The sequence below is a fragment of the Athene noctua genome, chromosome Z (assembly GCF_965140245.1).
Source record: "Athene noctua chromosome Z, bAthNoc1.hap1.1, whole genome shotgun sequence".
NCBI lineage: Eukaryota > Metazoa > Chordata > Aves > Strigiformes > Strigidae > Athene > Athene noctua.
Window position 1 is genome coordinate 60,602,418 of NC_134077.1, and position 144,179 is coordinate 60,746,596.

At 39.3% G+C, this 144,179-nt stretch overlaps 4 protein-coding genes across 15 annotated transcripts; 1 reads left to right on the forward strand and 3 right to left on the reverse strand.

Moving 5' to 3' along the window:
• Positions 1–237: 237 nt before the first annotated feature.
• On the reverse strand, positions 238–6,886 carry CZH9orf40 (chromosome Z C9orf40 homolog). Its single transcript, XM_074931885.1, has 2 exons — positions 6,500–6,886; positions 238–2,502 (listed from the first exon to the last, which is right to left on the reverse strand). Exons 1-2 carry the CDS (start codon positions 6,824–6,826, stop codon positions 2,347–2,349), a joined length of 483 nt encoding a protein of 160 aa, XP_074787986.1. The 5' UTR covers positions 6,827–6,886; the 3' UTR covers positions 238–2,346.
• A 234-nt stretch (positions 6,887–7,120) lies between these two features.
• On the reverse strand, positions 7,121–30,765 carry CARNMT1 (carnosine N-methyltransferase 1). 3 transcript variants are annotated; one of them, XR_012635658.1, is made up of 8 exons: positions 30,384–30,765; positions 26,963–27,158; positions 25,863–26,026; positions 17,760–17,900; positions 12,969–13,147; positions 11,220–11,329; positions 10,257–10,360; positions 7,121–9,971 (listed from the first exon to the last, which is right to left on the reverse strand). XR_012635658.1 is itself a non-coding variant. In XM_074933290.1 (8 exons), the coding sequence occupies exons 1-8, from the start codon at positions 30,722–30,724 to the stop codon at positions 9,870–9,872; spliced, it is 1,341 nt and encodes a 446-aa protein (XP_074789391.1). In that variant the 5' UTR covers positions 30,725–30,765; the 3' UTR covers positions 7,121–9,869. The 3 variants fall into 3 exon arrangements, 2 of the variants coding, with proteins under 2 accessions (XP_074789391.1, XP_074789392.1); XM_074933290.1 differs by having other exon boundaries at positions 11,216–11,329; XM_074933291.1 differs by lacking the exon at positions 30,384–30,765 and adding an exon at positions 29,463–30,024 and having other exon boundaries at positions 11,216–11,329.
• Positions 30,766–33,614: 2,849 nt separating this feature from the next.
• Positions 33,615–42,812, reverse strand: NMRK1 (nicotinamide riboside kinase 1). Of its 8 annotated transcripts, none has more exons than XM_074933295.1 (10): positions 42,752–42,790; positions 41,600–41,708; positions 40,259–40,371; positions 39,755–39,845; positions 39,033–39,081; positions 37,560–37,728; positions 37,410–37,481; positions 36,318–36,424; positions 35,286–35,375; positions 33,615–34,906 (listed from the first exon to the last, which is right to left on the reverse strand). In XM_074933295.1, exons 3-10 carry the CDS (start codon positions 40,285–40,287, stop codon positions 34,887–34,889), a joined length of 627 nt encoding a protein of 208 aa, XP_074789396.1. In that variant the 5' UTR covers positions 40,288–40,371; positions 41,600–41,708; positions 42,752–42,790; the 3' UTR covers positions 33,615–34,886. The 8 variants fall into 8 exon arrangements, with proteins under 8 accessions (XP_074789396.1, XP_074789394.1, XP_074789398.1 ...); XM_074933293.1 differs by having other exon boundaries at positions 42,685–42,789; XM_074933297.1 differs by having other exon boundaries at positions 40,259–40,318; positions 41,600–41,711; positions 42,685–42,782.
• A 227-nt stretch (positions 42,813–43,039) lies between these two features.
• OSTF1 (osteoclast stimulating factor 1) lies at positions 43,040–69,630 on the forward strand. 3 transcript variants are annotated; one of them, XR_012635657.1, is made up of 11 exons: positions 43,040–43,275; positions 52,996–53,042; positions 53,664–53,714; positions 53,798–53,861; positions 57,135–57,188; positions 57,635–57,742; positions 58,205–58,254; positions 58,372–58,450; positions 58,891–58,989; positions 62,826–63,394; positions 68,776–69,630. XR_012635657.1 is itself a non-coding variant. In XM_074933273.1 (10 exons), exons 1-10 carry the CDS (start codon positions 43,242–43,244, stop codon positions 62,882–62,884), a joined length of 645 nt encoding a protein of 214 aa, XP_074789374.1. In that variant the 5' UTR covers positions 43,040–43,241; the 3' UTR covers positions 62,885–69,630. The 3 variants fall into 3 exon arrangements, 2 of the variants coding, with proteins under 2 accessions (XP_074789374.1, XP_074789375.1); XM_074933273.1 differs by having other exon boundaries at positions 62,826–69,630; XM_074933274.1 differs by having other exon boundaries at positions 53,326–53,861; positions 62,826–69,630.
• The last annotated feature ends 74,549 nt before the right edge of the window (positions 69,631–144,179 follow it).

A 144,179-nucleotide genomic window follows, 5' to 3' on the forward strand; every position in this document is an offset into this window, starting at 1 on the left:
TTGTGACAGTGGTTCTTCCTTTTAGAGGAATGTTTTAGAGAAAAGCAAACTTCCATTACTTACACAGAATATAAACAATTTTTTCTGAAATTTTAAGAACATAACAAATGAAGATCATCAGTTAGTAGGTATTATGCTACTCCTGAGCTGTCTCAGAATTTGTGCCAAAATTTCTATTTCAGAAAAACATTTTCTTCTCACTGGATATGAATGCACATGCAAGTTAAAACATCTTAAATTTACTTAAAGTTTATGTACAGTGCTTGAACAAGAGGCCTCTAGAAAAATGGAGTCAGAAGTCATGACTGGTGTTTTGGTAGCCTACTGTGACACATGGTATTTGGAGACATCAGACACTGAGCAATGACGTACCTTGATCACAGCTTTTGACAGCTCTAATGCAAAGTTCGTGTAGTCTATCATTACACCCCCTTACCTTGCCCAGCCTTTTCTTTAACCCAAACTCTCAGGCTCATTTCAGAAAGTTCTCCAAGGCTTTTAAATTTGCCTCTATTTGCAAACAGATGAATGGAAAAAATTAATCAGCTGAAAGTAGCCATAACATTCCAGACCATAACCCAGAGGCCACAACAGGAACAAGGTATGAGGAAAGTGCTTGCCTACAGCATAATTGCAAGTTTAATTTGTGCAAGCTTAATTTGTTTTAAAGAGCTTTTTTATTTTGTTATGGAATAGTTCAAATTTATATTTTAAAGACAATAAAAAAATCTCTACTGTCCTGTGAATATAGTGGAAAGACAGGTTTTAATGCTAAAATGCAGTCTACTGCTAGGACATACCTACTGTGTATAAAGATTCAAGCAGATTTTAACTGACTAAAATGTATGTCTACATGTATGTCTACAAAAATGCTAGCTAATAACACAAAACACTAGATCTGAGAATACTAGATGATGTGAAATATTATAAAAAACACAAATGCAAAACCACAGCAATGCATATATTACCTAAGGTAAAAAAAAACCCAAACAAAACAAAACAACAAAAAAACAACCAAAACACCTTCACAATTTAATAAATCTGTTTCCTCACTAACTTATTTTGGTTACAGTAAACATGAAATAGCAGTTGCACTCTGGCCAAAAATAAGGTTTCAAGAAACATTTTTAAAGTACCTCCTAAATCAAGCTGTTTTGGACTTAAGAAATATAATTAAAAATGTGAGAGAAAAATAAATACTGTTCAAATATGTATTCAGCTAGTCTTACAGCAGGTAGAAGCATACCCAAATGAGCACTATGAAATACTTTAGTCACTTAAGCCACCTCCTTTCTTCTGTGAGTACTAAGAGACCCTAACAATCTAAATGAATAAGCAGTGAACAAATACATATACCTCATAGCACAAATGCTGAAAAAAAGAGTTTTCAAAGGTTTACTAAGAAGGCTGACACTGTTTGCTGTCCGTAAAGGCAAATCACATTCGCAAAGTCTGACAGTCTGCCCATACAACTTCAGTCATATAACTTCATTATTTTTAATTGTACTTCAACTGGTAAATAAATTACAAAAGACAAGCATTAAGTTTTTCACATTAAAAAAAAAAACAATTTCATGAACTTCTCTACAATTTTTTTGCCAAGATCTACAGTGTCTGCAAAAACTACACCTCAGTCAGTTAAGTTCGAAGACGTGTATGTGGCAATTTTATATTGCATTAACTTTTCTTCATGTTACCTCCACACACCTGCCATTTTGATGTTACTGACTGATTCAGAGCTAATGTCACAAAGGATAAGAATAGCATTAATTTGAGAATGGATCAAAAACCTGAAAGCTGGCTGCCCACTGCTTTGGGTAATGTGAAAAGGACAAGGTAAAAAAACTTCTTCACCTGGAGAATGGGAAAAACTTCCAGAACACTGGCCGCTTACAGAACAAAAGATCCCCTTTTCCTTCCCTCTAGCTGCCACACTTGGTTTTGATTTGCATAGAAAAGGCCATGTTTTGTCTGGTTTTTGTAGGCTCTTATTTTTCGGTTTAGCTATGACATGGGAACAAACACACTAAAAATCATTCCAGTCCATGTACCTTATGATAAATTCACAAGCTACATATTTTACTGCTACCTCTTTTATTTCATGACAGGCAAACTTATTTTCCATTTCCTTTTGACATGTAACATATTCACCTGTTTCTTTTAATTTCATCCTAAAGTTCTAATTTTCTCATCCACTTAGACAACTCAGACTTGCTTTTGCAGGCTGACATAACACTGATTCTTCAAGAGGGCAGAAGCACGCTTATTTTTCTCATAAGTAAAAAAACCTGAATCCAAATGGAAGGAAGTTTCCTGTGAGCAGATGTACAACTATGAAACAACGGATCATGTCTCCATTTCAGTCTCCATGGTATCAGTCCTTGAAGGAGTTTTAGCTTCTAGTGGAGTTTCTCCATCTAGGTTCTGAATATCAGACAAATCAATAGCAGGCAGTGGTGCTCTCCAATACAGGAACGAGTTATACTGAGAGAATTCTTCTTGCTATGAAAAGAGACAAATAAACAAAATGTTAATGTGTATCCCAGCAGTATAAAATAACAAAAAGAAACTTTTATCAAAGAAAATGAAACAAGAAAGAGTTACTCAGCTCTTCCATATTAACAGTTCTTACCATTTTATACAGGAAAAATATGAACTATTTCTAAGGAAAACACCATAGAAAATCTCAACTAAATAGTTTTTTTTCATCTTTTTAAATATTCTTGTAAAGAACTATTGTACAAACTCTGGAAAATACTTCCATAACTCCATCAATTTCTTCAATTTGCAATCTTTGCACAAAACACTGTAAAACTTGTGCAGTTATTGGGGCTTTGCACACAGTAACTGTTCACTGCTTTTTCTTCTCACAAGGGTATGCAAATTTCATGCACATTTAGAAGCTGGTATTCAGAAGAGTGTATTTAGCTATTTTACATCAATAAGAGGATGATACTTGCAGGAAAAGTAAAGCATTGGGTAGTGTTTCCAGCATATTTTGTTTCTCCTTTTCTGTATCTACTTTTTACACTCAAATATATGAGAAAAGATCTCTTCTAGGGGCAGGAAGGACGCAATCTAAGAACTGATAAGTAGTACCAGAAAAACCTTGAAGGAACATGCGCTTATCTACCACTTTAGTATGGCACCATTTTTTATTTTTTTTTTTTTAAATCTCTATTAGAAAACACCCTGTTTATAACCATGTTGTGGTTATAATCATGTTGTGGTTATAAACAGTGGACAGTCTGTGCATGTTTCTATGGATGTGATACACGTAAGAAGAATTCTCAGGTCATTCTTCAGGTCTTGAGCATGTACTTTCTTCTGCTATGTAAAAACACCGAATGCTGCCACAAACCTAAAACAATACATTTCCATGTAATATCGGTTTGTATTTTTCCTAATATACAATCAGAATTTTTACTTTAATGTCTCAGCTGTAAAGGGTGTAAAACAGAAGTATTTTTAACAAATGAACTGGCATAACTGCTTTGGTATAGCTCTTGAAAAATTTCATGCTTTGTCTGCTGGCTCTGCGACAGAATAAAAATATGTAATGTTCAAGAAATCACAAGTGTTGTCCCTAAACCCTCTCAGATAGTAGAAAAATGATGCTTCCCCCAACTCCCCAAAGGAGAGAAGTGTGTAAATTCATTGTGCTCTCCATTTAAAAAATACATTTTACTATTAATACACAAACCTCTTGTGAACTACCATTTGTTGTACTAGGTAACCTGTTTTAACTACAAAACCCCTGCATTATCCAAGACCTGTAATAACTGAGAGGTGTGAAAGGTGCAGATGTTTCATAGCAGCAAGATGCCTGCGCATCTGTAGAGTACTACTAACGTGAATTTGCTCACTGGAAAAATATTGTCTTTGGGGAAAAATAAAGAACCCAAGTTCTTATTCATGGGAATCAAAACTAAAACCAGTTAAATAAGACAGTGCCACAGGAAGAGAACAATTGATTATATGGAAACTGGAAGAAAGACAAACTATAAGCAGTTGCACAGAATTGCATAAATATCCTTGTGAACTTCAATTTTTGTACTGCACAGCATCAACAACAAACAACAAAGTGCAAGGGAGTATTTTCCAGTGCGTATTCCAACCTAGGCAGCGTCACTAACACAGAACTGTGCAGGACAGGTGGCTAACAAGTTCTTTGAGAAAAATCTCCAGCAATGGAGTTGCAGAAACTGCCAGCTACCCTTACAAATTCTCCCCACGTTTAATCTGAACTCCCCTTATATTTTAGTAAGTTACTGCTCACACTGTGAGAGCTAAGTACTTAAAGTCAGAACAACCCTGTGCTAGGTGCTTTGTACACATAGATGACAGCATTCTTCTTTTAAAGAGATAACCTAAAACTCCATAACCAGAAAAATCTACATACTCTTTATTTTGAACTTGGACTGTATGCAGGATTAATCTCAAGAACATTCAAGCACCCAGAGCAGCAACACTTTCTGGGAGATAGCAATAAACTGAAGATTCAGTGAAAATAAGCAAACCCAAAGAACACAAGACAGGTGTAAACGCTAAGCATTCATACATAAAATGCAAAATAAAATATCAAATATTCACAGTCACCTAAATCTCTTTCAACAGCTTTTGAGAAGAAATTCTAGCAAAGTAGGTAACATGCAGAAAGCTCAGAGATACAAAAGCTCAGTTTCTATGGGTGAAGTTGTACGATTTTTAAGGAGTTAATTTTCCAATTCTAGTTGCAAAGGTGTGCTTGCAAATAATATTTCTTCTCTGTCCAACTGTAATATAATTGGAACCGCTTGTAACTTTAAGAAAACCAGTGTTAACAGTATTGTGATCACGCTTATCACTGTAATGAACTACACAAGCCACAAAAACAGCAAAGAATAATCCCAACCTATGGCTATATTTTCAGAAAGGTTTAAAAATCAGAAATAACTTTGTGAAAGATTTAAAACATACAGATAGGTCACACAGAAGGTGGAAGAAACACCTCTTGCCTGCCATTAACCAAGCTTAATTTTAAAGCAAAAATATTTTTTATACAATACTGTTCTTAGGAAAACAACCTGTTAAAAATACAGTCCTACATTTTATATATAGAAATACATTTTACTGTGTGGAAATCCAGGGGGCTTACTGCCTTCCTACTACTGATAGAGCTTACAAAATTATGCCTAATAACCCTAGAGATAAGTGAAGAATTCAGCATCGTATTTGTGATGGAGTAAACTGTTCTGTAGAGGTTTTCCTGAATATTTAATTTGCTTTGATTCAGAAGGCACTTGTTCCTTCTTCAAAAATGAAAAACAAGCTTGTGTTTAAAAGGCACAGCCTAAAGAAGATGTATCATTTCCACAGGACATCGATTTTTTTTTCCTGTTTCTTTGTGCCTTAATTCTACCATCCATCACAAAAAAAAAACCCAACCAATAAACATCAAAAGGCAAAGCCTGAGGAAAAGAAGTCCACAGTTTTCTTTACAGATCACAGATGGGTGTTACACTAACAAAAGCCCCAACTTGTCAAAACCAGAGTCTAAAACTGGAGCCCAAAGCCCATCTGACCTGAATTGATTTTTTGCCACTTCCGTATCACTGGATCACATACTTCAGTCATGCTTAAAATGTCCAGGTGGCAGGAAAGGTGAGTTTATATATGTCAAACTTCTAGATAGGCATGAAATTTGGCCTAACATTTTATTTTTGCAAAACTCAAACTTTCTTAGTACTTTGTTTTCTGGTCTATAATGTAAGATGTGGTCAAGGCCAGGGAGAAGAATATACATTGTTCAGAGTTAGCCAGAAATATCTGAGGTCAACTGCGCATTTCAATATATCCTGATCGTTTAACAATCGATCCCTTCCCCTGACCACCTCCGTTCATAGACGTGTTGGTTAAAATACTGCTGTGGTATCGCTGTTAAATGGCCATGCTTAACAGAAAGTTATGAAAGGAAGTTGTCTGATATTGTAGTGAGCCTGAACCTCAAACAGCAAAGATGTCATCAAATTAAACTCCTCAAGCTTCTACCATACTTTCGAACGGGGATGTGACTGAAGATCGACTTAATTAAGAGAGCTCCAGACAGGCTCTTTCCTATCAGTTCATCAGTTTTTCTAGCAGGGGGGAAGGGGGGGGGGGGCGGAGGGAACGCAAGCTAGAGATGTTACTCCTTTTGCTTCGGGAGAACTAAAAACAAAAAAAAATAAATCTTTGTGAGGCCCACGGCCAGGGAGGCACAGAAGAAGCTGCGGGGCACCCAGCACTGTGCTGCTGGGCCGGGGGACTCTTCCCGCAGTTTTCGTGGGCCCGCCGGCCGCACGACCCGCCCGCCCCCCAGGTGACAGCGCAGCGGGCGGAGGTCGGGCCCCACCGTAACGGCTCAGCTGCCACCAACACCGCCCACGACTCTCCCCGGAGGTGGCGGGCTCGGGCCCGCCCACGGCGGCACTGCGGCATTCTCCCCAGGCCTCCCGCCGCCCCAGACCCGCTCCGTTACCTCAGCGGCGGCGGCCCGCTCTTTACCCCGGTCACCGGCGCGCCCCTCCGCCGACCGCTGGTCCTGGGGCGCCGCGGGCCCGCCGCGCCGCCGCCGCCTGGCTCCCGCGTCCCCCTGCTCCCCGCGGGGGCTGGTCCCCCGCAGCCCGGGCCGCTTGCCCGGCGGCGCCTCAGCCTCCTCCAGCTTCCGCTTCGGGGCGGCGGGGCCGGCGCCCGCCGCTTCGCCCCGGGGGCGCCGCTCGGGTGCGGCAGCGGGGGGCGGCGGCTCGTGCAGGCGCCGCTTGACGGACACGTGACACACTAACGGCTCCGCGCGCCGCTTGGCCATGAGGGGGCCGGGCGGCGGCGGCTCCGCGGATCACGCGCCCGCGGCACTCCGCACACAGCCGCCGCGAGGGCGAGGGCGCATGCGCGGCTCCTGGCCGCCGCCGGGGAGGGGAGGGGGCGGGGCGCTCGGCCCCGCCCACCGCCGAGGGGCGGGGCGGAGGCCCGGTGCCCGCCCCGCCCGCGCGGAGGGCGGAGGCTCCGTGCTCACAGGGGCTGAAGGGAACGAGAGCAGAAAAAGGAGGCAAAAACCAAACGTGACCGCGAAGTAACGGATAACACCGAACACACGAGCAAGTCATACTGCAAACTTTAATATCCAGGAAAAATCAAGCCCATTACACACACACTGAAATTAAGGGGAAGTTCACACAGAGACACAAAACTTCCCATTCTTACCTCGGTAAGTGATTAATTTAGAGTGTGCTACATATAAATAAAAATACAGGACACTTTACGTTTGTCAAAGTTACTACATATAAAGAAGTATTACACTGAAGATTATGCAGAATTCTATTTTACATCCAGTACTATACACCATTTAATAGTAACCTCAATTAAATGGTCTTGGCTTTGGCTGTAAACACCTTAAGCATTTCCCCACCCACCCCATATACAACTGAGTAGAAGAACGTGATCACATTCAGTAATACACGATTATTCCTGTGCATAAGATTCATCACTTGTATTTTTAAAAAATCATAAATAGGACTGCAGGTAGAACACTACTAATTCATACAGCTTATTCACAAGATGATTCTGGTTTCAGCTCAATGCAACTCTTAAAATTTAAAAGGAGAACATTAGGGAAAACTGGCATTTTCTAGATTAAAACCAGAAGCGCATCACAATATACCTGACATAATAGAAATGTGTTTTCTAAAAACAGCACAAATAAATGGCACTTGTGACAACGTGGGGTGGCAAAGAACAAAACCACCAGAACAAAGGATATTGACATTCAATCAGAAGAGTTCAATTTCCTGTTTGCGAAAAAACACCACATTTCAAGTCTAAGTACAGACTGGGTAGGAGGCAGAAACTGGGCAATATTACAGATATATATACTACTGAGCAACAGCATAATCAGTGTTCACCTAGCCTTGTCTTATTTCAAGGACCTTGAAAATCAAGCAAAATACTAATCTTGTTCTACCTAAGGGAAAAAAAATTAGCATAAAAGCAAAGAACCACACAGTCCCTCAAAAATTAAAGTAAATTATACAAGAAAATTAAAGAAACAGGCTTTTTTATTTTTAGGCATGCAAGGGCTTTTATTTTTAACCTACTTGTTGCAATAGCAGTTTTTCAGCTTTAAAAACATTTTTCTTGGAGCAGGGTAGAAATTTGGCAGTTCATTTATGGAGCTAAGTCTTACTGGTGCACTTTCAGGAAGAAAGAGATCAAAGAAGATCAGTTTAAACAAATCTCTAATTGAAAACTTCAGTAGACACGAAGCCTTTATTCTTAATAAGGATTCTGAGCAGAAAGGTGCACACTACTCAAACATACCCAGGCATGCTCCATCTTATGTGGTGTTGAAACTATAAAAAAAAAAATTGTTTTCCTCCTTGCAGACTTTCAGTTTAGGAACAAAGGCACAAATTTCTGGCCTTAATGGGAAAAATCCAAAAGCCAGTAATAGATCTATGAAAGAGATGCAATTAGGACATCACCATGAAAAAAGGGACAAAAATAATGAGAAACAAATAAGCCACTGCCCAGTGCCAGTATGACCAAATATGAAGATCCCCGTGATTCCTTATAATTTTTTTATATTTTTAAGACGTTTATGAAAATGGATGATAATGGTACTTAATAACAAGTATGTTAACAAAACAAAATGGCACCTAACATGACACCTCCTGTCAGCACAGTAATTATTAACATTTTCTCATGTACATAACTTCTAAGTGACAGAATATTCAGCCTCTTCTATAGTATGATTTGTAGATTAAATATTCACCTAAGCCACATTAGGTTAAGGAACCAAAAAGTCACTAAGTCACAAGGGTAAAGTGCCTGAAGTTACAAGGAAGTTGTCTACCAGCTGGCCTGCATATGCTGACTTAGGTAGAGATGATTAGGCTACAGCACATACTATTTATGTTTAACTGTTACACTACCTACACATAGCATGGAAAACTCAGCTATGTTATAAATTTTAAAAACCAGGAAAGAGCTTAAGGTATAATGACTTTCTATTAATTGTTTAAAGACAAATACTGCTTCACTGTTTTGGCTTAAGCAGTTAAGTAGGTGACTTTTGAGACAGCAAAGCATATAATGTATTTCAGTTTCAACAATAAGAGATTAATCAAAATTTGTGTTATTCTTGAACTGGGGTTAACATAATCTGCTTCTCTGTGACATGCTTTTTCTTCACCCAGTACTTTGCTTTCACATAGTATTTCAAATTGCCTATAGGTTCTGTGTTTGATTAAATTAAGAGTGGTACAGTCAAAGATAATTATAAATTTGTGTAATCTACTTCATATCAATTCCACAGAAAATGTTCTAACAGCTTTGATGGATATTTCATCTCACAAGAATAATTTTATCACTTCTGAACTGCGTCAGACTTCATAATTTAAGTATACATTTAGAAATACTTCTCTAAATGTGACACAGCTAGTAAAGTAAGCATGTCTACACATTTCTAACACCAGAAAGTGGAAAAAAGAAAATTATTATAAATATATGAAAAATGAGGCAGCATATGCAGAGAATTAACCTAGTTATGGCAAACATTAAATTTTATTCTCAAAAAAATGTTGTTGCTTTCATTCTTAATGCATTCCAAAGCATGAAGACAGTGTATGTGAATATTTCCTCCTCCATTTTCACAAGTATATTACAAATATGCATGACCTAGTACATGTCTGGATAGCAATAGATATTAAGAAAATAGACACTATCTAAATCCTATTAGGAATAAGAAGGCACCACTGATTTGAGGCTGTGTCCAGACATCACCCAGTTCATTCCATTCTCATTCCTAGCTTTCAAGCCAATATTTTTTCCTGATTAACCTATTCAGACCACTTCTATTCTGGTTTTCTCACCACAAATAACACACATTCGTAGTAGTATTTCATCATGGAGAGTTCATTCACAGTGTAAGTTGACAGTACTGATTCTTTCTCCACCTGGAAAAAAAGCAGCAGTTTTCAAAACACCTTCTTCTACAAGAACTATACAAAAGTTTCTCTTAAGAAATAAATTGCTACATACATACTAGATTTCAAGGTCCATCTAAACACTTCTTAAAAAATGAGGAAAGCAAATAATTTGCCACACAGAAACATTTAATTCTCCTAGAAGTTATTAGTATATGCCATTATGTTGAACTAAAGTTAAGGTAAAGGTTTTTTCAAAGCCATTTGTCTGGTTTATACCAATACTACTCATTACAAACTACATCATCTTCTTACCTCTATATGGAATCCATATTGAAGTATAACATTTTTTATATCCTCGTAGCTTAATTCTATAGAAAGTTCATTTCCCAAGTTTTCAAAGTGGTAAAGGAGAGGACCTAGAGTAGAAAGATACAACGGAAATGGCTCTCAAAAAGACAAAAATGTTTTAAAAATCAAAAGCACACAGTGAAAGTACAAAGAATGCTTATAACTAGACTCATACTCAAGAGACAAAATAACATATCTGTACCACTTAAATGTGATTTTTATAATGAATTTCAGAATCAGTGCAAAATGAAAACAAATTAGTTCAGATGCTTATTCAACAATGAAGTCTCATTTCTTATCACATTGTGTTTTCTTGATCTTATAATTTCTTCAGCCTAGCATCACTGCTGTCTCTACGAGACAGAAGGCATGACATGCTGTGGTCTACTCAGGAGCTCTGTTTGCATTCTGTGACTGGCCAGGACTGGTGTGGTGACTGATGGACCTGTTTCTACTATACAGAATGTTAAACTCAAAAGTTTTGTCTGCCATTCCTTCACCATGGAAGACTTAAACTCTCTTTTCTTTTGAGCCCAGTCATACATAAATCTCAGTCCCAAAACTTCTGTTTAGAGGCACAGTACAAATTAGACAACAGATTAAGACAAAAATGCAAGGATGCATTTACACACAACAATTTTCCTAGAAAAACAGCAAAAAAGAATACAGTATTTGTCAAGAAAGAAATGTTTGCTGCAAAACCTCCACTGGGAAGCTTTACTTCTCTATTTAAAAATCTCATGGTGTTGACTTGATTGTAAACATCTGAACGTATTCTGAACACATCTGAGAATTTCCAAGCCCTAGATCTTTCTAGCTCTACAGAGTTTGCAGCACAGACACATTCATCCCCACAACTCTTTTGTGGGGATGCGATCAAACATAAGTTAGGGCTAGAAGGAAGAGAGGTTGGTCACACTTGCCTACATTTATCCATATTCCTCCAGGCTTTAGTATTTTCCATATAGTATCAATGTAATCAATAACATTATGTGCTGTATCTATGAAAAAGCAAGTTGCTATGCAGTCCCAGGTATCTGGTTAAAAAAACAAAGTATACAGAGATTAGTTTCAATGTTTCTACCCCTGTAAAAGTTCATCATTTAACCCTAGAATTCATTTATATACTTAGCATTACCTTCAGCTAACAACAGTTGAAGGCTCTTTAATTTCCTTTAGAAGTAAATAAAATATTTTGGTTTAGATTAACAACAGTTCAGTTGGGTTCTTGTGACCTATACATATGTGTGTGTATCACATACACACTCTAAAATATTATACATATTTATGTATTTTAAAAATTTATTCACACACATTATGTGAAACAATATATTTATAGCATATATTGTAAAATGTAAATATAACTTTATATAAGTAAAGGCCCAAGTGTGCTATAACTCACCTGTCCCATGAACTTCATTACCATAACTGTTAAAAATGCAACTGCAAAAATACCTAGTGATTTTGGACATCTCTAGTTAGTATCTAGAACAATACAAGCCTATACAACTAAAGCATGCTTTCATAAATCACATGTTATTCAGTACCTGAATATTCCTCTAGCTGTTTTTTAGTAGTTAATTTAACAAGCAGAATCCTTCAAAGTCTATCTTTTAAAACATGAGTCTCCCTGTTTTTCTCTACACATGTATCCTTGAAATTGCAAAAGTTTTAAGTTCTGTAAATAAAAAAATTAAAACTCTCAATTTATGCCAGTAGCAGATGTTCTAATGTAAGACAGAACCTTCAGAAAATTAACCAACTACAAGGAAGGCTCCTGCAAGAAAGTATCTGGAAGTCTAGCTGCACAATAAAGGTCAGATCAACAGCTGTATAATCCTGGTGAAAAATGGCTATGGGTCTAACAGGGACAGAAAGGTGGAAACAGAAAGTAGATGTTTGAGGTGATAATCCAATACTACGTAAGGAAAAAGCAGTGACTTCTAAATAGGTATACGGTAGAATATTAGACTACATATAAAAGAAGTGAGTAAATGTTACCTGGATCAAATCCTAAATATGTAATTGGTAGAGTAGGCACTAAATAAGATAATCTTCTGCAGGTTAATTCAATATTAGGTTAGTCATAAAACATTACTTTATTGCTGCACTAAGGACAGCACAACTAACCTGGTATCACAAGAAAAAAAAAAAGCTTATTTATACTGACAGAAGTATCTGTCTTTGATAATTATCATCCCCATAATGTTTCTCTGAAATATTTGCTATGGACAGTCAGTATGTATTTTTTTCCATTTATTATTTACTACTACTGAAACAGTTTGCTTTGCTTTTACAACACAAAATGAATCAAAAAAAAAATACTCATATTTCTACTTTTTACACTAAAGAAGAGAAGTAACTAGTTACATTGTTCCTTTTGTAACATCACTTTTCTAAACCAACTAATCAACTAAACTTTTCTATAAACTTAATATGCTGTCTTACTCTGAAAGAAACTACTGCAACGAAGTCCTCTTAGGCAAGGAGGTGTTCATATTTTTTTATAACTAAAAAGAAAATATGATTTGGCATAAAAACATCTTGCTACAGTTAGTACTTTTTCCTTAATGCCTGTAGACAAAGTTCCCTCCCATTTGTAGTGATTATCTGTCCTGTAACAAATACACTGAAGGTACAGTTACATGGATAGCCTAGCAGTTTGCATTTACTCACTGCACTCGGAATAAATTTCTTGAAAATCCCCTGCTGTCATAGAGAAGTTTGAACCAGAAGGAAGACTGTGAGGATCAACATCAGGGAAATAAATTGGACGTATCTGATCAGCAGATCTTCTGTTATTGCTAAACTGATGAATCCAGGGATAAAGCTTACATGAGTTAATTTCAGAGCATCTGTAAAATACAGAAATCAGCACAGTTCAGTTTCAACTAATTGCATATCTATTATCTAGAAAAGGAGGAGTCAAGACTTTCACCAACATTCATGTTTTATTGATAAAGTTCTTACAAATGCTACGTGTTTTCTAAAGGACTGTTATCTAGCTCATAACACTGCAGACGGCTCATCAGTCTACAGATTGATCAAAACCCCAATTTTACTCTGACACACAAATTATCACCACAAAATAACTGCCTTTTTCCATTCTAAAAACTTCATTTTCCCACTTTTTACCATTTCCCCTGACTTATCCACTGAAAAGAAAATGTGCAAGATTCCTTTGCAGGATTAATGAAAATTATGAATTAGTATATTCAGTACAACTAAGCCTTTCTGGATTATATTTTTCTATTTAAAAAAAATAAATTAGTAACATTAGTTCCATGAATTTTATTGGAAACATTTGTTATCATTCTAGACTCTTCTGTCTTTTCTGAACCATAATCATAGAGATCGTGAAGCACAGCAAAACAGAAACATTTTTCAGATGCTAACTGAAAGGCTGCTTTTACATTCCAAAAAATAACTAAGTTCTATTTTGCAAAGGGTAGTAGTTTTTGCACTAGATGTCATTTTAAGTTAATAACATTTGGAGTGCATTTGTTGCAATTATGCTGAATAAACATGGCTTTAAAATTTGTGAATTGACATGGCCAACCAAGTCAAATTTTAAAAGCTGATAAAATATAGCATTAAAGTATAAAAAGCAGCTTTACCCACAGTCCTGTAAAATCAGTTTGTAATTAAAAAGTGAAGCCATTTTATTTCAGGCACAAATGGAAGACCCATTTGTCCCATAAACACATATCACCAAACACTTCATAAACTGCAAGTAATCTATCAGGTTATAGAAAGTGTACTCTTTTGACTAGTGGATAGAGAACATCTATGGCAAAGACTATGAAATAACATTTTTTACCTCCTTCATGTCATATTTGTCTTTCAGCAGTAAAAAAATAATACAAAAGAAACCTCTAATTGAGCAGCAGTATACTGTGCTCATTAACTTCTCTGTATGTATGGAATAAAAAAAAGAAAAAATCAGATATATGCAGTTGAAGGAAAAAAAGCAGAGAAAAAACCCTGTTAACATGGGGATCACTTCTTTAAAAAAGGCTTTTCTATTCTGGTTAAAAAACAAAGAAAAAGACAGAAACAAAACCCAAGAACTCCGCAACCACCACAACAAGAAAACCAAAAAACACCCATGTTGGCCAACAAAAGTTGTGTTAACCATCCTAGCATTCTCATTATGCTCCTAGACAATCTATATTATCCTCAGAACATTTTTCTTTTACAAAAAGCTTCCCCAAAAGCAATGTAAAGAAAATAAAAGATCTGAAAGGGGTTAGAAAGAGGGGGTTTTTTTCGGAGCTCTAAAAGGAACACACGCCTCCCTGTATTTTTCTTTTCCCAGCACAAAGTATATTCATGTAGACTTTCAAACAGTCCCAAAAGGAACTCCAGATTTAATATAAAAGATCAAGCCCTCTCCATATTCAAGCTTGAAAACCTCCCTTTCCACTTCAGTAGTTTCTACTTCAAAGCTTAAGTACTGCAGTCCTTTACAATTACACTCTCCCAACAAAAGATGTATGCTGTAAGTTCCGTTATAAAAATTTAACATCTTTCAACTGTGATGCAGTTCACTATTTTTCACAGGGGCAGGGCATTTACTGTTCTATCATTCAGTCAAAAAGTTATGGAAAAAGGTCAAATCTTACTTCTGACCACTGATTTAAAGATAAAATGTTTAAATGTTTTCATTGGAAGGCATTTATGGACTTATAACAAATACAATTAAGCAGCCCTCACAAAGTGTTAAGATTTATCTAAAATTACATTCTTTCTAGGAAGTAAAGATTAGTCAGTTATTAGCATGAATTCTACTTGTATTAATTAAAGATTTTTTAAACTAACCCTACTCTGACTTGGGTACAAAGTGATTTTGTATTACTTCAACTGAACTTTCTTAAACATTCATAAGTGGGACTACTACTACAGAAGGGCTGTTGGACCAGGGTGACTGTCCCTGTGCTGTGAATCTCCAGCTGCAGAAAACAGCAGGTCAGCCACCAGCTGCTCCTGACTCCTCCGCACAGACACCACCCTATTGTTGCCCCTGCTCCTGTCAGATGTCAAAGGGAAGTAGTGTGTCCTGTGGCTCTAGACTGCCTGAAAATTTTGGTATGCTTTCCAGAGGCAGGAAAATAGATTATGCTTTTCACAGTTTTTGCTCTTCCAACACGTGTAATAAATGAAGTGCGTCTATACATCACCAGTGATGACCTCTGCCATATGTCTTTATATCCAGACCTTACGTAAACACCAGAAAAATACACCAGCAATGAGAACCATGACCATACAAGAAAAAGCACAATTTCCATACAAGGACTGCAGCAGCCTTGGAACCATTGTAGCTTAACTACTTCTACTCCAGGGTCACTTCATTTTCAAATTAGAGCTTTCTCAATGGAATAATGCCCTCTAATTAATTTTAAATACTTATAGTGACCACAGTTACACCTTGATGCACTCTCCCCATACCATGCTATGCAACTTTATCCACAGTAACAAAAGTTTAGAATTTACAGAGAATTATACAGAAGACTTAAGTCACTGTACCACATCTAAGAGCCCACTGTAGTAGTTGGCTTGACACTCAAGAAAGTACTTTGTCTTCCTAAAAATATACCAAGGCCAGAGAAAGAAGGTACATCCAATCTGTAAGCACGTGTTAGCAAAATCCTCATGCTTTTATCAGCTGAAAACAAAAATTAATTAAGACTGTAGTTCTAATTTGCAAAATCCTTCTTTCCTACCGTGCTTCCTTAACTGGCATCTTCAGCTCATAGTGGTCACTGCTGTTTCTTCCTCGGCCAGGAAGGCAAACATGTCCATTTCAGAAGGCTAACTGGGAACAGCCATTTAAGAGTAAAATGAAAGACCTAAAAGTCCCTAAAACTTCCTTAATAGACATCCCAAGCAGAAAGGAATGCTTGAACTTCAATTGAATTGACTGAAATTCAGAGTCAGGTTAGCAGTATTCTCTTCCATGCTTACATGGAAACTTTGCAACCGAGAACTTGCCCAGCAAAGATGAAGATTACAGCAGCTGAGCAACACTCAATTTTGCTGTCTAAAATATAATAGTTAGCAAGTCTAATGCATATATACCTCTTTGCTAAATATCTTATATAAACAGGAAACACCACATGAGCATTAGATGCTTAGAATTATTACTATCTTCAGGAGAATTCTACATATAGGCCAAAGATGAATTATTTAAGGAAGACAAAAAACATGTCAGAGCTGGTTAGGGGTGAAGTTAACTTTCAGATTTGAACCACTATGACAGCTGACCAGTACTCAAAGATGGGAAATTAATACTTTTATGCTGCTTTGAATAATTTCAGAAGTTCCAAAGTGTGTAAGAGCTAGCAGGGCTGTATAGCTAAGGACAAGAAGACGTCAGTAGCTGCAATGTGTTAGATCAGCTCAGCTGTAATATGCAATTTCACCACCAGATGAGAGTCATTTAAGAATCAATGTAAGAAAAAGAACAAATAAACCTCTAGCAAATATCTATTTTAATCACACTGACCACTACTGCTTTAAGCAGACATGCAGCAGACATAATAAAGTGTTTTCTCCTTGTTGTTTTTCAACAGTAAGCTCTAACAGATTTAAGATCATCACAGCTGCTGTGGACAATCAGTCTACCAAGAGGGCTCCAAAACACCTTGGTATAGGATACAAGGCAATAGTTTAGGTGCATTCCGCAAAGGTGTATCATTTCATAACTGGCACATTCTGTCTCTCTGAACCTAGTACCAATTTCCACACCACCACACCACCAGTTGCCCACCTATAAGTCTTCCCATCTTTCTTAAAAGAACCGTATTCATTTGCTGCCTCCCTAACAAATTCATTAAGAAACCAGTGATTTCCAATGCTAGTGACAGAATAACTAATACAGAAATGTCACTCTCAGTTAAACCTATAAAGTGAAATTGACTATATTCAAATTAATTTAGTACCTCAGTGTGATTGTAGAACTATTTTATTTTAGCTACTTGCTTAAGAAGTGGTTCAGCATGCTTTGGTGGTTCTTCAAGTCAAAGCAGTGTCTAAAATTTTAGTATGGAACGTAACACTTCAGTAACCGGAAATGTTAATCACCACCACTAAGTACCATGCACATACTAACCAGTCTTTGTTTGGCACTAGTGAGATAGGTGTGCATTTTACAGAAAAAGGCGTGAAATAAATCATAAAACCTATTCAAGATTGTATAGAAAATCTGTGGTACAATCAAGAGATTTTAAGTCACATAACTTAAAAGCCATGGTTCCTGCTATAATTTCAATGACTCAGAGACAATGCTTCCCTCCCCCATTTATCCCACTGATGTTTTTTTTCATTAAAACTTTCTAAAAATGGGTTGTTTGTGCTGTATTAGGACTTACAAATCTATTCTTATGAATTTCACTTATTCAAGTTTTTTCTCATTTATAATTCTGCCTCTCTAGGTTTCAACCAGCAAGGAAAACATAAGCTATATACCTGTTGAGTACAAAGTTAGAAGAAAAGAGCATAAAGAGGCTCCATTCATTTCCTTGGCAAGCATAACCGAGCATAGCTATTTCCCACGCCAATCTACCTAGCCCAGCACCAGGTACCAGGATATTAACTTTGGAGAAATCCCTGCAACAGAACAAAAATAGTAGTTAAGTCTTTATCTGATACCTCTTAACAAAACTTAAGAGGTCCAGTCAAACATTTTTTCCCCCATATACTTAGATACAATAATGTATTTCCTGTACGACTTGACTTGTTAAATGAAAATTGAGTCAGTACTGCTCAACAGGTTAATTGTACAGTCATAATAATTCACATAAATTACCCAAGAACATACACAACCCTCATTCAGAATACAGAGCATAATTTCAAACCATTTTTTTCCCCTGAAAACTTTTACAAGTATCAAGCTAAAAATCTTTTCAGTGAATTGAAGAAAGAACATTATCATATAGGTCCATGTATTTTTCTGAGACCCACTAGTAACTAGTAGATACTCTAGAAATCATCTTGGTTACATCACATGCAAAATAAACAAGTATTTTGACATCAGAAACACAAACCAAACAAAACTTCCATAAGATGATGAGCAATTCAGACTGTAAAAATCTTAGTTAATTTCTCAGCAACTGTGGGTTTTACATATGCTGTTCATCAATTTCACTGAAGCACATTAAGTGATGTAAGATTTCCTAAATCAGTTCTCTAACCCTTCATTTCCCATAACCAGGCATCAAGTTGAAGATGACCAGAAGACATCCAGCAGTATGTGTTTACTGAGATACCTAGAAAAAACAATCACATCTTCCAAGTTCAGCAACTAATAAATAGAAGAACTAAGAATTTCAAAATTTTCTCCTCTTTCAGGCAGTATATACATATTCTAACCATTAGACTTCTATCACAATGCAATGAAACCTTCACTCATAAAACAAAAACTACTCCCATACCAAAATGAAAATAATCTAAGAAGGAATAATTTTTCAATTTCCAGTCATGAACAAGATTTCATAATTTCATATACCAAAAAAGCGTGTGAACACTCAGACTAATCCTCCCTTTTGCACATCACCTTCAAAGACAAAAACATACTTGTATCAATTTATATGCAACTAAATGAAGGAAGCCACAATCAGCATTTCCAAACCTATGAAAGAAAGCAAAATGCAAAGCCTCTGACTGCATAAAAATTCAGGATGCCAAAAAGGGTTCAAAAGAGTTAGCATACGGCATAAGCATGAAGATGAGTAAAGGAGTTATGTAAATTATGAAAAGTAGTACATTTCTGAAGACTATTACCCAAAACCAAAAGAAAGTATTCTTTTCTAAAGACCACACAAACTAACAAAGTAGTTTTAACAGTGCCTTTTGGTTTGTGGTTTAATCATCTAATCGGTGAAGCCTACCCAAATGGAAAATCAAAGTTGTAATTCCTGATTTCCACTCCTTACAGTTTCAGATTCTTTGTTTTGTGATTAACAAGAAGCAGGTAATCAAGACTTCACTATTACTTAAAAGCACTTCTGTGAATCAACACCTCTCCTTCCCTCTGTTCTACATGAAAAACCAGAAGCAAGACAGCCAGGGAAGTCCTACTGAAAGAAAAAAAAAAAGAGTAATTCAAGGCAAAGACTACTTGCTCAAGATGAAATTTTTGCAAATAGAGGCCCAGAAGAAGGAGGAGTAAGAAAATCCAATTTCTGGAAGAAGCTAGAAAAACCTCAATCTTACAGCTTTTTCTGATTGTAGTGGTACACTGTTGTTCCAACTCTATTTCTAACATTTAATTTTCTTACAATTTAACTTTATTTATGTTTAGACTAGCTATATACAGATTTTTGCACCCCCATCTGGATACTTCTACAATGAGTGTGTTGAAAAGCCTTACACCACTTCCAAGGTCATGCACTGATTAGAAAAGAGACTTTTCTTAGAACAACCTAATATTGTAACTAATAGCTGTGCAAGTGTAATCATTCCAAATTTGCACCTTTATTCATCCTAAAACAAGATAAAGCCTCTAACAGTCAAGTGAATTGATTTTAAATTGCTTCTAATTGTTTTCTATTAGATGAAATACATATATGAAAATATAAGATTTTGCATCTCTGAACTGATTTTTCCAATCCTCTCTTAGAAAACAGTTGATTTTAACTGCACTTTCCTTTGCACCTTCATTAAGTGATTGAAGTCTGTCTGGAAACTTACTAGAAATTTAACTTCTACCTATTCTCTTCATATGCATTGCTAGGGACTGGTGCTGACCACCAACTTCGTTTCAGCATATAGACCACAGCTAACAGAAGACAATATAACCAAATCTGAGTCCACCAACATTGACACTAACCTTCCAAAATGGTTCAAGAGCATTTTTAAAATCTATAATCAGAGAAATTAGGTATGTTGCAAACTTAATGCATAATAAGTAATGACTGTTGATAGTGTCCTGCTACCCAAAAAAATAAAATGCTCAAACATCTTTTGCTTTTCAAGATTTAAGAGGAATTGTTAGTGACAAACTGTTGATGAATTAAAAAAAAAAAAAATAAAAAAAATCAGAGTACGAAACCAGTGGCAGTGGGAACACTCCAATGCACTGTATTATTCTAATTCTTGAATCATTAGAACAGACAAAAATTTTTAATTGCACACAAACAGCTTTTTTCATGGCTACAGTCATAATATAACTTAGGAGGCTAGAAAAACTAGCTTTTCTCTGGAGGATATGTAACTGTAGCAGTAGCAAAGTCAAAATACAATCCTGAATTGTGATAACTGATAATAATCCAAGGTTACCTACAGTGAAACTAGCCTTGAACTAGCCAGCAGCAGCACGATTTCTGTGACACAGATCTAGCATTCATTAGGAATGTGAATTGGTATCCAGCAAGCACTCATTAAAAACCTGTCAGGCAATAGGAAAGAAACATCAGCCTATTAACCTGACAGGAGTGAGGAGGCTGGCCAAAGAGCAGGGAGTGAGCTGTACTGTTTGGCTCAACTACTGAAACTACAGCAGTTTCTTAAAAAGACAGTGGAGAAATAGGAGGAGCAACTAAAATCTGCCACTATTGTACTGCATTTTGCAGTGTGATATATTTTCAGCTTTTAGAAGTTTAATGCCATTAATAAAGATTTTAACTTGGTGTCCTTTTTTTAAGGGAAAAAATGCAAGGGATAAAAATATAGGGTTTTTATGTCTGTTGTTGCTTTTAACAAAAAATGATGGTGCTGAAGGGGTTAAACTGAAATTCAGCAAAATAAAAATTTGTGTATGTGATGTAACAGAAAACTCATTTCCATAAAATAAACACTGCAACCTAATGTCATCTAATGATAAGAAGTGATAAGAAATATACAGTCCATACAAATATCAGTGGAATCAGCAGCATAGAATCACACCGTGAAATTACTTCTTTCCTAGTGTCTTATCTCTGTAATGTTCGTAAATTTAGATTGTGAAGAGATCCAATTCTCATTATAGTATTTTTCATTATTTTACTGTAATCATATTTTCAGATTTTTTTTCTAAAAGACAACTACTTTTCAAATAAAAGAGTGAAGGCAGGTGAAAAGCACAATCACTTGAAGAGGAATTCTCCAAACCTAGCAGCTGAGGTCTATATAATTCCATTCAAAGACCTGCAAAGCCTTCACAGGACTGCAGTACCACAGAAGATCTAGTTAGCTCTTAAATCCAATGTTTAAAGCAAAGTTTAGGCAATTTTTGACAAGATAAAAATACAATTTTTGACAAGATAAAAAACCCTTCAAGGACAGATTTATTTAATTTTATATAAAATATGATTTATATAAAGCAGAAATTTTATCATCACTATAATTGTGACTGAGCACATGCAAAAACTGTAGCCAAGCTTGGGCTTAGGACTAAAACTATGTTCTTCAAATAAAAAGGAAACATAAGCACTGGGGACTCATTTTGGGCTGTCCTGACAGTATGCTGGAACATGCAATAAATTGCTAGAGAGCATGATAGATTGAAATTTCAAGTTACAGGCAGTTCGACAGGCCAAGTTAATGAATAAAGAAAACTTTGGTGAAAATATCTATGTTAACTGGTTTTGGCTATGGAATAATAATTAGCTAAAAGGTTAACTGTTTCTTTGGTTCCTTCTGGATAAAAAGCTGGTGACTTTTTTATCTTCATATGCAAGAAGGGTAATGGTAGATGTGAAAGAAAATCAAGACGACAAAAGAAAACAGGAATTCGAAAAAAACCAATATATCGGTATGCTTATTTAGATTTTCAACTTAATATTTCCTCAGAAAAATGCTTTAACACACACATTCCATCAATAAATAAAAATGTGTCTATATTTTATGATTTTCTCTTACAGAAAGTGGTCATCATGGTTCATCCAGATCCAAGAAATTCAATAAATTTAGATGGCTTTATCAAAATGTAGAAAATATTACAGAGACCTTATGAGCTGAAACACAATTAAATTCCAACATGAACAATGCAAGAAATCTATCAGTTCTCAGGAAGACCTTATCTCATGGAACTTCAGTTAAAACTGCTTTGTTGATCCTACTAACAGATCCTGTGTTATGGTGCTGAGCAGAAAGAAGGAATTATTTCTGAAGAGGAATGGGAGGTAGAAACAGATTTTGGCATTTTAATTTATTTTTAGATGACAGTCTTGTCAGAAAATTGGACTGAGACACAAGGTAACAGTAGCACCTACTCAGATACTTTCAACAACTGCTTGTATCTCTTCTGCTTCCCAGAAGAGCCAGCCTATAGAGTACTTCCTTTTCCTGCTCTTTGCTTACCAACTGAAACAATGCTGACAGGCCAATCTTGCAAAGACCAACAACAGAACAAGTGCATGCATGAAGCAAAACATACTTGAAGAGCCTTAAAAATTTAAAATTTTTTACATTAATCCAATGCATAGACTCAGTACTGTTAACAATGTTAACTAGAAATGAAATATACAATTCCATTGAAGCCATTAAAAAGTAGAAGGTGACTTGTACTGACAGTTTTAAATTTAAAATATTTATTTCTCCATCTTTTTCAATGCAAAATACATACAAAGCTGTTTTCATCATGCAGTGCCAACAATACACTTTTTCTCTAGCACTTTCATTTCATTTCAGGAGATTCCATCACTCCATGCTACAAAAGAGAACTCTACAAAAAAACAAAAAGATGCACTGAGGTTCCACCTACAGGCTTTTTTCCTGCCTTAGTGCCACAGCAAGACTTCTCCAGAGGAAAGAGACTTTGCACTCACTATACACAACAGACAGAATCACTTCGTTATGGTCAGTTCAGACCCTGTCCATCCAGAATCACAGAATCATCTAGGTTGGAAAAGACCCTGAAGATCATCCAGTCCAACCATTAACCTAACACTGACAGTTCCCAACTACAGCATATCCTCAAGTCCTAAATCGACCCAACTCTTAAAACACCACCAGGGATGGGGACTCCACCACTGCCCTGGGCAGCCCATTCCAATGCCTAACAATCCCTTCTGGAAAGAAATATCAAGCCTAAACCTTCCCTGGTGCAACTTGAGGCGACTCCCTCTTGTCCTATTGCTTACTACTTGGTTAAAGAGACTCATCCCCAGCTCTCTACAACCTCCTTTCAGGGAGCTGTAGAGGGCGATGAGATCTCCCCTCTTCTCCAGGCTGAACAATCCCAGTTCCCTCAGCCGCTCCCCGTACGACCTGTGCTCCAGACCCTGCACCAGCTTCGTTGCCCTTCTCTGGACACGCTCGAGTCATTCAATGTCCTTTTTGTAGTGAGGGGACCAAAACTGAACACAGGAATCGAGGGGCGGCCTCACCAGTGCCCACGACAGGGGTAAGATCCCTTCCCTGTCCCTGCTGGCCACACTATTGCTGACACAAGCCAGGATGCCATTGGCCTTCTTGGCCACCTGGGCACACTGCTGGCTCCTGTTCAGCCGACTGTCAATCAACACCCCCAAGTCCCTCTCTGACCGGCAGCTCTCCAGCCACTCCTCCCCAAGCCTGTAGCGCTGCTGGGGGTTGTTGTGGCCCAAGGGCAGCCCCCGGCATTTGGCCTTATGGAAACTCCTCCAGTTGGCCTCAGCCCATGGCTCCAGCCTGTCCAGGTCTCTCTGCAGAGCTTCCCTACTCTCGAGTACATCAACACCCAACTTGGGGTCACCTGCAAACTGACTGAGGGTGCACTCGATCCCTTCGTCTAGATCATCAATAAAGATGTTAAACAGGAGTGGCCCCAAAACCGAGCCCTGGGGGACACCACTCGTGACCGGCCACCAACTGGATTTAACTCCGTTCACCACAACTCTCTGGGCCCGGCCATCCAGACAGTTTTTTACCCAGCAAAGCGTGTGCCCATCCAAGCCACGAGCAGCCAGTTTTGCCAGGAGAATGCTGTGGGAAATGGTGTCAAAAGCCTTGCTAAAGTCAAGGTAAATTGCATCCACAGCCTTTCCCACATTCAATAAGCAGGTCGCCTTGTCATAGGAGACCAGGTTTGTCAAGCAGGACCTGCCTTTCATAAATCAAAAAAATGTTTCTTTTTTTTCATACAAACTCAAACTAGTAGTTGAGATGTTTGATCTATACAATGATGTTTTGAGATTTCTGTAAAGACTAAAAAACCCAACTGGTTTCAGAGCCATCACAGCAGGGATGTTACATTAGTTGAGTTCAACAAAAACAACAACAAACAGAATTCCTGGTAAAGAAGCACAAAGATAACAACTTCAGATTCACTCAATTTGTTACCACATGTCACTTCCTAATACCAACTAGAGATTCTGAAATATCACTGATGATAAATGTAAGTCAAGACTGTCCAACTTTAGTCACGTTATCTCTTCATATCTGAATTAAGTTACCTCTTCCATAACAAAAGTGCTTTAAAATCTACCATACAGAGAACAAGGTGAACTGCCACCTTGAAGATTAGAATGATTACTTTCAAAACTATGACTTTTCCTACAGATCTGCACATCAGAGGTACATTAGGTAACCTATAGTATTTAATTAAATTTTTTCTTATGTAGGGCACTATTAGTACTAAAAACATTGCAGAAAGTTCACCTTCAGATAAAACATTTCTAGTGGTGCATCCAACTTGAGACAAGTTAGCCTAAGGCAAAAGAGAAAACAACCAACCATGTCCACTCCATGTTCTGACACCACTAACAGTCTTCACTAATGAAAATTAAAAGATGGCCAGTGGAAGGTATTTTCAAATCTGTACAAGTGCATTATTAGTGATTAGTGACAAATAACACCAAGCTATATCAAACCTGCGTTCTGACCTGCTACATTTATGAGTACAAAGTCCACAAATCTTCCCAATGCGTTAAGTTTAAACTGAAGCATACCTTAATACCGGCCTGACTAAACAGCAGAACCATTAAACACAGAATTCTTACAACAGTAGTACCTTCTGAAATTCTACCAATATACTTCTACTTAAAATTACCTAAAAAGCCCTGCACCAGTGACTATTTTGGCGGTGTTAACAAGCCAATGCAGTTAGAAAGCTACCCTCACACATGCAGCAAAACTTTTAAGACTTGCCTTGTAACACCTGTCTGAAACCAAGGCTAAAATTAAGTGTGTGCAGGTTAAATTCTGAAGGCAACGAAACTGTGCTAGAGGTTAAAAGTCTTCTTCCCTTTTTTGTCCTTCAATCATGAAGGGCAATACTCCTATTTGCTGCTGTCACAAGGGTCCTTTCCTTTTATCTGCAGCACATGCACTCTAAGAATCTGCTAATCTGCAAACTTTACCTTGCTGATTTAACTTCACAACCTCCTGAGATCTCTTACTTGAAAAGTCAACAGATATTTCATTACATCAAGCTGCAGGAAAAGTAAATTATTTCTGGTTTACTTGGTATTCCTTTGTGAAGTTTATGATTATGCTCTTTTCCCACACCTTGTATTAGAAACAAAAACTTTCTTGATTAAAAAATAAATTCCACTGCATTCAGTTATTTCTAGGTTTATAAATCCAAGCTTTTCACTACTCCATAAAAACTTTGTTAAATTTGTGCAAAAATGCATGCCCACATAAAAATAAGTCTTAAAACACTATTACCATCTTTCTTTTGGAAAGTTCTTTACAATTTCACTAATGATCGGCTGGTAGCAGGAATCTCTCTCAGGCTTTCCTTCTTCACTCCAGTCTCTCACAAATTGTTTCAAAGTGGATTTTAATTTATCCATGTCAAATGTTGAAGCTGGTGTAATCTTCCCTCTTCCCTGATTAAAGTGGGGGAAAAAAAAGTTAGTGGAAAATGTGCCAAGGATCTTTAGTCTTGAGGGAAAATAAAAAAGTAAATTATAAACAGAAAAAAGTCATGCTATAAGGGGTGTTGGGAGTTTTAGGTGACAAAGCACTTGCCTTTCATTTCTGGGACCAAGGCTCAAATTCAACCTAGAATCCTAAAGAAACTGAGTTTTCCGATCTCAGTTTGGCACGCACTAGACCACGTTCCACATCAAAAACCCAATACACAGTATGGCATATCAGAGCAAAATTGGTAATCCTTATTCAGGAAAGGACAAGTGCTTAGCCAGTGCAGAGGCTGAACTGCTTACCCTGAGAAGAGGATCCCTTTAGGTACTACTGATGAGGCAACACTGAGAAACTTACAGCAGAGCTGCTCATTACTGTACCTTGCCTGCAGATACCAAAAAAGGCCTTCAGTTTCCATCTCTGCCAGCCTTTTAAGTCTGAGTGCATTTTTTAATGACAGAGATGCCACACTGAAAAAGCAGCTAAGAAAAAGTACAGATGAGAACACCAAAAATACTTGGCCTATCTAAAATTGTAACTGATTTAGAACTGTAAGACAGACAATACCATTTATGTTCTACACAGTTAAGTGAAAAAGTAACAGGGTGGAGCAAGAACTCTGCAGGGAAAAAGTGATTCCTGTCTTTGCCAGATTCACAATTAGTTTTCATACGTGTAACTACAAGGACTAACAACAAATAGTTTTATTAAACATCAGCTCTACAAGATGTGAAAGACAAGAGTAAGAAAATGTAAGCAAACAGGAAGTAAAAAAGGAGAAAATAAAGAAGACAAAATGAAAAATGTTGGGAGGCCTGAAGGTGTGAAAAACAAATGCAGAATACCCCAAGGTGTACAGAATTTAATTTTGGTGTATGAAAAAGTTCATTTTAACATACGTCTTCTCCATATTCTTTGTTTTCAAACATATGAACGCAGTCATTCACAATGGTCTGCAGTATCTCTTGATTATGATCAATGCACTCCCGAATCTTGTCAAGGTGAGGAAGGAATTGAGGAAGAAGACTCTGTTGGTTAGCTGGGAGAGATTTAAACTGCCTCTCTGTTCTGTTCACTCGTTCATGCATATTCGTTCTAAAAAGCAAAAAAGTGTAAGCTATTTAGGTATTTAGAAGCAATACACACACTAATTATAAATAATTCACTCTAAACTACAACAATTACCCATTTCATTAGATGTAGAAAATGATCAGACATTATAATCCCTTACTAGAGAACAAGTTTAAAATATTTTTTTAGGCAAGATGTTTGTTTTAAGCTCTAGTTCTACAGTACCACTCTTTTTAACACATTGGAGTTTAAGAGAACCATTGTCAACTTCTTACAATTTCATAGTCACTCACTTCCAACACAAGTGATGACTACCTTAATGCTTGGACATACAAAATTTAATTAACAACCAGCTCCCAAACCCACCAAAACCCGTCAGATGGTTTCACAAATCCAATTTAAATCGAATGAATAGCTGAACGGTGTGGTAAACTCTGGTGACAAAAATAACAAGATGTGGAGTAAGAACAGGGATCCTCAAAATCAATTGCTCCTGAAGGAGCTGTAAAAGACACAGCTGGATGATACTGGAGTCCTGGCAGCCACATCAAGATACTAAACAACCTTTTTTTTAAAGGCATATTCCCCTGAAGTATGAGTATTTCATGTAACTGATCCAAGCTAAAAATAACTTTTCAACTTCCCCAAAATAAAAGTTCCACAAAAAAGGTGAATCTACTCCCAAGAGGTCTGTTTTTTTCTTTCCTCCTCCTCACCCAGAACAATTCTGCCCTCCACTTTGTTCAAGCACTTACCAGGCCTGCCACAGTTGTTTAACTCTTGATTTCTGATGGTTTAGCAAGTCAAGTTGGCTGAGTCATAAATCCAGGACAAGAGATACTGACCCTTTTGGCAGCAGCAAATCATTTTATCTGGTCAAGCCATGGTGCAGTTTCTCAAACTCTTCTGTTAGCATACAGCAGTACAGAGTTGAAAACTGCTGCAATTTTAGTTGCACCCTCAGTCTGGATAATTGACCAGTTAATACATTCAGCATTACATATATGCTACTGAGAGGGGCATGTTCATTGCAATAGCTGCAATAACTGGTTTAAAATGACATTTAGGAATAAAAAATAGAGCAGGAACAATTAAAAAAATAAACTGATCCTCTATATAAAGCACATCAGCTTAGCCTGATACCATCTGCTTGAAACTTTTGTCAGAAAAAAAATCTTTGAACTATAATCCCCACCCTTTCATGCTGAATTGCAACCTTCCAGCAGAACGAATGATTCACTGAAATCACAACCACATGCAAAAAAACAAAGTCCATATGTCTCTCAAAGACAAGAACTTCAATCTTGATTCACCTGAAAGTGCGTTATTGCCTTACTCATACAGGCATTTCCAATTAAATTAACTACCAAGATATGCCATTTAATTTAAATTCAGAGTTATTTCTTTAAGGCAGAAATAATTCAATTTCTGTTCTGGAAATGTGAGTCATATCCTTTTGGTTATGTGTTTACTGAAAGTGAAGTTTTCAAAAGCAACTCAGAGTCACAGTTGAGCATGAGGCTGAGAAAGATCTTCCTAGCTGTTAAAATCTGAGGATACAGTTACGTCACTGATATAAGTAAATTACAGTTGGCTGTTTTGCTAACACTAATAACACAGTATTTGGTGTGGTCAAACTGAATTCTCTCATTCAGTTTGGAAGAGACACTGAAGTGCCATCAAGACCAACCTCCTACTCAAACACTAGTCCTTAGAAACAAATAAAACCACCAAGATACAAAAAAAGTAAATGGAAGAAATACTCTAAATACACTCTTCCCAAGAATCTGTCACGTGAAAATTATGCTTGTATTACATTGTCAAAAAGTGTCCAGCACATACTAATGATTTACATGATGGGGGTTTATCAACTTAAGTATACAGTGTAGTGGAACTACAAACATAGGACAATGTTACATCTTAATTGATAAAAGGACCAAAGGGTTGTGAAATAATACCAGGAATGGATAAAGGAACTGGTAAAGCTGCCAGAGCAACCCTGAAGAAGCAACACGGTGGTTAAAACAAATACTGAGAGATAACACTGTAAGACCATCAAGCAGGGAAATACCAAGATAACCGCACACAGGAATAAAAGCTACTGGTAACAGCTACTTGAACCGTGAGTGAGCTCTCCTCATTAACAGAGTAAAAGCCCTTGCCCAGTAGGAAAAAGCCCCCTACCAAGAGAAGCCCCTTCCTCACTGAACATGCAAAGTTAGAGAGGCTACTGTGACTAAAAGGAGACGCGACCGATGAGAACGCGGGTGCCCGAACTTAACAGTAAAAAGCACCGGGAGCCGTCACCCGGAATGTATAAATGCTTACCGTGTGTTAACCAAGGGGCGGCCGCTTTGTGGAATTACAGCCTAGCACACGTCTCTGCGCAGATATGAATTAAGCAAGTATCTCGACTCTATGTAGTTTTCGGCTCATTGCGCACCAGGCAAAAGAGCCCAGATTTTTGGACAGCAGTTTCAGAAAACAGCTTATCAAAATACTGTCGAGGAGCGGACTTTTTCAGCCAGTCACCCCCACGCCGCAATTTGAAATAATTTTGTTTCCTCATCCATTCAATGGATTCAGATAGAAAGTCGGGTCCCCCTCACCCTTTATCTCATTCCTGTGGGGCCACCAAGTCCTTTTCTGACTCAACAAATATCTAGAAAACTAAAGCTATTTAAAAAGTGACATTCATTAGCCGTATCAACAGGTCCTAGCTCTTGTGCAAATTGACACGTCTTTCAAAAATGTCTCGATAATCGAAACACCGTGAAAGAGTTTGCATTTCTCTGCCAGGAGCTGCTGCTGTTCTGAGTGCTTTACAGAGTCTTAAAGCGCTTTATCTTATAAAAAGGGACCTTTCACAGCTTTTCCAGGTGCATCGTATTTCGAGATGGTGTGATTTGTTTGTTTTTTTTTTAAATTTCATGCTTCCTAGCTGACAGACACCGATGCGACTTTGTGCGTATCCAGAGTATACGGAGTATCAATCCTCTCCTCACTCAGGTTTCTGTACCCAGCTACAGGCACGGCACTCCCCACGGCGCACGGACCCAGAGGAGAGGCCCCTCGGCAGGCATGGAGGAGCCAAGGGCTCTGGGAGCCGGGCTCCCGGAGCGCCGAGGGGTCTCCCCCACGGAGGGCGAGCCCTTGACCGCTGCGGAGGCTGGCCGGTGAGAGGAGAACGCGGCGGGCGGGAGGGGACCCTCGCGGGGCCCCACACAACAGGCGGCAGGTCTCGATTACCCGTAGTATCGGAAGGCGTTGATGATCCTCCGGAAATGCTCCCGCTCCAGCCGCTCCTCCTCCTCCTCCACCCTGGCTGCCGTGGCCGCCGCTGCCAGTGCCCTCGGCTCTTGCGGCTGTCGCCTCCGCCGCTCGTCGCCCAGCGAGGCCGCCGGCTCCGCCTCGGGCTCGTCGCCCCCGCCGCCCGCGCTCTCGGCGGGCCACGGCACCTGCTCCCGCTCCTCCTCGTGGCCCCGCCGCAGGCCCCTGCGCATCGCCTTGGCCGGCGGGTCCCTCTCGCCCGGGGGATGCGGCGGCAGCGGCGGCTGCGCTTTACGGGGCACGGCGCACGTGGCCGACATCTCCAGCACAGCCGCCGCCAACGGTCGCGCCCGGCGCGCGCTCTCTGTCGGTCACTTCCGGCGCGGGGCAGCGGGAGGCGGCCCGGCGCCCGCCAGCTCCTCCGGGCGGGCCCGGGGTATCGCGAGAAGATGGAGGCGATGGCGGCAGGCGCAGACGCGGGCCGGCGGGCGGGGCGGGGCACGACGAGGCGGGTCGGTGCGGCGGCGGGCGGCTTGACGATAGAGCCCCCGCCCTTAGGGACAGGCACCCCCCGGGCAGTGCCTGAGAGCCGCGCCCGGTGGTTACAAGGAGGCAGAAGCCGGTCCCCGTGCACAGCGCTAGTCCCAGTCTGCCCGAAATAGCACCCTGGGGCTGCCGCGGGGCAGCAGCCACGCTGAAATGCCTCTGGAGCGCACCTAAGGAGGATGCGTGCCTGCCTCGCTCCTCTCGAGTCCTCGCACAAAAAATGAATAAACTGCAAGTTCAGTAGTTGTTAACGCCAGCTCTCGCCTGGCAGGCCACCGGCCTCCGCCAGGTTGGCTGCTCCAGCCTTTGGCAAGGTATGCTGCCAGCCCCGGGCAGCAGCTGGCCCGACGAGGCAGGACCCACAAAGGGAACTCTGCAAGTACCTCTGTGCCAGACCAAAGCTGGATTGTGCTTTCTGAAAACAAGAACGAAGACCAACTGCAGGGAGAGAAAAGCAAGGAGGCAAGTTAAGCAGTGTCTAGCAATGCATGAGCCACTGGATACTACATTTTACCCCACAGTAACACACTTTCACCCAGATGACAATTGAGCACATCCTCCTCCACCTGACAAAACTTGCCTGACCGCGTTTCAACACCCGCGTTCATCCTTCAGCAAGTCACCACGACCTTTCCAACTTGCTTTGAGAAGAAGCAGCTCATACCAGAGGGTCTCCTTTGTAAGGGTCCATCCCCTCCTTGGTTTGAGAACCTGAAGAGTTCACTGCTTAAAGTCATGCAGGCAGTGGTAGTCTTTTAGTAAATCAAGTAATGTAACAGGAACAGAAGAGTTTTTTGACACACTAACCTCTCTGTGGAAATAGGAGCAGCCTCCCAACAGAACACTCTCACTTTACTCCTTAACAGTTTCCAGTTTTCTTTACTCTCACACTGTTCTTGCTCTCCCACAGCTACATTAATTAAGTGACTGGACAGTTCTGACTACAAAGGTGTTCGGTGGGAGGTGCTGGAGACAAAGCACAGACATCATTCATGCATCACGCAGAAGGCCTGCATGGATGAACAAGGAGCTGGTCAAGCTCAAACACAAAAAGGAAGCTAATGGAGTGTTGAAGCAAGGACAGGTAGCCCGGGAGGGATACAGAGAAACTAACTGAGCAGCCAGGGATTAGTTTAGGAAGGCCAAAGCGCTAATAGAATTAAATCTGGCCAGCGACGTCAAGGTCAACAAGAAAAGTTTCTATAGGTATATACGCTGGCAATAAAGGGAAGACTAGGAAAGTGTGGGCCCTCTCCAGAAGGAAACAGGAGACCTGGTTACCTGGGATAAGGAGAAGGCTGAGGTACTCAACAACTTTATTCCTCAGTCTTCACTGGCAGGTGCTCCAGCCACACCACCCAAGTCACTGTAGGCAAAGGTGGGGACTGGGAGAATGAAGAACCACTCATTGTAGGAGATCAGTTTTGATACCATCTAAGGATGGTCTCAGTGAGCACTTACGAGTAAAAAGCTGGTCAGATCCCTCAGGGACAAGGCACAGCACTCAGTGAGTGAAAGCTTTGGCTTTATGGAAAGCGGGGCATTACCACAGTGCGAGCCCCCAGACACCAACACTGATCAGATGGGGACCTGATGCAGTGGAGCCCCACTCGGAAGTGAAGCTCTAGCAAAAACACCGCAGGGGTGGATAATAAAACTTGCACTGCTTAACATATCATACATACGCATGGTCCTGTTTTGCTCATTAGTGAACTTGCTGATGTAATACAGGTATTGCTGTCTGAATTCTGAGATCTGCAGCTGGCTGACACATTGACACCTGTGAAGGAGTATGTGCAGACAAAGGGGAAACAAACTATCCCAGCTTACCCTAACAAGAAGATAAGAAGTGCTTGGTACTCTACATACTTGGGTAGGGGAAGTGAACTGTCTCAGGTTACCATAACAAAGCCTTCTCATGCCCTACACATGGTGAGGCAGGCTGTCCCCCTGCAGCCCATGGAGGTCCACGGTGATGCGCCTGAAGGAGGCTGTGACCCCATGGACAGCCCACCTTGGAGCAGGCTCCTGGCAGGGCCTCTGGACCCATGGAGAGAAGAGCCCATGCTGGAGCAGGTTTGCTGACAGGACTTGTGACCCCACAGGGAACCCACCCTGGAGCAGTCTGCTCCTGAAGGACCCGTGTGAGGAACCCATGCTGGAGCAGTTCATGAAGGACTGTAGCACATGGGTAGGGCCCACGCTCGAGAAGTTAATGGAGGACTGTCTCTTGTGGGAGGGACCCCACGCTGGAGCAGGACGAGTGTGAGGAGGAAGGAGTGGCAGAGACAACATATGATGAGCAGACCACAGCGCCGTTCCCCATCCCCCTGCAATGCTCAGGAGGAGGAGGTAAAGAAATAGAGAGTGAAGTCGAGCCCAGGAAGAAGGGAGGGGTGGGGGAAGATGTTTGATGATTTGTTCTTATTGCTTATTAATCCTACCGATTTGACTTTTAATAAATTAATTTCCCCAAGTCAGGGCTGTTTTGGTTGATTGTTTTGGAGATCATTGCTGAGTGATCTCCTTATCTTGACTCACAAGCAGCTTGGTGGACACCTGTTGGCTAGCCAAGGTCAACCCACCACAACCATCCAAGTATTAGCTGATCTCTCACAGTTGCACCCGTTCCAAAGGGAAATAAAAACAAAACTACAGTTTAAAGTTAGACAGTCCATCACTGCATTTGATCAAATGCAACTTGAAGTATTTTTATGGCAAAATAATAATAAATAGTATTTGGAAGCACTGTCTTAAACACAGCTTTACACAGTTCTAATCTGTTTAAGACCTTTTTCTTATATGCAGGTTAATGACTCTTAATACTGTTAACAATAAAACATTACATTCAATCACTGAGATCAGTTCAGCTGACACATAAGTAATATAGCCCATCCTTTGCTTTTCATGTTTGTAGCTCGATTTTTATTCTGTCTGATAAAAATGTAAGATACTGTATAGAAAAATGTAAGAGTTAATACATTACTTATTCAGCAACCAAACATTATTCAAACTTCCCAGTTTATCTAAATATAGGTACACGAATCCTACACAAAGCTTTAACATATTTAGTATACCTGCTTTCTGAATGCTTTCATTACTACAATTTCAACCTGAGCTATGAATATTAATAAGAATTATTTCTTTCTTCCTCCTCCCTGAAGTATTCATTTATTATCTAGTAGCCTGTGCCATCATCCCAGTTCTCAATGTCTGCACAATATGTGTACTTAGTGATGCATCTGCATTCTCTGCAACATCTTACTCCATCATCTTTTTCCAACAACCTGACTTCCCTTCAGGTTCGTGCGGATTTTTTTTTTAAATATCCATTCCCAACTGGTCCAACCAATACAGAACTTAAAAATAACTTGACAGACACCACAGAGGTATTTAGCAAGTCTAAATAAATTCAGTTATGATGTATTAATACAAGAGGTCCAGTTGCTGAATAAGCAGTGTTAGAGCTTATATAATCTTAAACCTACTATTGCCACAGCATAGCTAGTTCCTCTAACCATGTTTATCAGTGATTAGAAGCTTGTAAAAATATCAGAGGTAATCACTGTCATTCCTACATGAACACTTCAAATTGCATTCACCCATGTTCAAATATACTTATTAAACCAACAGACCTGCATCTTCATAGTTTAGTTTTGTACACAAAGATATATTTATATTCTTTAAAACATACACATTCAACCAGATTTAAAGATCAGCATGACTGGTTAAAGGAATTCTAGAGAATAATGCACTGTTGATACTACTCAACAATATCTGAGGCTTCCAGAGTTAACAGTTGCTACAAATCACTTGTGTTGTATGAATTAGCATTATGGACATATACGTAATATTTCATCATTTGGTTGGCTTGACAAGTATGACAGTCTTGAGGTTTTCAAGGTGTAGCAAGTGGAACCCAGACTTTCTACAAAATCATGTTGTGACCTGCTGATCTAAAATAAATAGTATACATTTAAGCTGTAGTGTCATTTCTCTGTTTGCGCAAGACATCACCATGTATTAGAAACTAATACCACCAAAACATCTGCTTTCATTGCTGTTTTGCCCCATATTCCTTCAGCTCTTCCTTTTTAAAATTATTTTTTATCATTAGGTACACTGGATTCATTTTTTAATTCAGAATATCCAATTTAAAGGAACTTGAAGTTATAGCTTATGATTATTTAAGTAATGGGCAAACATGTAAAAGGACTGTAATACATAAGGAGATACAGATCTGTATAATCCTTGCAGTATTTTCACATAAAAGGATTAGTTTCTTGTTAACTTGGAATGGGATAAGCAGATTCAATTTCCAGTAACATTACTTACTTCCTTCCCTCAGCTTTTTTAATTCCTGTATTATATCACTATACACATAGGATAAAAGCTCCTCTTGGGATTTTGTTCCATCCAAATAAACTGAGACAGATAAAAGAAAAAGTTTTCGTGAGTTCTACGCCAGTTATCTGTAACAGCAATTGGTTAAGTTTCCAGTATTCCTATTGGTGCCATCACAACAGATGAAAAATAAAACCAAAAACAGTATCTCCCTTTTCTTCTTTCCTAAAATAATTTTACACATTAAAAAAATAACATAATGGAAAAAGTATTCTAGTTAAGAATTAATTTATCAGTTTTTGTGGTATAAAAGTGTCCATAAGGGTAGTGCTATTAACATTGGGACAGTAAAGCAGAAAGGTTCCTATGCAGTGGAAGACCTCAGGTTCTTCCTCAGCTTCAGGGTTTGAGAAAGTGAAGGATGGACACTACAGTTCCCATTCTTACTGCACAATAACAAGCGGTGTGCTGGTGAAGCAGCCACCTAACTTCCCTTTCCTCTGGCCCCCACTCCAGAAGCAGGCAGTCCAAGAGCTGTACAAGTGTGAACATGACACAAGCTCATGGCAGCAACCCAGAAGCTGGCTCAGCTTTGATACTTCTCATGCAAGACTGATGACTGCAGTGTGTACAGTCAGCACCTAGGAGTGTCTTCAGCTTATTACAGGACTTCAACCAGGATTTCAATTCTGTTCTGAAGAATTCTGCCAGCACATCAGCTATCATTCTCAGAAGCTGCTTATTTAGCCATACGTATGTATGCACACATGCACACACAAACTAACTTGTTAAATGGACTTAATTAGCGATCAGAACATTTCTGGGTTTTAACTTCATTAATTTTCATTATTAAAAAACCCATAACTCTATAGACTTGAAAAACAAGCCAACAAAAGGTCCAAACCTACTGTCCAAGTGCCACAAAAACATGAAGAAAATTTTATCCTATTCAAAATACTCAACAAAAACTGCACAGCTGCCACACTTCAGTATTTTATAAATTTAAAATTGAGGATACCATACCAATGTTACTTGCATTCTCTTCCAATTCACTTTTGTATTTCAGATACATAGGCCACACGTGTCCATCGAAGTACCCCGGTGTATCTGCTGGTTGATAGACTCTGGTGCTACATAAAAATATATTTGCTTTCTCATACAAGTTTTACTTTTTCCCCTAGTGTCAGCTAGTTTTATAAAAGCATCTATCCAAAATTAAAAAGACTGGCAGGTTGTGTAACTGTTGGAGCAAAGGAGGTTCCTTTGTTTGAATATACCCTTCTGATACGAATTGTTGCTAACTTAACTATTTGTGCCAATAAACTACATTTAAAATAAGGTAAAAGTCGGGGGGGGGGGGGTGTTAATTGAAAAAGGTATTACACATAAATTAAGTGGTATTGAAAGTGTTACCAAAACAAATTACTTTTTTTATTGGGCATACACATTTCTTAAGTTTTAAATGACTAGTGGTTTTGTCTAGTCACTTCCAGCAGTGACACTAAAGTCCTTTAAAGGTGAGTCTAGTGAAAAAAACAGCAAAATAGAACCAACCAAAGCCAGTTGAATATAGGATTTCTTTACTCAGCAAGCAGATTCTGACTTTGTGCACATGTATTATTTCAAATTTGGAAGTCAGACACTGGCTCAATAATCTAAATCGGATATACAGTACAACTAATGCACAGTTTAAACAGAGTGTACACTAAACCCACAAACAAACATTGTTCCCTTAACCAAGTATTAAACCAAGGATAAGACTGCTTAGTATTTTTTAATTGTTTTCATTTTAAACATGGTGTAATTTCAATATGCAGTCAGTAATTGAAATAATTTATCTGGACAACAAATTCTCTTTTCAGCATTTCTAAAACATTTTAACACTTTGATATGCCTGTGCTCTAAAACATAAAAAAACCCCAATCAAAACAACCCACCCCCCATCTCTGCATGCTTTTGTTTTTGTCGGTTAAATACCCACATAGTCTTCCCTGGAATCACAGAGGACAGATGATCTTAATAGCTTACATTTGCACTGAAGAAAAACTAGTCAAAAGAACCACTTCAGGTTAGGGGGTACAGTGACCCTCAGTAAGCAATAAATGAGTATCTTACCTCCTTCTCCTTTTGCACTCTTCATAAGGAAGGGTCAAAAAATATCTTCTATTCCATAGTTCATTAAGCGGCCTACGATAATAACATATTTAGTTGCCTCTCCCCTTTTAGGGCAGCTTTTAATATACCAGGTTACATATTACTGCTTACTCATAATTGTATAGCAGAAAGCCTTCAACAATCAAAATATAAACATCCGTATTTTTCACATTGTCACATGTATTCGGTGGCTCTTCTGTCACAACACCTGAACTTGCTGGGCTTTTCATCCAATTGCGAATCCTCTTCACCATTTCTTCCATATAGAGGGCATCAAGTACTAGAAGAAAACAGAAAATTGGTCATTAAAGAATGCCTAAGAATAATTTCAAGAAGCCTTTAAGTACCTGTAGGTTAATCAGTAATTTACATGCACGTCTAAATGAAAGGGAGCAGGATTACCCAAGAAAAGTCAGTCTCATGCATAAAAGTAGTTCCATGTTTGCAACTGATGATACCCTGAAACTAAAGCTTTTCCCAGGATTAGGGTATTTCTGGTGGGTGTGGTCTCTCTGAACTCTGTGGCACCAAAAAGTGAGTGGCCTTACTTCACAGCCTTTCCCTAACAGTCCCTGCAGTTTTCTATTCCACAAAACTTGTAAAAACTTATTTACCCCAAGATCTCCATCCTCCTGTCAATTGTCACTGACACAGGTGAAGGGACTGGATGCTCAAAAGTTTTTACTTTTCGTTTTTATTGGGGACAGATTGATTGAAAGGAGGATGGCATACAAAGCAACACAGCACAATGTAGCACCCGGTTTTGTCTGTAGACGTGCAAGAACATATTAATTAAGTACTGAATGGTAGAAAGAAGGCAGCCTTTGGATAACATAACAGCATACACACTTTAGAGGAGCTTTTAAGAGCAGCATTAAACCTAGATATTTGAACCAGCATGTCAAACTTATCCCTTCACTTTCACATTCCAGTTTCATGAAGTCTAGAAGTTAAGCCAAGGACTGCATAGCTGATAAGTCAGTCTTCAGATACAGTGTAAGGTTTCGGCCAGTGTTTCGAGTAATACATTTTGGAATCACCAAGTATCAACAGAGATTAGCTAATAAGCAACTGTTCACAACTAGATAGGACATGAACCAAAGCACTGGCCTAAAGTGGATCTGGATCTAGAAGTTTATAAGACACAGTTGACTTCTTCAAAACTTTTTGGCCTTTATGTGAGATCTGACATGAAATAAAGGTGGGACGATCAGACTTGAGTTTTGGCTGATTTGGAATATGACAATGAAAGAGACTCAACAGTGATATCCCATGAGTTCATTACCAAATGAAAAAAGAATCCATCATTACATAAAGTGATGGTTAAGCTTATACCAGTGCTGCAAGCCAAGACTTTTAACTGAATAGTACCATTTGCTACTGCACTAGATGCAACTGTAGAAGTTCGTATTTATCTCAGAGAGCTGAAAGAAACTGAGCAAAGGATTGCTCTGAAACAATCATTTGTTTACTGCCTAGCTCAGAAAGGGAAGAAGGGCAGGAGGTGGAGGGGAAGAAGTTTTGAAATTCAGCATAACAGGATTTCAGTATAATGTTCAAAAACAACACATCAAAGTAACTGACCGTCATATAGCTTAAATCCACGTTCATCTGTTTCTACTTCAGACTCTGGCTGAAGGGGAAAAAAATTTAGTATTTTTAACACTGCTTTTATGACCACTGTCACACATATATATATATATATATGTATATATACACTGCAGTTGCAAATACAACGGTTATACACTTTTGTATCCTGATTGATTAAATTTATCTTCAAAATTAAACTGCTGTATACAAGTGTTAATATATAGTACAAGCACCTTATTTAATCTAGAACAACAAATTCCCCAAATCATTTCTCTCAAGGTCATTAGAGCTTTACTTCAGAAATAAAGAGTTCTTTCACCCTCCTTAACAAACAACTCCAACATCAATGCAAAAGTTGGTCTTCTGTTTTGATTTGGCAAAGAACTACCTATTGCTGTATGGGTGTAGGGTTAACACAATATCATTAACTTCGTTAGCACAAAGTATATAGAAAAATGCATCCAACATGCAACTGTTCCTTATCTTATAAGGCTATCAAAGACAGAAAATTTCTTTTTGCTGAGTGCGCTCAGTGGTTTTGGCCACTGAAAGTTCCATTACCCCCAGTGCTCATTTTATTTCTCTTTTTCTGGAAGGTAACATTACCAGCATCAATTTTAAAAGTTTATCAGTAGAAGAACTGGAAAGAGAAGAAATTATACTAAATCTACTCAAGCCTACTTTTACCTATCAGGTCTTTCCATCAGTACTGTTACCTTAAAGAAGTCATCTTGAGAGATTATATCACAGTTGGGAAGCCTTTTCTTAAGCTTTTTTGCCAGCGTTGTTTTCCCCCCATTTGTTACACTGAGTTGGAAAACACAGTAAAAACCGCATCAAGCAAAAATCAGTATTTAAAAAATATACACAAGTTCACACACACAGTTAGACACAAAGACACAATCCAACATTCCCTCCCCTCACACCCCCAAGTTTATTCACAATAAATACTCTCTATCTCTAGAAGTTTTCTGGCAGGTTCCAAGAGCTTTCAGACAGTAAATCTAGCAGTGCCAAGAAAGAGGCTAGAGAGAGGTGGTACACGAGATCTCCAACAGAGATGGAACAATTTCTTATGAGTTACATGCCATAAAATGAGACAATTATGTTGTATTTGTAATCTATTTTCAAAAAATAACCATTCAAAACCAGAAATCACATCATTCTGAAAGGAAGACCAGTCTTAAGCTATAGAGGAAATTTAATTTGCTAATACTTACCCTCCAAGGCCAACAACCAATGCTTTCATCGTTTGTTTTCTTCTCAGTTCTTCCTCTTCACTGTCAAAAATAGTAGCCAGTGAAAACTCTTAATTCAGCAACAGGGAAAGCAGCTGTTGTATTAAGAAATACCAAGTATAGATAAGACTTATATTCTGTCCTTTTTGCAAAGCTACTGTCAGAACTTCAACTGCTTGTTCTAATGCTAGCAAAAAACCTGTACGTTCATGCCACATCACAGATTCAATGCATTTTACCTTAGACAGTATTTTAATCACTCAGAGATCCAATTCTACCAATATTAATACCACAGAAGTCCCTGAAGAAAAGCACAATCAGTACCACAAGCACTAATGGTTTAAAAAAGCCTAGGTAAACAGAAGCTGTGGTGGCAAACCAAACAAAAACCTTGAAAAAGAAACAAGTGGACATGCTAAGGAGAAAAATGTTTTTAAAAAGTCATTAAGGGTTATAACAAAAAGTATGTTGAAAGACTCTTCTATGAATCTGGTCTCACCAGTGTAAGAATTCACCACTTCCTTATTGTGAGAGTTAACCAGCACAGACCATACAAGCACTTCTCCTCTGCTCCACCACAGATAATATGGAGTCATTAAAACGACTGTAAAGGTAGTTTAAGCCATCCTAGCTGACTTAGCACTAAGAAGTACTAGGTAGCACTTGATCTTCTCCAGAAAAGATCAAAGACTGAGACTCTGAAAGAGGTTACATTTGTCCATCCAAATCCCTGTTGCTGCTAAGAAACCAACCCAGAGGCTCTGGCTGGCTGAACACCTTCAGTGGTCAGAGGACACAATACTGTCTTTCCCTGACTCTTTTCCCAGAACATTCTTCTGCAGCAGGTGTCTGCAGAGTCCATAGTGAACTATACTAGAAAACTATTCCAACTGAAAAACAGTTCTGCAAAGGAGGAGGGAGGGGAAGAACTTTAGTTTGGCTGAACAAACACTCTCCAGCTTACCATCCAGTTACCCCTGCCTGTAAAGGTATTGTGTAGCAGAACAGGCAGTACTGGGGCTGCTTCTCCTGGAAGTAGCACTAGTCTACAGAGTTTGTGAAACATTGCTTTCTATGAGCACACATCAATTAATAGCTGTTTAACCACATGCAAACACCTTGTTTTTTACCTACTCTGCCCTCCTAGGTTACACTTAGGGACGTAAGGCCTCTGACACCTAAGACCTGAAAGGACTGAGCAGTTAACAGTCTCCTCTCTGTGACGAACAAGTATTCTGTACTATACTAGAAAAAATACTGTTACAGAACATCAGTATGAAAGTGAAATCACACTATTTCTGTGAAAGTAAGTGTTAGACATACACAGAGTCTGACTTAATAACATCCTTTTGCAGTTGGTGCAATGACTGGAAGTTCAACTATTTCACAGGTCTATGAAGTGATCATTGCATGGCTGCTTTATATGTTTTTTCTGCTAAAAAAAAAAAAGACATTCTGATTAATTCAAATCATCACCAGTATAACAGTCATTGATCTGCAATAGTGCTGCACAAGTTCAGTAGCCAGCATTGGCAAGTTATAAGTTAGCATGTGCAGGTTTTCTAAGAATACTGTAATTCTCAAGTTCAGTGATGCATTGCATGTTTATGGTATTGGCTGTCCATTCAGAGTGCAAACAGATGATCTGTTCTCAGGAAGCAATGATACCCAGTCCATTAATTTTTTTTTTTTTTAAAAAAAAGATCTTCTCTGAGAATCATCAGTAAGGTTTGTGTTCCAGAGGATTAGCCTTTGTTCCATAAAAAATGCTATGCAACAAAATAAATAACATCTGAACACACATCCTGAACTTTGGACTCTAACTTACATCACTGTCTACATGAAAGCCAATCTCAGTTTAAGGCAAAAAACACCAGGATGGAAAAAAACCACTAACTCTTCCTTCCCTAGAGTAATGTATGACAGAAACAAAAAAGGCAAATTTGTCACCAATGTTGCAACACAGAAATCCTGAACAAGGCTTGGTTTAGCATCTACCTAGGCTTGGTTTAGCATCTCCAAAAGGACATAAACCCACGATAACTTTAACATTGAATTACTGTCACCCTATATTTAACGGCATAGAGTTACAAAACTCCAGCACGCAGTAACACCTCCCTTCTAGGCACCACCAGACCCGGGTAGGAAATGTCCGTCCCAGGCACCAAACCCACACATCCGGGCTGGTGGAGGGGCCCAGGGGAGCTCACGCTCAGAGCCACAGAGCCCCACACCTCTTCCAAGAGCTCCCAACGCTTGAGCCTCTCTGGGGTTCCCATTTAACTTTAACCCCTGCTTGGAGACGCCGGGGGGACACCCAGAAGAAGCCGTCCCGGCCGAAGGGCTGCCCCTCCGGCGGAGCCCCCACCTCCTACGCCCAGCTATGCAGCTGTCCGAGGCGCGCCTACCACCGGGCCGGGACAGCCCCCGCGAGCACAAGCTCCTGTCGCACGCTCGAGACGGGGCACCGCGCACCCCGTCGGTGGAACCGGGTGGCGCCGCGCAGACCCTCGCCCGCGCCCCTCGGGCCCCGCCGCCGCCGCGTACCGCGCCCCGCCCCGCCCCAGCAGCCGCGCGCCCCATTGGCCGCCTCCTCCGGTCGCTTTTCCTTCCGCTCGCGCCTCCCGCAGCGGCACACGCGGGGAAGGCGGGGAGGGGCCTCGGCGCGCGCTGGGATTGGCTGGGCCCCCCAGGGCTGGCGAAGCGGCTGCGGCAGCCACTAGGGGGCGCTGCGCACAGCGCTCGCCCGCCTCTCCCGCGTCCTTCCGCCCGGCCTTCCTCCTCTTCCTCCTCCAACTCCCGCCCGCCCGCTCGCTCGTCGCCGCCGCGCACCGCACCCGGGAGTCCGACGAGGGCCTGCGCCGCCGCCCACCCCACCCCGCCCGGCCCGGCACGGCGGGCCTGCTCGCGGGCAGTCGATCGCCGCCCCGCCGCTTCCCCGTGCGCGCTCGGGTCGGCCCCAGCCATGTCCAAGCCGCCACCTAAACCGGCCAAGCCAGGTAGGGGAGGGCGCGGCGGCCCGGCCCGCCGGCCGCCTCAGCGGCGGGGCGCAGCCGCTGCGGAGCGTGGAGCAGCCCGGCGCCTGCTGACACGTGGGCGGCCTGAGAGCCGGGTCTCGGCTGTCAGAGCAGCGAGCCCCGCCGGGATGCTGGCGGCGGGGGGCGCGGGGCAGGGCCGCCTGCCTCTTCCTTTCCCCGCCCGCCGGTGCCGGCGGGGGAGGCGGCCCCTTCCGCCGCCCTGGCGCCAGCGGCCGGCTGGAAGGGGCGGTGGAATTGCTCTCGGCACGCAGGCATCGCGTCTGGGCGGGATCCCGCGCTTGCTCTGGCTCGGGAGAATAGTCGAGAGTGCCCCCGAGGCAGAGCCGTCGCCCCGGGCCAGGCTCCCCGTGTCGCGGGCGGGCTTGCGCGGAGCCCCCCCCCCCCGCCCGGCCTTCCTCCCCGGCCGCGCCCATGGCGCTTGGCGTGTGGCGCGCCCAGGCAGCGGCCGCTGCCCAGGGGAAGGTTGTGTGGGCTGAAGTGCCCAGGAAACCCTTCAACCTGTTAAGAAACATGCGTTAAAATACTCTGACGTTTGCCCTGTGATTGCGTGGATGGGCAACATATTGATGCGTAAAAGCGGTTTTATAGTGTAGTCTCATACTACATTCTTGTTCTTCCACCGCTTTGCCTTGTAGGACTCCCAGCAGCCAGACTCACAGTTGTGTCCTTTGACGTTCTGGTGCAAACGCGGGCATTTCTCTTTCTAGTGCATTTAGTCATTGATGCATAAATTTCTGCTGCTGCAACCTTCTCGGATAAATTTAGTGCAAAATCAAAAAATTAATATCAATCACAGATTTTTCTAAAAATGTTTTGAAAAACCTTTGGAAGTTACACGGTTTTAAACCTTGGAATAGAAATGGCATCCTTCAGGTAAACATACATTCTTACGTCAAAATTTAAGTCAGCAGGTTTAGAGTTTTCATTTTTTAAATAAGGAATTGATCAGGAAAATGCAATTGCTGTTTATCATGTTTGCATATCCTCTCGGTATTAAAGGTTACATTCTTACTTTAAAGTTAAAATTAATTGTGAATGTAATTAAACAGGTAATACTAGTTGGTGTCTCCCAAAATATGATTATCTGATCCCTAAATACATCTGAATTTCAATATTTTTTGCATTTAGAATAGTATTTGAAATATGGTTTTTACAAATTATATACATAACCTACTGGAGTATTTTAACTAGACAGCTTATAAAATGAGTTTTTAATTTAAAATTGAGTAAGTACAAACCTGGTTTAGACTGTTGAAACCATCAGTCTCAACCTACTCACAGAAGCAAAATCTGTTGAAGCTCTCTGAGTGTAGAGTGTCATCCTTGAAAGAATTTCCTCTGCCCTGCAGTTTGCTAAGCCTCTTTGAAAACAGCTTACTTGAAATGAAAAAGAGAGTAACAGAAGAATTGTTGTTGTGGACTCTCACTGAAAATCCATACTGAGGACATCTGTGGGCTTCTGAAAGGGTGTCATGTTGCTCTTAACAGCCAAGTATGTAAGAAGAATAGATTTTTCCAATAAAGTTAGTAACTTCGTTTTCTGGTTCGCAAAAAAGATGAGTTAAATTTAACCTAAGATTTTTAAGGAGTTAAAGGCTCTAGCCCTACCTAACCTGCAAGAGCTATCAGACTAACTCAGACATGTTATGTCTAATATTAGGTGTCTCACTAGTTTGCTGGAGTGCAGTTTTGTGATATGCTTGATGTGATAAAATGCAGCCAGCCATCAAAAGGACAGGTTCCCTACCTCCTCCACCCCCCCCCTTTCCATTAAATTTAGTGACATGACAAGCTGGACCAGTGCTCTGACTTTTTATGTTAGGTTATTTTTATGTCTGATGAACTTGCTGACCTGGTTTACCGCATGAGTGCTTGACAGAGCAAAAGGAAATAGGTGGAAAAAAATGGCCGAAGAAGGAAGAGGAAGAGAATAAGTCTCTCTTGGTAGTGACTTTCAAAGCTGATTAAGGGTAATAAGATTAATTTTGCCAAATCCCTAATTTTTGAAGAGATTCTTCTGGAGGTTGTTGTGTTAAATTTTTTCCAAGGCATTTTGAGGAACAGACTCTTCTAACATACTCCAAAATATTTCTGCAGTTGTATGTCTGGCTTTGTTCTGTTTATAATTTAGTTATGCCTATTGTACTGTCATTGAATCAGGGTTACAGATGTTAAAATGTGCTAATTAAAGACAGATAAATACAGGAACTGCATGTGGTGAAATAGTTGCTACAGCAGCATAATGCTGTCTCTTGGTGGCGTTTAGACTGTAGCTGATGGAAGGTCTTAGTGCACTTGGTCAAGCTGAGTTAATTTTTCTTCTCTGTTACTGGGTATCCAGTCTATAAACTGAACTATAACCTGTGTCAGGGAACAGGAAACCTGCCTGTCTTGCTGTTGAATCAGAACGACATTGGTTGCTGTAGTCCTTTCCTTTGTATTCAGGAAAAAAAAAAAAACGGTACAGGCTAGATAGAGATGGAAGGAGATACAGCAGGTGGCAGGGATGTGAAAATATTTAGTGAAATAAATATTCATCCTTTCTAAAACAGTGAGTGTTCACTGTTTATCACAGGGGTGTTGGACAATAGAGTTGAATGGCTAGATGTTGCTTTAAAAATGTGGGGGAAAAGGGAAGTGAAAAGGAAAAAAACCCTAACTAGCTATAGCATTCTGTAGGTTTTTTTAAGTACATGAGAGCATTATATCTGACAGAAGGCTCTTCTGTTAATCATGTGGCATGCACAGTACATTAGGATTTCAGTTACAGAGAGGTGTAGTTTGTAGACAATCTGATGTTTGTCAACACCAGACATAGTATTTAGGGGTCTGTGGTTAGCCCTTGAGTAAGGGGTCATGGTTGTTTTCAGAGGCTCTAGTGTTTTGAGACTTTCTTTTTAAACAAGGGTCTAGCTTTGCTTTTCTCTCAGGGCTCTGTATTATTATTGTTTTCTAGCTGTATTTTCTATTTAACTTGTTGAAGATACAAAGGAGTGAAATGGGATGGAGTTGAAAATATCAGAAACTTTGTCAGCGTTATGCAAGGGCAGGGTTTTCCTTCCAAATTTCAAAACCTCTGCTGATGTCTCAAACTACTTTGCAGTGTTCATAAACTTCTTAAACATTGTGTTGGATATTAATCCTATTTACAGAAGCTATTTATTAAGTCCTTTGAACTTCACAAGCTATACTAGCATCTGCTAGTTGTCTCCCTGAACAGGGCTCTCTGTCTGATTATGCATTTTTGATTAGAACCTTACATAGTGTGCAGCAACATTTTTGGGGAGATGAAAGTATATTAATATTTTAAAGAAACCTTAATTACTTTCATATTCTCCAGATAGAATAAGGTTTGTTGATCCTGGTTCTACAGTGTATACAACCTTTACATTTTATGGAGAAAGACCAGTCTTTGTCTCAAGGGAATTACAGTTGTAAATTACTCCACCTGAGAGGAAGGGAGGAGGGAGGCAGGAGGAAACATAACATATGTAATGTAAAGGGTTACTATCTTAAAGTAGGTCTGTTGACATTGGAGCCACTAGTAGATGTCACAGTTAAAATAGGATTCTGAACATAAATACTTAGGTTGAATCACCATCAGTTCACTTCATCTTAATTCTTAGGTAAAATAGGAGCTGTGATAGAATTCACAGGAGCAGAAGACCTGCATTGAGTCATGTGCCTAAGAGCTTAGCAGCAGGCTTAAATTCAGTTTAGGTGATGGTGGTTTGGGTTTCTTCTGTAGTCAAAGAAAGGTTTCTGTTAGCTAGGGAGATGGGAACATGTGAATATGGGGAGCTACACTGTGGTCATCAGCTCTAAGGGGAAAAAACCAGCAGAGGAACAATTACACAGTTCCAAGTCTGATTTCAACACAAATCTTAAATTTTTGTTTCTGACCCCAAACCTTCTTCTTACTGCACGCTACTGGGTTCACAAACAAGCTTCCTACAAGTGAAAGCATTCTGTATATTTGCTGAAATAACGTTACTAAGAAGTAGATTTCATTCTCAAACTGTGCCAGTCAAAATTAATTTGTGAAATTGTATTCACATACATCTTCTGTGAGAATATTCTTAATTCTGATTTTTTTCTGTAAATATATGCTATTTGTTCCTTCCACTCCAACTGGCTGGGGCAGTCCATGATTGTTCCTGAGCTACCCCAGTTTGTCATCTAGACACTGAACCCAATCTACCCTTTGTGTTCTTTTCAACATGTACTGGATTTCCTAGGCTTTTTTGTTGTTTAATACACCCCTCCCCCCTTCCTTCCCTCTGATTTGTTTGCCCTTATGTTCACTTCCCCTTTCTAACAAGCAGTACTTAGAAATGGAAGATGGTTCTCTAAACAGCAGGGACTCCACTTTTTTCTGTCTTGGTTGTGGCACTACTTAAATGCTGTTTGGTACTCTATTGGGTCTCTGTGCAAGATCCTGTGAACAAAATGCCAAAATACAAGTTGCCCTCCTGTAAAACTGTTTCCACTACTTTTATTCCTGCTTGAAGGTATGGGTGTAAAGCACCTTATTTTCCAGTTCCTGAGAAGCCAGGAAAAAATGTTTCAGCCTAGGCATAATGTCCTTCTAATAAAATTGCATCTCGTTAAGAGACAATGCAAATCATAACATGAACATCTCTTTGCTTGCTAGACCAAACTGCATATTACAGATACCCTGATCTGCAGCTTACCTTTGATACTGGCACTTGACCAAAAGGTTGTGACTTCACACTGGTGGTGTACACTCCAGGGTGTATAATGCCTTTGCAGGTCCTTAGGCCAACACTAAGAAAACAAACACACTGTCCTTTTGCCACCACACCTTCTGTAAGGTCAGACAGAAGAGGCCTTTCTTCAGAGAAATTCATCTGAACATGTATCAGAATTCGTATTTCCACACATGTTCTGTGAAGTGACTCTAAAACCAGAATAGGCTCTAGAACATGCAAACTGACCATTTTCTTCCCCACATCCAAAATCTTATGCTTATTTTCCCTTTTCACTTGTTATAGGTGAGGATTCAAATTAGTTGTTTTCAAGCAAGTTGGTGCTAGAGAGAGTACCTGATTCTCAGCTGCTTCTGTGCCACCTTATGGGAGCACAGAGGAGGATGGCTGATGACAGCCCAGGATTACCTTGAACCCTTATAGGGCTTGACAGAGTTAAAGTTTTCTAATTTATCCATAGATTACTATGGCCAATTCTGATTTTCTAGAGCACAGAGATCATCCCATTGTCTGTATTACAGGCACTGATAGTGCTTCGTAATACTCAGTGTTTACATGAGTTAATAGTTCTGATTTTTATGGTAGTCTAGAGTTGCTTACTCTTAATACAGATGCTGCATCAGGATCAATATCAATATTGTACAACCTTGTTTGATTCCTTGTCTATAGCAGGAGAAGCAAGAGTGTGAAATGCTTACAAGAGACTCGAATCAGTTCACCGGGGCCAAGCCTTGGTAGCTCCTGTGCACACTGGCTTACTGCCACGATTATTTTCTTAAGTAAAACAAATGACTCTTGCATCAAGTAGTTTTTTTGGATTGAGGAAGTAATATAAACTGACAGCTAATGAAGCTGCTTTGCCTCCCCTTGGTGCTGGAAGTTTAGCCTAACTCGAATATTTAAATAAGTAATGCCATGCAGGAACGGATTCTTTTTTCTTTTAAGGGTGAAAGAAGATAGTAAGCAGAGAATGCTTTGTTGGCAAATTGAGTAAAAGAGGGCACTAATGCTAGTGTAGGTGGTATAGAGAAGCTGGGGTGAAAGAAGAGAAAGGAAGTGGGGAAAAAAAAAAGCATTACTGAAAGAAACAGTAACTCCTTGTTGCGAAAGCAGTTAGCACTTCTTTGGAAACAATCTTCTGTAATGACACTGCAATTAAACCTCGAAATTGCTAGGAGGAGACAAAAAGCCTCTAGTATTTTGAGAAATTGGTCTGTTTTCTATCACTTTGTACAACAGAAATCTCGTTTCCCTTAAGTATATCAGAGGCTTCATTTTCAAGCTGTTGTTACTGTTTAGTTACTCAGTTTCTTTACCTTTATGCACTTGGCTGGGAGAGGGTCATATTAGAAATCTGATTTGCCCAACCTGATAAAGCCATTTCTTTTATGATGCTGGTTAGAGACAATTGTTAGTTTGACTCCCCTACCCTGTTGTGTTGCTGGGGAAAGTTTTGACAAATTGTGGCTTGGCTTGCTAAGAATACTTGTATCTGTTTAGTATGTGTAATAAGTTATCTTTTTTATTTGTCAGATAGTTTTTTTGCAGGTGTTTAATGCAAATTACATGAAAAGGGGAAAAGTCAACCTTGTGACTAAACTGTGGGCTTAAAAAGAAAACCACTTAAATTTGTCCCTGCACTTAGAAAAAGATTTGTTGTGGACACATCACTGTACTGTGCCTCCATTTTCTGTGTTTTTAAAAGGGATACTCCCTCATTAGTCATCCTGAGAATAAAGCTATTAATGTTTGCCTGGTGCCTTGAAGTCTTAAAAGGTACATGTATCTTCTGTATTCTAGTTTGTCCTCTATAAATATATGGTGGGGAGGTGCAGTCAGTCAACTTTGGTTAAGTTCAAATCAGTGCTAATGTGTTAGTTCTCCATCCTACATGCATCTTACAACATAGTTCATAGTGGAGAGATGGTAGTAGGGGAAAGCACCAAAGGTCCTCAGGCACTTTCTAACTTACTGCTTATTCCAGAGCACCCACCAATGCAAGCACTAAGACTGTCTGCATGTCTAAGGATAGGCATTGCTCGATAAAAGTACTTTTAAGTAATTACTCATGTGCCCAGTAAAATACCGTTTGTCAGTATTTGCAGAACAGGATTCCAGTTTAATGTGCCCTTTCCAGCCTTACATTTTATTGTTTTAAATCATCTAGACTGATTTTTTGCATTAAAATTTGGCACAAATAATTGCCATGCCAAGTGCTAAAGTCCTGTTTTTCTTAGCTCTTAAATGCATCAACATAACCAGGCTCAGTGTCTGTTTACCAAGAAATATTTAAAAGATTGGTGCCGTAATGAGTAGTGTTTAACTCCCATATAAGGTGCTGTAAAATTAACATTAACCAGACCTGCAGTTTTATAGATACAAATCTGTACCATGTATTTCATCACAGGAAAATTTTTTTGAATGTGTTATGCTGTGTGTGACGCCACAGCTTGACATTTGGGGAAGTAACTCTTTCATTTGTATAGAATAAAAAAAAAATTAAACCACAAAAAAACCAACCATGAGTTTCCTTTTGTTTAAACAACATGTAAGCAATACTTTTATCAACATCAGTGTTTCCATTCTTCTTTTCCTCCCATTAGGGTGTGATAGCTTTAGAAAACTTGTTGACACAGATGCAGTACATTGTTACAGAGAATACATACAACATACACAAATCTGTATTTCTTGCTTTTCCCTGTCTTCTGCCATCTTCTCATTTCCCCTTTTAATATTTATTATTCTTCCCTTTTGTTGTCTATTTCCTCCTTTTACTTACATAAAACCTTGAAAATTGGTGGGTGATGGTTAAAATTGTCAGTGTGCATTTCTATCGTGCATTTTTCTGTCATCTATGTGAGAAAGCCAAGGAGAAGGGAAAGTACTCTGTGTCGCCCATGTTGTTTTTTCACATCTTGTTCTTTTTTCTTTTCTTTTTTTTCTTCTTTTTGTTTGACTTCTTTCCAGCTGCAGTTCAAATATTTCATTCTGAAGCTCTTAGGTCTAGGATGCATTACTGTCTACTGTCCTTGTTCATCATCATATGGGTAACAAACAGAACAGAGGTTTCACCATTTTTAGCTGTTGCCACAGTGCAGATATTTAGTTTCTGAGGCAAAGATCTGAGAAGTGTTGGACCTTTTATGTCTAGGAAACAACTGCTCTGTGAGAGAGAACCAGTAAAGCCGAATTGAAATTCTGTGGTGTTATTAAAAAATAAGGTCAGGGAGGAGCATGCGATACAGTTGCTAATTGGAAGAAGAATCATATCTATGGTGTCTGCATGCGTTTGGCAATCTAGAAAGTTTATATGGATTAATTTTAGGGTTATAATTCTACATACACTTGGTCCCAAAAAAGCCTGAGACAGAAGACTACAGCAATGTTTTGCTTAGTAGTTATGCCTCGGTAAATACCACTTCATAAACATGCGCTGTGTCATGGCTCTTGCTAGGGAATACCCAGAGGTACTGGAAAACATCTTTTAAGAGCCACCCCAAGACTGTGGGGTATGCTGCAAAATGTCAACTTCACAGTTAAGTATTATCCTCCTTTCTCAAGCTTTATATACATTTAGACTGACATTTCTAAGGCTCTTAAGTTAACTTTCTAAAATGATCACTATTGTGGGTAGGCTTCTAGATAAGGAGGTAAGGAAGACTACATCTAGCAAAAAACAGGAAAAAAAATTTCTAGCAATGGTTCTTTACAGAAAAAGCTTATTCTTGAGACACAAGGAAACCTCTCATCACTCAGTTGTCTCAATGTAACATACTATACAAGATTTTGTGTATGCACACTTTATTGTACAGTACTAGCCTTCAGCAGTAAGTTCATCAGTTTGTCTGAGGATACAAAATAGCCTGGGCTAAGTGTGGTCTAAGTAAGGCGTTTTCCTGATGGACCAAATACGACTTCAGTCAGATGTTAATCTATATAAACACGTAAAGTATTGTGTAAGAAATACAGCTACATAGTTAAGCTATTTAAAACCAAACAAACCTACATACTTTAGACTTCAGATATTTAAAGGTAAACAATACAGAACAGTCTGCGTAATATATTTCTCCACTAATTCAGTGGACTTCAGCAGTTCAGCTAATAAAATTATGTAAGATACACCTTTCTTCTCCTCTACTCCTATGTTCTGCTTGCTTCTCTTGAAATGTACCTTTATTGAATTTTTAAAAAAATGTCTACAGGGATGCTGCTTTTGCAGTTTATGCAACTATATTTGTACGTCTCTGCACTGAGGTTATGTTTTCTTGGCTTGAATGCTGCTGACAGTCTTTTCAAAACTGCCCTATTACAAGAAACGTTGCCCACTTAGTGCAGTTGTAAACACTGTATCTTATTGTAATTATCTGAAGAACATCATGTCAGTTGCTTGTTCCATAAATAGGACTTGATGACCATTTGTCACTTTTCTTAAATGCAGTTATTTCTGTGCTACTGCATTATTTTCCTAATTAGTAACAATTGCAAGTGATTATGGGAACACGTTGCAGACATTGGTCGTTGTTTTGTTTCTTTATTCTTTCCTTAATTCTGTATCATTTGACAAATCTGATACTGATACTATGAATAAAAATATATAAAGCATGTATGATGTGTGGTGGTGTATATGACTGAAACTACATTTTTGCCTCAGAAATTGACAGCAACACTTCAGTTGACTTGCATGATGAGCTATGAAGACCTTGTAAGGTCTGCATAACAGGCAGCTTACATTTAGCTAATCAGCTGGCCCATTTCCTTCAGAACCCATGCTGCTGGGTTGAGTCTTTTCATCATAATTTTCATTGACAGAGGCATAGCACACATTCATTCAAGAAGCAGCTTTAAAGGTTAAGGAACAGAATTTGTTTGGATTTGAGAGCTGTATGTGTATACTGTGCTTAGAAGGCATGATACTGATATTGTTTTGTTTTGGTTTTTTGTTCTTTTTTAGGGCAGGTTAAAGTGTTCAGGGCCCTGTATACATTTGAGCCCAGAACGGTAAGTACATCTAGATTTTAGGGGTTTGAGAAGCTTTATTTTAATCTTATCTATAATAACATTTATTCAGTTCTGCTAGGCTTGGCCTATTAGACTTACTGTACTGTGTTTTCAATGAAAAAGCCTGTTGTTGGATATTGGTTCTTAATTTGACTAAAACTGCCTGATTAATCATCACTCTTTTAACTTTACTTTTTAAAAGCAGCACGCTTTTTTCTCTAGTATCAGTTACCTGCAGTCTTAACATCAGCAGTCTAAGTTATTTTATTCTTTTCTTCCAAAGGAAACAAAGATAACTGAGAACTAAAAGATTTGACCAACTGGGACCAACCAAAAAGGGATGAAGTTAAGAAACACAAAATGTCTATCCCTGCTTTTGCTGCACAGTGATCTTGGAGAGGCCAGTCTTTTCCTTTAGTTGTCAGGAAGGTCACAGATCCAAAAAGTTAGCTGTAGGCAAGTCACACTACAGTATGAAGACTGTCAGTCTGTTGTCTAGTTGCAAGAGAATTTGAATTATTGTTCTTTTGAAAAAAAACTGAATGTACTCTGCGTTATCCAGGTATACTGTGCACAGATTCAGATTTTTGTTTAGTCTTCTATTTTATTTTATTTTTAAAGCCAGATGAACTATACTTTGAAGAAGGAGATATCATTTACATCTCAGACATGGTGAGTCTAAGACATCCCATATAGACTGAATACTTCTGAGATGCAGCATGTCTCATCTGAAATATTTTGCCTTTTCTCTACAGAGTGATACAAATTGGTGGAAAGGAACTTGCAAAGGGAGGACGGGACTAATTCCAAGCAACTATGGTAATGTCTAGAATATTTTAATTTGTTAAGATTATTCACAGTCAAAGAACATTACTTATTAAAAATAACTGATACATTATTTTCAAAAACTGATCACATTATTGGCATTTAACAGTGCTCTACCAGAGTATTTCAGAATACATTTGCAATATCAGTCACCACCGTACAACAGCAATGGACAGGCTGTTTTACGTTTTTATAACCTAGAGACAGCTTGAGTTTGCCATGTGTTCATGTCTGTAGTTGTTCAGGTAACAGCAATAGATGTTCTCAGTTTTGAGGGGAAGAACACTTGGATCTAGAGGATGGTTTTACAGACAGCACATGAAACTGATAGGCTTGTCTTCTTGATCCCTTCAGTGAATGTATTGTAGTAATCTTCTCATTAGCAGCATCTTGGCTATATTCCTTCAATCTGTACATTGCCTTATTTTAAGTCAACCTAAGGATGGACAGCCACAGCCTTTAGTAGCTTGGAGATCAAGAAGTCTGACACAGCGTGGGGTGACTTCCTACAGAGAGAGATAATCAATACTATAATTGTTAAACAAACCTGCATATGGACAGGATGCTAAAACAGATTGTGAGCAATTCTGTAGACTTCCTTTGATGACTCTGCACCCCCCACCCCCTCTTAATAAATAGGGATGTTCTGTTTGCTGTTAGTTGGTTTTTAATGAATATATTCAGCCACAGAAGACATTGTTTTATTGGGGATTGCACCACATTAAATATCCCACACATGCTTGAACTGAATAGAAATTGCTTTTTCAGATTCAACTAAAATCACTTTGCAAACCCATGAGTACAGATAGCAGAGCACAGTTCTTCCAAGTCCTCCCAGGAAATGGAGACAGAGAAGCAAAATAGCAGTATTACGAGACAGATTGCATCAAAGCTGCTAGTAAGTTAGTAATTGTGGTTGCTTTACATTGTCCCTTCTTTACTAGAAGATGTCATGGTAGCAATGATACGATTCCCTGCCCTGACTTGTAGATAGTAGAAACACGTTAATGGAAGCCTGTGGGCAGTTATTGAGACCATGGCACTAAGTTTCACTCTAGCTTGCGACTTCCAGACTGATTCTGCTCTTGCCACCTGCCAGAGGTGGTCACTGTTATATACAAGAATAGTTTATGCATAGTTATGCAATAGTTATGCACTTAAATTTCTTTTGAATATTCAAGTGTGTTATATTTAGAATAAAATCAACAATTTACTAATTTATTTTGTGTTCCCATTAAGATAATTTGGAAGGTTGCTGCCAGAGTGCTTTACTGAACAGTGATCTGAGTAACAGCTTAACTTCCTTTTTATGCTGGATGGTAGGGCTGTGAGATGGTATCTCTGTCTGCACATTTGCAAAAATTTCATTTGTAAGCAGAACAGGAGCCTCTGCAGACCCTAAGACCAAAGACTACCAGGAACATGTCTTCTGATTTAGACAAACTATGCAAAATCCTCAATGGCCCGCTTCTGCTGGTTGCCACTATTAGAGCTGTGTGGGTTCAGTCTTAACCACTGAAACACTGTGATCTCCTTGTACTCTTGTACAACGCTTTTGGAAAAGATGGAGACAGACCTGAAACTAGCAAGTCTGTCATGGGGTCTTGTGCTCCATCTGCTGGGCTTGAAGGAACACATTTGAAAAGACTGTGAATGGAAAAGCTGATGAAAACAGAATTAGTATTATCTGCATTAAAAATACTTTGTCTAAAGACAAAGTTATTTTTAGGCTTTTGAGACAGTGTTGTTAGCGTCAATGCTTTCTGCTGTGCACGACAGGCACCCCTTAATATGACTAGGATGTTCTGCTGGCTGCTCTGGGACTGGCTTTTCCCACTCTGCTTTAGGATTCTGTTCACTGTTTGCACGGGTTTTTTTAACCAAAATATCAGAATCTAGCATTTGAATTTTATTTTACTCACAGCTAGAGAGATAAGCATGTGAAGTCTTGCAATTACAAGCCTAGAGGAGGAATATACACCAAAATAAGAAAGATCTGGATAGGCCACGTGGAGGTTTGAACTTAGGCAGCAGCCAGAGGCCACGTGTCCGGCCGTTCACTTCCCTCTCCCTGCTCTGGTAAGATAGCGGAGGGACAAAAGAAGAGGATTCTTGGGTTAAATAAAAAGAAAGAATTTACTAAATATAACAAGAGAACAACAGTAACAATAGTGAGTTCAAAAGAAAACGGGTAAAATGCAACAGTGTCTTACCGAGTGCAGGGACTGCCCCCCACAGCAGCAACAGCAGTAACAGCAGCGCCCTCGGAGCAGAGAGCTGGAGAGCTAGCCCCTCCCCACCTGGGCATGACATCACATGGTATGAAATACTCCGGTGAAAATTAACTCCATCCTGGTCGAAACCAGGATACCACACCAGTCCTGAGTTTTATTTCTGGTAACTGGCTTACATTATATTTGCCTGCAATGCATCTGATAACATTAACAGTTTGAGGAACATTATTTCTCGTTCACCCTGCTTCTTGTAACAAGCCATAGCACAAGGGCTTAGTGACCCTACTCATCTCAGGTTGTATGCTGTTTTGCTTGTCTATACCCTTAGTAGTAACAGGGTTTTCCACCCAAAAAAGAAGTTTTTAAAAAAGTTTCCAGGTCACGGTCCCACTTTTAACTGTTTAATAGTGCTGTTCAGTTTCTTTTTGCTGTTGTGACAGCACAGTGACCAGGATGTTTGCTGCTCCTCTCTAGTAAAACTAAAGCTTTTGAGATTAAGAAAAGATCTACAGAAGCCTGAACTTCAGTCTGCCCATCACTACATTCATTGTTTAAGCAGTTTTGATTTGCAGACCTGCAGACTTGCCAGGGAAAATATAAGATCTCCACAAAACAAATAGTGGATTTTTTTAGTTACTTTTCACAGACTCCTTGGAAATAATTGAGTCATAACTACAGATGGCAAGTTGTAGATTGAAAGCCTAGCCACATGCTCAAAACCATCTTATAAGTGTAGAAAAAGAAGTAACAGTGGAGATGAAATATTGCTATATTCCTGGTGGCTTGCAACCAACTGTTCAAGTTGATGCTGTTCTTTGAAATTTTCACAAGCTTTTATCTGAATTGCTTTCTCATACACAGGAAATTGAAGTGCATCTGACTAATCTATCACTTATAAATCCCCTTTCATGTTAGAATCAAATACGTATTACTGATTCTTCTGGGATAAATCAAAGTTTTATTTCCACGCAGGTGTCAATTATCTATCTGCTCAGTTTCATAAGTAGTTAGAATTTACTCTGTTTCATTTCAGTGGCAGAGCAAGCTGAATCTATTGATAACCCACTGCATGAAGCTGCCAAACGTGGTAAGTGTGATTTAGGTTTTAGTTGTAATGTTAAAGGGTGATCTGGTTGTTTTCTATCAAAATAATAACATATTTAGAATGAAGAGCTCCTGTCTGTTTTGAATGTCTGGTATCTTGAACAAGTTGGTAAGTCTTGCAGCTCTCAGAAGCTGAGCTGGTTTACAGCCTGGTAGAATTGGCTCTCTGTGATTGTATACACAGAAAAAGAGTTTGGTACCATCCATTTAACTACGTAGGAATCTAAATGTCTTCTGGGAGTGGACAAAAATGTATTTGGTACGACTTGTACTGATTGTTCTGTGAATTGTAAGTATTGCTGCTAATCACTTTTTCTCCTCATAGATACATAGGAGAACTGACACCCTTCAGAAAAATCTACATGCCTTTAATAGCTCTGTTAACTTTTCAAATTTAAAAAAATCATCAAAACTGAATTTGTCTTTCAGGCAACCTGAGCTGGTTGAGAGAGTGTTTGGATAATCGAGTTGGGGTCAATGGCTTAGACAAAGCTGGAAACACAGCTCTGTACTGGGCATGCCATGGAGGCCACAAAGGTATCAGAGAATTAATTTGAAATTACTGTTCTCTGGTTTTCTTGATTTGCTTGTTAGACTGATTGCTAAACTTGCAGCACTAAACAATAAAGCCAGGGTTTTTTTTTTAATATTCTAGTTATTAAAAGTTAAATCTAGAAGGGAGGTTAAGTTCTGTCAAATGCTGTGTGGTTTTTTGTGGCTGTTGAAGCACTCATTCTAATCAGTGTAACTTAGAAGCAGAGTGGGAAGAAGGACAGACCAAAAAGAAGTGTTGTATTGGTTTGGGGATTTTATGCAGTAGCATTTCTTTGTGATTAATGGTTGTTTGCTGAATGCAGTCTGACTGTTACAGATGTTAATTAGCAGATTGAATCGCTCTTTTCATTGAAACTTAACTGAAATTTATGCTATGAATGCGAAAAAGCCTATTTTGTTTCAACTAAATTTTTCCCTTATTTCTGCCCCTGCTGTTTTCTGCAGATATAGTGGATGTTCTGTTTACCCAGGCAAACCTAGAGTTAAATCAACAGGTAGGTTAAACCAGCAGACCATTTCAGTAGAGGTGTGATGTTATTCACTCTTAGTACTAGCTAAAAGGGATTTTTTGCTGTATTTTAATCCTGTTGCTTTTTCCTCTAACTCCACAGAACAAATTGGGAGACACAGCTTTGCATGCTGCTGCATGGAAGGGTTATGCAGATATTGTAGAGATGCTGCTGGCAAAGGGTAAAGATCTTCACCAAAGTTTCAACAATCTGCGTGGCAGACTAGGTTCCTGAATGTTCATTAATCATTTTTCTATAACCCAGGTACAGTCCTTAGCCAGCTTACCTGCCTGACTTTACAAGCCTTGCAAAAAATTTTGGTGGCTGTCTGTAAAGTATACATCTCACCTGCTCAAGATAAATTTCATCCTGCTTTGCAGGCAAAATTAGGCACTTAACCCCTGAACAGCAATGACATCTGCTTCCTGGAAAGGGAGAGCAGCCAGCAAGTTCCCTAGTAAACTGTTGCTTATGGAAAAGCATCCATCGCTTTTAATCTGCTTCAAAGCAGTCCACAGATGAGATTCCCTTGTTCAACGGCTATGGAAACACATGTCATAATGCCACTGCTCAAGAAATAGCTGGGATAGTGATTCATTGTGAAAACTTTCTGTTTTAAAGGGGCAAGAATAGATCTGAAGAACAATGAGAAGAAACTGGCTTTAGACATGGCAACCAATGCAGCTTGTGCTTCCCTGCTTAAGAAGAAACAGAATGCAGGTATTTCTGATTTTGTTACTCTGATACATTTTTTTCTTTTTAGAGGACACTTAATATTTTGACCAAATATCAAAATGTTGATATCCATAAAGACCATTTGGGAGCTACATGGGCTGAGAGCTGTGTTTGGAAGAGTTTACAGAGCTGTGATAGACAACCTATGGTTTATCACATTCAGTGTTGCTGACTCGATATGAAATGCGATGTTGAGTTCAGACAATGTGGGAAGGGAAGGGGAAGGGGAGGGAATCCTTTAGAGTGGAGAGACAGAAAGAAAGGACGGAAACTACTGAAAAATTACTATACCACAAGGTACATAGTATGAGAGTAAAATTATGTGTATGTTCACACTTAAGCCAGTCTTGTTCTTCCAAACTAAGCCAAACACCTACAGATGCTTCTCTTATTTTCTTATTGCTAATTAAAAAAAAAAAAATTCCTATGTCTCTCTGAATGACTTTTTTTAACAGAGAAGTAGAGAAAGAATGCTTTCAGGTGTTTATCAGGATAGGCTTACTGCCTCCAACTTGTGTTCATCTCTCCTAATAGTACAGTGTACATGTACAAAACAGTTCAAGCAATACTAGGCTATTTTAAAACACTGAACAAAGACTAATTAGTTCAGCATCTCATAATTAATGTTACCTCTAGCTTTCATGGAGCTGAAGTTAGGGTGGAAACCCTATGTGAATTACACATTAAATGAGAAATTACTTACAAGCTGTAACTCTGCCTTTGTTTTTATCAGTAGATATGCAGTGTAGCAACTGTATTGTCGCAGGGCTGGTGAGAACAGGGAATGCAATCCTGTGGGTGGTTAGCAGTTATGGGAATTAAATGGTGGAATAGCTGTCTGCAGCTTTAGAATGCTGAAGAGCATGTACAGGAAAGATAATGTCCAACATTATGCTAAATCCTGCTAAATCAGGATTTCCCAGAAAACCTTGACAAATTATTTCCAACAGTTTTGACTCTGAAGAAAGCAGTTGTAACATAGAGCAGAATTGCTTCTGTTTCCATATTTTGTTTCCAATGTTAGCTAATCCCTCTTAGGAGCAGCTATTTCTTATTTCCTGTCAATTGTAGGCACCTGATACAGGGGTATTCTCTCCTTAATATCCCTAATAGTTGTATTAATGTTTCATTTTCTGATGCTAAGTAACTTATCTTCTGGTGCATTTGCTTCACTCCCTCTAAATTAATTTGATTCATGGCTGACTGATTTTTCATCCTTAGTCACTTCGCAGAATCACAGAGAATCACAGAATCAACTAGGTTGGAAAAGACCTTGAAGATCATCCAGTCCAACCATTAACCTAACATTGACAGTTTCCAACTACACCAGATCCCTCAGTGCTATGTCAACCTGACTCTCAAACACCTCCAGGGATGGGGACTCCACCACTGCCCTGGGCAGCCCATTCCAACGCCTAACAACCCCTTCTGTAAAGAAATGCTTTCTGATATCCCGTCTGAATGTTCCCTGGTGCAACTTGAGGCCATTCCCTCTTGTCCTATCACTTCTTACTTGGTTAAAGAGACTCATCCCCAGCTCTCTGCACCCTCCTTTCAGGGAGCTGTAGAGGGCGATGAGGTCTCCCCTCAGCCTCCTCTTCTCCAGACTAAACACCCCCAGTTCCCTCAGCCGCTCCTCTTACGACCTGTGCTCCAGACCCTGCACCAGCTTCGTTGCCCTTCTCTGGGCACGCTCGAGTCATTCAATGTCCTTTTTGTAGTGAGGGGCCCAAAACTGAACACAGGAATCGAGGGGCGGCCTCACCAGTGCCGAGTACAGGGGTCAGATCCCTTCCCTGTCCCTGCTGGCCACGCTATTGCTGACACAAGCCAGGATGCCATTGGCCTTCTTGGCCCCCTGGGCACACTGCTGGCTCCTGTTCAGCCGACTGTCAATCAGCACCCCCAGGTCCCTCTCTGACTGGCAGCTCTCCAGCCACTCCTCCCCAAGCCTGTAGCGCTGCTGGGGGTTGTTGTGGCCCAAGGGCAGCCCCCGGCATTTGGCCTTATGGAAACTCCTCCAGTTGGCCTCAGCCCATGGCTCCAGCCTGTCCAGGTCTCTCTGCAGAGCCTCCCTACCCTCGAGCACATCAACACTCCCACCCAACTTGGGGTCATCTGCAAACTGACTGAGGGTGCACTCGATCCCCTCGTCTAGATCATCAATAAAGATGTTAAACAGGAGTGGCCCCAACACCGAGCCCTGGGGGACACCACTCATGACTGGCCACCAGCTGAATTTAAATCCCTTCACCACAACTCTTGGGCCTTTCTTCTATCACCTTTCTGTGGTACTCTTGCACACTATCTTTTCTTATTTGCCTTGATACAAGAGCTGATGTTCTCAGTTGATCTGCAATTTCAGTATTAACTTCCTTGGTTTTCCACCTTAATCTGGCCTATTATGATCTCTGTGACATCACTGATCTGTATGCTTTTCTTGTATTTTCTTGGTTATTTTTATTCATTCTTCTGTGTCTGTTGATTCTACATTTCAGTATTTCTGATACCTGTGACTGAAAATACTGTTCTTTTTTGGAGATTCAGTCCAATATTGGTAGTCTTCCTGTCCTCAGTTTCAAATCTGTTCTTATTTAGATATGTCTTCTATCATAGTCTATCTATAAAACATTTTGATTTGTCTAAAGAAGCTTACTTTGCTTCCACTTAAATGTTCAGTTTTGTGTTTTACGTGTATACGCACACATTCAAATGTCATGATTGCTGAAGTATATTCTAAGAAATGGAAATTACTAAGATCCTAGAAATGCAAAAAGATTTTGTCATTTGTGCTCCTGAACAAGAGAATGATTTTTATACAGAAGAAATGGGATTTGTCCTTTTTTGAAGTATTGCCCCTTGAGCACAGGGCCCTATAATTTCTTTATTTTCTTTCCTGTCTTCCTTTGCTACTTCTCCTACTCAAAAAGGAAAAAAAAAATTCCCCCTTATACTTCTTTTATCAAAACAGTTGAACAAGTCAGTTTTAAATGTACTCATTTTTCTTCTTCCAGAAACCTAGGATAACGTGGTTATCACTTCTGACATAATTCAATGTCAGTCTTGATATGCCTGCATCTGATATTTTTAATACTTTGTTTTAATAAGTTATTGCAAAAGTACGACTGACTAGGATCTTATGGTTCCTGGCTCTCAGTAGTACAGTATAATACACATGCTCCTATTCCTGTATATTTGAAAATCAAATAGGCAAATAATAATCTATCACTAAAAGCCTATGTTGTTATCTTTGTACCGTCCCAAAGGTAGGTGTAGTTCTCCAGGCACTGCTGCACATCTGGTGAATACACTTAAGTGCTCCTGGTTTTTGCTTGCTGTCCTTCAAAAACAAATGCTCATAAGTAGATCTAAGAAAAAGTCAGGAAAAATCCTATGTGAGAAAAGAGGGAGGGGAGAGAATAGATGGAATGTGTTTGACTTTAAGCAGAGAATGGTAGCCACTTAAGCACTCCCAATAAAACCATAGAGGCTCTTCCACCAGCTACCCAACCTTTTCTTTGTGATTTAAAGGTAATATATATATAAAATCAAATTAAAGAGTTCCAGCTCTGCTGTACAGGTTTCAAGGAGCCAGAAGATGGCTCTTGAAGATCGTGAACAGACTAAATTTTGTATGTAGGAGATGGGATTACTGGCTTAGCTCTACCTTTGAGATTCAGATCTACAGCTCCATCTTCGTAGCCCTGACATCTCTGAACGATAGAGGGATTAGGTTTCTAGGATGCTGCTTTTCAAACATCGCAAATGTGAGACTTTTTCTGATTTTTATCCTGGATTGAGAGAGGTGTTTTTCTTTCCAGGTACAGTCCGAACATTAAGTAATGCAGAGGAATACCTCGACGATGAAGACTCCGATTAGCTTTTCTCATTCAGCCTGAAGAACTATAACTTGTGTTGCCTATGTCATTCTCAAAACATATCTTTACAACTGTAAATATATCTTACTTAGAGTATTGCAGTCTTCCAATATAGCATATATATGAGAGGTGAAATCATGCTTCACAAAGGAATAATCTTCATTGTGCTAGAAGATGCCTCATGTTAAATCAGAGTTCCTTAGAAATTATCTCACAGAGGAAGTGTGGCATACCCTTATCATTGAATGGGCAGAGGACCATCTCTAAACTCTCAGGTTGCATTTCAGACTTTCCCAGCAAGTGCCTTGCATCTCTGGAATATGCTCCTCAAACTGAAAGGTCCTGCTGGGACAGCAGGACACCATTGCTAACATTTCCCAAATCCTCCCTGGATATAGGTTCCTTTATGCAGATAAGATCATATGGCAGAGTCAGTACTGGCTGACAGGCATGTAGGGAGATGCTGCTATAGAGAGTCATCGTCTTTTGCCCACATGGAGCAGCAAGACAAGGTTTGATTTTTTTTTTTCTTTTTTCCCCCTATTCCTTCCTGTACCCTTCTAAGTAAGGGGTAGAATGCCATGGGACAATCTGCCCCTGGATGCCTTTTCTCTATTGCTATGGGCCCAATCCCTGAAATGTAAACTCAGGTGAAATGCTTGCTTCAGTCAATTTTGCTTGAGAAATACACAATTTTTGACTTGGTGACCTGATTATTTTGCATTTTGAAGTGCATTATGCTGAAACTATTCATAGTAAAAGGAAGACAGAATATTTTTCTATTTATCCTGCCTACATTTTTTTTTTGCTGATCTCTTGCTTTTATTTTTTAAATGTGCTATTATATTTTCTCCTAAATTACCTCAAAGCTTAAATGTGTTTGAAGGAATGAGGGAAGATATGTATCAGATACACCATAGCTATCTTTAGAAAAGATACCTGAAGCTGAATAAACATTTAAAAAATATATTGCTTCTTCCTGTGAATTAGAGAACTACAAAAAAATTAGCCATTTTCAAGCTTCCCACGGAGTTAAATAAGTACTTCCTTCACATTGCTCAAATACCTGCAGCCAAATATTACACCTTACTGAGGAATACTTCCTTACTGTGATAGTAAGAAAATGTTACAAGTATTTGAATTATCTCATTTTCAGTTTTTGTTGCTGACTTTCCAGTTAGTAATTTTGACAGATTCAGTCCAACATAGCAGTCTGATACTTTTAAAAAAAAATAAATAAGCTCTTGTGAAAGATTGGGGATAAATTAAAAGCTCTTGTGAAAGATTGGGGATAAATTAAAAGCTCTTGTGAAAGACTGGGGATAAATTAAAAGCTCTTGTGAAAGACTGGGGATAAATGAAAATCACACTAAGTATTTAGAGATTAAAAGAGGTCTAGAGGACTCTTACCCACTTTTAAAAATACATTGAACCAGATTTTTGTATTTTTATCATCCTGGAAAGAACTATATACAGGTAAAGCTTCTTAAATGAGCACTTGACAAAGAAGGCAGCATTTGATTGACCAGAGCACTCTAAGATAGAGGTGTTGCACAAATAGTCATCTGCAGATATAATTCTGAACTATTTTAAGTGCTAAAACCATAGAACAGATGGACTGTGAAATGTGTGGTCAGTTGAAGAGTGATGTTTTATTTTGTATGGACTTGAAGATTCTAGAGGGGAAGAAATAAAAACCAAAGCCACCAAGTTTTTCTTTCTAGCTTTCATTAGAACAATAGTTAAACATGATTCATAATAGACAGAGACTGTCCTGCTTCACATTTATTAGCCAGCTATTTCTACTAGCTCAGACTTTTATCACACTTAAGCTACATGTTATGCTGCACACTGCTGATTAACATGATGCAGTTTCACAGTGCGAGCAAAGAAGGACTTGTAATAATGAGGCTAGGGAAGCAAGAAGGTTCACGTATGAGACTTTTTCCTGCATAAATGAAGCTCACAAGGTTAAAATTCTTCAGTGTCACAGGACCTGGAGAGAACAGCCCTTCCCAAGTCGCCATTTTCTCTTCTAAGCTTTGGAGGCAGAGTTTGTATTCATAAATAACTTAATGTGATGTCTTCTGTCATGGGTTCAACATCCTACGAGTTAGTTACGGCATTTGATTTATAAATTTGTTGTGCTCACGCCTGTGGAATTAGCTGCTGCTGGAAGACCCTGTGTTCTTCTGCACAGATTTAGATCCTGCAAGGGAAGAATGGTGACAGAAACACAAGTTGAGCCCAAAGGTTGCATGTGAAGTTCATACTGAAGTGTCCTGAAGGAGGCATGTTGACATCGCAAGGCAGCTACCTAGTGCTGTAATTTGTTTCTAGGACCAAAATTAATTATTTTTCACAACTTTGTTTTTCCTTATGCAACTGTTTACTCATCTTGTGAAATACAAATCACTGTGAAAACTTTCAGGCAATAAATTACTTTTTGCCTAACTCTAGCAGTTAAGTTTTGATTTAAAGAAAAAAACAGAGCAAAAGTCTTACAGCTAGAAGGAATTAAAAGTGGAGTAAGATGATACAGTGTCTTACTAGTTATGCAAACTGTTGAAGTTTGAACTCAGCTGGCAGCTAGACGCCACGTGGCCAGCCGTTCGCCTCCCCTCCCTGGCGAAATAGAGGAGGGACAAAAGAAAAATCATAGGTCGAATAAAAAGAATTTACTAAATATAACAAGAGAACAACAGTAACAATAGTGAGTCCAAAAAGAAACGGGTAAAATGCAGCAGTGGCTTACCAAGCATGGCAACCGCTCCCCACAGCAACACACACCGGACCGGAACCTGAAAATGGAGACCGCAAATGGAGACCACCTGTATCCCTGGGCACGACATCACATGGTATGAAATACTCCAATGACTGATTGGGATCCTGCCCTCTAACTGTGCTCCCTCTCAACCCAGGGAAAGTTAACCATCATGGTTGAAACCAGGACAAAAACCTACTTATTCCCCTTATTTTTCTCCAAAGTGTGTGTCACTGCAGGTTGTTGGATAAATTTAAGACTTTTTTCCAAGGACAGCTGCTTTCAAATTTATAACAATAAGGAAAATATTTTTTTAAGAAGAGCAACAAAATGAAAGTTGCCAAGTTCATGATGTTTCCTAACTGCATGTTGAAGGATACACTGTCTTGTGCGCTTCTGGCTGAATTGCGTGTGCACATTTCTGTTGAAAGTCAGTTGTGTTCTAGTTGGAAGTGCTGTTAGGGAAAAGAAATTGTTCTGATTTATTCGAGGCTTTTTCAAGCTAAACCAGGAAATTTTCTGTCTGCGCCATCAAAAATCAAATGCTTACTTCATGTTTTCTAGAAGAGAAAATGGGACATTTCTTGAGCTGTCTTTAGCATAGTTCTTAGACAGTCCATGTGGATAATATTTAATTTACGCTGTTTTACTAAGACAAAGCTCACCTTACTAAGTTCAGCTCCTACATATCACATCACATGAAATGTAATTTGCTTAAAACAGTTAAGGTCACATTAAATGTTTAAACTTGGTGGCCCATTTCCTAATACATTCTCCAGCTTAGAATCTTCCCTGCCCACTGAATTGTAATTTTGAAGACGATATTGTTTTTCTTGTGTTTGAGTTTTATACCAAGAACCAAAGATTGCTGAAAGTTAAGTTAACGTGACCTTGGGGTCATTTCAGTTATGTGCTAGAAAGTCAGGTGTTCGAGCATGCAGCATACATGACTGAATTAAAGATTTGGTTTCAGCTGTTGCCACTTTCTAATGAAGCCATTGAAACGAACACAGAACACAGTAGAAAGGAACAGTCCATCAGTGTGCTGCTTCTTGAGACAGATGTAAGCTGAAGTTGCAAAAAGTGTTTCAGGACAGTGTCAGTCATACTGTACTTTCACCCTAGCAGGAGACGGAAAAAAGCAGAAATGGTTTTGAAGAACTTGAAACAGGATTCTTCAAAATAAATTAATTTGATACAAAATTAGTATCCCTATTTGCTAAACAGATGGAAAGGCAACAGCTATGGGTTTTTTAAAGCTACACCCCAAAAAAAAGCAGAAAAGCTAAAAATAAGACAATAGTACAAAAGCAGTTCAGAAAAATGTAACTACATCACAAGTTGTGGAGCAGAATTTGGGCTGGTGGTAGTGTCTGCCTGTAGCAGGGAAGAAGCTACCAGGTACCCTTTTACCTGATGCTTGATGTTTCCCAACTGATAATCGATGCAGAAGATGGTGTATCCAGTCTGCTGCATCTCCTAGAAAGCTGCATCACTTACTTTATCCTTCTACCAATCTTAGCAGCTTTCCTTTGGGCTCTGGAAAGCAGGTCTGTATCACATCAGAGAACTCTGCTGGAAGAGAGATTTCTGCGAAACAATCTTCAGCTGATCAATAAGCAATGTCACTGGAAAAATTAGTGTGGTCCAGCCAATGTTCACCCTCTCAGTTACAGAATCAGGGACAGTTTCCTGTGGTTGTGAGTATCTCCTGAGGTTGGAGGCTGATGGAGTCAGTTGCAAAGATACCTGTAATTTAGATGGGGTTTTTTATTTCGTGTAGAACAGCACAGATCTTGGCAGGGTTGTGGTGCTCAGCTGTCGTGTGTGCATTAAGTTTATTCAGCCAGTAAAGGATCCGTAACTTACCTGTGAGAGTTAAGAGTTTTCACTGAAATCCTGAAGCACATATCAGAGGATCTATATCTGTCCTCCACATGACTTGGGACCTTTTTCCTATACAGATGGATTATTTGGAATATGTGCTATTTCTTAGCATGAAAATTCATATTTCTTATTTCTCTTCTTTCCAAAGACTGCCTTTTAACTTGAAGGACTTCAGTGACATTTAACATAAAACAGTTGTGAAGACATAAAGTACCACAAGCAGTTTGGACATTTAAAAGTTTATGTTTCTGATTTGAAGGTCTGAAGCAAGGACCTCTGTCTTTAAGCATAGCAAAAACCTCTTTCTGTTTTCTTGATTTGTGTCACTTAATTTACTGTATTTTTGCTGACAGCTTTACTGCAGTTATGCCTCCAATTGACTTCATGTCTACAAGGACATACCAAAATTAATCCTTAACCTTCTTCAGTGATGTTCAACACAAAATTAGAATTAAATCCTCAAAATTTACATCCAATTTTTATGTCTCTTTCCTGTTCAGCACACTTCTATAAAACAAGTAGTTCCAGAGTGTTAGTAATTTACCTCAGGCTTTTATAATTGAAGGTTTTATCTTCTTGTAATTTCCCTAATGTAGGTAAAGTTATGGCACATTTCACGTAATCTGAAATTCATGAAAGAGTAGTCTATTTCTTTCTCAGTCTTAACAATTTTTACTTCTGTACAAAAGCTAATTTATGCTTTTCCCTAAGATTTCTGTTTAAGCTATTTTGCTGGATAATCCTACTGACATCCTACTGCCTTACTGAGTTTAAAACAGAAGAAGGATAAAGCAATAAAAACTATGTTTGGACTACATGCAGTTTTACTGAAAGCATGCAGTTATGCTGAAAGCAAGAGCAGTAAACATTTTGTTAATGGAAAGTTGTAGGAGAGGCAAGTTGAGTAGCAGGCATTGTACTTAAGAGAAACTGAAAGTCCTGACTTAGCAGTTATTCTGGTTTTAACAACTCCATCTAATCAGAGAACATGGCCAATTCATTTATAATTCTGTGAGTACTTTTCAAAAAAATAGTTTGCACATAGAGTGTGTAGTAGAAAGACCGGGTAATTTTAAGTACCCGCACACCAGCATAATAGCATTATTTTTTGTGTAAAATTGCAGGCAGCCTGCAATTACTGTTACTGATTGTATAATTGAAGTGTGCACATATCTATGGCTTGATTTGGGGCTTTCTTGAAATTTAATGATCATTTGTCAAAACTCTATTTCTGGTTTCCAGGAAGAAATTGCTTTGGCCTTAATTCAGGAGGGGGAGTTTTGGTCTCACATGAAAGAAGTCAAGAATTTTTCACGTTTGGTGTTTTTACATGCCTGTAACAATGCTTTGAGACATGAGTTGAAAAAATCTGTCTAATACTTCGTGTATTAAGACACAAGTTCTGCTTTTTTCAAAGTAATTAAGAGCCACTAAGCATTGATTGATTCTAAAGTACTTCTCACTTCTGTTAAAAGACAATTTGACCCAGACTCTGGCATGTTAACGTTTTACTGATTTTTGCTCCTGTGTATCAGAGCTTTATGATTTAATCATTTTGATTTTATTTTAAATAAAGTTACACAAACTAGTGATTTTCTGCATACTATGCTCTGAAGATTGGTCACACACATGGCTTGGTGGACTCAAATGCATCACTTTCATTACCTTATCAAGTGGTCTTTGCTAATGAGCTAAGTTGTTCTCCTATTTGGGTTTAAGGAGCAAAGCTGAATTCTTTTGCTTTCTGTATCAGAAGTATAAAGTGCAGATTTCATTACATACTCTATGCAATTCCATTTTCTGTGTCAACCAGATCCTCATCTTTATGCTGAATGAACAAACTTAACTGTGTGCACAAGGTGACTATACAGGCAGACTTTGCAAAATGCAGCTGCACTTGCAGTCAAGCAAATTGAAGCTAAAGAACTGGTTAATGGATGCAGCATAAGATAGCACAAAAAATATTACTTGCTTACTGTAAACTGAATTTCTTGAGTTGAATTTTTCTTAACTCTTCTGTAAAAATTAGAGTTATGTACTAGAGAATAAAGCCTGATTCGTAGAAGAATGTTCTGATTCATTGTCCTAATAAAAGCACATGGAAAAATTTTCTGTATTGAGCAGTTTATTAAACAAAATCCTATCAGTTTACATGAATGCTTACCTTGTGATTGAAGTATAAGTTGCTGATTTTGTTCAAAAAATCTAGGCAATTTGCAAAAATCTGCTAACCAATCCTTCAGTAGTTTACTTTCATTTCACTAGGCAGGCAAATACTTCTTGTCTATCTGAGTAGTATTCCAGTGAACTAAACTTGTAGTGGATACTGAGCAGGACGTATTGACAATCGAGAGTTCCAGGCTTAATTCAGAAGTCTAGACATGACCTGAAGTCAACCATAGTGTTTCAAATACTCTTCGGAAACAGCTATTTTCAACGGTTTTGCAGTGATGAAGACTCTTGAAATAGGCTATCATGAAACTACACCCAGAAGCTGGGATTGGGCCAGTCTGGGAGCATGAGGGATCATCTGAAGGAAAGTTATCCAAATTAAAATAAAATACAGTTTTTTTGAGAGAAAGGGTACATGGATATACATGCAGACAACTCTGGCTTCAGGATGGTTTCCCCATTTTAGTATTAATATGTGAATTCTACTCTAAAATTCTCATACTTGCAAGCATATTTGCACCAGTTTTCAGCTGGTGGATTTAACCTCCAGTTTCATTTCATGATTCCTTCTTTGTTTTTTTCTTAATATATAAATACCTTTCTGCTTAGCATGGGGGGATGAAGAAGGAAGGAGAAAGGAGAGGGGAGAGCCAAGACATGCTTAGGTTTGTGGTTAGTCATTTCCCGTTCCCCTATACTTCAAGATATGCTGTATTTTTTCTGCTGATTTAATTTCCTAGCCTCTACCAATTGCTTGGAAAGATTACTTAATTCTCACTTTTAAAGTCAGAATAGATAAAATTTGTAGGCAAGACAAGTTACTGCATTCTCAGTTAATTTTATTGGGTGTTGTAAATGGAACCATTTGACACAGGCCTACTGCAGCAGACAGTTCTGATGTTCAATTCTGCAATAGAGTGGATAAATAGAGATTGTAAGATGACTAAGTAGAAAAAGGGTTTGGCTGATTTTTTTTAAGCATCAAAAAATCTGATAAAGGGCTGGTGTCACGGTCCGCTCGGTGGACTCGTGATGATTCTGTTTGCTATGATCTCGAAAGTGCGAGATTAAGGTGACCAACACCAAAGGGGATAGCAGTAATAAACCAGTGAAACTTTATTGTGTTGCCCGTGAAGTGGCACGCGATAGAGATGGGTGAAAGAAAGGAAAAAGTAAAGTTTTAGAGAGAGGAGAGAGAGAGGTTATAGCTACCGCTGCTGATCTCACGACATCCTAACGGTCCTGGGTCCAGCTGATGCTGCGTCGTCAATCATCGTGGTCCTTGGGGAAGCTTCCAATTTTCGTTGTCCAGAAGTCATCCCTTTATGCTCAGTAACACACCTTGCTCCACCTCCGCCTCAGGGGTCTCTGCCTTTCTCGAGTGAGGCCATCGCACATGTGTGGGGGGGAGCGTCCGAGGCGTGGTCAGTCTGGGAGGCGGGCAGCCTTCCACCAGGAGGTGTGTTTTGGTATTATAATGAAGCCAAGTTCATCTAAGGTTCATGATTTCTTCATCAATGTTATGGCAACCGTTGCGATCCATCTTTTTTGACAGCGGCTATGCGGTTATCTCTAACAGCTCTGGCTGGGCCCAGGTACCGAACACCAGCACAGCACTCTCAGTACTGCGCGGCTCAGGCACTGCAGGACAGCCCAGCACTGCCTGCACCACACGGGTCAGTGCTCAGGAGAACTGCACAGCACTCGCCGTGCCACACAGTCCTGCCTCCCGGAGCCTTTGCACCACATTCCGCTCCAGGGATCGGCAAGGCCAAGCAGGCCGTTGTCGGGTACCTCGCTGTCCATGTCCCTGGTGACAATGTTGAGACAATGCTGATCTTCTGACCAACTCTTACAGCTGGCTATATATGTTCTACATATACTCTTCGCTTACCCACCATCAGGACCATGCATACATACATCCCCTTCATATGATGTAATACACAGCTGTGCTCCACCATAGGTCTAGAAAAAACATTCCTATGTGCTGTACTTCTCTTAAGGTCATATCAGTACTTGTATTCTCATCCAGAGGCCTTTCAAGAAAGAGAGTAGAGAATGGCCCATAGGAATTTTCCTAAGGAACCATATCAAGCTTGACCATCTTAGAGTAAGTGCAGCACAAGATTCAGGAAAATGAGGAGAGTTAAGAAAGGAAGACTGATAATAGGAATATTACCATTCATTAATATTATCAGCCATTAATATATATCACAATGAAATATTTTCCAGTTCCTTAGTATGAAAGGCTATTAACATTGTTAAGGAAAATTTAAAGCTGGAACATAACCCTGAACACATGAAAATTCCAGGCAGACAGAGGAGAACTAATGTGTCCATACACAGGAAGCAAAAGCAGCACAGCTGCAGTAGACCTGCAGAAATTTGGTATGATGTAGTTTACCAGTAAAGGCTCGCAGTATAAAACCAATGGACCATTAGCCTAAGTGTCTCATCAAGCCTGATGGTGCTATTTGTGAAGATTACCAGTTTTCAGAAACAGCATATCTGTCTTCATACAATATATAACAATGCTACATTATATAATTCAAATACAGTTATAATGCAAGGTAAGTCTACTAACAGAAAAATGTCTGGTTTGGCAAAGATCTGTCAAATCTTGAAAACTGACACCAATTATATGAAGATTTATAATCACCATTGACCAGACCTGTGGATGTAATAAAAAACTTGTGAAACAGTAAATAGTAATGCAGTTTATTAATTATCGGGATCTTTTCAAATGAAGTAGCTTTTTCAAGAAAGCGAGATGCGAAGTTATGCACCTAGGCAGGCAGAATGAAAAGAATATAGTTACAGAATAAGGAATTGTGGTTTTGCTTAGTCTGTAATCTCACCCTAAAATCAATTTTCACCTCTGAGGGAGAATTTATAAAATATTCTCTGGCCTTTTCCCGGTTCTTCTCAATCCTTGCCATATGTAAATGCATGAGTCAGTCATCCCAGACACCCTTCAGCACACAGAAACTGAGGATGGAAAATTTGTTGTGGGTTTGGGGGTTTTCTGGTTTTCAGAGTGGGGATTTTTTGGTGCAAGTGTGAATGAGATTTTATTCTGTTTTCACTAAATTATATATTGATAGAATATATAATAGAAAAAAGAGTTATAATAGTAATTTAAAAAGAGTTATAATAGTAATACTATATAATAGTAATAGTAATAATAATAGTATTAGTAATATAATAGTTATAATAGTAACTCCAAAGCCAGCACCACAAGTTCACTTTATACAGTGCTTCTCCACAAATGCTAGAGAACCTGTTACAACCAAACAAACAGACTCTGTAATAGGATTTGGCTGATCTGCCGTAAAAGAAATCAGAAGTGAGAGAGAAATGAGAAAAGGGTCAGTGTCTTTAGTGGAAAAAAAAAAAAAAACCAACAACAAACAACCCAAAACAAACAAAAACACCCTAAAACTTTCTATATCCCACTTCCTAGTGTGTAAGGCTGCAAGACCAAATATCTCTTAGTCATACTTGTTAAATGGCATTCTTATACCTGACTGTATTTTACTGTTCAATGGAACATTTTCATATTAATGAAAAAATAAATCCTCAGAGGCAAAATTCTGCTGTTTCACATGACCGTTTTACTATGAGATGGCCTTTTTCTATGGTTATATATTACTGCTCTTGCAGGTCCACTTTTCTGCTAATTGTTAACAGGGTATGTTTTTCTGCTTGCTTCTAGATGAGCACAGCTTGCAGCCCTACTCTGGTGTGTATTTTCATTGTAGTAAATTTTTAAAGCTAAAATCTCTTTCTTTGTAAAAGAATGAAAGGGTCCTTATTCTTGGAAAAATTCATATAAACTTTTCTTCACCAGATGCACAGGGCTAGTCTATCCTCAAGCAAGCTAGCACTAGATAGATTTTTATGTCTTATCATCTAGAAACTTCTATATGACTCAAGAAACTCTTTCAGTAACCCTTTAGAGCAATACCATCATCCAAGCATCCTGCCTGTTCCAGACGTGAGCAGCAGATCCTGAAGCAATTGTATTTGAGCGCAGATGCCCCCAACAGCTCTTTGTGAAACCCAGCAATACAAAATGGTATTTTCTAACATTTAATAAGTGTTTGGGACACAAATATTTAGGACTTTAGACAGCATACTCTGAAGTGACCTGAATTTCCTAGGATCTTGAGCTGAATTTCCCTATTCCATTTTGGGATGACACCTACAGCTACCCCACAGAGTATTACATGGCTCAGTGACTTCCAGTATCAACTTTGTTTTCACTTGTTGCTCCACTTTGGGGTTCAGCTGTTCTGCAACTTTTCAGAAAGCACATGCTAAATCAACATCAGTAACATGATGGGTAATACCAGCCCTTCCTCACTTAGAAAAAATGTCCAGAGTAAGATACTCAAGCAAAGTTCAGACATCAGTCACATCCTTCTTTAAGTCTACTGCATTGTGCACTGTTTTGATCTGTTGGACACTTCCTCTTCTGAGTTTAATTCAGGGAACATCATCAATAGTAGCTTCCAATCCTTTATTTACTTTTACCAGTAAAAGTACTTCTAACAACTACATGAAAGGACATTTTTTCCATTTATCTGACAGATCAATATCACAACTCACTGGCCTGACTTGTCTGCCACTATAAATGTTACTTATCATTTGTAAAAGGTGACAGTAACCACACTACCTTGCCCCATGTGTTGCCAGGCTCATTTCTCCTCTGAGTCACCAAATTTACCTCTACATAGATTATTTGTGATGAGATGAGAAATGTCTGCAGGCTTTCCTCTCCTCATTATGATCAATCCATAATACTGGAAGAATCAAAACTTTGGTCCCCTTGAGTTTTCTTAGTCACAGCTAATGTGTCATGAAGCTATTCTGTATATGCAAGGGGAGGAAGTCTCAGTGAAGTCTGGAGCATTTAGAAAATGCTGATAGAAGGTAAAATAACAATTTATCCATGTGTCGGGGATCTGCCTGCAAATAATTTTGTGACATTCCTCTGAGGGAGAAATTCTTTTGCTACACTTGTCTGTATGTCTACAGACAATAGAAAGTCATTTGGTCTCAATCTACTTCATCTGATAACATAGATACTTGGAAATCTGTGATCTGCTACCCTGTCTTTTGAGATATAAACAGTACTACAGAGTTCAAGCATTCTTCTGTGATTCTCTTGACAGTGGCACTATGTCAAGAAAGCAGGTCAGGTGTCAGAGATACATATTGTATGCTGGCTTACCTCTGAGCTTCCTGCTGGCAGATTGATGATTTCACTCCTTACAGTTGCATACCTGTAACAGGCATGAGAGTCCCCAGACCCCTGATCTGGGCTCTATCCCCAGACAAACCTCCACGTAGATTGAAACACGTCTTGGAAGTTACAGCAATAAAATCTCTGAGTCAATCAGTTGTGTTGATTGTTTTTCAGCTTTATGATACTCATATAGCCTTTTAATGTGCTGTTTTGCCCAGATTTTTCAGATCTTGTTCATGCTTCCTGACACCACTCCAAAGCCTTGGTGTCTGGTTCAAGGTCTCTGCAGCAGAACTGGAATACAGAGGAAACCTGATTCATAGACATGAAGCAGTGTGAAGAGCTTGCATTCCTTCTATTAAGGAGCATATTGAGAGTACAGTTTCTATTGTAATCTGGAAGTTGACAGCCCCAAAATGCTGTAGACATAAGTGATACTCCAAAAGTGATAGGGGGACTACAATGGCTGCTTTTCTAAACACCCTGAAATCAGCAGAAGCACTCACAGACTTACAGTTGGTTTAATGCACATGTCTTGTCTACTGACAAATGGCAACTCTTCATGGACAATAGTTCATAAATCACTGTACGGGACATACCAGAGATGCATGATGCAGAAGAAAGTGGCACTTCCTTGTATGACCAAGGAGAGCTAATGTTCTGTGTCCACTACCTTATAACACTCTAGATTGTTTAGCTGTATTGCAGCCACATAACTTTTATAAAAAGCTACACAACTTTTGCAAAAAGCCTCTGTAGGGACACCCAAAGGTTACCAGTGGAACATATATTTGCCAGGTGGGAAGTGGGGCCACACAACTGTAAATGGCTTGTACTCCCTGTGTAACTGCAGTAAACCATGTTCTGTGTGACACCTGTGGGTAAGAGGAAATAAGGGCAACCCAGGACATACTTCATTTGTAGGCAATGCTATGAGCAAACAGAGCAGCAGTCTCAGCAACATTATGAATTATGGATTATGAAGGCCAATACTGTAACAGTTGGCTGCTTAAAAGTTAATAATTAATGGTAAATTAATGTTAGGACTTTAAAGTTAAGAAGTTAAGAATTTAACAGTAAGTTAAAACAAACCATCCTGTGCTTTTCGTCTTTTTCCTACGACAATGTGCAAGGAAAAAGAGCTGTTTCTTCCTTTTTACCTCTGGCTCCTCCTTATTTGATCACAGACCCCCTGCTCTGTGACAGTCGCTTTGCTCACAGTGTATCAGAAGTTTCTGAGAGCTTCCTGATACTAGATACAGCAATTGCTGCTCACACTCTACTCAGACCTTGGATTGACCAGAAAATTCAGTCAATAAACTCATTCGTGCAGCTACCAGTGCACGGGCACCAAGAGCAGCTTCCAGGACTTCTCTCAAGCTATTTTCTGGAGCACCCCCTGCCTCCTCCCCCAGTCTACTAATTTCTTATCTCTCACTAGGTAGTGATTGATTAGGGTAGGTTAGTGGGATACGATGTCAAGGCCCAGACACCTCAAAGCTGGGTGGACTCATCAGATTTGCAATGCTGTTCTTAATTTTGTCATGCAGGTGTTTCATGAACTTCATACACTCCCTACCCTAGATGCCTGTGCCATCTTCTTGCAGTAACTTTACATGAATGCAAATTCCAGGTACATGTCCAAGAAATCAGGTGTTTTGTAATACTGTCCTCAACAAAATCTTGTGATTTTTCAGAAGTTTTGTACATAAACTGGGGCAGGCTTCATGCAGAAAGCCTGTTAACACCTGTGATTTGAATTTAAGGTGGCCAAAAAGGTGGCCACAGCGTGCAGGAGAGACTGACTGAGAAGTGAGTAGCAGAAACCCATGGTAAAAACAGTCTCTGGGAGAATGAAAACTCAAGATTTTAGCAGCATATAAGCCATTTCCCATGTATCATCCCTTCCTTCAGGCAAGATTTGGAAGGAGAGTTGCAACGTACATACAAGCTGACAATTTATATACATCGATGCTGGAGCACAGGGTGGGGGAACTGAGCGACAACATACATAGAGCAACAGATGAGACACCTGCAATGCAGACGTTTCTCGGCAGTCTCCCATCCTGACCCAAATTATTCTTCCGCACGCAGTATCTGAGCCACAAGAGGTCACTGGTAACAGCGCTAGAATTAGGTCCCAGGTTTCCCAGTCTCGGCGTTCTCCCTCTGCCCCTCATATCTTGTCCTTTGAGTAGCCAGGTGTCACCTACAGCACAACTGAAACTAACTGCACCTATTAGCATTGCAACAAGCCATGCACAGGTCCACAGCGGGCACTCACCAAGCAACCTTTCTGCAAATCCTTCAACTGACTGGAAGAAGGCACACAACCACCCAGCCATCAGTGGTCAAAGCCTCAGCACAAGGATGTCATACTGATTTCAGTGAAACTAACTGGAAAACAGAGGCTGTATTTTACTAAAGCTTTGGACATTTCAACTTTTTCCTCTCCTTGAACCACAATCTAAACAAAACCTTTCTCATATTTTTAGGAGACAGGACCATGTCAGCATTCCTGTGGGTAGCCTGCAGCATGAAAACCTGCCCCAGGACTTCTTTCTTCATCTTTAACTGAAGACAAGCAAAAATTTGTTTTAGGTGCTTTTTTAAATCCTGAAGTACTTACATATAATGCAGAAGAAGTTTGTGTTCAGTTCTCCTTTCTGTCTGGTGTGGCTCATACCACCTGATGAAATTTCACTGAGAACAGGATGCTAGACACACTGTTATGAGCCCCCCTCTCCTCTGCAAGATCTTGTCAAAACTGATTTTTGTTAATGAAAAAAATTTCTGGTTTGAATATAGCATTGTATTCTGGCACCATTTCATTTTACAAACTCTTATTTATATTAATATACCAGCAGGAATGCCCCCATCTTACCAAAAAAAGCCAAGTTGTTCAAAAACTAATGTGTAAAATTACTTATTTTTCAATATTATCCAGTCACTAACCCATCACAGAAACAAGCTCACAAGTATCCTAGGTAAGAGGTTATGGCCAACTGATTGGTTCACTGGGATTTTAACGTAGGCCTTGATTTGTCATTTCTCTTATTGTAACACCTGTAGTACAACTTTATCACATCTTGCTGGGAGACTGGTAAGAAGTCGAGCTTCAACAGTGCTAGGCATAAAAGCATGTGGAAATGAAACAGGTTTTTTGATGGAAAAATATAGACAGAGATAAAATAAGAATTCAAATCAGCAAACATAACTTGGCTCTCTAGTTTTATACTGCAAATGTATGAGAACAAGTTACCCCCACACCAGAGAAAAAGCACCGTGCATGTAGCAGCAAGGAGATGTAAGCAATGTCCCCTGCCACTGACAGTATTGCATGTGACTGTACGGCCAGGTGGCTGACAGGATTTCATCTGGTGCAGGAGCAAAGTTTAAGAGGAATAAAACCAAAAGAAGCTTTAAGAAAGGTGAAGGTGCTCCTACCATGTAGCTTTTCATTTATGCAGACAGACACTGTTTATTTTGATAGGATTTTGTCTGCTTGGCAGCTGAGTTGAGCAAGATGTCATGGTGTTTGAGAAACTATGCATCTTTAGGTTTCACTCAGAAGCAGCCCAGGACAGCAGACATGTCTTGCTGTCCCCATGCATTTCCTAGGTCAGGTCCCCTGTCTGTCTGCATTCAATTTTATGAACTCTTTGAATGAACAGCAGAGACCTTTGAGGTTTTCTGCAAATCAGATGTTGATCTACCGGTCCTCTTATGTAACCTCAAATCCTATCCAATGTTACCCTCAGCTTTATTACTACTACAGCTGTTTGTTTGAAGCAAAGCCCTTCTACTCAAGCAACCCTGTGCTCACACAAAAGTTAATTAAAGATGTTTTGATATATATTCTGGTACATCCTCAGTTCTTTTAATTCTACTACTCCTTATAAACCATCTTTGCTGTATCTGAACTAGACCATAAACAGCTTGAGTCAGAAATTGATCTTATATGACTGGGTAGTTACAACTGCATGTAGGAAGTGATAATTGCACTTTTATTGCACTGACTACAGTGTCTAAGCACTTTGGAAATTTAAAGGCCCAAAGCTTAAGAAAACAGAAAAAAAAAAAAAAAAAAAAGTCTGAAAAAGAAACCTTAAAGATTCCAGGTTTTGGAAACAGGAGAATTTATAGACTATTAGAAGTAATAAAAAGGTACTTCCAGTCAAACATGCAGCCAAAGATGTAGCATATGGGCTTATTTAACTAATTTCAGAGCTCTTAACCTTGCTGACTATTCCCAACATCCCTGAGGTTACATTAGGCTACATTCTTTTATAAAAAATATTAAAAATATAAAGAAAAGAAAGAGCAATGGTCTCTGAAACTTCTCCAACTATACAGCAAGGAAAAAAGCCTTTTTGATTTACTGCTTACTGAGGTGTATCCAGACTTGTCTCTTCAAGGAAATAAGCTCTGAGAGACAGAGAATGGAAAATCGATTCACCTTACCCACAACAACTATGCTAAGTGAATTTATAGTTACACTACTGTATCTCCTTCACACAAGATGGATAAATTATGTTAATATGCAGTATTTTCACCTGACCTGATGGAAAGAGGGGCCCAGAGGATTGATGGGGAAAGGGCTGTTCTGCTGCCTTTCAGGCAATTTGGCAGCCAACATGGGAAGCTCTTTTTGACTAGAACAGCCAAGTGGAACAGGGCAAATATCATTTCCCAGCTGGTAAATATGTGTATGAGATTTATTGCCTAAAGCCAAAAGACACCACGAGTGAAACCCTCTTCTGATTTATTTGTGCCAGCTGAGGTAAAGGCCCCTGGTTTGACCTGACACTGAAGTCACCATAAGTGACATCAGGGACAGTGTTAATGCATTTGTCCTGGTGATAAATCCATACACAATCAGTTAACTGATCAAGCATTTGCCATTTACTGATGGCAAACCTGGCTAGGGTAGGTAGGGTAATGTTTTACCCCGCTTTAAAATTTTTTCATTTACCATGCTTTATTCCCATCTTGTTAGCTGTTGCAGCATGGAAAGAAGACTTATCAAAACTGTTTTCTTTGTGTGGAATTAAAGACAATGCACACTTTGTTAAATAATAAATAAAAAAGAAAAGGAAATTCTGTGGTCTGGAACACCATGTGTCTCAGAAAAATGGGAATTTCAGAGTTGTTAAATCAGGGCACATTAATGATGCCCTACAGTATATTTTCCTCTGGTGAAGAGGGCATTTTTGGCTACCACTATTCTGACAGCTACATGTGTTAATCACCCATCCATCAGGTGCTCTGGAGGGAGCCTTTCCCTGCTTTATTCTCTGGTCTGCCTAAGAGCATATGCTGCAAGTATGTTGCTCGCACATTCATCTTTCTAAGTGACAGCTCAACCAGCTGCTACTATATTGTAATTATTATTAACACACTTGCAGGAAACTATGACCTTTCATGTCCCTGGTCATGCTTATAGAAAACAGGCAGCTAAGTTTTGTTACAGTTTCTGGTCTTCACTGCTCCAACATGCCGAAAAATTTCTGTCTGTTTGACAAGCCTCTGGCATACAGAATTTATTAATTGTACTTTGTGCCAGCAACAGTTTTGCTCTCCTTTTCTAGCTGAATCTGAGCTTTACCTACTCAGGAAAGAAACCTGCCCCATGTGCCCTCACTGTACTTGGTAGTGAGGAAAGAAACAGTAATTCTCTTCTGTTTTCCTTTCCTTCTGTTCTCTTCACCTGTTGGAAATGTAGCAAAGGCAATACTGATTTCAGAAGCTTCCTGCTTTTCATATGCTTAAATCTGTTTGGCTCAAGTAGCCTCTTTCATTATAACTGTGATGGACAGGCTTCTTTCCTGCTTCCCTGTTTCATTCCCCATCATTTAACATCTGTCTTTCTCAATTCAGAAATGAAGAAGTTTCCTGCCTTCACTGAAGGATTTTAATTCTTTCACTTGTGACCTTTTTTTGTTGTTTCAGTTGTCCCTCTTACCAGCACTTAATGTTACAGCACAAATTTTTAGAGTCAGTTTTCTCTCATAGGAAACGTTGAGTGTATTTTTTCATTGTGTGCTCCAAGGCTGTCCTACTAACTGCTGTCTCTAGTGTTAGGAAATTCCTTGCAAATATTGTTAGTTAAGAGGAAAACTGACTTCTAGAAGTAACTTTTTTTTTTTTTTTTGGCAAGACTTGTGCAAAGTTCCATCAGCAATAAAGGAGTAACATACTTCAGTTTTAGCACTTTTTCTGGAGTAATGCCTATGCTCTTTGAACTGGTGATATCTATGAGGGTAGTCCTCAAATTTTCTAAAATTTATTCCCTGATGAGGTACTGCTAATTTCCTTAGAAAAAATGGTGGAACAGGCATAACTTTTTCTCCCATCATATTACAGACAGACAAAAAACTATGACTCACTTGATAGCAGCCACCTTTGGATACTAATTTTTCAATCTACTTATACAGCATCAGTGGTCATTAAAAAGAAGAACTACTCAGAAAGATGTTTGAATATGTTTACCAATATTTTATTTTAAATCTATACTACAGTTCCTTTTGTTACATGACTTTTTAGTTGCCATAGTGTTGCAATTCTAAACATCGATAAAATTTTCATTTTCTATTATATGCTGTTTGGGAAGTAGTAACTTTTATAATAAACTACAAAAATGCTTTAGTAATTAAAACCACAAACTTCCCAGCATTACAGTGAGGGATTCAGATAATCAAACAGAGTAACTAATGAGAAACAAAGACACTACAAGAAAAAAATATCAATACATGTCTTGCTGCAATAGCCGCTGTGCTTTTGAAAACTTGATAACTTGAAGAAAAACAATCTGGAAGCCAAGGCAGGTTTCCTTTCAGAGCTACATAGCCTACTGGATGCCCCCATGAGATTAAAGCACACTGTCTGCAGCACTTTAAAGTAGCTTCAGAATAATTTTCTGTACACTTGAAGAGCACTCAGTAGTACTTAAGTACTGCGAGAGAGGATACTATTTTGTGATCTCAGACATTTTTAACAGCTGCAGATTTTTTGTCTCTTCTTAAAGGTGCTCTAAGAAAGATGCATGCAGTTTTAATTTGACACAGTTGTTGTGATCACCCATCCTTTATGTTAAAGAACATCTGTCTTACACTCTTCTAGTCACTTAAGTGAGAAAGCAGAACTAATAAACTCTTTGTAAACCCATACTAAGCAATGTAATTTTTTATTAAATCTTGCTCCTAGTGTCTATCTGAAAAAAACCCCATGTTTTAATAAATACCATGAACAAAGCAGTAATAGTGCTTTTTTCCAGCTTTTTTGTTTTTTGTTTTTTTTGTAGTCCTAAAATGGCAAAGAATTGCAATAAAAATAAAAAACCCTCCATAGAATCAGGACTGCATCCTTTTGTTTGAAATTTCACCTGTTCAGATAAATTACTTTTTGTTAGTTACCATTACAACTGAGGTAAAGAAGTTGGATTGCAAGGAATAACACTTATGAAAACTTTCCTTCAATGATACTGCAAATGATTTGGCAAAGGCTGGTCCAATGTATGCTCTGGTATAATTTTTTTGCAAAGATATGGTGAGTACTGTTTGTCAGGTGCCAGTTTGAAACATGTGTTTAAAATTCCAAAGCAAATTTCCATCCTTGCTCCCAGAAAACCACTGACCATCAGATGGATTTCCTTTTCTAAAGTGACTGGTGTCTTCTCAGTGCCAAAAGGACTGAGGGAGTGACATGAAGACACTGGTAAAAGAAATACGTTAGTTTTGAAACTTGGCCCGAATAAAAGTCCTTTCACACTCTTCCCAGCCCCAAGTTCTTCCTTCTTCCTAGCTCTCCCTCTTGTACTTGCCCCATCGCCTGGAAAGCACATACTGAGCCAGCAGGAAGCTGTTCACTGGTTTTGAGTTGGATTACTCTCTTACCTGAGTATACTCTTGTTTTCCCAAATCACTCATCAGTTCAGTTTATTTTTATGCTGCTCATTTACCTTCAAAAGGTCCTGTCAATTTACAGATTTTAAAGATACAAAAATGTTTTTTTTTACCAAAGAGAAATAAAAAAACCCCACAAGAACACTCTGACTAAGTATATTTCAAGTCTAGACCAGTTCAAGTCTAGCTAAAGGCCATACAGAAAGAACACGGTTCTGTGGGTTTAAATGACTGCTGTCTTTGCCCCCATCCCCACGCATGGGAAGGGACCATGACATCAGCTGTAGAGATAACTTGCCAAATAGAAAACATACACCCGAAGAAATTATTTTGAGTAAGCAATCATGGCAGTAGTTGTGTTCGAGTTTGCTGCGTCTAATGAAAAACAAATTCCTTGAAAACTTGTTGTGACTTGTGAGATGGAGAACAGCTTGCCAAAGAGACACAGTTTTACTGTGATGTCTTGGACCACCTTTCCTGAAAATTCCTTTTAAAGAAATTTGAAAACACAGCAAAGCATAAGGTGTCTGCTTTGAAGAGCTACAGGAGAGTGCCACTGAATTTTCTTAAAGTCTGAACACTTCTGAAAGGCTGAGAGTTGATGGAGAACTGGGTATGAAAGATTCACTAAAGTGTGCAAATGCTTCACAAGCCTTATGTTAGGAAAATGCCCAGTGTTTTAAAAATTAGAGAAAATCAAGGTTTAAAGAGAAAATGTGTGGAAACTATTACATCATTCTTATCTCACTGAAGAAGAGGAAATAGTATTACCCTTCTGTAAACCAGACACGAACAGAGCATGGAGACCTGAAAATACTGATAATGTTGAGGCTGAGCTTCAAAATAAAAGTCAATCTCTGTTGCTTACATATAGAGTCACATATTGTGCTGGGTTTGTGTGGTGGGGTTTTTGGTAGCAGGGGAGGGAGCTGCAGCTGTGAAAAGCTTCTCAAAGCACCCATGGCTTCAAGTCAGACCTCCCTCTGTCCAAGGTCAGGCCAATTAGCAATGGTGGTGTTGCCTCTGTGATAACGTATTTAAGAAGGGGAACGTGAGAGGATGTGGGGACTTGTGGGACTTGTGAGGAGGCCTTAGAAGAAGGGCGTCTATATGAACACCAAAGTCAGATGGAGTAAGGAGGGGGGGGTGTCACAGAGCAGAGACTCTCTCTGTATCCCATTGTGAGATGGCAGGGCCACCCCACCCCACCAGCCATGGAGGTTGCTAGAGGGGCAGAAAACCTACTGTGGCCTGTGGAGGACCCCCGGGACTTCATGGGAAGAAGCAGACACGCCTGTTGTATTTTGGCACTGGGAGGACGGCAACACATGGAGGTGACCCATCTCAAGAAGAATGCATACCATGGGGAGAACTCATGGTGGAGAGAGCTTGTGGAGAACTGTCTCCCATAAGAGGGATGCCATGTGGAGCAGGGCAAAGAATGTAGAGAGTGTATCCCCCCTTTTGCCTCCCCTCTGCTTTGCAGGAAGAACTGTTGGACTGAACGCACCCCCATTCCCTGCTCCTGTGCCACCGGGAAAGGGGGTAGAGATATCTGGAACAAAACTGAGCCCAGGAAGAAGGGAGGGGTGGGGGGAAGTGTTATTATGGTATGCTGACTCTTCTCCCTGTCCCATTCTGTCTGTTACATGTTGTTGCTAGTGTTTTGAATTAAAGTGATGTCTTCTTTTTCTTCCTCTAACAAGCCTGTCTTTTGCTTGTGACTGTTAAACGGGTAAAGCTACCCCTCCTAGTCCTTATCTTGAATCCTGAGCCTTTTGATTAATTTTTCTCTTTCCCAGCTGTGGGGGCAGAGTGGGGGGAGCAGTGGGAGTGAACTGCTGTGTGCTGCTCGGTTGCCCTCTGGGCTCAAACCATGACATATATGAAGTATTAAGAAGAAAACGAGAAATTATTTAAGTGCATTAAATAGTTTTTATAATATCATCAATTAGTGTAGAAGGTAATAATTTAAAAAAAAACAACCAAACAAACCAAACAAAAAACACCTCAAGAACCGATTGCATGGTGAAGGGCAGTAGAAATTCAAAATTAAAAGGAAAACCAGAGTGTATGTTAAGTGAAGTTGAAATGCCCTGTAAGGCTCTCTGAAACAGTCTTCCTGTTCCTTCAGGTTCATTAGATTACTCTCTAATCAGCTTTATCTGGGTGTATTTCACCAGAAGTCAGTCTTTATGTCCATTAGCTGTGAATTATCCTCTCCTTCCCTTGTCCTACAACAATTTAATTACACAGTTTTTGACTCTAATGATGCGCTGTTTTAACATTTGACATTTTGTACAGACCTTTTCTTTCTACCTGTTTCTCATACTCCTGCTCACTAATCATCAGAAATTTCAGGGAAGTGCTGTTATCTCTGTTCAAAGATTGGGAAAAGAAAGCAGCAGAGAGATTTAGCAACTGCCTGATTTGTTTCAGTGTAAAAGCCAGAAGGAAAACCCACTTCTTGAAGGCACTAAGTAATCTTCAAGGAATCTCATTAGAACAAATTCCTTTTACAGTCCCAAGATGTAGGTGTTATTTGTCATCTATGCTAGGTTAGGACTCAACTGTATAATCCTTAACCACATTTTTAACTTTTCTTTGCAAATAAATCTGGCAAAATCTATGAATGCAAGTATGAACTGTGAGATTAGCTCTATAAATTATAAATGTGTTGTTATGCAACAGCGGAAGCATGGCTCAATTTACTTCTAGGTATGCCTACTAAGAAGTCACATTTGGATGCATTTTACTGTGTCTAGAATTCTGCTGCATCAGCCCCTTTTTAGCATTGTTCCACATACGTAGTCTGAAGTGTTTCTTCAAAGTAGAACTACACTTTGAAATTATTATGAAAGCTATAGAGAATTGAGATGAAGGGAGATTCTTTCTACTTTAATTCCTCTTCTCACAGGTTCTTTTTTCCCTAACATGAAAACATCACAAGTTGTCTCAAAACATACCTTTACTGAGCAGCAAGCCCTTTAAGGCATGCATTTTGCAAAGAACATAGTAACTGTACATAACAATGATGCAACATTGATCACAATTAATGGTTGAATGCTCAGGTATGAAACTGATCTAAAATTTCGGGTAAAGTGTGGACCTCAGTTATCTGGGGATATACCCATTATTTTGGAGATTAGGAAGAATTTGGTCTCCTTTGCAAGGTGTAGTCTCTGACACAGTGTTAACTGACCAAATGCAAAACCAATTGTCCTGGTAGGTGACCAATCAGTCAATTTATGAAAAATAGGGTATTGGCCACTGCCAAATCCACAATAGTCTGCTTGTTACCTGAAATAAAGACTCTAGAAACCAGAAATTATTTTAGAGAGGGTATATTGCTTCATTTTGCTCAGGGTGCTAGGTGGAAAGCAACCACAAATGAAGGACCCCACTCAAAGAACTTCAAAGTATTTAAACACTCCAAATTACAGTATTACATATTTTCTATAATGATGGTTAGTTGCTTATCACTTCTATCCCTTATTGATTAGTAAGCACAACAAGTTTTTTAACTTTCTGTGCAAGCTCAAAGGGTAAGGGTCTGTATTCAGGCAGGGGTCTTATTATGTGAAACAATTTTAATAAGCTTCCATGTCCCAGAATGTTTCTCTTCTTCAAGGACAGTAGCTCCTGATTAAAAGTTCCTCACTAATTATTGTTGATGGTCTGAAGAACAGGCTGACCTATCTGGTGTGTCCAATTTGTCCTTGCATTTGATGATAAACACTTGCACGTATAATAATACATACTATGTGTCCTTGGGTGTGATGAGAAGCATTTGTGGGGCCTGTAATGTGCAATGAGAAATGGCTTGGTGGCCTACAATTCCCAGTAAACAATACATTCTTTTTGATGTGTAGAAAGCACATATTGTTTAAGCAAATCTGAACAAGGCCTCTTGTTCAGGGTAACATGCTGGAGGAGCCAAGTTGCTTAATCTGCTGTTTCTATTCTAATTCTAACCTGTTTCACACAGCCCAGCCTTTAAATGCATTTAACACATCAGATTTAGCCTTAAAGTACACTTAAATAGCTCTCATATCTGATAAAAATATCATACCCAATTTATTTTTCCCTACAGAAAAGAAAAAAAAAATCTATTGAATGGTACCTCTGGTTCTGTAGGATATAAAATCCTCTTGAAAAGCTGGAACACCATGAGCTCCAACATATAACACAGACTGGATGTACATTTATTGCCCATGTGTAAACCACAATTTTATTGGAAAAGCTCATCTGGCAAACTAATAAGAGCAATAAGCATATTAATTTTCTAAAATACAATATTGAAAATATAAATCAAAATCAGTGAGAGATATCCTTATTGTATAGTAAAGTTGACTTATAGTCAGTCCAACATCAGTCATTAGGGGAGAGAAAATAGCTTTGCATTCATTTAAAGTAGTGATATTCATTTATATGAAAAAATATAATATCCTAAATTCTGAGAAATAGCAAGTTATGGAACTGGCAGATAATTCCCTTTCTGTAATAAGATATATTCCAAGCTGTATGTAGTAATTGTACCATACAAGAGCCTATCATTCCCTTGCAGATGCATACGATGTTGAAATTCATGAAGGTCCTTCAGTTGGAGAAACATTAGAGATCCAAAGTTTGGTACTGCAAGAGTTTTTAAGGTTCTGTGCCATGACATGTAGGATATCCAATGGATTAGAACTATGTTTTCTTTAAAAAATGCTAGCATGACCTACAATATCTTTCAAATGTTAACTCTAGTTAGTCTGGTTTATGCTTAAAAATAATCTTACTAATGAAAAGATGTTATAAAAGCACCTGTTAGGTTTAATGTTAAAAGCATTGCAGTTGGAACATCTATGTTGTCCTCCAAAATCTGACTCTGTTGACTGTACAAACTTCTTTCTATCATTCCTTCCCTAACACATAGCTAGAACTAACCACTGACTGTAATGCATTTTCTGTTTCATTAAAACATGGGCTTGCAAAACCCAGGTATTCACCATTATTCATTAGAAGTCTTTAGCACAGATTTGATCCCCTCCTATATCACAGCATCTTGCTCCAGAGTGATCAACCATGGACTTTGAATGGGACAACTAACTGCCAGCCCTTGGAGGCCAGTTGTGGGTGTAGAGCTTTTTAACCCACTGCTGATGATTAACCAGAGTAGACAGCAATATTACTTTTATTGGTTTTATTATGAGCATTTGTATGCTTCCTCATGTAAGACTAAGAGTTTTCCTGGGCCCAACATTATTGCTTGTTGGATAGAGAAAACTATAGTTTCTCCATGTTTGCAATCTGAGAATTTTGGCAGTACCCACAAGTTCAGACTTCTGGTTGAAGTTGTAGCGAGTGTAACGGCTGTGCCAACCACCTCATATTTACCAATTTAATTTCATAATATTGTGACAAAAAACTTTCAATTCAAAGATATTTTCAAAGATAACAAAAATTGACATACAAGACTTTTTCTAATGCCTTTTCTCTCCTGAAAAAGAAAACCACAAACCTTTGTTTAATATTGCAAAAGATCCTTTTTTTGAAAAGTGCCATGGCAGTTGCTGTCTCTACACAAGCAAGCTGTCAATGAAAGTTTGACACTTAATTACCTGTTGATGATGCCCTCAAGCCTTTCACATTCGCATGGGCTGAGCATCCCTTTATCCTCACTTGAGGCCAGCCAACTGCCCAGATAATGTGAGCACTGAGAGATTTAGCAAGCTTTAGTTTTGTGGGAACATTTTATTCTTAACAGTTATGAGAAAACTGATTAATACTTTCTCTGGAGATCTGAAATTTGTTGAGGCTTAGCAAAAGGGTAGTAGGGGTACAGGGCATTGGTCATCCAAAAGTTTCTAGCAGTGGTTTTGCTTTAGCCAGGTTCAGGTAAAGCTCTCTTTTTGTAATTTCAGAGGCAACCTCCCCTATTTTAGTCAGGATGGTCAGGTAAATTACTTTAAGATTTGTTTAATATTTGCAAAAATGGACTAAAATTGTTAGCTACAAGCCATGTGGCACCAATCATGCATTCTGCTGTAAAGCAAAAAGCAGCACTGTACAAGGACTGTCAGAGCTAGCTGGACCAGAGTTTACCACCAGAAACTAGCAATACAAAATGGAAAACCTTGGAGAAACAGATAGCTAACCATGAATTGAATCAATTTAGCCAACAACTAGATCATTTACAAAGGACAGATCTCATTCTTCTGTCTGATCAGATCACTGTTTTCAATAAGTAAATGACCACAAAAGCAGATTCCGGATAAATTTCAAGATGATATAAAAACTGCTTAGACTGAAGGCAGTGGAAAAATTAAGAGGTCTAATTTAGTTAAGTGTTTTATTTCGCTTCCCATGACACAGCAGGGAGCCCAACGAAATCTTCCTGTGTCAGAGGATATGATGACAGTAAAAGGGCTTGGTCCTGTGAATTGAACTATAACCAACATTTCTATTTCAAGTAAAATAACATCAATCATTTAAGAAGATTAAAGTGTTAATCTTCAAGGAAAGAAGTCAGCAGTCATTCTTCTGGGATAAAATGGGACAGGGGATTAAAAGTTTTTCAGCAAGAGAAATACTGTATATTCTTAACTCCTTTCTAAAAAGATCTTCATCTTTACAGACAAAAAAGAAAAGGAAATGGAAAAAAAAATCTGCTTTCAGCATAAGACATTTATAGAAATAGATAAGAAGCACAAGTTTTGCCCCACATGATTCTCTGCATAATATTAAAAGCTGTGTGATTACATTTACAGTAATTGATAAGGTTCTTACCTGATAATGATCAGAGGTCAGGAGTTTAAAAGCTACAGTGGAACTTACTTTCTTCACAAAACCAAACCAAAACAACAAAATAACAAAGCAACAAACAAACAATACCCATGCGAGGTTTTAAAGCTATATTCTGGATTATTGTGAGTCAGTTTTCCAGGACAGGGGTTTCTTTATGTTAACTCTTTTGCTAAATCATAATCCCATGCCATGTATTTTTTCCTATTTTTTTTTCTTCCTCATTCCCATTGTTTCTTTCACCTTAATAATATACTATTAAGGCAGAGTATATCTATATCATATTATAGTATCTAGGCAGAGGAGGCAGAGGCTCTTTGCTTTATGCTTGTTTGTCACCTAGCACCCACAGCTAAATCTAAATGGTTAGGTTCCTGCCCTTACACACAGAACATGTCCATACTGTCAACATCTTTTAGACTAACAACAGTCTGAGCTGAGCATTAGCCCAGCTTATGTGAAAACACAGCACATTTAAAGTCTGAGGCTACACATTGATTTCAGCACAGTTCAGAGCAATCTTACAGAAAAGGCAAAAGAAAACGGAAAGTGTAAGGCCTTACAAACCTTTGCCCTGGAGCTGATTCCTACACCTAATTTTCTGATTCGGGTCTCTAGGCGACTGACTTCATGTGCCCCTTTTCATTGTCCACTGGCTCCCACATCCCTAGCCAGCCATTTACTGACACCTGGGCTACAAGTCACCCTTCCTCAGACCGTAGCTTTGGGTTCACTTTAATCCAGCATGAATGCATGCCCCTCCTGGCACACACCAACTCTTTTCAGACAAATCACGTCCTTCACCTTGCCTGACACACAGCCTCACAAGAGCCTGTACCATCAAATGTGATGAGTGGTGGTGAAGCAGCATTGTTTCTTCTAGAATTAGCATGGATTTATATTGGATTGAATCAGCTCAGTAACCAAAGCCTCTGCCTACGCAACTGTTGAGTGCTTCTCAAAGAATGACACAGAAAGATTTTGGTTAACAGGAAGGCTTCAGCTACAGAAAAAGAGAGTGTGACCAAAACCAGATGAACTTTATTCCTTTGGTGTCACATTACTTGATCTATTTGTACAGCATATACTCCTTCCTTGGCTTACCATCCTGCTGTATGCATTTCCTAACAAGTAGCAGTCATCAAAGGTAGCTTTCTAGTGCAATAATTTTGTTGGTATAACCAGAACTAGATACCAAATGCTGTTACCCTCTTTTGCCAGTGTGTTTTTTAACTTCCATCTAACAGGTAGCCACTGTGACAGAATATGTATCAGTGTATATTTCTATCTGTGGAGGAGTAGTGTTAGAAATTGAAATAACTCAGCACTGTAGGACAGGAAAGGACTAACTTTGCCCTTATCTTCCCCTCAGGCACTGAGGATGAATGTAGCTTGATTTGGGCTCCTAGTTATGTAGACATTAAGAAGCTGTCTGCCTGTGAAGCTTTCCACTCGTCCATTCCTCATCCATCTAATCATAGAGGGTGACTTAACCGTCAGTAGGTTTTCTCCATACACATTTATATGTGCATATGCCATTCATGTCCATACTCTCCCTAAAATGATTTTTGTGTCTAAATTAATTGGAATATCTTGAGGAATATCTTGAGTGCCTTGTCTGAACATAGTAGTAGCAGATGAGACAAATAAGATGGCTCTTGCTGTATACTAGTACATCAGAAGGTATCTGCATCATCATATTCACAAGGAGAACATATACATACACACAGAGTACAAGTATACATATATCCACATAAGCACTCAACTATCAGTGTGCAGTTCATACACAAATTCAAATCCAGCTCATTGTGTCACTCCACAGGGGGAAAGTTAAACTTTCTTTACAGAATCAGAATCAGCTACGTTGGAAAAGACCTTGAAGATCATCCAGTCCAACCATTAACATAGCACTGACAGTTCCCAACTACACCATATCCCTCAATACTATGTCAACCCGACTCTTAAACACCTCCAGGGATGGGGACCCCACCACCTCCCTGGACAGTCCATTCCAACGACTAACAACCTGTTCTGTAAGGAAATGCTTCCTAATATCAAGCATAAACCTTCCCTGGTGCAATTTGAGGCCATTACCTCTTGTCCTATCGCTTACTACTTGGTTCAAGAGGCTCATCTTCAATGTCCTTTTTGTAGTGAGGGGCCCAAAACTGAACACAGGAATTGAGGGGCGGCCTCACCAGTGCCGAGTACAGGGGTCAGATCCCTTCCCTGTCCCTGCTGGCCACGCTATTGCTGACACAAACCAGGATGCCATTGGCCTTCTTGGCCACCTGGGCACACTGCTGGCTCCTGTTCAGCTGTCAATCAACACCCCCAGGTCCCTCTCTGACTGGCAGCTCTCCAGCCACTCCTCCCCAAGCCTGTAGCGCTGCAGGGGGTTGTTGTGTGTCGCGGTCGAGACGGTCATGCGACAATTGACAATTAATTAAGAAGCAAAAGAAGTGGAATCGTTTATTGCTCTTTTACATCCTTTTTTATATCTTCTACAACTACTGCAAGCTCTAACATAATTGGCTAAGCCCATAGCAACGGTACACCCATAGCAACGGTACATGATTAGATAGCTTTCTTAAAGTTTTTACTTCTGAACATGATTCACGCAGTTCCTTATCTATGTTCAACAGTTTCACGTTTCTTGTTGCAGATGTTCACTATCCTTGCTCCTTATCTGTGGTATGCTCTCCCTCATGCAGACTTCTCACGGGTACGGGATGATCTGCCCAAGGTCAAATTCCTTCTGCTCTGCCAGGCGTTCAGCAGACCCGCTGCCTACCCCGACAGTTGTGGCCCAAGGGCAGCCCCCGGCATTTGCCCTTATGGAAACTCCTCCAGTTGGCCTCAGCCCATGGCTCCAGCCTGTCCAGGTCTCTCTGCAGAGCCTCCCTACCCTCGAGCAGATCAACACTCCCACCCAACTGGGTGTCAGCTCCAAACTGACTGAGGGTGCACTCGATCCCCTCGTCTAGATCATCAATAAAGATGTTAAACAGGAGTGGCCCCAAAACCGAGCCCTGGGGGACACCACTCATGACTGGCCACCAGCTGAATTTAAATCCATTCACCACAACTCTTGGGCCTTTCTTCTATCACCTTTCTGTGGTACTCTTGCACACTATCTTTTCTTATTTGCCTTGATACAAGAGCTGATGTTCTCAGTTGAATTGCAATTTCAGTATTAACTTCCTTGGTTTTCCATCTTAATCTGGCCTTTTATGATCTCTGTGACATCACTGATCTGTATGCTTTTCTTGTATGTACTCTCTGGGCCCGGCCATCCAGCCAGGTTTTTACCCAGCAAAGCATGTGCCCATCCAAGCCATGAACGGCCAGTTTCACCAGGAGAATGATGTGAAATACAGTGCCAAAGGCCTTACTAAAGTCAAGGTAGACAAAAACCACAGCCTTTCCCTCATTCAATAAGCAGGTTGCCCTGTCGCAGAAGGAGATCAGGTTTGTCAGGCTGATGCTGACTGGGCCTGATCCCGTGATTGTCCCACATGTCTTGTGTGATGTTACTCAGGATCAGCTGCTCCATCAGCTTCCCAGGCACTGAAGTCAAGCTGACAGGCCTGTAATTTCCCAGATCATCCTTCAAACCCTTTTTATATATGGGTGTCTATTCCTTGTCTAGTCTTATGGCAATGTGTTAATGCTCTATCGTGGTTTAACCCCAGCCAGCAACTAAGCCCCACACAGCCACTTACTCGCTCCTGCCAGGTGGGATGGGGAAGAGAATTGTAAGGGTAAAAGTGAGAAAACTCATGGGCTGAGATAAAGACAGTTTAATAGGAAAAGCAAAAGCCACATGCGTAAGCAAAGCAAAACAGGGAATTCAATCACCCCTTCCCATCAGCAAGTAGGTGTTCAGCCATCCCCAGGAAAACAGAGCTCCATCACACACAGTGGCTACTTGGGAAGAACAAATGCCATCACTCCAAATGTCCCCCCCACATCCTTCTTCTTCCCCCAGCTTTTTATTGCTGACCGTGACATGATATGGTATGGAATATCCCTTTGGTCAGTTCGAGTCAGTTGTCCTGGCTGTGCCCCATACAAACTTTTTGTGCACCCCCAGCCAACTTGCTGGTGGCATAGTGTGAGAAGAAGAAAAGGCCTTAACTCTGTGTAAGGACCACTCAGCAAGAACTGAAACATCCCTCTGTTATCAGTCAACACTCTTTTCAGCATAAACCTAGAACATAGACTCATACCAACAATTGTAAAGAAAATTAACGGTATCCCAGCAAAATACAGAGCATGCTCATTGAAAGATACTGCATCTCTGCCTCAGTCTCTAGCATCTTATTCTCACCTCTGTCGAATGTTGCTATTTCTACCTTCTTCTTGGCATTTAAATTCTGTCTACTTCTGTGATCTCCCCTTCTCTTAGATAATTTCAATATTCATTTATAGAGCGAAGAGGTAATTTTCTTCTGGAAGGCCCCCTCCTTCCTCTTAAAGGCAAGCAATGTTGATCTCTAAAGCCCTGGGCTAACTAGTGTAATCTCCCCCAAGATTGTAGTTCACTGTGTCTGAGAAGGCTGCAGCCAATATAAAACTTGATCCTTATGTGCAAGACTTACTCTGCAGAACAACTCACAGAAGAACCATTAATTGGTTTCTACCTATTCTTGCAAAGAAAAGTGCATTCACAAAGCTGTCAGAGGTGAATTGGCCTGAAAAGTCCCCAAGATAATTACTTTGCTGACATTTGTATCACAGCAATGCTGAAGGGGCTCAGAAGGGCCAGGAAGGATAAGTCACAAACAAACCTGATGGGTAATGTCTTAATTACTGGCACTTCTTTATTTCTCACAATATCCATTCTCTTAGGTGTTTCCAATATTGCTTCTACCAAGGCAGTGTCTAAAATCAAACAGCTGGTTTTAGTAAAATATAAACTGGAGATGCTCTAGATTTAGATAGAGGTCTTTATATCTTGCAGAGTATTAGTGGTACACCACTTAGAAGACAGAAGTTTTATGCTGCATGATGTGTAAACTGCCTTTGTAGCCAGGAGATTCCTACAGTCTTTGTTCACTTTTAGTGGTGTAAAAGTATGAAAAGGAAAGAAGGAACCTTGGAGTTCTTTAAGCAACTCAGCTCTTGCAGTGACGTGCTTACCTCTAGGGCTGTGTTCTCACAGGGGACTTGAAGGTAATATTCACCTGCATAAAGTGAGATCAGTGAACTTTAGGCGTATAAATGCATATCAGCATCAGGTTATCCACAGGAGGATTTATGCTGCTGTAATTCTATCAGGTTGGGTTTTTTTCCTAGGTGGAAATTACTAACTAGTAATCTGATGATCCATTGTTCACACCTAATCTTCATTAAATGTTGTTGGCTCTTCATGACATTCCATCCTGTGGAGGTGGCATCTTTAGAGAACTCATATTAATCAAGTACTGAAGTCTATGTCCCCTTCCTCCTAGTTGCACACCTTTCAGAAGCTATACAGTTTTCCGTCAGTAGATGGCCATGTCGTTTTACAGCTATTTCCCCCTTCTGATTCCTTGGATTAAATGTTAGAAAGACAAAAGATCACAGCTGCCCCACTGTGATCTCTCTAGGCTGCAAATCTTTAGAGGCAAAGGAGTTCTGTCTTTGCAGGACATGCACACCATGGAGCTTCTCAAAGCCTTTGCAAATGAGCTTCATATGACAACAGGTGAAAAAAGTTTAAAAAATCTTTCTATGAACAGTTCCTATCTCTCCAACCACAGGCCACTACATGCACTTTCATTTGATTCAAATTACTGTGCTGTATAAAAGTCTAAACAAAAGGACAGCAGGATCCTTAAAAAAAAAAAAAAAAAAAGCAAAGACTAATCCACTAATCATAGTACTTCTATCACAAGATCATCCCTCTCTTAAAGACTTGTCAGGTTAGATTTTTCTGTTTGCATTCAATAAATATTCAGTATTAACTTCAATGTTTCTTCATGATAAGGTTACAGTCCATATTTGTAACAAAAGGAATGGCCAGGCATCAGTACAAAAGAACCACTAGGCACTTTCAGATTCTAGGTAGAGTTTATCAGAAATCCACCTAAAAACAATGAAAATTTTGCTCTGAATTGTACTGGCAAAAAGACTTTTCAGAAGACTGCTCCTCGCACAAATGAAATATCTGGTTGGTAGTATAGTCAGCCGATATAGGAATACAGCAAATATAGGAAGCCCCTATGTCAGGTCTTTGGTTCCTGTTGATCACAGATTCCATCCCAGACCCAGAGGGCCTTCTTAGGACAACTCTGAATCTAAGAAACATTTTAATGAAAAGGTCTGTTTATATTGCTTTTGTTATCAAAATAGTTTGTTAAAAGTTACTTGTTAGTTCTACACTTAGGTCCCTTCAACACTAGTAAATAATACAATAAGCATCCCCAATTCTGTCCAGGAATACACGTTCCTATATAACTGAAAGTTAAGTCTCAATTTTAAATAACGTTCTCTAGTTACAACATAATGTTATGCACTCTTCTAACTCCAGAGTGTTATTCCATGGTGTGTAGAAAAACATATTTAGAGATCAGCATCTCCATTTTATTACATGAACTTCGTTCTAGAAATTTCTTCATTTTATTACATAAACTTCATTCTAAGATCATTGATTGACCTACCACTGATGCAAGATAACTGATTTATCAGACCTTACACTGTGGAAGAGAAACTGCAATCACTATGACCTTAGTCCTCTCCACTTCTTCCCCCCCTCGCTCTGACCACGAGTGCACACCTGTAGCATTAGATATGCTGGGTACACCAGGGCACGCATCACCCTCCCCTTCTTCCAAGGGTGAAACCTAGCTGCTCCTGAGGACACACATTCAAGCTGGGAGCATGATTAGGTGCAACACTGGTTTCCAGAGTGGTCCTAAGGTTGTTTTCAGCTGTATTGTTTTCAAGTTGTGGTCATACCTGTGCAGTGTTACTAGGGCAAATTCTTATTTCTGTAGTCTGCAATTTTATTAATGTTAACATCTATAGTTTTATAGTTGTAACAACAGCTTTCATAAGATGCAATTCAGGAAACAAGACAGGACTTTGTAGTTTCACCTCAGTATTTTCCACTACCTTCAATGTAGTCATATAAGCTACATAAGCCATGGTACACTGTATGTTTTGTTTACAGGGCAATGTCTTCAGAGTGTGTGGAAATCACATCATTGCACGTGGGTCTGCCTTCATGTTAACATGTCTGGGCTTCCAGCTAGCAAATGGTGACAGCTGAGTAGTCACAACAGACATTTTTTTAAGAACATAGAAAAACAAATAAAGGAGGCAATTCACTTGGTAGATTTTCCTAAGCTTTGGTGAGTTACTACAAATTGCCACTAATGTGTCACTTCTGTTACACATCTCTTTGGCAAGCTTGCCGTGTTTCCCACCCAGCTTTCACAGCTGCCTTCTTTCTCTGTAGGCTTTAAGAAACTCCACCAGGTCAGAGACCTCATCATCAATGTACCATTTTGCCATGACCCTTTCACCCCTTACAGAATCTGGTGGAAATGAGCTCAAACTTTCTTTGGGTATAGGGGTAGGGGGAAGCCAGTCCAAAATACATTAAATAGATGCTAGCATGGTACATTAAAAGATCCTTTACAGACAACTTTAACATAATGTTTGGGATTGACAACCAGATCCTGCTGAAGCAGACATTGGTACACAGACAAATGAGTCACACAAAATACTGTACAGGAGTCTCTTAAACTGCTGACTAAAAGTGCTAAATCTTTCCCTGAAATAACCCAAACCAGGTAAAAAATGTCTGCAGAAATGGAAACCCCTCATTTTATCATCTTTATAGGGTATAGCCACTTGCTGTCTGCATGATATCACATCAGCTGCAGGTGGTGAGGAGTCACACCCAGTGTGACAACAGAAACAACTGTTTCAGGAAAAAAACCATCAATCCTTTTTGGATTCATTGTGGCTGTAAACTATTTTCTTGTCTGAGAAATTTGCAAGTGGGGTGGTTTCCTTCTATGACGTGAGGCAAAGCTGTTTGCCCTTCTTCCTAAAGGTTTCCTCACATTACGTTTCTATGGGAAATGCTGCATCTCTTAGTCGTGACAAATGAAGCATATTTCTGTTGGTCGGGTAGCAACACCAGTTACTCCCAGCCCATGGAGAGCTTGACTGAGCACAGGCTGCAGCTGCTTCATGCCTTTATGGCTAACAGTGGAGGAACAGCAGTAAAGGAAACCCTACTATGTATCACACTGCTCTGTAGTGTCTTTGGTGATTTCTTATGGCAGGTTAACTTCAACAGGACTTTTTTCTTTCTTCTCCATCTCATTTCTGTTGACAATGCATCAGGGACAGCAAAACAAATCTAAATGTCAGAAGTGTCCTAACTTGGTATCTTCTGCTAAGAAGCAAAAATGCTACATTCTGATGTAAAGCTTTATTTCTGCTCTGTCAGTGACATACTACAGTTGCTGATTAAAAGATTCATCAGCCACTTGAACTTGCAACCCGGCATTTCACTTCTGAGACAAGCATCACTTTAGCTGTTTGTTACTGTAATCTGTTGAATACGCGTGAACTGCCATTCAGGCTCAACTCTAGCATGTGCAGTCTGACAGCTCCAAATCGGTTCTGCTCACACATGCAACAAGTGCTCTCAGCATACCAGGGCCAGGGTTTTAATTGCAAGACTGTAACTGAAGCTCCGAGGAGATTTTGTGAGGGATGATTTGGAAGATGCTATTCAGTCTGGGTTTTGAACTCCCAAAGGGAGTATGTGCAGATTTTTTTTTACCCAAGACAGACATAAAAGCTTTTACAGCTCATGCCCACAAGGGATAAAAGTGGTTATGAACTGTACTGTACACCTGCACAGAAACTGCTTTGTCTCAACAGACACGGTTTCTTGATGACCAGGAAATTAGCAGAACAATAACTGGGAAATAGTTTGACCTCTCTCCTTTCTGAAGAAGACCAATAACCTTTCATTACCAAGATATTTTTTCTGGCTCAGTGCCCCTTGCAAAAAACTGCTCATTTCCTCGAAGTAAAGACAGTCATTAGGAGTAAATTTCACACATCCTCCTGTTCACTCCAATTTGCATTGTACATGCCAAGTATATGTTGCAACTTCATCTAAACTGTGAGCTGCAGGGCCATACAAACTCTGTGTAAAATCTTCAGAATGGTTTACAACTGAATTTACAGAGGAATTCAGGACATTCAGCTCCCATTGTTTTACTCTAAAAAACCCCCCACCCTGGTTCTTTCAGTGTTTCTGAGTTGAAACCCTGTTACTTGTCAGTCAGACATTGGGCCTGTAGTTACATTAGAAAATTTCCTCTGACCTTACTTTTATTTGACGTATTTCATACCTCGAACAACATTTACAAACCACACATCTTGTACTTAAAATGCTTTTTAATTACCTTCAGCTCCTTCAAAGAAGGAAGTGCAACTGCAAGTGCATTCACTTAATCACTGCTCCCCTCCTGTCTCAGTAGGTGTCTTCACACTCCTTTGCTATCAATTACATGAAAACTGGGTAACTTTTCCAAAATGTAGAAGCAAAAAATCCTGTGCCATTTGAATGGAGTGCATTTGTTTTGTTTGTACATCACAAATAAGAATTTCCTATGTGGAGACATACATAATCCAAGCACAGGCCAAAGAACTAGCAAATCCTAATCTCTACCTCAATTTCCCTAGTTTGTTCAACATCTCTCATATCTGTTCTTTTCAGTTTCTGCAAGACCAGGGGGACTACTCAGTTAATACCTTGTGAGAGTCAAGATCTGTAGCATTTTGAAGGTAGTAAGTATTATTAAAACACCGTGCCACCTCAATTATTCTATTATAAAACTTCACCTTTCCTTTCAATTTTTTTTCCTACCAGAGGAGAAACACTTTCAATGTTTTGGATAGAGGCACAGTGGATTTACAAAATGCAGTGTTCTAAGCAACATCATGCAAAATTATTATGATTTTTTCTGTTCCTCCCATTATTCTCTATTCTCTTATTATTATCTAGATGCTATTTCTGGCATATCCAATAAAACTTGCAATTTCTGTAATGTACATTTTGTTTTACAGTTTGTGGCACTTGGTGGGGAAAGCAGGGCTGATGACCTACTAGCTCTGTGGCTGATCATTTCAGTCAGCAAAACTTCTGCACCTGTTTCCATAATAAAAAGTCAGTAAGAGCAATGTGAATAATTTTCATCTTAATTTCTACAGTACTTTAAAATGTTGATCATCTCCAGTTCTGATTCTGGTTCTGAAACAGGTTGCAGTAGCTGAATCAATGCTATGGAATGAGATCAGTAGCTACATCTGTCTAATAGGCCAATAGAGCATGCAACAAATGAAGAGTCCTTTGGCTTTCTGGCCCTCTCAAATAGTCAGATTGTACTAGGTGGGGCTGGTGAAACCACTGGGTATAGCTCAGCAGAGAAAAAACTGCTTTCAGTTTAATGAGACAACATGTTCATGGTCTTGTAGTACTATTCAAGGCATGCCCCATACGGAAAGTCCAGTCTTCAGATGGAATGCTTGTGAAAAAACAGAAATCCTGCCCTAATCTGCCATGTTTTTTAAAAAGCAATTGTGATTTTCTTCCATAATCCAAAATATTTTTATGGATGAAAAAAAATTCAACAAATAGCTATTGGCCTAGGCGGCTGCTTAACTCAAGGATGCATTTGTTCTATCCCTACAGGAAGCCATCTGCAGCATTTCCCCAGTTCCAGCTGAAGTTTGATTTAGCCCCAAGAAGATAGGAGATGTTTTGCGTTGAGCAGTACTAATATGAAGACAAGGAAGTAAGTGAAAGCCTGGTGCTAGGAGGGCACTGTAATGCTGCTTGTTAGCTGATCTCCAAAACATTCCAGTTAAAACTTACCTCTTTTCCTTTGAACTATTTTTTCCAGCTCCCTACTCCATGGCTCTGAACTAGTCAGAAGCGTCCTCCAGTAATCTTAACCTATAACATCACTCTGCAGAATGTGGAAATGTTGACACACTTATAAAGTACTAGTTCAATAAAGCACTTGTGTTTACGTTGCTTAGATGCCTTGGTATTTAGCTGTTCAACCCAGTACTGTCCCAGCTGTGATCATAATTTGCCTTGTTGGGCTAATTTAAAGTTACATAAAGTAGACTTATAACTGCAGCATCAAGGCACTTGTCTAATTCTGCTGATAGTAGGAAGCTCTTAATCTCACCACGGCTGGTTTAGTAAATCCCTTCAATTTCTGATATGCTGTTTGGCCATTACATCTCATGTTGTAGGTGATTCCCTTTGACTATTTTTAATTCAGGGCCCAGGTCCCTGACAGGTTGCACAAGCTATGTGATATAACTGTGTAGGAGTGGAAGGGAGAGTAGGAATCACCTGAAAATGTCTCAAAGGAAAAAAAAATCTCCCAATAGGATTGCCAAGGTACAGGCACAACAAATGCAATGTTGAGTCTCAGTGCTGAGCAGAAGTGGCACTTTCTCCTCCATTTCCTCGCATCACTGTGCAAATTGCCCATCACTCCATCTGCCCACTGGGCAGAGTGCCAGAATTAAAAGAGTTCTTTAAACGGTGTGAAACATGAAGTAGCAATAATTTTCCATTGCTTTCTAGTCAGCCTAGGGTTGAGAAGGCAATCCAGGATTGAAAGATTCAATTCTTGCACATTCAGCCCTTCTTGGTTTGCACTCAGATGGGAATATCTTTTAAAATCAGTAGTGGGACACACGTACATAAACTCCCTATCATAAAAAGACCAGAGTGAAATGACAGTTTATGATGTTAGACAACCAGGATGGGTTTATGGTATGTTTTCAAGTAAGACCTCTTCAATAAATGTGGTCTAATTAATCTTCCTTTATATTTACAAATACTGTAATTCTAACGCATGTAGAGAAAATTTACATAAAATAATCTTGAAATATCAGGACCAAAAGTGTTATATTCAGTCACATAGAGAACATCTCCTACCCAGAGGATCTTAATTGTTTCTTGGGTTATGCTATGCAACACTACAGATATTGAGAGGGCTGCACAGCATGAAGCTGATGGTAGACCACTGCTGCAGGGCCATTTGTACACTAATTCCTGGCACAGCAAATTATATATATATGGCAATATATGTCAGAGATAGCCTTGCTGTATTACATTGTTGCATTTGCTTTCATCTTTCCTTAAAAATAAGAGCAGAACAAAATCTAAGGTTTTATATATAGTGTACATACATCAACCAAATTATCTTTTAAAATGACTCAGAAAATGTATATAATCAGGTAATTGAAAAATTGGCACTAAGAACATGAACAATTTTCTTTCCATTGCTAATGATGTGTCACTTTCAAATAGACCCAATCCTTTAAATACAGACAAATCAAATATGCCAGAGTTTAGCACCTGATGAAGAGTCTGCTCCTGATGGATCTGTGTGTAATTTCAGTAGCAGGATGTGGCTGGATTTCAATTGTGAGCAAAATTATTGTGTGGTGTGTAGCTGTTTCACTCTTTCATGGGAACCAATTAACACAAGAGAAACCATTTTTTGAGCAGATTCAGAATGACAGCAACAAAAATACAAGCAACTTAAAAGGACAGGACATTTTTCAGAAGAGTGAAAATGTTGTAGTATAATAAATACTCAAATTTCCAGTTCACCAGCTATACTGCAGGAATGAACAAGGATCTACAGAATATGCCTGTGTGTTGATATAGTGTGTGCATGTGTGTGTGTGCAACCCAGAAAACAGGGGCAGAGCAGGCAAGGGAAAACTGCCAACATCAGCTACCTATCTTCACTATTGCTCTCTAAATAAGATTTCCAGGGGTGAAATTCGAAGATGGTGCCACAGATTTTGGCACATGACTTTTCTGAGGTTAGTATAATTTAACTACCTAAATAACTACACGGTGATCTTTTTCTACAATCCACACAAGTCTTTTTTGTGTGTTTGACTTGCTGTTGCATTTTGGTGTTGATGGTGTTATTGGCTGTGTTCCCTAGTGAACACATTTACATCCTAGTAAGGAGAACAGAGGTGACACCTACAAGCCAGTCCTGCATCCAGAAAGCAGCAACTTGGCCCTTATCGTTACACCCAGAATAAGTAGCCATGCCAAAATAAAGAGGTAATAAAATCTAAATGAAGTATCTTAATGATAGGTTATGCTGCATACTAGCAGACAATAAGCCTTCTATGCCAAGCTTCTCTGCCTTGAAAAACATGAATATATGACTAAGTGCAGAATCCATGCATATGGACATGAAGAATGTATGCCTTATACCAGAAAGAAAATAAAAATTAAAAATTAAAAATTGAAAAAAAGAAAAAAAGAGAAAGAAAAAGAGAAAGAAAAAGAGAAAGAAAAAGAAAAAGAAAAAAAGAAAAAGAAAAAGAAAAAGAAAAAGAAAAAGAAAAAGAAAAAGAAAAAGAAAAAGAAAAAGAAAAAGAAAAAGAAAAAGAAAAAGAAAAAGAAAAAGAAAAAGAAAAAGAAAAAGAAAAAGAAAAAGAAAAAGAAAAAGAAAAAGAAAAAGGAAAAAGAAAAAAAAAGAAAAAGAAAAAGCCGGAAGTGTTGGCAAACACAAGGACAAATTCAACCACTATTTGTATTTAGCTGTATATCTACAATTCCACCTACTTCAAATCCCTCTGTCACATTGGCACATACAATTAAAGATGCAGCTCAAGGTCAGCAAGAGAAAGGATGAGCTTTTGGTTCAGAGACATAGGGTATCCTAACATTTCACTATCCAATAAAATATTTGATGGTCTATTCTTTTTAAAATTTAAGGTAGATAAAGTACTGGCAGTTTGTGGGCCACGCTATAGCTCCCTCAGCTTTTTGCATCAATTGACAGGATTCAAACAGGCTTTATATTAGCACAGGGGACCCAGATCATGTTCCCAATATGCATCTAGTGTCAGTGTCCCCTTCTCCACACCACCAATGCAATTCTAACTTCAACAACAAAACTGCAAAAATTCTTGCCATTAAGTGACTTTGTTCCAGTTTGTCCAGATTTACCTGCTCATAAATGACAAGAAAATCTGACCAATGATCTAAAAATTATAAATAAAACAATGACAGTTTTTATTGCAGAGAAAATGCTAGTAGTACCTTCATTTTATGCCACTCTCCAAAATTTTGATTCATTCCTTGTAATCTGGATTTGTCATCACCTTACTTCTCAAGCCACCGTCTCCTTTATCTCTCCATGCAATAATCTATCCTTGCAGCTTGAGCTCTTCATAAATGCCAATACAGTAATAATAATAGTAATAATCTTTGCTCTCAACTGACAAGCAAGAACTAAAATTCACTCTCAGAATGTTTCTTACAATTTAATCTTTGTAGCCCCCTGAAATGCGCTCTTACAGTTGATGATGTTTGCTAGTTATGCCTCTGGGTTGAATTACAACTTTTTATAATAAGCCAATAGCTATGTATTATCAGGGATATTTTTCATATACCAGAGACTGACTTTGGGAGATACATCCCTAGCTACTTTTATTTAAAAGGAGTGGTGTCCAAACTTTGGAATACTGGCAGCCTTGTTAACAAGTTCCCAGACCCCTGTGAGCCATGCCAAATCAGTGAAGATATTGGTTCGTTTTTGCAGCTTTGTTTATTATTATTCCTAGAGACATGTCCTCTGCTTGCACTTTTGTCTTTCTCTGTTGCTCAGAAGCAATTGTTTATTTCAGATCACCAGCAATGAAATCCTGGGACTGATCAGGATTATGTTTATCCTACCATTACAGGTTATCTTTTAGGATTCTGCTGAACTCTTTCTGTTGTAAAAGTGCATCTTGAGCACCACTACTGTTAAATAAAACAATAAGGGAAATTAAAAAAAAAATATATTATTCTCTTCTCCACAAGGAACCATATAGCATAGAAAAGTTCTTGCACTTGACCAGAGGTGTGTGAATAAACTACCAATTTTGTTCAAAATCTGAAGCAGAAAGGTAAGGAGAAACTCAACATTTACATGGACTCTATTTTTTTCACCAAAACAAATTTAAAAATAAAATAAAATATTTTGTGTTGAAATAGATGTTCTGTTTAATTGGAAACAAAAAGCTTTCCTTTTTGGAAGTTTTGGGAATGAAAGCACAGGTTTTCAGGACAGGCACAACAGGTTTTCCCATGGGTTTGGCACTCACTCTGTATCATTTCCCCGTTCTACAATGAATGCCTTAACCACTGGTATATCTCAGTTAGACTTGCTAACTCTGATACTGTGGTGTACAGTCATATTCTTTGGGAACAGGCAAAGCTACAAGAACCTATACCAGCACCACACCATGCTGCTGGTCTCCCCAGCATGCCTTGGCATCCTTCACTCTCATTCAAATAGAATCTTTATCCTCCTTCATCACTCCTCTACTGCTGAGGGCAGTTCATTGAGCAAAAACCTTCATGGCTGTGGTTAGAAGAGGCTGGAGGTAATAACAGGAGATGCAGGTGAAAGGCTGTATTCTGCAACAGAATGAGCAAGGGACAAATGCTGATGTAAAGGCAGAGCTCCTGGACCTCTGAATCTGGTATCCAGAGAAACACCATCTCCATTCAGCCCAGGCAGTCTGGTTAGCTTTGTTAGAAAGAAGGCAGTTTTACCTCCATGTGTTCCACTTTACTCAATGCCATGTGAAAAAATTCCAACAAGACAGGTTTTACTGGAGAAAGCAGGACATCAGTTTATACAAATGTTAAAATCAGTGTCTCCTGCCTTCCAGATAAGCCCCATGTCTTTTAGGCTTGTCCACTGATGGACACTGTTCAACACTACTACTCTTCAGAATAACTCAGGATCACCAGAGCAGCCTCTCTTGTTGGCATAGTGCAGGCAACTGCACCCACCAGAGACAGGTTCCTGTTTGCAAAAGGGAAATCCTCCATCTAGCTCTGTTAACGAGACTGCACTGGTTTTAGTTTTCTGTTGTTCTTCATCTTATTATCTCAGGAAATATCTTCAGCTGAATTTTTTATATTCCTAAGCATGTGCTATTCAGAAGGAAAAGCTTTTCTTGCTTTCCAAGCAATGTGGTAAATGTTAAGCTGGTGGAAACTTTCTGAAATAATGGCATCTGCTTAACTATGATTCACAATGTTGCTTTTTCTGCCGCGAATTTCATGAACTGACATTAAAAAAAAAAAAAAAAAAAAAAGAAATTCTCAACTTCACAAGATTTGCAACTGCAGAATAAATGATGTCAGCTACAACAGATTGGTTTTGAGTCTTTTGGACTGTCCGAATATAAGTCTTTGAAAAGAGTAAGATGGCATACAAGTCTACTACAGAATTAACCAAAAATAACAGAAGAAGAAGAATAGCGTTTCTCTAGCCTAAAACACTCTTAGCTTTAGAAAAGCTACATTATTAAGAATTAAATCTTCATATTACCATTTTGTGGAAAACATGAAAATATATCTGAAATAATTTAAAACCTGTAAAAATAATTTCACTTTCTGTGGCTCGGTTCCTCTGTGTGCAATTTCTAGGAAGAGAAATAGGCAGAGTGAAAAGTCTGCAGGTGTTTGAATCTGCTTGAAGTAAATCGGTCCCTCAGAACCAAAGCAACCAAGGAGAACTTTTTTGAAGAAAATACAAAAGAATGAAACCTGCTGCTAAATGGGTTTCAAAAAACCCAAATAATTAAAGAATGGTTAAAGAGGAAATGACTCAGTCACTTGTTAGATAAGATGTGGTCTTCTAGAGCCAGCAATTTCTTGAGAGATTTCAGAAATGTCGTTAAGTATTTGCTTTGCTTTGTCCCTGGCAGGAGTTGTGCAAGGACGGAGTGCTTGGTGTTGCACTCCATGGGTTTGGCCAATGTGTTCTGCTTTGCTTCTCTGTAGCTACCGCCGTATGTCCAAACTTGACAGAGTGGGTGAAGCTCAAATCAGATTTAGGTTTTTCCCTCAATAAGACTGAGTTATTAAAAAAAAGCACAGGAGATTTAATTCCACCTCTAAGTCAAAAGACACAGAGCACTATATACAGAAGATACACCATGATTTACTTTCAGGAGTGATTTAACTGGGCATGTGAAAGCTTCAGATCAAGAACAAAAATCTCTTTGTCATAAATCGATGATACAGGTTCTAAAAGACCAATAGTTGAACTGAGTGACATTCGTGATAGCAATGTTGCAAAGTTGTTGAACTGCTGATGAAGTAGTTTTATTCTTCCTGTTTACTTATTGGTTTTAAGTGAACAATCTTTTTCTATACTCAGTAAATATATGGTACATGACTAAGTTAACTGTATCTTGCAGACTTTGTTTCACTGGTGTATACAGCTGTAGCTAAGAAAAGAGTTAGCTCACTTTTTTTACTGTTATTATGGACTCCATACCAGATTGTCTGTATATCTAAAACTCCCACTAAAGGTAATATAAAGTGGTAACGTCAAAGAATATGGGATAAGGCCTTAATTATGAAAATGTAACAAGTCTTAGCTCAAGAGTTTTATAAACTGCTAGTGCCCAAGGGAAACAGGCTATCATTATTTGAAAATGATAACATCGTAACAGATCTTATTGCACTTGAAAAATTTAATAAAAAGAGAATTATTAGAAAAACCCTAAAAATTACATATGCTCTGCCCACATGCAAGCTATTTAATAAAGCAGATTTCAAGCTGATATTCTGATATTTCATATCAACACAGCCACCACTCTATTTTACTGTTATTAAATAGAAGCCAGAGACAAGCACTTCACATTTTTTCCTTCATGCAAGTTTCTTGTAGAACCTCTTTTCCCCTCCCTAGAGGAGAAAGTTGAAGTGAGAAGGCACATCCAGGAGCAAGATGGGCCAGAGCATATGGTGGAGTTGGGGTAGAGCCACAATTACTGGTGCATATACATAACCTCAGTTATTGGTGTGTGAATGTAGTCACCCTCCACCTTCCTCAGAACTGCTCAGATAGAGATGCTTCAGAGAATTAGTGCTTTTTCTCTGTATCAGTATTTGTTACAATGAAGATAAACCCTGAACACTAGTGGTCCTCAAAAGGTCTGGTGCCACCTGCCAGTATGCAAACCATCACCTGGACAGCACACTACAGTCAACTCGTGGAGAATGCAAGCCAAACCAAGCAGATGTGTAAGTAAACAGGACACACGACAGCTTCACCTCTCCTGCCCCTGCCCTGTGGTTTGGCATGGGAGACATGGGGCTACAGGACCAGCACTGTGATAGGGCAGGGCAGTTGTTGGTGTGTGCAGGGGCTTCCTCAAGCTGTTGTCCCATGCTCCTGACACATCCTGGGGATCACTAATCTGGACAGATGATCTGCAACACCAGGTGCTCATGCCACAGGGGCAGGTGTTCAAGGTTTCAGCTTTCAGGAGCATTTAATTCCTCATATTGCATTTTTGAAATTTCATTGCTTTCAGGGAGGCAAATCTTTTTTTCAAAGCTCATCTTGTCCCACCAGATAAAGCCGGAATAGCTGAGCAAGTCCCATGATCAGAGGTAAACTGACTGCTGTCTTCAGTTTAAAACTATCAAATGAAAACAAGACACTTCCAGAACTTCAAGAATTTTAAAAAGAGGGTTGTGACTTCAGTGAAGAGAGCAGCTAAACTCTGCATCTGGTCCACACACATTGCTTGAGTCTAGACTGATTGGCCCAGACATCAACACAGGCATGTTTTCAAATTAAATCAGAGCTTTTGATCAAAGAACAGGGCACACTTAAGCAGCACCATATTTTTTAAATTATACATCTTATTATTTGATTACAGTAAGATTTAACATGATGACATTCAATAATCTTGTGCCAGGGGAAATGGATTCTCATTGACTCTGCAGCCCTGAGCTAAAAGGAGTCACTGATGCTGAAGGAACAGTAATAACAACAATAATAGCAGTACAAAAAGCGTCCTATTCAGACACCTAAGCAGAGTTTGAGAAAAAAAAGAGAGTGATAGCCTTTATGTAATTTTTTAAGTCAGTGTCACTTCAACAATGAACAAAGTCACCTCTCAAACGATTAGAGAAAGGAAAAATGCCTCCTTGTTCAGTGCAGGCAAGCAGGGTAGAAAAGACTACTCTATCCATTTGAGCACCTCAATGGCCCCAACAATGTCTTAAATTTAGTTGTTGCTGTGCTAGAAAAATGTGATTTCATCATCAAAGTTTTAGAAGCATAAAAATTACCAGCCTACAAAAACAGTGGTATTAAGAAACTGTCTATTCCATGCCATCGTTCATCTACTTCAGCCTGCTTCTGCAGGAAACACAGAGACAGTTTTTCAGCCAACCAGAACAAATCTGATCATGGACCCTCTTTTCACAGTGCTCAGAAACAGCTTTGGAAAGATATACCCTGTTGCTGACATTAAAAAAAGGTGTCATCCCCTTCAGAGCAGAGACATGCATACTTTCAGAGAAACTCCCGTCAAACTCTTTTGTAAACCAAATGATACTGAAGCCTCTATATTCAATACACCTGCACTACAATAACTGGAATTTGTGCTTGTTTATGGTGCAAAAGGGCCATAGGCTGGGATCACAATAACACCTGTTAGGTTTCAGACAAGCTTTTGTAATCCTGGTCATGATCTTTCAACTGGAGAGCTTAGAGACTGAGACAGGCAGAAGAGGGGCAGAAACAAATAACAGCAACTTGCCTTTAAAGCAGGATATGTAAAAATGTTCTCATTTTTTTTGTGGATGAGAACATAAAGTTGGGTTTGCAAAAGAGCATGAACTCTGTGGAACTTCTCCTGGAGCCTGTCATTAATTGTTTAAATGTCAAGAAACACCATGACAAAGTCACACAGAGAATATTCAAAGGATGAAAGTCTTGCAGATTAGCATCAAAGTAGTAGCATGGAGACAGTTCAAACAAATCAGTGGGGTTCCCCTAGAGATTATAGGAAACAAATTCCAGGATGACGGTAAACCAGTAAACACAACCAACAGCCAGTGAAGTAACATGTCATGTTCAGACAAGGCATGCCTAAGCTTTCCTCATTTCATCAATATCACAACTTATTTTTCAGCATTGTAAGTACCATAGTCAGCAAACAAACATGTGACTGTGGTAGACAGACACATCCATGCTCATATTACTCCTTCCATGCATCTATTTTGAGTTGACTCTTAGGCAGCAAGTGAAAATTTGAAAGTGTAATACACTGAAGAAGTGAAGTTATAACATTTCTTTTATATTGGCATAGCTCTGCGTAACACACTGGCTACTACCGTTGGCCACAACAAGGGCTGGGTTCAGTCTGCCAAAGGGTCCTGCTCTGAGACAAGTAAGACTACTGCTCAAGTCCTGACTCAGAGCTGACACCTATTTCTAGGTCTGCATAACCACACTCTCATCACTTACTGCTGGGTGTCTCTATGACCAGGCCCTCAGGATCCTTGGGAGGACTGAAACACTAGTACTTTACCCTTTCTCTCCTCCTAGGTAAGCCAGTACAGCCATGACTATTACCCTGTGCTGATTGTATTTCATTTGTTTTAAGTTCTTGGGAGTTTTTGCTAGACACCTTGGTTCCTCAGGAGCCCTGACAAGAAAGGAATAAACTATAAGCCCATGGAACAGATGAACTGCTTTTTAATATTTCATAAAGTTACCATGATCTTGGCACACATAGCAGATGACAAGTCAGTGAAGAGGTTTGCGTATTGACCTTATATGGGTTAATTTTTAAATTAATTCCAAGGTCAAATCTGTACAGAAACATAAGAAAAATTGATTTAAAAGTAGTGCTTGAGATAGAAAACACCTTTGTGACAGGTAGATGGAGTTGATCACAGAACAGTAGTTTCATGATGTGATACCACATGATCATTGTTTGTCACCATCACGTCAAACTTTTCTCCCAAATATTTTGCCATGGCTGTGTTTATACAATAGTTCAGTCATGATCAATGACAGTCCTGGGTCCAGTATAAATGACAAGCTTCAAGGATGTTATTTATCAATGGATTAGCATCTAACATGGTGCAGGCCAGTTATATCTCCAGCCCTTTCTTGCCTCCACATCAAGATACCTCAAACTCCTTGAAATAACCCAAATATGCAGCATTAACTTTTGGCTTTTTGTGTAAGCAGAAGATTTGAGATGAACCAGGATTTAGCACCACAGAACTAGGCTGATCTTCCTGATTCAGGAAACACTCCAACACAGTTCCTGATTATGTGATCTCTGAAATAAAACCAGGATATATTTCATGAAGCAGCAGATACCAAGGGAAAGTTAAGGGACCAAGCTGCTGTACTCAGTTTTGCCATTATATTCTAAGCAAGCTCAAAGAATCCATTTTATTTACCTTCTTCAGCTGCAAAGCATGGACAGAATAATGTGTTTATTGAAAGCACAAAGTGAATCACCTTTTCTTAGGAGAGCTAATAAAAATGAAGAATTTCTCTTCAGATTAATGCTGATATTTTCAAAAAATACGGGAAAAAATTGAGGACTGTTGAGACAAAAATTTTGGGTGGAGGAGCAGGAAGTGCAGAGGAAGACAATTCCTGGAATTAAAATCTTCCCTTGGAACAGGAATGGAGCAGCTCCATGAGCCTTGCCTGGAGGGGGGCTGCTGGGGCAGTGGCACCACACACCAGGAACCCCACCACCCTGATCTGTCATCTGTCACTGAGGGCACTGGCAGCCCTTTCCAGCCTGTGCTCTCCCTTGAAGTGTTTTTCTTCCCAGGAGTGCATTGAACACTTCAATGACAAAACAGAGAGGTCCCAACTGGAAATTCAAGACCGTCTCAATTTTTTTTCAAATTACATTTCCTTTTTGAAAAAAAGGCATTTTCTGAGCAAAAAACATGACATGAGATGCTCTCAGCAGGTCTCCTTCCTGAGTAGAACCAGACCTCAAAGAACTGCAATGCTTCCTAGGAACAAGAGAGAAGTGAATGATGTGAAATATCACACCATGCAGTACCACTGAGCCTACTGATCTGTGGGCAGCTGTATCCCTGGAAGAGGGGAGGATGAACACTATCAGAGTAGTCCCTGCCCTCACACAATTTCACTGACATGCAAGGTAGCTATCTTATCCTCCTAAGTGCATAAATATAGAGAGAATAAAGCAAAGTACTCTGCTATCTGTTTTCCCTGCATAAACCCACTTACATCAACAGAAATTTACTTCAAAGGAAGTTAATTTATATGTTAAAAACCAAAACCAACTGATAAACCTACATGACCAAGCATCTTCTGGCAACTCTTGTAGTAACAGAGCTATTGTTTGTTTAGGTAGATTTCTTCAAGGATTTTAATTACTCACCAGGGAGCAGGACCCCTGAAAATAAACCCCCTGACCTCAGCCTCTGCAGATGTAAGCTTCTTCTTGCATTTCCTGTCTGGGAGGTCTTTGGTATTGATTTTGAACATTATGACTACGGAGAGACATATATGACAATTCTCCCATTTTCCTTCTCAGAACCGTGTTGTAGGTTTTTTGAGAATCTGCACATAACACACTGAATATTGGCTAAGCTTGCAAGGAGTCTTGGTAGCATGTGCTATTTCTTTCTTTGCCTTTTTGTCCCTCCTGAAGTTCTCTAAGTTCAAAAAGCACAAGCAGCATTTAGCCTTGCAGCATGTTCACAGTGTCTTGCACAGCAGTCTTTGCCCTCCTTCTCCTCTCTTACTGAGAAAGAACAGCTAAAAGTAACCAGACACACATCTTTTGTGCCTGGCACTGAGTCATACTGAGAGCCACCATTGCCCTGGACTGACCCAGGTCACAATCAGTCCCAAGACCTGCTAAGGCTTCTTCCAAACTCCATTATCAGAAGGTATTTTTAAACCATGTTAGGTTGTTAGACCTTCTGTTAGTTTAGTGAATATAGACCTCAAAGAGTTTTATTAGGACATCTAATCCATGTCTTGGCCAACACATCACTGTCATCGACAGCATCCTTAAATGACCTGGAACACATCAGCATTCTGAGATAATGCTCCTTACTGTCTGCAAGACAAAGAATAAAGCGACCTGCAATGAGGATTTATGACTTCCTTTCCATCCATCTCACAACTCCTATGTTAACTCTGTGTATGCTGCAGACCTGCTTGCCAATAAATCCCTGGCCATGGTGAAAAAAATAATAATCAAATGTGATCAAGATGAACATCAGATTGTAAACAACCTTTCTCAGTAGTAATTAAAGGCAGTATAATAAAAATAAAAGTAGTAGTAACAGTGATAGAACATATCATAACTTTTTCTGTAAGAGGCATGGAATTAATCTGAGCAGATTTTTTGCTGGACTGCAATGCAATATTTAGTTCTTTATTTGGAAGAAAAGAGAAGTATGAATAAAGAGTTGAAGAAATCTGCCTGGACTGAATGGAAGTGCCACAAGAGGAATATATGACAGCAAATCATGACATATCATGATTTTATGTGAAATCAACCAGGCAGTACCTGCCTATGTCGTTACACATAGAAGGAACAGCTCTTCAGGCTGTGCTGTTTGAGATTCACACACTGGATTCAATACCTTCAAATCAGAGAAAGGAAAAGAAGAATTTAAATCTGAATTTCTATCTATAAAAAACTCCTAGTCATCATGTTATTCCATTTTTCAGTTCACAACTGAAGTAGGGATTTTTATTTTTTTTGTTGCATAGTTCTTATTCATGTAAAAGATAAAACCGAAAACTGTATATGCAATTCACTCACTAAGAGAGCCTTTCAGTTTAGCCTGGCATTATTGTCACTTCTAACTTCATCATAGGCAAAAAATTATTTGATCCAGGTTCATCTCTCTCTGGCTGTCATCCATGGAGACTATGTTTGAGACAGAACAAGGTCTCATTCATCATTCATTCATTCATTCATTGCTGTTTCAGTCTTCCCTTTTCATCACATTTTATCACAGAAATCACTCTATAAATGCAATCTCAAATATAGCCCTCTCCAAAACTTGTTTTACCAGCTTCTTCTAGCTGATTAGTTACTCACATTAGCCCATTGCCAACCATACCTGGGCTCTACCATATGTAGACTGTCAGTTAATTACACTGCTTGAACATCTATGGTATGCAGGTCACAGCAATTACTTTAAAAACAGATGGCCTCAAATTTCACTTGTAGAGCTGGTGTACTTATTTTCATGAAGACTTTTTTCCCACTACCATAATTCTTAAAAAAGAATTACAATTTCCCTTTGATGCCATGAAAATATCTTAAAACCCACAGAAAAAGTATTTAAAATCATGCTTTTTCCATAACTGAAGCAGTTCGGGATTTGAAAACCAGAATTTGAGCCATAATACTAGAGATTTTTTCAGAACAGCTCCAGTCTGAAAATTAAAATATTTTCCTTTTTTCTTAATCTCACGCAAACATATATGACCACAAGAGTATGCTCATAATTTATGCTCACTTCTGAGACAATAACTGACAATTTCAACTGTCTGTAGAAGCACATTACCAATGAGTAAAGGTAAAGCTATATTAGATAAACTACAAATGCACAGCTATCTCCTGAACAACCCCAGGGATAATATGTGAAGGCTGCAAAGAAGGAAAATTAATATCCTGCATAAGAGCACTCATCACGCAGTGACCTACACCTTTTAGACTGTCATTTGTAGCTGGAGTGATATTTTCTCCATAGGGAAATTCCTTCCTCACAATCTAAATAGCTTCTTGCTTTTTGTCTCTCCCTTGTCCCCAACCTGCTATAAGTATGAGAGCCTGTCTCCCTACAGTCTAAATCTCTGATTTGCAGTGGGTCTCATCTAATTGTAGATCAAAACACTTCATTTGAATTTGAAAATGGTCACCATTTTCTCATAGTTTGTCAGGTGTTTGTGACAATTTAAAGTTGTTCTTTTTGAGTCAGTGGCTATGCTGGGGGTATACCAGTATGGACATATAAACTCAGTGTGTACAAAGGGGAATACTAGAACAAAATTAACTTGTTAATACTGTTTTATTTATGTTTTTCTTGGTCAGTATAGAGCTTCAGAGTGAAGATTTTATGGAGTTCAGGAGTCATGTGCTAACCTCTTTGTGCAATGAACAGAAAATGCAGTCCCTGGGATGCTTTTATTGGACCGCCCATAATTTTGAAGATTCCTCCAGGGAGTCATGTTTTTCTCTTCCTTATGTGGATACACCATGTAAAACACATCCCTGCCAAATATTTTATTCTCTGCCCAATTAGGTATGAAATACTAAATATACCTTATGAAAAGGATTCTTTTGCCTGATAAATTCTGCCAGACATTTGTGAGTATCCTCATTCTCTGAATTCTGGTCAGTAGAACATACTGAACATCCTGGAGGAGTTGGTTGCAGTTGTTAAACACAGTTTTTTCAGTTGCCGGTCAAAAGCTGAGAATAAACCACTGTTTTTGTAGGATGTACGTTGATTCACTGAAGATGTCCACAATTCTGCAAATCTATCATTTGTTTCTTGCCAGTGTTCTTCTTGTGCTCTGGTCTTTCCATGACCCTCAAGAGAAATACGTGTCCTCCTAACAGCAGGAGGCCTACCTGATAAAGTTTTATCCTATTTGAGAGGTGGGGACCTGAAGCACAGTAAAGTCTGTTGCATCCCACTGAAAGAAAACTGTCTGGTGTGTCCGATTTTGGTGCTGTACCTTTTCAGCTACCCGTGCTGAGCCCCCTTATCTCCTTTGCACTTCCTTAAGAGGAGGCACTTTTATGTGTGACCTTGAGGACTGGGATCAAGCAAGGCAAAACCTTGCATGTTACACCTATCCTGACAGCAGGTGATCTTCTAGCTCTGACCTCATAACTGCACAATAAATTGTTGGGAGTAAAATGCTGTTGCTTTTATATAAAATAAGATGAGCTCACAATAAAAAACTCTGTATGCAGAGAATACCTAAGAAAAAACAGCCTGCGACATCCTGGGACAGCGTATTGATAGGAGACTGCTGTTTGCCAGCACTTATACTTGATACATGTGCTGGACTTGGGTGGGAGGGTTTGCAAGCGCTGGGCTGAGAACCCTTTCAGCCCTGAACTGAACTCACCACCTGTGAGAAGGAGGAAGGCAGCAGTGCTGCCTGACAGATTTCCCATGCGCAGAGCTGCGCAAGAAGGTGGTCTGTTCCCTGGCAAGCTCCTTTAACCAGTGCTCTCTACAGCAATGCCAACTCCCATCCTTAGAGCCCTGACCAGTCCCACAGAAGGACAGCCAGCACCCAGGCTTTGCCCTTCTTTCACAGAGATGCACCGCAGTTGAAAGCAGGGCTGTAATCCAGGTTCCGGCTCTGCAGCCAAGTAGTCAGCATCCTGGAGAATCACTTTACCTCTGTAAACTCTAAATAACGGTTCCAAGGAGCAACTAATTGAGCATATAAAGCGCCTGCAGAGGGTGTCTTCTTACTTGCACAGACACCACTAAACATCCTTCTGAAACGTGATCTGCTCCAGTCACAGCACTGATGGCCAGTGTTTTAGAACAGTGAGCAGCAGTTTTGCCTGAATGTAACATTGTCAGGTCCTTAAAATCGGATCTGTCATAGCTCTGCTGGGATCTTTATTGGAACCTCAGCCAAGACAGGATCCTAACCTTTTGGTGAAAGCTTTAATACTTCATTTTGCCAGGGCTTAAATATATCAGACTTTAACTGAGTGGTATTTTTCTGTGCTGGAAATGGCTTTAGGTCATTCCTGGAGAAGATTTCCTAGAACTGGTTTAATATTTCTTTCCCTCTAAAGTGTGTAAAGTTAGAATCCTGGCAACCAAGTCACTGAGTTGTCAAGCTGAGAAGACAAAGACTAGTCATTCAAAATGCTCTAAAAATAGAGAAGATGTTTGTTCTGACACATGACCTGTACATATTCTAGAATGACTTATGTAAGAGTTTATTATAACTAATGTTTAAATTTGAACTAAATGTAAAGATAAATTTCTGTGCAGTACTCATAAGCAGCTAAACCACAATTTATTGTTCTGACATTCTTTGTAGCATGTCTGTGCACAGGCTAATGCAACAGTTCTGTGGAATTTTGCAGATTACTAATAGTGATGTCATGCAAGATAGAGCTGGGTGAACTCCTGATGCTAAAATAGAGGAAAGGAAACATAGCGGCGTATAACTACATCACAAGATATGTAAAAGTACAGCACTGGACAGTGTAGCAATAAGGATGCTAAGGTACTCCTTGTAAACCCATGCTCTGGGTCTACACTAATGAGACTACCATTTGGACCCTAAATCCAATCAGTGGTTTCGCTTGCTGATTGTAAACTGAAGCAATTAATCTGTGAAGTGAGTGTAATTCCTGCATCCCAGCATTGTCTAGAACTTCACTCACAGTTAGGAATATCCCTACTAAATAATTCCATGCAACCATGTTAATATAACTGGTTATTTTTTTCCCCACAAGTTATCTGCTTTAACTGAAATTGAGTTTTCACTCCATCTGCCACAAATGCAGCACAGCAAACTGTAACAATTGTATATTTCAATTAAATTAGAATACTAATTTTTAAAAGTTACTGAAGATTTTAGTTAACTACAAGGGGAAACAGATGTAATTATCAGAAGGAATTCATAACAGTATTTGAATATAAAGGACAGAGAGAGAAAAAACTTGAAAGAAGAAAACCAGGTTTGATTGAATGCATTCAGAAGGTCATGCTTGATTTTCCATTCTGTTGCACTGCTTCCATGACACTGAAATTTTGCTGATGTCAGTGAAGCCACATTGGCATGAAGATTAAATAACTATGGAGAAAGCAATCAGTGGTGCTTCCAAAAAGTGCCCATTTCTGCCAGATGCTCAGCACCACTGGCTGAAAGAGGAACACTGTCAGCTTCAGTGGGCTTCAGCAGCACATGCATGTCTCAAGCTGGTCTCTGAAGAGCTAAGCTAACAAAATTCCTTTTTAAAGGGTTTAGTTCAACAGTTTCTCAAGTGCTGCCTGATCCAGGAATCTAGTCTTCTGGAGCCATCTTCCCAAACAAGAAAACCTTTGTTGGAAAAACAGAGAGTCTAAGGGCTGGGTCTCGTAGGATAAACATTGTTTCCGGTAGACCCAGGCAAGATTCACAGCTACCTGGGATGTGTTTCATGCAGAACGGTCACGGGGGAGAGAATTTCAATATCCAGCTCTTACTGTACATCAGTTAATATGCATCTTCTTCCAATTTTTTTTTTCTCTCTCTCCCTTTGTCTTACTTCTTTTATGTATCCATAACCAAGGCTTTGTCTACTTGCATCAGCTGAGATTTTCTTCAAGCCCTAGCTAAATTTGTTATCCTTCATGCATATCAGTTAAAACTGTTTATAAAGCAGCCTTGGGAAAGAACATCTGGTCTGATCTTTTGTTGTTGTTTGGTTTTAAATGAAAGATATAGGTGTGGCATTGGGGTTTTTCTGAAAATAGAAAGAGGAATTTTCCATACCTCTTTTAAAGAAATGTAATGGTCTCTGTGTCTCAGAGTTGCAGGCCTTGCAGCTTTGCAGTACATGCAGTGCTAAGCATGGGGATGCTGTGGAGTTGGGGGGTACAGGCTGAACATCCTTAAGAAGAGCAACCAAGGAAAGAAAAAGAAAAAAAAAATTTGATGTGGTTGTCTTCTGCAGAAGCACAACATTTTAGCAAACAGAAGACTTCATTCTACATCCAGCTGCATAACACTTTTGTAACTAAACCAAATCACTGTACTTAATGGATGAAAAATGTTTAGGAAAGCTGTCCCGCTACATAGCATTTATATATTACCTTATGTCTCCTGAAAATTCTGTCACGATATATATATACTCAATATATTGAGCTCTCATTTGTTTGCACAGAAGTTCGACAAAACAAAACCAAGCACAAAAATTTTACCAGTTTAAAGTTCATGGTTCCAAGAAACCTTCAAATGGCAATGAAAGTGTTGAAAAATCAAGAGGTGTTCAAACAAAGCTGTATTTTCTTGATTGCTGCAGCCTAGGTGGTACAGCATTTTACAATAATTAGCTTTTGCCAGCACTAATTCATCTGGGTCTTACCAACAAAAACTTGGGTGTCTCTACTTTTATTGAAGTAGGATAGGCCGTAAGTACCCAGAAATCTCTGAAATATTAAGCTGTAAATACCGATGGTTTAAGAAGATGACACTTTTCCAGACCTTGAACAGAAGGTAGACTGGAAAGTTATTAATAAGACCGTGTTGTGGTCTTATTATTAATTCCTTCTTCCCTTTTCAGAAAACATACATTTCATTTTCTGTCTAAATAGATACCTTAGCTAATACTTTCCTGTGATTTCTGAGTCAGAGGCACCCTTGATAGCAAGATACACATCCCAAGTCTAGCTTATCAGCCTCTCTGAAATGTTAACAGTTATTGTGGCTGCAGGGAGACACCTTCCCTAGCCAAGATCTGCAGTTGTGAACTTTAGCTAATCTTAGAAGAAGGGGTCAGTGCTTCTCAAACAATATCCTGTTATTTATAATACTGTGAAACACAAGACAGAGGTTACAATTTCCTCTCAAGTTAGAGGACTTGTGTCTCTTAATTCCTTCTCTTACCACCAATATGGACTTGGTGAGAAAACATTAACAATGAGCAGGTAGAATCAGTCTCTCTCTCTCTCAATCTCTCTTTCCACGTAAATAGTTGTTTATACTACAAATAGTCAAACACACAGGCAATTGTACCACCACTATCAATATCCAGCTGCCTGGTGAGAATGAGTTGTCTTGGTTGGTAAGAAACAAAGATTTCCCAAAAGTGTCACCTAGAAACTTGCCTAAGCAGCTATAGGTGACTAAGTGATTGGATGACAGCTAATTCGAGAATCAGAGATGGTTCAAATGTTGATGTTCAACTGGCATCTATATATATGATTTCTGCAGGTGAGGGAGGGGGAAGAAGATAGCATACACAATTTCTTTGAACTTCTTTTCCTAACATATTGTGGTGGGTTGACACTAACTGGATGCCAGGTGCCCACCAAAGCCACTCTAATACTCCACCTCCTCAAGTGAACAGGGGAGAGAAAATATAACAAAAGGCTTGTGGGTTGAGATAAGGACATGAGAGATCACTTGTCAATTACCATCATGGATAAAACAGACTCAACTTGGAAAAGTTAGTTTAATTTATTATCAGTCAAATCACAGTAGAATAATAAGAAAAAAAAAACCAGCTTAAAACACCTTCCCTTCTTCCCAGGCTGAGCTTCTGATTTCTCTACCTCTTTCCCCCAAGTGACACAGAGGAACAGATAACGAGACTTGTGGTCAGTCCATCACACATTGTCTCTTATGCTCCTTCCTTCTCAGGGGGAGGACTTCTCACACTCTTCCCCTGTTCCAGCATGGGGTCCCTCCCACAAGAGACAGTCCTCCATGAACTTCTCCAGTGTGAGTCCTTCCCACAGGCTGCAGTCCTTCATGAACTGCTCCAGTGTGGGCCCCTCTCATGGGATGCAGTCCTTCAGGAGCAGACTGCTCCAGGGTGGGTCCCCACAGGGTCACAAGTCCTGTCAGCAAACCTACTCCAGCATGGGCTCCTTTCTCCACGGGTCCACAGGTTCTGCCAGGAGACTGCTCCAGTACGAGCTTACCACAGGGTCAGAGCCTCCTTTGGGTGCATCTGACTGCTCCAGCGTGGGGTCCTCCATGGGCTGCAGGTAGGTAGGTATCTGCTCCACTGTGGACCTCCATGGGCTGCAGGGGGACAGCCTGCTTCACCATGGTCTTCCCCATGGGCTGCAGGAACATCTCTGCTCCAGTGTCTGGAGCATCTCCTCCCCCTCCTTCTTCACTGACCTTGGTGTGTGCAGGGTTGGTTCTTTCACATATTCTCACTCCTCTCTTCAGCTGCAGCTGCCCTTGCGCAGGTTTGGGGGTTTTTCCCTCTTATCACATATATAATCACAGAGGTACTATCACTGTCAGTGATGGGTTCAGCCTGGCCAGTGGTGTGTCCATCTTGGAGTTGGCTGGCATTGGCTCTATCAGACACTGGGGAAGCTTCTAGCAGCTTCTTATAAAAGCCACTCCTCTAACCTCCCCTGCTACAAAAACCTTGCCATGCAAATCCAACACACATATGCATTATGTTACCCAAAAGGAAACTCAAAAGGGGAACAATTTCACAACACATTTGTCCTCGGGGAGAGAAATTAAAATAGTAAGGTGTGTAACAAGCCAAACTGTTGCTCACTGCAGCACTGAAAGGCACTTAGATGTTACTGTCATGAGCAGAGGATAGGGGTCTGTATGACTTACAAAGTGGCTGGAGACAGAGAAGAGATTCTATTTTCCTCACCCAACACTAATTAGTTCCTTACACAATGTTTCTTTAATTTTCTCCGGCCTATTTTCTCTCAAAATCCATGTGCTAAATCAAGTTAACTCTCTCTGGGATGCTCTCCACTTGGAGATTGCTACAGCATATTTTATGTACATCTGAAGTAGTTTGTCCTAGTGTGTTACAACAGCTGTTTGACACTGGTTAACACTGACAGAAGGGTATGGGATAAAAGCTTCTCTATTTTTAGAAGAATGGACTGGAGACCGGATTAGTCCTCATCACGGGCTCAGGAGAGTCACAGCTTCAGAGAGCCATGGTTTGATTGATTTCCTTCATGTTCGTAGGCTCTGAGGATGATTCTAGAGAAAGAATTCCCACTGAACTCATGATATGAGTTTTGTAGACTTTCTTCATGACAATATATGTAAAGGTAGGACTACAGCTTTAGGAGTTCTTGAGCAACATGGTGTGTTCAGCAGTTTGAGAAATTTTGGCATTACTGTCTCTCAAATATTACATGCTCTAAGTTATTTGGACCTCACAGGAATGCTGTGGCTCATACTATATGCTATGAAAGATCATAGAATCATAGAATCACAGACTGTCTCAAGTTGGAAGGCATCCATTAGGATCATCAAGCCCAACTCCTTGCTCCCTGGAGGACTGCGTAAAAATAAACTACATCATTAAGAATGTCCTCCAGCTACTCTGGCAGGCTTGGTGCCATGACCACTTTCCTGGGCAGCCTGTTCCCTTGATCAACCACCTTCTCAGTGAAGAACTTTTTCCTAATGTCCAATCTGAATTTCTCCTGATGGAGCTTCATTCCATTTTCTTGTTTCCTATTGCTGGTCACCAGAGAAAGTAGATCAGCACCTCCCCTTCTGCTGCCCACCTTGGGGAAGTTGTAGACTGTGATGAGGTCACCCCTCAGCCTTCTTTTCTCTGAGCTGAGTAAGCCAAGTGACCTCAGTTGCTCCTTCTAAGTTTTGACCTCCAGGTCTTTCACCATCTTTTTTGCTCTCCTCTGGACACATTCTAGTAGTTTGTGGTCCTTATACTGAGGCATCTAAAACTGCACACAGTACTTGAGGTGAGGCCACACCAGTACAGTGCAGAGTGGGACAATCACCTCCGTCGACCGACTGGCTGTGCTGTGCTTGCTGCACCCCAGGACATGGTTGGCCCTTTTGTCTGTCAGGGCACACTGTTGACTCATATTCAACTTGCCATCAACCGAAACCCCCAGATCTCTTTCCACAGGGCTGCACTCCAGCCTCTTGTCCCCTGGTTTGTAAATATAACCATGATTGCTCCATCCCAGGTGCAGAATCTAGAACTTGGTCTTGTTATATTTCATACGGTTGGTGATTGCCCAGCTCTCTGGTCTATCTCAGATCTCCCTGTAAGGCCTCTCTACCCTCAAGGAAGTTCACAGCTACTTGTAGTTTAGTTTTATCAGCAAACTTACATAATGTGCATTTGATTCCTGCATCCAGGTCATTTACAAAAACATGAAAGAGCACTGGCTCTAAAAAAAGCTGTGCGTTCACTTTTCTGTTAAAGTTTCCTTGTATTGTCAGGATTTTTTATTTTTTCCTGTTGCATATATACACAAACTTCAGTTAACAGAACAACGCTAAGTCTAGTAGCACTTGTAACATTTTATCAAAAAAGAATCATGGCAATCTTCAATGTGATCCAGGCAACAGTCACTAACAAAGTCTAACTTCTAAGACTGTGCAAAATTTACTGGCCAGAGCACAATGATTTTGGTTAGTTTGCCTATAGTCCCTGCATAACCATAGCCGGGATTAGCTCATTATTATGTGTAACAATTCTCACAGTCAAAAAGAACAGTGTTTTCTTTTTTATTCTACTGAATCATAAAGTAATGCTTGACCTAAGCAGATCATAGCTGTTCTGACGTCCTAGCCTTGGCTTTGCTTTCTATGTTGAGTTTTAACATTGCACTTGTCTTCCTTGCCTCTTTTAATCTATATAAAACAGCTATGAAGACAAACACAACACAGAAGTTCCTGTCCTCTTTCCTGACCACAAGACTAAGGAACCTTTTACCTGATTTTTAGTTTTAAGTCAATCACTGTCAGCTTGTAAATCCTATTTCTGAATAGAATGGCAAGGTTAATGTTGCAACATTAGACAGACTACTGTCTAATCTGCTTCTCCCAGCATCAGTGAAATACTGCTTCTGATAATAATGTAAAATCTCATCCCTACCCTATTCCTCATGCAGTTCAACTTCAAAGGGAAATAAAGACAGGGTTTTCTGCTTGCCAGACACTAGGCTTGTATTATTAACTATTAACTATTCCTGTTAAATTATAACCTTCTGAACTGATGACATCTCTCTCAACAAATACAGAAATAAAGAATTAGCTATATCAGAACAGAATCTAAAGATCAAGGTCCCATCATAACAGGCAATGGGAAGGTACGTAAATAAAGATAAGCTCTAACCTTCTAAAGGGATGGCAAGAAGAAATGTGGAGAAACAAAGGGCAACACAGAGAAATAAATAGGTTGCTCAGGCCAGCAATTAATGGAGTTTGGGTCTTCAAGACCCAATTGACTGAAATTACTATCACTTCTCTAGCTTGAAATCTGAACTCATCTAAAGTCAGTTTTAAGCTTACAAAGCAAGGCAAAGTGGAAAATGAGTGAAAGGACAAATACATGCCCACACAATACGGCCTTTGTCTTACAAACAGGAGAGTGCTTTTGCTGTGCCAGTAGAACAGGCTGGAGACAGACAGCCTAGGCTGGAAGCACTGTACAAGTCTCATCATGTAGAGCTCAGTTAGATACTTTAAATGGGGTATGTGATGTTAGGAGTTTGTGGCTCTATTGTACAACAAAAATTCTCTGATGCATATTTAAAGTAAAACCTTTAAAAATCTCTAAGGTCCCAGATTGCCTGCTTATTCCAAGTGCATTGTGACCATCATTCCTCAGACTCTTCAAACATGCCAATACTCACAACACCTCTGCGTGGTAAGGATATATTCATTGTACATCCAGAAGAAATCTTGGGAACAAGATTAGCACAAAAAAATCTTGGGAAGGGATCTTCAGAGGGAAACATCTCTAAAATTTATATTTTCAAACATATCTGCTCAGCTGCTACATTTGCAGACTTCATGAAAGTAAAAGCTGAATATTAGCCATGCTATTTGACTAGCCACTTCCATCAGTAGCCTGAGAATTATTAAAAACTGATACTGAAGAAGGGACTCAAAACGGTGGATATGGCATTAAGAACTCTGAGGAAACCCAAGGCTTGTTTGGCAGTTTTCAGTTTACACCACATGAAGATGAAAAATAATATTCTATACTTTCTGTGTTGTCTGCTCCCATAGTGTGCTACTGGCTGAATCTGCCTTTCTAGATTCTTGGACTGCTGCCCATCACTGATCTAAAACAAAAATATGTTCATCATCATCATCTTCCCTGTTAATACCAAGTAATACCAAGCTGGGTGCTGCCCTTGGGCCACAACAACCCCCAGCAGCGCTACAGGCTTGGGGAGGAGTGGCTGGAGAGCTGCCAGTCAGAGAGGGACCTGGGGGTGTTGATTGACAGCCGGCTGAACAGGAGCCAGCAGTGTGCCCAGGTGGCCAAGAAGGCCAATGGCATCCTGGCTTGCGTCAGCAATAGCGTGGCCAGCAGGGACAGGGAAGGGATCTGACCCCTGTCCTGGGCACTGGTGAGGCCGCACCTCGATTCCTGTGTTCAGTTTTGGGCCCCTCACTACAAAAAGGACATTGAATGACTCGAGCGTGTCCAGAGAAGGGCAACGAAGCTGGTGCAGGGTCTGGAGCACAGGTCGTACGGGGAGCGGCTGAGGGAACTGGGGGTGTTTAGTCTGGAGAAGAGGAGGCTGAGGGGAGACCTCATCGCCCTCTACAGCTCCCTGAAAGGAGGGTGCAGAGAGCTGGGGATGAGTCTCTTTAGCCAAGTAGTAAGCGACAAGACAAGAGGGAATGGCCTCAAGTTGCACCAGGGAAGGTTTAGACTGGATATTAGGAAGCATTTCTTTCCAGAAGGGGCTGTTAGGCGTTGGAATGGGCTGCCCAGGGAGGTGGTGGAGTCCCCATCCCTGGAGCTGTTCAAGAGTAGGGTCGATTTAGAGTTTAAGGATATGCTGTAGGTGGGAACTGTGCTAGGTGAACGGTTGGACTAGATGATCTCCAGGGTCCTTTCCAACCTAGATGATTCTGTGATTCTGTAATCTTGATGCACTTTAAAATAAAAAACACCAGCACATTTTTCAACATCATACTGTTGTGAAAAAGTCAGGTTTTTTTGTATTCGTGGTTCCTTTCTGTAAAATATGCTTTCCAGAATGGTAAGACATTTACCATGTATTCAAAATAATGCTAAGAATATCAGGAATTTGATAAAAAATGGTAAAAAATGGTAAAATAATACATTTTTCTGAGGAATAATAAAAACAGTGTTCACAGGAGACAAAAACTTCGCTGTGGGGAAAAAACTTCGCTTTGACTCAGCAACAGCTGAATAGCAGAAAAATCATTTTCACCCTTAGCTACGATTTTCAAGGTTGCTGTGATTTCACAGCAAGGTCAGTGTGCTTCTTGCCAATGACTGACCTTGGTATCCAAGAGAAAAGGCATTTCTAGCTATTTAAAAAGCCAAAATATCTAAGTGCTGTAAGGGGCTGGCTCTGCTTTCTGATACACCTCTGTGAAGCCTGTAAAACCTGTCTGAAAATAAAATTGGTCCAGAAGACAGCAATCTCAAATAACTGCTTTTGGAAAAGCTCAGGACTTGACCATCCTTATTACATTACCTTTCACAGCATCTGATTCAATACCTTGTATGGTCTGATTACTTTAATTGTAAGTGTATAGTGCATTTCCTGAACAGTCACCTTACTCGTTCATCACTGTGTGAAAAAGGCCACAAAGATTAAATAATAGCTATATTTCAAGTCTAGCACAAACTACTAGTGAGTATCTGAAATGTTACTACAGGTTAAGCTGCCCTGAGTGCTCAGAAGATGTTAAAATAGCTATTCTTTTTTGTCTTGTTTCAGAATTTCAGCTTCTCTGTCAATCCTCCAGTTTGCAGAAGACAATTAGGCTGTATTCAGGACGTTGAAGATATGTCTACAGGCTTAATACAGTCATCTGCAAACGTACTTGAACTCAATTGAAATGAAGAAACTTAAGTATTAGCAGCAGTCGAGCTCTACTAGTTCTCCCCAGCCTCTCCCCCTCCCCAGCTTGCATTTCTTTCTACTCTTCACCTTGGACACTAGGTATTTGGTTAACATTTTAAAAAATTAGACAAGGCAGACAACCAGCATTAAACTTCAGCCTAGTGTTATATTTTGGCAAAGTTATAAGCAATTGAAAACTAGTTCTTATAATGGGAGATGTTGGACAGTCTTAATGATAAGTGATGCTACAAATCCTTGCCTATGATAACTACAAAAACATATAGATAACAGACATCTGAGAAATTACATTCTGAGGTAATTGCATCCTGGGTAACATTTACTCTCATTTCATATCATTGCTTGCCTGTTTGATGTTCAAATTTAATTCATTTTTATGAGGCTGTGTTCTCCTCCTTTCCTTAGAGGGCAAATTGCTGCATGGATTGTGTGATGGGCAATTACATGAGGTTGTACATCAGAGGCCTATGTTGTCACTATGTACTTGGGCCTTATAGTTATAGATAGCATGTTATGATCTGCTCATATATGCTTCACATGAGTCGGTTTGGTTTACTGTTGGAATACCAGAATTGCTGGTTTTACCATGTCTGGTTGCTCATTCACATAATAATAATAATCCTGCTAAGGGTTGTCTACAGTACTTCTTGTATTTAATTGTAGAGTAATATTTGCTACATTGGATTGTTCTGCAATAAGATAGTAAGTTTAAGTCAGATTTCCATACATTGTAGATGCTTGATACGTTATGAACAGCTTTACAGAATATATTAACAGACACAAATGCATCAGTGATTTCATACAAAATCACCCAGCAACACTGCAATCCTCTTCTACAGTGCATCTGCACTTCCATATCCAGTGCTCACCAGGGGCATGGACAAAACAATTTGAAAACATTTCAGTACTGTGTGAATGGTTGTAAGATGACGTATGAATATCTTTTAGGAAAACTTTAAAGTTCTTTTCTTGGAGACGTTTTTAGCCTCATTCTGCCCTGGGTCGTGCATGTGTAATGCAGGTTGAAGTAAGGGGAAACTGGATTTTTCTTACGCAGGGAAGTCAACTCTATCCTTCCTGTAGCCATCTGACTGCAGCTGAGAAGAAAAGGCTAGAGGGGTGTTATACTACAGTATTGTAGACATTGAAAACACAGGAGCTGTTATGCACAAAGAAGCAGAAATGGCCTCCTATTTTATTTGCCTTCTGGGAATTCTTGAATTAACATATTAAAACGGGAAATGCAATTTAGTACAACAGATAAGACAGTAAAGGAGGAATTCAGAAGATCCAGGTCATAGCTAAACTTTGGCTACTGAACCTTGAGAAAGTGGCTTTTTCTTTCTGTACTGCCAGAGATGAAATCCTGATGTCAATAAAAACCAAAGTTCCTTGGCAACAGTGCCAATGTAGGGTCTCGCACACAGGCTCTTCATCTCTCTTAAGCCTCTAGATGTGATTATAATTCTGTTGTAATAATGATATAATTGAACCTACTCAATAATCTGGTCAATCTGGAGGGAACATGTAGTAATGGATGTGCTTGGAATAGGAACAACTGTTCGTACATCCTTTTGAAATGTTCATTAGATTTTACAGGTGCCACACGTTCAAAAATATAATCATTTGAAAAGAAGAATGAGGAATTGAGGAGCAAAACACCGAAGAGGAATTTCCATGGGAAGTCAGAATACTCTTAGTATTTATAGCTCAGATGAGGTAGTATGTATGCATATCAAACCTGTGATGAACTTTTTGTTTGATTTCAGGTTGCATAGCTTCTGTAATGATGCAGTGGCATTTTTATAATGTGCTTCATCAGAAATCTTCAATGTGGAAAACTCTACGTGTGCACCTAAATTTCATTAAATCCACTTTTCTCTCTAAGTCAAAAAACTGTGGTTAGTGATATACCATGATGGCTTAGATGGAGAGTTTCAATATTGTGAAAGGCATGAGAATGATGCTTTCCTCCACCATTTATAAAAGACAAAGCCTATGCCAGCAGAACTGTGCTAATTACTGGGCAGTCGTGGAACAAGGTCTCTTCTGTTTCTATGCATTTCAGAAAGGGAGGACTTCAGTTAGGAATAATTTTTCTGTGGTACATTCCTAAAGGAAATTACTAAACACAGGAATAGAAAGATTTTTTAATTTAATAATGGTTAAAAAGGCTCAACAGACCATGACAGCATTTTTTTAACTGATAAATGCGAAAGCACTTGCTTCCACTCTTTATTTAGCCTCAAATGTCTAAAAGGTGTAAGGGTAAAGTTTCTTCTTTTTCCTGAGCACATTATGAAAGAAGTCTTGTGAAGTCAGAAACCAAAACTGAAATGATTACCTTCAGAATACAGAGATCTAAGTAGAATCTGATGTTGGGTTTTGCCATTGCTAGTTTTTTTCAGAGGAAGAACTTCAGATTTCACTTCTTTTTTTTTATTTTTTGTGTTGTCTTTTTTAAAACCAGATGTATAGAGACTAAACTCTGGGAAAGTGTGAAGAATGTGTCCCAATGTTAATAAAATACTTTTTTTTTTCCCCTCAGGAAACTAAGAGACTTTTATTAATTTTTTTTATTTACCTGTGTGGGTGAAACTGAGGAGGGACCAATAAAGAAATTAAATAAGTTTTAGAGAACAATAAGAATTGCCAACACATTTGTTCATTTTGTTGAGGTAAGTTATTTCAACATGGCCTTGATGGGGTGATTTCCCTATTGCTGAATATCCAATAATGAGATTTCAGTCTTGTTGGTTTACCTAAAGCCTATATTTCAGGAACAGAACCTACAGTATTAAGTATGCTGTGACATCATATAGCCATACCTCATTACCTAAGCAAATGATTCCAGTCCAATACTCTGTTCCAAAACCAAATTAATTCCTTTACTGCTTAAGACATGACGGAAATGAGACTCTCTTTCTGTAAGTCCTTCCCAAGGAAATTGTTGTCCGGTATAAAAAAATCTTTCTCAGTAACTATTTTCCTGTATAACTTTTGTTGTACATAATCCTGCTATCCTAACTTCTAGCCATACCTCAGAGGCTGGGAAGAACCACTAGGTCAAGCCATGGGACCCTAGTATAACTGTTGCAGCAACTGCTGTTAAGAAGAGACACTACAACAGAACATGCAGTGGGCAAGGCTTAAAATGCTGTTTCCTATTTTTATTACACATCTTTAATCCTCTCTCACCCTCCTTTAAATTACAACATATTACACAACAACTCCTGAAGACTGTCACCCACCTTTCACTGTGAAAGAAAGCAACTGTGTGAACAGCTGAATTATGAATAAGTGTCTCTACTTGGTCAAAGAACCAGAGTTATACAGATGTTATTACACCTATCATCACACTGGGTACGGCTTGCCCAGATCTATACTAACTGGTTGGTGTCAGCTGACATACTGCTAAAAAATCCCAGGCATACAGAATGAGAAAAAAACATGGCTGTAGCTGCTAAGGAAAGGGGGTCTTGTAAGCGTCTTAAGGCAAACACAACAAGTTTTGGTGTTTGCAAATAATTATAGAGAGAGAGAAAGCAACTGCTAATTTCAAGGTGTCTGTTCTACTGGGTACATCATAAACCATGAAATTACAATGCTACTCTGCAATATTTCCAGTGATACTTGTACCAAGTGACAGAATATTCCTATTTATTTTAAATGAGCTGTATCATTCTATAATACTCTAGTGGTTTAAATTAGCAAAAATTATGTAGACCAAGGAAAAACAAAAACAAAAACAACCTAATAACCCTCTGATTCAACACTACATTAACATAACATGAAAAATAGACACACTTAGTCCTAATGGTTCTGGATAGCCGGTTAGTTTAATGAAAATTTTGACATACCAGGTTGTGATCTACAGAAATAACATTGGAAAAGGCTGTCTAAAAGTAACATGAAGATTCAGTGAATGGGACTTCGATTTCTGTTTGATATAGTCAGAAAGTAATGTATTGTCAGCTCGTAAGAGCAGTTGTTACTACCTGTCTTCAACAATGCAGAAGTCTAAACCACTATGTCTAACAAGATCTTCCACTTTTTCCAGGTCAGCATGAAGAAATGTACTTTATATAGTATATGAAAGGAAATCCTAATGCTAAAAACCAAGCACACTCTATGTATGTGATAAATCTACTTAAAATATTGACTAATACATAAGGTCTTCTATTTGTCTAGACTGTCCAGAAGAGCAGTCAAAATGTCACCATCCTGTTCATTATTTAAACTGATTTTCAGTCCATCCTTTTTAAGGATTTGAGTCTGCTGATAGTTTGAAGGTCAAGTGTCTCTGTTATTTTCAGAACCAATAAAGGGACTCTCTCAGGATTTCCTTTCACCCAATGACTTCAAACCACACATCTGCTTTCTTCTGTCCTTGAAAGTTTTTAGAAAACACTCTATTTTATACTTCTATCAATCTAAATTAGCTATTCTACTGTGTTACTTTGGGGCTAAATGGTAAATATAGGCCACTTCTGTTAAATTAAATAGTGTCATCTTTCTTCTCTAGTGATTTTCCTGTATAATAATGTAGTTTCTTTTGGGATTCAAATTCTACTATAGGGTCACTCACCACTGGTTCCTTTCGAGGCAGTTTGAGTGATCCCCTACACAACACATCCTAACTGGTAGCAGTTTTCTCTCTGGACAGCTTGCTTTACTGTTAATTTCTTGTTTCAAACCTTTAATTTAATCAGTGCTGGCCTCCAGTTCCCTTATCTCATTTATTAGTGAATTATCTTCTGAGACTGCATTTCTCCCGAGAGGAAGTTCTGCTTCTCTTTCCCACTTTGCATAGATCAGTTGTTCAGACTGAACTTTCTTTTCTTACCAACGACATTCCACTTCCTAACTGCTTTTCTACCTCACTGCTAATGGCAACATGTCGTTACAGAGCAGTTACCCTGTAATCATATCAAAATAGAATGGAGAAGTAGGTTTCACAAAAACCAAGTCATTCATTATCACTAAAGCTGGTTTTTGTGAGCCAATACATTTTCACAACTCAAGATCAAAACTAAGGAAATGTTGTGTTTTGTGTTTCTCCAAAGCTAAAATTCAGATTTAGTGCTTCAACAGCTCAACTGGCTACAAATAAATAACAATTTTAATCCATTAATACCAAATAGCTCTCCTAGGCTAGTTGAGCCTAGTTACGATTGCTTCCTTCACTTCAGTACCCTGTTTGAATTGAACTTTCACCCTGCAAAATCAAGTTGATGTAACTTAATTCTCCCTCAGTTGGAGGTTTTCAGTCTGCCTTGTGATATCAAAGTCTTTTCTCCAAAAACCTTATTCTGATTGTAGTGTCTTTCAGTGCCTTTCTTGCTCTTCCAAAAGAGCAGTTACAGAATTTAGACAGTTCTTGTTTTTTCAGCAATTATCCTCATTTTCTGTAGTAGATGTGATTATACCATACTGCTTTACAGCTTTAGCAAATAAAGAAAATTCTATTCTTCTTTAACTTCCCTATAAGATGCATGTAAAACAAAACAGCTTTTTGCTCTGATTCTGTTACAACCAGAAATATGTAGATAATCAAAAAACCGCTTCCCTGCTGAACATCACTAATAAAGAAACCTCCCTGTGTCAATATGAAGGTCCTCTAAACTGTAGGTCAAATGGCTTACAAATGATCAGCCTTCCCAGCTACTGCTAAGAGCTGGTAGAGGTCAAGAGCTGAATGTAGCTATACTTTGGTCAAACATTTGTGAAGTACTGCAAAAAAAGGACTTGTCTTTCAGTTATTTCTAGCATGTTTTCATGGGGCAATGCACAGCAGGTTCTGCAGTACCTAGTGTCTTAGATTCTTTCTTCCAGAGAAAAATGCCTTCCCAGTTCAGCCTGTCCTGCCTGGTTAAGCATGTAAAAGGAACAAGGTTTAGAAAACTGTTTTCTCTTAGGATATTATTAATAGCAGGAATAATTAATAAATAGATATTTTTTGTAGGCTTAATTGAGCACAGGTGCTCTAGCACAGGTGTTCTAGGAACAATACTGACAGTTTAAGCAACTTAGAAAGGCTAGGTAATGAAAAGCTAGACATAGATTAAGTATCTGTTAAATAGAACATTGTGAGTCTTTTCTCAGAAGTCTAAAAGTGAATTATGATGAAGATTGTTCAGGAGATAAGTACCCATGATGACCGAAGACTTCATCAATGAGCAGTGGAGTCCAAAGAAGAATTAGAATGAAACAATAAGAACTAGTCAAAACTGTGGAATACAATGGACTTTTGAAATTGGTGATGAATTGAGAGCTGAAAGTTCCTGGAAAATCACCAAAGACTCTTTGTATTGTATGATATATCATATATATAGAGGGCGCTTTTTGTTAGCTATTGCCACTCCCCAAGGTGATGGCCCAACTCTGAGTTGTTAATAAAGGCAGCCTTAGAGGTCCCTGCAGTCTGGTGAAACCCTTTAACACAGCATATATTGCACCCCCGATGGACATTTAAAATAGACACTAAAAATGAACTATTAAAAAAATATTTTTAGAGAATAATACCGGTCTTACACAAACCTCATTGTTACAGTCCTTTCTTGTAAGAATAGTCTCTTCTGTAGCTTTGCCATGATCCCTGCTCTACTTCTTCTATACAGTTCTGGGCTTTAAGGAACAGGGAAAAAAGGTTTGCATTCAATACTGTCCTCATACCTACATACCAGGAAAATCTATGTGTGTATGCACGTATGTACATATATATGTATATGTATATTTACATATATACTTACAGAGTCTAAGGTTTGAGTGTTGCACAAATGCTACCAAGAAAGTTTCACACTGGTGACTCTTAAATAAAGATATATCATCTTATCACTTGTTCCTTACTTAACTTTGTCCTTCTAAACACTCAGATTATAAATGGAAGTATTAGGTCTTTCTGTTTCTACTGATCAGTTTTATGTTGGACACTATTAAGAGCTGCAAGCAATGATGCCAGCAAAAGAAAACTTTAACTGTTATTGTATTCACAGCCCCTCCAGCAAGGCAACATGAAGAAGAATAAAAGCTTTCAGTCACCTCATCCTATGGAAATAATCCTCTCTCAAAGTTAACCTTAAATACATCCTGTTAACACTCAGACATCAAATATATCTCTGATTGGATGCTTCACCACACAGGTATTTCCACTGGCTAGTGTCAGGCATCCATTTTCACATGTTAGAATACATAAAAAGGCTAAACATCAACTTAAAAACACAGCCTGGCTTTACCAACCTCTTATGATGCTGTGAACACCCTTATCATTCAGTTTAAATATGTAAAAATAATGCATGAATGTATTGAAAATTATTATTCTTTCATTAAGACAGGATATGCATCTTATGTGAAGATACATCATTATACTCTTATGAACATGACAGAAAGTTCTGCTGGAACAAAATCTTTTGTGCAAGTTATGAATGCTAACAGAATTGCAGCTTGGTCACTCAGAGGCCTGATTGTTTTTCTTTTTTGTACCTCCATGTCTTCTACTGCTAAAAGCCACAAACAAATGTCTGAGACAGCTGCTTTTGAATGAAATAATTACAAACATGAATGACATCATTATAATTACAAATGTCCCTAAGAATACTTTATTGGCATTTTACAGATTGAGAACTGAAACACAGTCTGTCCTGATATTGCTTTTTCAGAGAATCTCTGAGAAAGGTAGCAAAAGCACTCCCTGTTCTCAGATTTACACTCCATTATCTGCCAGAGAACAGGAGACAAGAGTCGGGTTTGTGCTTTCTCCTCTGCCATGCCCCAGAGACCACCTGAAGGCTCTGCTGCAGCAAAGGCTCATGTCCTAGTATCTTGGAACAGATGCAGACACAAAATGTACTGTAAATTTACCCTGCATGTCTTCCTGAAAGTAAATGACAAAGAAATAAACTGCACCAAGGCCTGCTAAAGTTCAACGCACCACAGTTACTGAGCCATCATCCCCTTTCTCAGAGCAAATGCCTGGCCAGTTCCATCCTGAATAACTGGTATCACAGAAACAGCTGTTTTTAAAACCTGAAGGTAATCTAGAAATCACTTTGTTTTATCAGTTTCTCTGTGCCAATAGCTACTGACAGTTATTCATGCCTTATAAGATAAGCTGTGCCTTTTAAAACATCTCATTACTATGCAAGTCTTGTACTTCTTCTTAACTTAGTTACAATGACAGCTGAGATCTCTTTCCTCTAGGATATCTTAGGTAAGATATCTAATAGATGATCTCTTGGATAAAAATAGACTAGAGGGAATAAGATGGCCAAGGCAGAACGTAGTTCTTAAAGATCCAAACTGAATGAACATTTCTTGACCACTAACACAAGTAACATAATAAACCTGACTCCCTATGTTTCTTTACCAATACTGCTATATTTAAATCACAGAATCATTCAGGTTGGAAAAGACCCTTGGGATCATTGAGTTCAACCCTCAGCCCGACTCTACAAAGTTCTTCCCTACACCATATCCCCCAGCATCTCACCTAAACGGCCCTTAAACACATCCAGGGATGGTGACTCCACCACCTCCCAGGGCAGCCTGTTCCACTGTCTGACCACTCTTTCTGTGAAAAATTTTTTCCTAATGTCCAGTCTGAACCTCCCCTGTTGCAGTTTAAATCCATTCCCCCTTGTTCTGTCACTAATTATCTGTGAGAAGAGACCAGCACCAACCTCTCTACAATGTCCTTTCAGGTAGCTGTAGAGAGTGATGAGGTCTCCCCTCATCCTTCTTCTCCTCACACTAAACAGTCCCAGCTCCTTCAATTGCTCCTCACAGGATCTGTTCTCCAGGCCCTTCACCAGCTTCGTTGCCCTCCTCTGCACTCGCTCCAGCACCTCGATATCTCTCTCATATTGAGGTGCCCAAAACTGGACACAATACTCCAGGTGTGGCCTCACCAGTGCAGAGCACAGGGGGACTGTCACCTCCCTGCTTCTGCTAGTCACACTGTCCCTAATACGAACCAGGATGCCATTTGTATTGATTCCTCCTCCTTCCTATTAAAAAAATCCCAACAGAAACAGAGAGACTTAACATAGTGTCAAAGGGCCAGCTAGTGGGATGAGGAATTTGGAAGTTTTTAACTGTGACATCCTGCCACAAAACAGGACAGTGAACACTTACCTTTACAAGACCTTTTTTTCCTCACAACCCTATTGTTTCAGAGAGTTATAGAAACACAAAACTTTTCAGTATGTTTCTCTGAACTTGTTATACAGATATTACATACAACTTTCATTAAGAACCTAATCTTCTAAGGTCTTACTAGAATTGGTTAATAACATTTAAACTAAGAAGGATATATCAGCGTGCCTGAAACAGTAAAACATGACACACAAGTTCTAAACTGAACATAGCAAAGCACACAAAGTGATTTGCAACTCACTCTGTGAAAGAAAGTTTGAAAAGAAAATGGCAGATTTTTCTTGCTCTTTTTATCCAGAAGGAAAATGTTGGTTTCCATTAGTCTTAAATTAAAATCCTTACTGATACCCCACTCCTGATATCTTTTGACATTAACATTTTGCTATTGTTAGAAGTTTCTAAATATGTGCACCAATCCTGAAGCCAATTAATGACCAAGTGGATCGTTAAGCAATCCTCCTTCTTGAAGAAATAAGTGACTCATAAAATACTATGCTCATCTGCTGTTTTAGCCCAGCATGGCCACATGTATCTTTATGATTAACAGTGAAGCAGAAAGTCACATTTCCTCTGTTTCTCGAGACAGATTTCTTTTTAAGCTTCTAGTGTTAGGAATTTTTATCTCCTTAGAGGGTCTGCTGTTAGGAGAAGTAGGTTAATACTTCTGTTTGATACTTTACCCGGTGCAAGACAGGAGGACACTTACATATTATTCCACACATTATTCACATTTTAATTTTGCAGTAAGAAGTCACTGTAGAGCAAATTGTTCTTGCCAGGAGATGAGAAGTTTGTCCCCGTTACAGCACCTGCTCTCTTGTTGACCTGACTCCATTGCTACCTTCACTGCAAATTAGTCCCGAGGATGTCCAAGACTGAGTTGCTTCCTTAATTACAGTTACCTTGGAAAGCATTAGTCTTATATTCCCATTAACCTTTCATTACTCATGCCAGTTCACAGGCAAAGATGAGTATGTAGACAGGGCAGGAATATACAAAGCATTAGGCTTGTGATATTTTATGCACGTTTCATATGATTCCACCTGTCTGGACATTGCCTTTGGATTGGACCACTTTTCCATTCTCCTATAGAAAAGCTCCCTGAAGATCAAATTGTAGGGTTTACTCTCCCATACATGAGAATTTTAAAAAGTGATTGATCCAGGAGGGTAACCAGTCAGCATTTGTGAAAGAACTTGAATGAAGAAAACTGCTCCCAGAGGGATCCTTCACCTCCCCATGCAGTTATTAGATGTCTTTACACTACTCTAAATGAAGGCTGACTTTAATCCATAGGGAACAAACTAGGTTGTAAGAAGAAATACAGAAGCACATTAATCAAGAAGCCTTGATTAACAAAGGAAAAACATTCTCCCAGAAGAAAGAAACGGACTAAAGTTGGTATTATTTTTCATCCTTATCAATGTACATTTCTGAGTCATTTTGTATTTTCAGATGATATTTGAGAAACATGCAGTTGCTTTAAGATATTATATTATTTTCATTATACCCTGAGGTTTATGTGTAAAAATGGATCAAGAGTGGAGATGAACATCTCCTTGGATAATTCTTCAGAAATATCAGGTGTTATTTGGGGTGCTTACCCCAAGAATCACTTAGTACAGCCATTAGTACACAGCAATAACTGTATGCATGATACTACATATGTGGATAGAGCAAGAAAACTCCAGAAAAAATATCAGAACAAAGGAATTTAAGACTTGTAAAACACAGAACTCCTGTTAACTTCATTATTTTGATGTTTTTTAAAGTAAATTAATCTTTAATAGCTACTTAAAATAGTTGTAAATGGATACAAGCAGCTAACTTTATCTAGAAACAATCAAACCAAAGAATGGACTAAATCAGATACAGTGATTGTAGTCAGACCACTCACAGATGAAGTATTCATGCCATATAGTGGAAATTAACTGAGGAGTCAAGTAATTGTGTGGAGAAAATAGTGTCTCTGGGAGTAACTCATCTGATGGGAATCCCTGTGCAGAGTGAAGTTAGAGGTGTTCAATCCATTTTCTCTGGAAAAAGATTCCATGTTCATTAACTGAGGAGTTATCAAGATGGCATGATCTCTAAGTTCTTCTAAAGGGTGTACCCTAATCTACGTTGTCTGTAAAGTACCTTGAGCAAACCCCTTATTCACAACCAATGGTGACCAATTGCTTTAATAGTCATATCACATCTATGCTGCCGAGATCCTCAATTCTTCCTTGGTCTCTTGTGGCTAATTTACAGCCATAATATATGCTTAATTTATTACTATTACAAGGGTTAGTGCAGAGGCCAGAGCTCTGACCAGTGATATTGGAGTTTGCTACAAAAAGCCAGAGAGAATCCCTTGTGCCTTGCTCATTACAAGTGCAAAATTAATAACTTCTTATTTGCCTCACCCCTGTAAGACATTACAGTTCTAGCTTGCTTAGACAATTATTTTTTTCTTTAAGTGCCCTTACAGGAATTTTATCATAATACCCAAGACAGAAACCAAATAACTGCAAATCACCGGAATCGTTTTCTGAAATCACCCGTGTTCTTGAATTCCTAACAACTGAGAAGAGCTCAACACTGACAATTAGAATAATTGGTTCATGCCTGCAGAGTGTAACTATGGAGATATCTCTTGAGCAAATATTTCAAAAGCAAAAAAGCTGTGATTGCAGTTATATTATGCGACTCTAAACATTTTGATAAATCATTGACACAGCTTCAATCTGAACACAAAACAATTTTCAGGCAGCCTAGGCAAAGCAAATAGCTTTCTGCAGCTTTGCCATTTTTGCACCTGGCTTTGCTCACTATCTCAGCTGTTCATTACCTAACACAAAGTACATTTACATATTGCCTGTCTGCAATATAACAGAGGCAGTGTTTGGGTTCTGAAGTGGTTCACTCCTGCAGTTGACTGCACTGTACATCTGTCTGGCAAAAGAACAACAATCTGGATCAAAGAGAAAGTCTTTCACTGAGGTTATAAGTCTATGTGAAATATTCCTTGTATTTTCCAGTGAGCAGGTGCTTCAAGTAAAAGATATGGTGGGGAGACCAGAATGTGAACTGTAAACAGTTCAGTTTCTCTTCACTCTCCAGAAACAGTAATTTCTTAATGCTAAATGCTAAGATACTATGACTTTGTAGATGCTTTATTGCTAAAATGTCATGAGAAAGATGATGTGATTAGTGAAGAAAGGACTGTCAAGTTGGAATGACAAAGTTAGCAAACTATTAAAAAAGTAATGTTTGTTAATAGGTGTTGACACAAAATTTATTTTTGCAGATCAGAAAATGTATGGATCTTTTCATAGTAACACAATATTTTCATACTGTACAATAATGATGTATTTTCAAACATACATAAAGAATAGAGGATTATATGTACATATTTCCATACCAGTGATTTTCCTCTTCCCACTGGGAGTAATAACCTTCTGTACTTCAAGAACTGGAAATATTTTTGTTTCTTTTTCTAACAAGAAATAGATGCAGGCAGCTTCAGCTGTGGGTATGACCCATGGGAGTTAAAAAGTCTATCAAAGGTAAGATCTATGATGACCCACAACTAACTCATCCCACAAATGCTATCCATAAATCTATGGATTAATTTTCCTTAAAAAAACCCACAATAAATCTAGTTAATACTTGGACTACAAATTTATGTTTCTTCAGTTATCCAGTGGAAAAGTAACAGGCAAAACCATGTTTGTTCAAACTTCTACAAATTTATCCCCACCTGCTTCTGGTGAACACCACAGTTTCTCATCTCTGAATAAAACAGTTTTAGGGTTTATGTAGAATTCATAGTGTCAGATGTCACCACAGTTCTTAGCACAGTACTTTCTAATAGAGAGGACTTGAGATAAATCACAAGGATCAGAAAGGCATAATTGTATATCATATAGCTACATGTAATCCTGTGAAGGGCTTATCTTGTGGTAGTAGACTAATTAAGAATCCTGAGGGAAGGAACTTAAGAGCAATAGAGTAACATCACTGAAAACTGTGTGAAGTGAGGAGTGTATTTTGAACACAACTGTAATTATATGACCCAGCAGCTGAATAGCTGTTCACTGATTTTCAAAGAGTTGAAAAGTCAGGCAGCATTTGCATAGACAACCACATTGTTGTATGAGTATTTCTAATTGCTCACATAACCATCCATTTGGACATGAAAAAGTGATGCAATAATTAAAAGAACAACCTTACCCTTATTCTTACTACATAATACCACTGTGGACTTCTACACTGCTAGGTCATTAAAAATGTAGCAAGGGAAGTACATTTAGTATGTTATGGATATATATAAGCACATTTACAAGCCATTTGGATGTCTTGAGACACCTATTGTTCCCCTGCCATGAAGAGGATGGAGAAAATTAAATCATTCTTACAAGATAAAATGAGGTGTGGGAAAGAGCTACTATATGAAGTCTATGAAGCTGCAAAAACTGTAAGAAAAAAAAATGTACTTAATTGTTTTGTAGAATACACTCACTGCCCACCTGAGACCAAGTTAGCATGGGTTTACTTAATGCTACTTTAAAATTATTTTGAGAGACTGCTACCATAGCTCAACCATGGTTCTGGATTACAGAATCATTGAATAACAGGTTGGCAAAGATCTCTGGAAACCAGCTGGCCCTAGTCCAGCTGGAATTAAGTTTTCCAGTGCATTGTCTAGGTTTGATTGTCTCCAAGGAAGGAGACTACACAACCTCTCTGTCCAGTATGTGACTGTCTGCTTTGTGACAATATTATTCCTAACATCCAGTTGGAATTTCCCTTGATACAACTTGTCTCTTTTCCTGTCACCTTGTCCATACACCTCCAAGAAGAATCTGGTTTGTCTTTTCTAACATCAGGTATGAATGTGTTGGAGTTTGAGCCCAGAGGGCAACTGAGCAGCATGCAGCCATTTGCTCACCCCACTTCCCACCCCCACCCCCCCACCCCCAGCACTGGGAAGGAGAAAAATGAATCAAAAGGCTCAGGAACTGAGATAGGAACAGGGAAAGATCGCTCACCCATTTGACAGTTGTTACAATGGTCACGAGCAAAAGACAGGCTTGTTAGGGGAAAAAAACAAGATCACTTTAGTCCAAAACACTAACAAAACCAACACTTAACAGACAGTGAGAAGGGTTACCATATCTTAAAAGCACCTCCCCCCATGCCTTTTTAATTTCCACGAACACCAGTGAGGAATAAATGGGAAAATAACCTATGGATATGAAGTCAATACTTTCTGATAGTTTTTCACTGCTGGGGGCAGCAGTTCAGCTACTTTTATTTTTTTACTGCTGAAGACAAAACAGTCTCTTGCTATGAGGATGTTCTCAGAACCACTCACAGAAAAGTGGCACCATATGAACTGCTGTGAGGTGCAATTCATTTACTACTATGTCACGGTCCACCCATTCAACTGGAGCATACAGGCAAACCAAAATAACTTAGCAGTATGATTTCTGATATGATTAAACCCTATAAAAGATATAACTTGCTCCAAGTGGACACTAAGAAAAAAATAAATCTTTTTAAATAACTAAAGGAAAGCAAGCATTTCTGAGAGTTAAATATTTCTGAGACATTTCTGAGAGTTAAAAACTAGTAACTAATATAAGGGAATAGTAGCATATTTTGAAAGCAAAAAAGACAGTGTAAAAAACAGAGAGAGGCAGAAGGTTTGCATATATATACCAGCTGCTAGGATCTACTCATTCACATTTACTATTATCCAGATGGTCTTTTTAGAGCTTTAGTGGATGCTAATTCACTACACCTAATGCCTTGGCAAATAAATCTGAAACCTTAACCCAGAGCATAAGAAAAAAAGGGGGGGAAGTGATGGAAGACAGAAAAATAAAGGATGTAAACAGCCTGAAGTAAATTATTTCATATTTGTTCTTTAAATGTTTGAAAAAGAACGAGAAATAAAGGAGAAAAAAAAACCAAACTTGCATTAACTTCCAAGAGAGTCCAGATGGGATTTTTAGTAATTTCTTTTATTTCCCAGACACAGCAAACTCTGTTTTTCCAAGGTAGTTTCATCAGCCTGAACAATGTGACCTTGAAGTGTAAATAATGTTGAACTGATTTCTTCAGTGGTTTTTTGTGTATTGCACCATTGCATATGATACTGTTGTTCAATGCTGTAATTTACAACATAGGTTTTATCAGTTTGGTGTAAAAGTCAGAGACAAGAAAAAAAATCCAGGGACAAAGTATGAGATTTAGAGATGATCTTAGGAGAATGATTAATGAGCCCAAAATTTATTAATTTAAAACATAAAAACCACAAGCAGTTGCTGGAACTGAAACAAAACCCTCAGTATTTAATAAATAAAAATTGATCTGAGTTTTTAGTTTTGCAATGTAAGTTCTCAGGAAGAAAAACAGAATTTACAATAAGACTCTGACTTTAATTTTCATAAAAGCTTCAGAAAAGGAGGCAGAGCCAGCATGCAGTGAACAGGCACTTCGACAGGTTTAAACTTTTTCCTTGTTCCTTTGGCACACTCTTGAATATCATGATTATACTGAGTCCATTCCTTTTTAAATGTGTTTAAAATAATTTATTTAGGAAATTATTAAATATTGTCATCATTTGTCTTTCCTCAGAACCATCAAGTGTTGCCATAGATTTTGGAGAAGACAGAGACAAAGATGCCTAGGGCATAGCAAAATCCAGACTGATGAGTCTTGTTCACTATTTACTGTCTGAGCTGAATGGATCAGTCATGACAAATCAAAGAAAGTACAAGGTACTCTCTACTTGCATAGGATTTTGGATCACACCGATGCAATCAAGCATGCAAACAACACGACCACTCAGGTTTGATCCAAATCATGTCATCATCCTGGGAAAGGTAATGGGGAACACAGAAAGCTGAGAGAGAGCTGCAGGTGAAATTGAGGTCAGAGAGTACAGGGAAGGACCCAGAGCTGGGGAAATACTGCTGGGTTTGCTTATGACTATTTTTTGGAAAGGTGGGAGAAAAGAAGGGGAAAAAAAAAGATGGCAATCCCTTCTGTAGGAGAAAACGATCCTCCACAAGAAGCTGTCACTATCTCCCTTCCTTCCTTCCTTCCTTCCTTCCTTCCTTCCTTCCTTCCTTCCTTCCTTCCTTCCTTCCTTCCTTCCTTCCTTCCTTCCTTCCTTCCTTCCTTCCTTCCTTCCTTCCCTCCCTTTTCCAGGGAGCAGTGGGCCATCATCCTCATTTTTCAGGAATCTAGTAATCGAACAGCACCCTGTGGCCTCAGAGCCATCATTACATTAGCAGCTTCTTGATAAAAAGCTCAGCAAACAAAGCATTCCCATGGAAACATAGGTGCCTGTGGACTCAACCACAGCTTTTGGAGCAATTTTACCAGAGACAATAAAGGCTTGGAGTAAACCAAAAGCTGTATATTTCTATCACTGTTTTACTTTCTTGTGTGTGACTTTTTTTGAAAAAAAGATTATTGCAATTTTGGAAATGGACTCCATGATATTAGCATGACCAAAGAGACAGGAGTCCATTGCAGGTGTCACTAGTGATCCAAAATACTAAGGGTAATTGTGCATATAATTTTGGACAAATGAACTGTAGTGTATCTACTGTAGCAGATCAAATCCCACAAGCTAAATTCCCATCTCCTGCATGCAGATTTGCTCTCTTGAGTCATTTCATGTTATGGAGTTATGTCCGTGGGAATAACAGTCTACTATGAAAATAGCTGGTCACAGTATCATATTAAATGAACATTTTGTTTTCTGACACCTTAAGAATGTTAAGAAAATCTTGGGATGCCACTGTACCTGATTAACCTTCCTTCTCAAGCCTGTATGGCATTTCAGATTCTGTTCATCAAAAATAATTTCGATTTATGGGGCATGTTAGCATAATTTGTGGAACAACGATGATCACCAAGGAATTGGTGATCACTCTGAACATAAATAAGCATCTTCCTTTCTTCCTCTCTACTTCAAGAAAATGCACTAGGTGGAGCTTTCAGGTGTTGATGCTTATCACAAAAGGTGAAGGACAAGATCAAAGGAAGATGCAAGGCTCCTCTGGCTTCCTATGGGATTGGAGTTAGAAGTCTGTGAAGGAGTCTCAGAAGAATTACTGTAAGTTTCATTTTCTGATATATTTTTCACTTTTTGTTGTAGGGAATCCATCTGTGTGTTCACTTACAGGAACACAGCCTTGCATAGCAAAAGAGACCTGAGACTTATTGTCGTTTCCTGGGTAATTACTTTTTAAATACCTGAACTCAAACTCCAGCTGTGGAGGGATGAAATAACTACACCACTACATTGTTAGTGATTTCAGCTCTAAAGTTTTGTCTGGAGAACTTTTCTGCAGCTGGTACCTCATTATCTGGTAAGATCAGATCTTGAAGGGGCAGATAAGGTGACAAAGGGCAATACATGTTTCCAGGTCAATTTTTGTTTCTTTCCCAAATAAACACACTAATTTTAAAGTCAGATAAGGTTGAAAAACTCTGTCAGAGAAAAAAAAAAAAAAAAAAAGTAAAAAAAGAAAGTAGAACTGGAATCTAATACACTTAGAGATAGAACACAATGAGATGTTTAATGAATAAACGAACTTTAAAAGGAAATTACTAGGAAAATAATTTTTATGAACACTACCAGTGGGCTTTTTGTAGACAGTAAAGGCGGTAGGCAAGCTTTATTACAAACATGGTCTTTAGCAAAATTCAGGCTTATGAAAAGGCTGTCAAGGCTTATAGAAAATGGGGTTGTCAAAATCTCCAGGTATCACTCATTTAAGTTGAAATCTTACCTATTACCTTTGAGTTCCATGTCCTTACATCAGAAGACAAACCCAGAAGTAATCAAATATCATTTGTTAAAAAGTTTCCATCTTGTACCAATGTAAAAGTAAGGTAG

Coding starts and splice junctions, on each gene's coding strand:
- CARNMT1 (XM_074933290.1), bottom strand. CDS start 30,724: ATGTCGGCCACGTGCGCCGTGCCCCGTAAAGCGCAGCCGCCGCTGCCG. Junction 10,361..11,215: donor AGGAATATGGATAAATGTAG/GCAAGTGTGACC, acceptor TTTCTACTCTAG/GTCCTCTCCTTTACCACTTT. Junction 9,972..10,256: donor AATATGGATTCCATATAGAG/GTAAGAAGATGA, acceptor CTTTTTTTCCAG/GTGGAGAAAGAATCAGTACT.
- OSTF1 (XM_074933273.1), top strand. CDS start 43,242: ATGTCCAAGCCGCCACCTAAACCGGCCAAGCCAG. Junction 58,255..58,371: donor ACCTAGAGTTAAATCAACAG/GTAGGTTAAACC, acceptor CTAACTCCACAG/AACAAATTGGGAGACACAGC. Junction 58,451..58,890: donor AGAGATGCTGCTGGCAAAGG/GTAAAGATCTTC, acceptor TCTGTTTTAAAG/GGGCAAGAATAGATCTGAAG.
- NMRK1 (XM_074933296.1), bottom strand. CDS start 40,287: ATGAAAGCATTGGTTGTTGGCCTTGGAGG. Junction 37,482..37,559: donor TTTCTGCTATACAATTATGA/GTAAGCAGTAAT, acceptor TTATTATCGTAG/GCCGCTTAATGAACTATGGA. Junction 36,425..37,409: donor GAGTGCAAAAGGAGAAGGAG/GTAAGATACTCA, acceptor ATTTTTATGTAG/CACCAGAGTCTATCAACCAG.
- CZH9orf40 (XM_074931885.1), bottom strand. CDS start 6,826: ATGGCCAAGCGGCGCGCGGAGCCGTTAGTGTGTCACGTGTCCGTCAAG. Junction 2,503..6,499: donor AGCGGGCCGCCGCCGCTGAG/GTAACGGAGCGG, acceptor CTCTTTTCATAG/CAAGAAGAATTCTCTCAGTA.